This window comes from Phoenix dactylifera, chromosome 8 (genome assembly GCF_051530095.1).
Source record: "Phoenix dactylifera cultivar Ajwa chromosome 8, Ajwa_hap1_PhDact_Kaust_v1.1, whole genome shotgun sequence".
Lineage (NCBI taxonomy): Eukaryota > Viridiplantae > Streptophyta > Magnoliopsida > Arecales > Arecaceae > Phoenix > Phoenix dactylifera.
In genome coordinates, this window is record NC_143197.1 from 32,780,575 (window position 1) to 32,898,762 (window position 118,188).

The following is a 118,188-nucleotide window of genomic DNA, read 5'->3' on the forward strand; positions in this document are numbered from 1 at the left end:
GGCATTTGTCTTGTTCTCGCTCTCATGGTATAATTGATACGATCAAATCAAATCGCCATCCTAATTGATATCTGCTCGAGGAATCCATCGATTTGGCTCGAGGTATGGACAGCCGGCACACCAATCAAAATGGCCCTTCAAGCGGACGAGGGGCTCTCCATCCCCCGCTCCTTTTGGATAATTGGATGGAAGTCCACGTCACACCCCGTGGTGGCCTCAGGCTGCAATCGCCATATCTGTCAGTCCCCATTGGACTCGGGACAGCGAAATGACATAAACCGGCGAACCTCTTGGACCCATTTATTAAATAGGTCAGATTTAGGTTTAAACCTATTTAATTTATTTTAATATTTTAATAATTAGTTTAGATCATGATACAATCCATTTAATTCATTTAAATAATATATCTAAATCTACTTATTATTTAACTCAAGGCCTATAATTTTGATATTGAATACCACATCAATATTTTATCGGTACGAAAATAGCTCTTTAACTATTTTTTTCGATTTTTTTATTTCGATACGTCTCGATACAAGTCGGCACGCTTCGGTACAGACTAATACATACCTCAATATACCTCGGTACGGATTGGTACCGGATGTATACCAACTTAAAGTGAAGTTTCATATTGATTTTCTTCCGGACGGTACGATACGCCTCGTAACGGACGATGCATGATGGTACAATAGACCGAGGTTTAACCCAACTCGCGTAACTTGTTTAACCTATTAAAAAATAACTTAGTATGTTTAACTCATTTAATCCAACTATATATATAATAAAAAATTTATGCGGAACGGGTGGAGTTATCCGTTTAATAAACAAGTAGAGTTTAAATTTATTTTTTTTAAGTCATTTAATAAATATGATGAATTTTTGATCCAACCACTATTGAATCCGCTGATATATCCTGCATCTGGGGGATATCAAATCTTCCTAAAGGAGCAACCCCAAAGCTCCGAATCACACATTGGAATACCAAGATTCTGTGCGGTCCTGAATGGGTAGTGCATCTTTAGACGGCAAATAAAGTCTAGAGATGAGATAAGGATGATATCCAAATGACAAAAAGTAAACACGCTTCCGTCGAGCCACAAAGTGAAGTGATCTGGGAAAACCTCCATCAGAAAATGGTATACGCCGTCACCATCTCGGATAAATGTATTGGGTCCCACTAACGGCCTCGCGCCGATGGTGGGTCCATACGGCGTATCTTTCGGGTGAAGGAGCAAATTGTAGCCTAGTATCGTGTTATCCTAGATGCGATATGAAGCATAACTGATTTAGTTGGCGAGGATATTTGTTACTTTGAAGCCAAGGATCTGATGCGAAGCCGAAGGCAACGTCCTGGACTCGTGTGGTTCACGATAAGAGGAAAAAAGTATGGTCCACGAAAGAATAAAAAAATATCTTATGTCTGCTTGAAGTTTTTTTTTAAAAAAATAAAAAAAATAGTTTTTTTATGAAAATAAGATTTTTATATTTTATGAAAAAAAATCTATGTAGAATATATGAAAATTATATTCCTATGGGCTGAAAATTGGAATGGTTTTCTTTCCAGAATACTCTTAAGGGCATAATAGGTAATTTTTACAATTAAGAGAGTAGATGCTCAACCAAACATAAGTCATTTTGAAAGTGTACCATTTTTCTATGGTTAACCAAATGTGCAAAAATTATTTTTCCATATATCATATATCAGATACCAGTTTTTGAAAAAAAATATTTCAGTAAGAAAAATTCTTCCTGCAAACCAAATAAGTCCTAAGTGACAAAAAGAGTAACCTCTAGAAAATTTAAATAAGTATGCACAGCTTAAGAATTCAAATTCAAATATAGTTTGGAAATACAACTGATGTGAGTAATATTGAACATCTTGACCTCAGCTTGAACCGACCGACCCTCTTTACTTCGGTCTCAACCAAGATAAATAATCTTGGTGAAAACTGAGGTACCACTCTGCTCGAGCTAAAAAAGATTAGCAGTTATGACGACACTGTAGCTAATACATGATCGATGTAATTGTCGTCGTATGCTGCTCCCGCGGGACGGTTACCACATCGTTAATGTGCAACCGATCATTACCATACAATTAAAGCACGCCACGTCAAATCAAATAACAAATTTGTATTCTACCTTATATAAAGAGGCAGGGTGGAGATCTTTAGGTAAAGTCATTTTGAGACTCCTTTCTATACAAATTTTTTTTTTCTTCCACACTGTTACTCTAGTATTCTATCTTAAACATCAAAGAGCCCTCCGCCAAGAACTTTTTGGCAAGTAGACTTCTTGCAGATTGGCCTCGGCAAAGCGATCAATTTTTACTCATTTCAGTCTCATCCAACTTTACTTCTCTTCGATTCCACGCAAAACAGCAACCATTCGAGATCATTTGTATCTCCTGACATCAAAAGGGATGAGATTGCGTTTCTTTAATTTCAAGCTATTCGCTTTTGGTAAAGACCTATTTACTCTTCTTTGAAAGCAATGCGAGGTCGAGGTTGTCATTGCCAAATTCATTACCAGAATTTTTGTAGTTCACATGACATCAATCAATTCCCATTTTTCATTGTCCATGCTACACCGCAAAAGGTACCAACTTCAGGGTTCATGAACTAGCGGCAAGGATTCATGGATGACATTCTAGCACAACAAATTGTGGTTAAAAAGAAGTGCCCTGTGATAACAACCTCACTGCCATAGAAAAATGAAGTAGCCAACCCTGTTACTCGTAGACACAAAATCCCGACGCCTTCATAACCGCACAATTCCAATGGTACATATCGCCGCTCAAAATCTGATCTGATACGTGGATGAGCTGATGGGCGATATTGCTCTACTCGATGGGGCTAGAGAAGCATGTGGGATATAATTTGCAACCAAAGAAAATGATCCGGAGGTAATCGAAACTTGTTTGGCCGGAAACCCTCCAATGCTTAACTCAGGCAACGTTTCAAAAGTAAACATGAGAGATTGGAGAATGAGAGAATGACATCCAAATATTTTTATACTTGGGAGATCCCCGTGCCTGGTGTTTATATAGAAGAGGATATTGATCTATGCAGTAAGGATCGCGTGATTTGCGGACTGACAATTGAGCTTTTTTTTATCCGCTGATTGGAGTAGTTAAAATATTTCTTTTCAGGTGCTCAAAGATTGGACACTTTTCTTATTCGCTGATATGGTCGGCTACGATATTTCTTTTCGAGCATATTAAAATTGTACCGAGCTATAATCGATCATATTGATTATCTTGAGATTTGGTTGGTTATTGATTCCACGAAATATATGCCAGTCGTCCGGTCGATGCACTGAAATGTTGAGAAAGATTTTAGGAATGACGAATTCAAACTACATGGGCCCATAAAAATAAACGTGCAACATATCCACTCTGCCTTGAGAAGGGATTGGGATTTGCTCCTCGAATGACAGACACCAATCCAATTGGCATTGAGATACATATGGATCTTAACATCACCCAACACTTGAGTGCCAAGTACCATATTATGAGTAGTGTCTCGCATCGGTTGGCACGCGGCGATCCTAGTAGGTGCGGTCGGCAATTGACCTCTTTTGAATGAGGTCACTTGGGTCGTTATTGCTCCTCAAGCTCTCCTTTTGGAAGCCATATGATTCTTGTCTTGCACACTTTCATTTTATTTATCTATTTCTATTGTTGCCCCAAAATTCTGAACCAAGGCTGGGATGATGCTTGGCTCGCCTTGAGGTTGGTGAGAACCGAGCTAAATAAGGTCGGATGAGACCGATGAGAGAAAGATATGGCCGTATTCGAGGCTAATATTGAGTCACCTCGGATTTCTCCTATGCTATTTCTTGTAGGGAATCACACGAGCAAATGGTAGATAGATACCACAACTCGGAAAGCATTGAGACCAGATCGGCCCAAGATTGCATTGTAAGCTGAGGGGATTCAAACTACCAAGAAATTTAACCTCGCACTGTTGTTGCTAGGCACTTGTCCCATGGTAACCAGTAAATTAATCACCCCTTCCACGGAGACAGAATCACCTAAGAAACCGACTAGAGGTGTATTGACTTTATACAACCGCTCGGTAGATGCTTTCATTCGTTGGAATACATCATAAAATAACACGTCAGTCGAACTTCCATTACCAACTAGAATTCTCTTTACATCATATTTTTTGGTTGTAAGAGAAATAACCACTGCATCATTATGAGGAGTCTATACTCCTCCCAGGTCGGCGTCAAAGAAAGAAATAACATCTCTCGTGTGCTGTCTCTTCGGAGTAGCTTCAGCCTTCTGACAACCGCGAGAGTACCGTCAGCAATCGTGTTGATAACTCCTACTGTCGGATGGTTGTCGATCAGCTCTGAAGGTGGCTGATCCGAGGCAAACTTTTTTCGACCACACCGAGTATGCACGTATCGATCCAACCATCCACATCGGATGAGTGCTTCAATTTCGTCCTTGAGTTGGATACACTCCTCGGTATCATATCCGTGATCTCAATGAAAACATCAATACTTCTTATCTCTTTTATTCATCGATGCCTTCATTCGATACGGAGGCCGTAGGTAGCCTCAGCCTTCAATCTCCATGAGGATCTGAGTCCTTAGTGTAGTGAGAGGAGTATATCTCTCAAACTTTCAAGGAGGACGATTGGGCCGGCGTGGACTCTTTTCGTCATGGGTGAAATACTTCTCAACGCACCCCGATCTTCATGTCTCCTTTTGCATCCTCAGTTGGGTCTTCCACTAGCCGACTCACAATGTGAGGCCATGGCTTCCTCTACATTAGCATACTTTTCAGCATATGCCAATATCTCGGCAAAGTCTACAGAAAAGTACTTTTCCAAAGAAAAGAGGAAATGAGACGGTGTTAAATCGCCTATCATTGCTGATATCGCGACCGATTGATCTAGATCGCAGACTTCCAATGTCACCGTATTAAAATAATTGACGTAATCTTTGAGGGACCCTCTTTTCCTCTGCTTGACATTGAGCAACGCATCAGAACCATGACACTAACTTCGACTGGAGATAAAGTGCATAGTAAAAAGATGTCCGAGCTGCTCGAAAGAATGAATCAATCCGAGCTGAAGCCTTGAAAACCAAAATCGAGCCGCTATGCGAAGAGTAGCAGAAAAAGATTTGCAAAGCACGGTATCAGTAGCACCATACAACATCATGAGAGTTCTGAAGCTCTCTAAATGATCCAAACGATCCGAGGTGCCATCGTATGGCTCTACCTGAGGTATTTTGAACTAAGGTGGGATCGATTGCTCCACGATCTTCTAAGAAAGAGAGGTTTCTTAGAGAATTTGAGTTCATTATTTAACCTTAAAGTCTGCCCCTTAAGGGCCTGAATTTGACGGCTCATCTCCTCAATTTTTTTTTTATTGAGGTCGGCTTCTCACTGAGGTAGGGGCTCCATATGACGAGGAGATTAGAGACTTGAAGTAGAATTTTTGTCGGAATAGGGGCTTAGAATACGTCACTCTCCATCCCGACGAGAACTCCTTAGTCAAGTATGTCGACTTTGGTGAGATCGCTCTGTACTTTGATGTCAAGAATGGTGGCTAACTTGGCGTGTATGGCGCGTTGGTTATGGGGAGCGGCGGTTAGGCTGAACAGGTTCTAGTTGGATTGGTTCCAGATATGTTGTTATTTGTTGTTAGCCCTGAACTGCCCCAGTTAAGGCCTGCACCTGTTGTACGAACAGATTAAATTACTCAACGTTCATAGGTGCAGTGGATTGTATTGGCGGGCATGTTTCGAACTCTACAGTGAATCTTGTGAGGACAAAGCTCGGTGCTATAAGGCATGGATGCTCCGCGATTTCTTCGTGATCTCATATTGATGATTTTTCCCCTTTTTTAGTGTGGGTACTATAATACGCTTTTTTTTAGCACCAATCTAGAGCTACGAAATTCTGAACCGAGGTCGGGACGGTGCTCAGCTCGCCTTGAGGTCGGTAAGAACCGAGCTGAATGAAGTCAGATGAGACTGAAGTGAGGAAGATTTGGTCGCCTTCGAGGCCAACCTGCAAGAAATCCACCTACCAAAAAATTTTTGGTTGAAAATCCTTTGATAGTTAAGTTAGAATAGTAGAGTAATAATATAGAAGAAAAAACTTCATAGAAAGTAGTCTCTAAAAATGAGTTTACCCAAGGATCCCTAAGCCATCCCTTTATATATGGTAGCATACTGATCTGTTATTTGATTTAGCGTGGCATACTTTAATTACAAGGTAACGGTTCGTTGTACGTTAACAATATGGAAACCAACCTACATGAGCACGCAGCGGTAATTATGCCGATCGCGCATTGATTGTAGTATTACCCTAACTAATACGGAGAATAAGAATCTCGGTCTAATCCAAAGTAAAGATATTAAATATTTCTCCCATCACCTATATTAACCAAAGTTTGAACAAGCCGTAATCCGATAAGTTCTGCGGGGGAGAACGGTTCCTGCTGAGAACTACCTTGGAAAAGTAGATAAAGTAGATACAGAAGTCGAGAAACTCCCAGTTGGATACGTCGACCGAATTTCTACATTTTGACTGGCCGGTATCCACTGCATATCAAATCAAACGTGCGAGTAATTAAAACTCGACTACTGCGTAAACGAGACGAGACGACCCGGAGATGGACATCAGCATGGGCGGTGGTGGGCTCGGAGATGAAGAGGTTTGGGGTTGGCCTCGGACCGACCAAGCTAGAAAAAAAAATGAAAAGATCTACCCACGTTACGTATCTTAAAAATATTAACAAATCACAATAAGATATAGAAAAAAAATGAAAAGCGAGAAATCGGACGAATATGGGAGTGAGATTTGGGGATGAATCTTGGACGAAAATAGGAGTAAAAAAGTAGACGAAAAAGCAACAGTATGGGAAAGGAGGGATCTTAAAAGGGCCGTGGAGGCGCCGACACGAAACAAAGAGAAGGGTCGCCGGTCCCTTATTTCCTTCTTATCCTCTCCCTTCGCGGGTTTCAGGCGCTCACTGCGTCGCAATTAGTGCTGGGTTCTGGGTTTGGTGATAGAGAAATACCCTGGGTTGAGGTAGTTTTGTTTCTTGGGATACCAAGAGGAAAGCAAAGGATGGAGGGCAAGAAACCCACCGCTTCGTCTTCTTCTTCTTCTTCGAGAATTGCCGATGATCTTTTCGGCCGGAAGGAGGCCGCGGCTTCCTCTGCTTCCTCCTCATCCGCATCCTCTGGCTACTTCAGCAGCGTCTTCCCTCCTGCCTCATCGGTAACTTCTTCTGCTGCTTTGTTAGTGTTGATCGTGATCGATTCTGATCGAAACAAACGAGAGAAGTTATCGTGATCCGTCCCGAGGTTTTGGTTTTATGTTCTTGTTGCACGACTTCTACCTCATTGGTGTTGTCGGAATTTCCACTCAAGTTATTACTGGGATGCGGCTTTTAGGTTTGCGAGGTTTTGGGGCTTATTCGTGTCGTGTGCATGGCTTAGTTGTGCATTTTTCTTTTCGGTTTGGGGTTTTATAAATTTATGTTGTTTGCTGTTTATACTTGATGGATTTTTTGATTTTGTCATTTGAAAGTTGCGGATTGTTAGGTTGGATCTGCTTGTTGGGTTTTGTGATTCTTCATGGGAATGATATGGTTCTGTACTTTGTAGTTAGGATTGAATTCGAGCTGACACTTTCTATGCCTCACATATAGATCTTGCATGTATTCTATCTTTGATTGGTAGTGTACGATAGGCTGCTGCTCGTGTTTTTGGGGCTTTGTAACGGTGGCTTCATGCTTCAGGCTCTGATCGTTCTCTGTTTTATGATGTTAGGTCGTGGGAAAGGATTCGGCTCATTCCGACTTGTACTGGACGTTGGACAAGCAAAGAACTGAGGGTCGGATAGGGAATGCTCAGAGCTCAAGAGCAGGTTCTTGAATATTCTCTTCTTGACGTCACTGTTCAAATTCAACGCTCTTTGTTTCTTTCTGTTTCATGTCTTATATGTCATGTAGAAGACACCTGCTTCAAAGATTGTCATTCCTCGATGCTTGAATACCAATAACCTATGAGAGGCCACCACTTGTTGATGGGTTCCAAAGTCATACTTGAAGATTGTAATGCATGCCTGAATTCATTTATTTGTGAAGTGGAATTCTGATAACACAAGATTAGGGCTTGTGGAGTAAAGGACCAAAAATCTCTTTTTGTTAGGCCATGGCATATCCATTTCTTGTGCTTCAATATATTCTTGAAGCTCGATGTTGGGAGAAGTGATAGAATGATATAATGCTGAACTAACTAATAAAGCATCTGCGATTCTACTTAACCAATACATGTCGGTCTGTTTCTTGTGGATTTGATTGCAACTATAGGTTCTGTTAGATCCAGTATTACATATTATTTCTAGACTATTGTTAATGACAAACTCTGCTATAAAGTTACACCTGCAGATGATAAATGTCAAGGCCGCCCAAGCAAAAGCCACAACACAAGCAACAAAGATGGGAAATCAGCCTATCCTATTGAATCAACTGAATCGTCCTATTTCGGCTCTTCTATTCATTATGGTGGCAGAGAATTTTATAGCAGCTCTCCATCCATGCAGAGTTCTGGAGCTTATAATAATGTAAGTGAAAACTAACATTTATAAGGTAACAAATTACGAGATGTAATTAAAAGTATTTATGCTTGATTGTGTGATTGAATTTTATATTTTTTTGGTACTTTGGGAAGATGAAATCCAATTCTATAACATGCATCATTTTGTATTTCTTTGTGTTCTAAACTCGTGCAGTATAAAAACAATGGTGAAGATGATTTGGGTGATTCAAATGTTGCTACTAGAGGTGATTGGTGGCAAGGTACAATACCAGTCTAAAAATTTTGGGTAAATAGCATGTATTGAGGAGACAAACAGTTCTCTAACTTATCCATTTTTTTCTTACTTTGCCAGGTTCACTTTACTATTGAGGATATTATCTAGACCAGCATGCTCTCCATTTAGGTAGGAAGAGGGTACTTTGAAGCTGAGTTCAGTATTAATTTCATGCATATATCACTTTCAATTATTATTGTAGTTCTAAAAGCTTGTCATCCTTATTTTCTTCTGAAGTAATTATATAAATATGGCCATGTACACATCATGCCAGCTTGAATAATTTGTTGGCCAAAGGGTTTTGATAAGATATTACATGTTATCATTGCTGTATTGCAAACATTTTTTGCTTGTATGTTTCTCAAAGGTTGGTTGACAGATTTAACTGCTTTAGTTTGTGTTCTATACTTTGTTTGTTGATGCAACCTCACAATCGATAAATTTTGCAAAATTAGCATTTAATATATTTTTGTTTTTCTTGACATAAATCTGCTAACAGCGATTTTATCATCATTAATATCATTCAGATCTGTATAACTTTAGGCTTTATCGATGAAGATACTTCTTTAAATTTTTTCAATTGCAAGACTGCCGTAATTCTTATTTGTTGTGTGATACTGCATGCTCATAGCAACCCAAATGGAAATGATTTGATTTATGACTCATTACCTTGATTAGATTTGGTCTCCTGACGTTAAAAATTCTTCATGTGTTGTTAATTTGTATTTGCATGAAAAATTTACTAATCTGCTGTGCCTTTTTTTCTGTTATGAAGATATTTGATTTTTCTCCTTATACTACAGGTATAGACATTGATACAGTAATCTTTCAACACATTCTAATTTCTAACTACTTTCATCCATGAGCTGTAACCCTTACTTTTTCCTAAATACCATAGTTTGAAGAATACAAATTGGGTTTCATTTGTTCTAAGATGGTGATTTTATGACTGAAAATTCAAGCTTGATATCAGGCATAGCATGCTATATGAAGAGAGACACAGTGAAAGATGATTGAGGTGGTGATTAGCAGTTCTAATTCGACTTTTCTTTTGCTTCTGTTTCATCTGAAATCATGTTTGGCTCATTTAACAGGAAGCCATTGACAACTAGCTTTTTGAAAATTTCACCATATTCTGGAGCTTGTCAGCTTTTTCATCATGGTTGTATTATTACTGGATTTCCTACATTGTTGATACAGAGATATATGATTCCTAGCTGTGCCATTTATATTTACTATTTCCATTTTGATTTACTGCGCTTAGGTTGTAATTTGTGATCTTTCTATAATCCCAAATATCATCTCCTCCTTAAACAATTTAATAGTGATTTCTGGTCTCTTGGTATTCCCTATGTAGCCATCTCATGACAGTTACCTCAACTCGTCTATTTCAATACATCACTTCTATTAAACTTTCTACTAGTAATTTTCTATAAATTTACAGTTTCAGATGATTTGTTACTTCTAGATTACTTCTTTTTTCTGTCTAGATTACTTCTGTTTCTTGTTTTTCTTAACACAATCGTTCAGAATTTTCAATGCACATTATCTTGTATCTCACCCTAATTCTTCGATTCTCATCTCAACACTTTCAATTTTCTCTTGAACCATGAAGATTAGCGTCAATTCATCAACAAGCCTCCTCCTTCTATATGGAATCCATCACAACTGGATCCTGTCCATGTTAAACTCCGGTACCTAGTATTGTTGTCTCTTCTCTCCATCAAAATTCTCTTGGTCTCTTCTCCAATTGCAGACGGTAATAGAAACAGGAAATCTCCACCTTTTAAAGGGGTGATTATGATTGATGGAGCATATGGCTATAACATCTACCTTCATACATTCCTTGTTAATGCTATATTCAGATATTCTAAGATAATCAATTGTAACCTATACTTGCTAGTTTTCTGGCAAGCACGACTTGATTCCCATGCCCCTCAAGTATCAAGCAATAACAAATTAGCTGTTAATGTGTGGTTTGCAAGTCTTTTATAAGAAAATATTCTGAATAATTCAAGCGACACATTCAAACAACTATTTGTAGATTTTGTAGATTTAGAATAAGAATAGTCATTGTAGACCTATTAACTTAAATTGCAGATATCTTACTACTTTATAGGTTCATTTTAGTGCATTTTCCTTTTGATGAACTCGTTGCTATGCTATTGTTGTTGTTTTGGGCAGTATTGTTGGAGCAGGATGGCATTTTCTTCTCTTCTTCTTTTTTTGTTCATTACCATAACTAGTGCTTCAGCAGCCATATTACCTCTCTCTCTTGTGCTTGCTTGCTCTCTATGTGAATATTCAAGTGATTGATTATTTATACATGACCAATAATACATCCGTAACTCTTATCAACATCGATCTGCTAGTAAGCACATTATAGATTCACTCCATGCTTATGCTTGCAATGCTAAAGCTTTAACTAGTATGAGCAGGTTGGGTCTCAGCTCTCTGACTCTTGCTGGTCATCCCTATTATTCTATTGAATCCTCCAGATTATGTTCTATAGTTTGGTACTAGGTAGTTGATAATCAATTTTCACTTCTTGAACTTAAGAAAGAAATATTTGCTGTTAACTGTAACTGCTGGATGACCATTTCCCCCCAAAACAGTGTAAAATCCCACAATACGGTGTATTTATTTTCTCGGGGAAAAAAATATGGAGCGCTTTCATTGCTAATGAACATACCACATCCCAAACTTGTTCTAATAGTTTAGGTGGCTTCGAACGCACCAAAGAATTTCATTCTCTCATGAACAGCACTTGTTTTTAGTTCAATATCTTGTCATGTTTAACATGGTATAGGTGATAAAGATGGTCCTGTGAAAGGAGGTTGTCGTGCGCAACAGTGCAAGTTCGGCCAGCGCACCTCTATTTATCAAACAGCCTAACACGATCATACTATGGGGTAATAAAGCTAAGTGAGGAGATGCTTTAGTGGTTAGCGTCAAACATGAGAGGCGTAGATTCGAGCATAAAAGCAAGAGAAAAGGCATATGTTGAAGATTTTTAGGAGATGAAATTTCTCATGATGTCGTCCCCTTAAAAGTTGCATATAATTAGCCATCATTTAGGCATACAATTCATGTACAGAACGCGGACTTTACACTAGACAGTGAACAGAATCTCTTTCGGCCATCATATTGCTCCATAAATTCGACAGTAGTATCTGAAAAATAGATAATTGAGCTCCTATAATCAACATTTATGTGAAATTATAAATTTTGCACAAAAAGGTCCTTGGTGGTGTCCCTGGTGTATAAGTTAGTGGAGTGTCTGTAAGTTACATGTATTTATTGTAACCAATTCTTGAATACGTGTAGCCTTCTTTTTCTTCTGTTTTTTTTTCTTTTCCTAGACAACTGCATTTCCTGTGCATTTCCTTTTTTTTTTCCAACTTTTTTTTTTGGTAAGCTTTTCTAATCTTCAGAGATCACATACCTTGCTAACAGGTATTTCAGGAAGCTGTTAAAGATAGCTGCTATGTCGTCCAACTAGTGGTGAAACTTGTATTTGGTTTTGTTACTAGAAGCATCAGCTTTGACGAACCAAACAATCAGTTTTTTTTTTCACTGTTTATATCTTAGGGTGGAAAGTTGCAAAGACTGTTCATACTTAATGAAGCAGCAGACCTGAAACCTGGATAGGTTTTCTTGTTTTGGACTTTGTCTTGTCAGTAAACTATACTAGGCCTTCATCCCTCCAGCTTCAATTGTAACGAGGATGAATGGCCACTTAATTATGTATGCTTTTAATATATAATTATATAATATTAAGTAGTTTCTATAAGTTTGTGTTGTATGGCCTATACAAAGAAAATTAGTCTAATTCAATGTGTCTATGAATCCGTTGCTTATAATGATTATGTCAGGTTTTTGTTGATTTAATTAAGAAGATGAAATATGTGTGCCTGTTTACCCTCAGCATGCCGGATCATCAGATTACAGCAAGCATCCTTTGTTCTTTAATCTATATATGAAGCCTTGCAGGACAATCTAGAGCTGTAGCAAGTCCTTGCTTTGTGGGATGGACGTCAAACATGTCTCTCGTGGATTCTACCTTGAGCTCGGCCTGCTGCATTTTATGGCTACGAAATTTATTGAAAAAAAAAAATCAGAGGAGAAGAGGAAGATGCAGTTTGGGGACGGAGGGGATACGTAAACGTCTTTTTTTTTTCATGGCTGCCTGCTTAATTTACTTATTTATGCAGTATTTTATGTTTCATACTTGTACATAGAAGTTTTCTTGTTTCTGTACAAAGGCTTGTTTTGTTCAAACATACCAGCAAGGGATGATGAAACACAACATTGCCATCGAAGTCAAGGGATCAGCCATAAAAATTTTCTTTCAAGGATTAAACATAAAATGGCAATCAATCCGTGGGGCAGACATTGATTTCCCCAATGAAATAGCATTAGAGTGGTGCCGTGGACCTATTTCTATACTTTTGTGTGGTCGTAACATGTTTAATGTGCTGTGCTGCTAGGATCCCCTTTCAACTTTTAGACTCTACTGGGAAGTTATCCTGGACGATTCCACCTTGAGGACATTACCTAAAAAAAAATGCAATCCTGAGAGGGTGAGGAGGATGTAAAATTGATGTTTTTTGTATCCACAGGCATCACAAACATATTATTTGAAACCCAAGATAGCTGCTAAGTTTGACGCTCCTCGTCGATTTAGAACGCCTTCAGATTTAGATGTTTCTAAAGCAGAATACGACGCACTAAAATTGTTTAAACTCAGCCGAAGGCAGTGAAAAATATAAAGAAAGCTGTGGTTTATAAAGCACGAGGAATCATTGACCTGTGGAAGTTTAGAACACATGTGAGAGTATATTTGGATTGATCGTAATAAATTCTTGCGAATCATCTACTACGTATCAGGTAGGTGATCACCAAACTCATCACTTGAAACAGAACTTAGATGCATTTATTTCATAACACGATGATAAAATTGAACAACTTCATCACCAGAACAAGAGCCAAGACTACTCTCGAGTCTCAACACAGCAAGCAACCATTTATTTACTATGTCCATACACCAAGTCTGACACCATATGGCATTTTCAACATCATATTTATGCCAACAGGAGCTACAGCATCATAGGCATTACTCCAGAAGCTACTAGTAGCGGTCGCCAGTCTTCCTTCAACCCTCTGTTCTTCAAGGCACGGTATACGCTGCAGGCAAACGTAAGACAGATCGTTTTGAGGAGAACGTGAAACGAATCTGATGGGAGAAAAGCAGAGAAAATAAAACATTACAGTACTCAAAACTCACCACCACATTTGTATCCCACAGGGCGATCTGCCAGGTTGCACCGCTTGGGAATTGTGATTGCTACTTCAGGCTTGACTCCGGCACTCTTTGCAGTATCCGACAGCATAACAGCACAGAGGCAACTTGGGTTCTGGCCTAGCTTCTGCACCTCTGCACAGCACGTACTCGAAACCTGGGCCTCGGCATCTTGTGATGCTGATGCACACGGAGCCATCCGAAAGGCCATTCTGTTCACAGGAACCTTCCCACATTCCCCAGCTCCATTGGCCCTCTCCAACCCAGCGATACTGGCAACCACAAGCAATCCAAGAATGCAGAGGTACTTCATTGCAACTTCCATCTCTCGCTCTTCAATGCACAAAAACATGATCGACAATGGGGTATTTATAACTAGATGAGCTCCTAGAAGACATTATCCAAAACACTAGATGACTGCCATCTCACAGCGCATATAACCTTAATGGAGGCAGCACCATATCAACTACAGTTTGTTTATTGTAGCACTAACTACCGCCCATCCAAATGGATTGAGCAATATCACCTCCATCGGTCCCGTGGAAGTGGGTATTTGCAGTAATCATTATTATCTTTTACTTCAGCGCCTTTAGAGATGCACAGGAAGAGCCTCTCATAAGCTGCCGCCATCTTTGCCGCAGTAAATAGCTGCAGTGCTCTGTTTCTCGCAACCTCACCTTTCTTCGCGAGCACCCCTCTTCCATCTCCCAGAATTCTGTGCAAGGACTTCTTGAGTGAATCGACCGTCGGCAAAAACGTGTAGCCGATCTCTGGCCCCACGATCAGAGAGCCTGTGATGCTGGCAAACCGTGTGCCCATCACGGATACACCTGAAAGCATCGCTTCGATAAAGGTATGGTCCAGCCCCTGCGCTCTGAGCGTCGGATTAATGAAGACATCGAGCGAGTTGTAGAAGCTGGCCAATTGTTTCTGCTCCAAAGGACCCAGAACAAGTAAATTTGGTCCAAGCTCCCTGTATCTATTACCCCATGGTCCGTCTCCAGCAACCAGGACGTAGACGTTTCTTTGGAAGCTCGCATTCTCCATGAAGACCTGCTTCAGTGCTTCAAACATCAATGGATGGCCTTTATCCTTCACCAACCTCCCCGCCAGTCCTACTACTAGAGTCGCGCTGTCGGGGACCCCGACCTTCCTCCGGAACTCCCTACCGCTTGCTGCATCCGGTTTGTAGGTTTCTTCATCGACACCATTTACAATTATGTGAACTCGTTCTTCTGGAATCATATATATTCTCTTGAGGACATCTCCGACATGATCGCTCGTAGCTACATGGTGGGCATAGTCGCGGAAGAACTTGACTTCATCAACCACCTTGGCGACTCTTTCTGTAAATACGGAGGGACGAGGCTCTTGCGGACCACGGAGGAGATCTTGGACGATGTCGGAATGTATGGTTTCGTAGGCTATACCATGCCAGGAAACAGCAAGATGGCTGAGATTACGGGCACGGCCGTGCAAGAGGCCGACGCTTTCGGTATGGATCATGTCGAAGGGTTTCCCCGTGGTATTCTGGACGCGGAATCGCTCCCATGCCAGAGCCTGGTTGAGGTAACCGGCGGGACTTGGCGGGGTCGCGTGGAATTTTATCTTGGCATCGGGGTAGTCTGGAAAGGCGGAGCTTGATGAGGTTGTGAAGACATGGATCTCATGGCCTCTTCGGGCGAGGGCGAGATGGAGGGTGAGAGCGTGTCGTTCCAGGCCTCCGGCAAGACTCCGACGCGGCCATCGCTTCACGAAGAGAGCTATCTTGAGGAGCCTGGGTGGCGGACCGGGAGAGAAGGAGAGGTGGTTCCATGCAGAAGGGTAGGCAAGGAGATCAAAAGTTTGGTTCTGCTTTGGTAGCGCGATGGCAGATTCAGTTTTACAGGGAGCAAAGCACCGAGACCAATATACGAAAGACATGGGCGTTAGTGCGGAAAATACGAAGAGGAAGCAGCAGAGCTGGTAGAAATTGGAGGAGAAGGTGGGATGATCCTTTGCCATGGTTGAGCGCTAGCTACAAAGGGAAGGGAAGGGGAGGGGAGGGGAGGGACCGAATGAGGAAACAAACTTGGAGATGAATGAGATCTCAAATGAAAGAAAAAGGAGTCGATCTTAGTTACAAGACCCAAGACTAAATACGGGGTATGCTATTTGACTTGTGGAATCATCCGCATGTGCATAGTGCTGGCTTTTAGGCAGATTTAGGTTCGAAACCATCATAAGCAACCTCTTTGTTAAATTTCCTTCGAGGTTTTACGGTCAAGATCGTGTTTTACATTTTTTTTCCTTTCTTTTTCTTGTTTTGAGCGGAGTTGTCCCCACTGCCCATTGACCTCATTGGTGCTTCCAATGCTTCCAAACCATGAACAAACATACACCAGGTAATTAAATAAAAATACAGAAAATTGTATCACACCTCCAAATTGAAAAGAGAACTAATAATAGTATTTGGTTCCTTGGTAACTGCAAATGGGTCGGGTTGACCCATGACCCGACCCGACCCATATAGATCTGATCCGATCCGAATTTTAGGACCCACGGGGCTGAGCCGGATCCTAAATTTGAACCTGTTTTATTTTTCGGATCGGAATTAGGTCAATCCAATCTTGACCTGATTCGTTTTGACCCGAACCTGAATTGTCCCTTTAGATATGTAAAACCACATGCCGCAGCCGCAGTCCTGTAGCCGGCAAGGGATGAAGTTACTTTTGTAATGCAAGAAGATGACACCATCTTAGTCTTCTTAATATCCTGCTTCAGAAAAACAGGGATGGTGATGCCCGTAATCTTCGTTTAATTTTAAAAGCCATATGCATAGCGCCAAATGCCTACTAAATGTTCCAAAGTGATGGCCGACCACTTCACTGGAGGCAATCTATTATATAACTTGAGATTAAATTAAGGCCATGAGACGGTGGTGGCTAATCTACCCAACAATTACTCCCTCATGCAAGCCTGAATCAGAAGACAAATGTGGAAGGAACAAGAGAGCCTTCACATAGTTCCATTTTTTTTTTTCCAAACGAAGGTTACATTTATGGGGGAAAGAAAAATCAAAACCAAAACTCGAGGGAAAATTAGTGGTACGTTCGGTGAAACTAAGTGAAGAGAACCCTAGCAATGTTGGGTGGCTCGAAGCGGTCAAAACCAGGAACGATTTACAAGTGTGCACATAAAGTAACATTAATCGGAAATTTGTCTTCATTTTCTGTGAAAGGAAATGTGGTTCCAGGTAAGTATATCCCTCATGACCTACTCTCTTTGAAATGTTCGACAGACTGCTCGCAATATTTGATGGTTTGAGTTTCAGTTTGATGTGAGTTGGACTTGTATCAGGGAACAAATTGTTAAAGTGGATTACTTTCCTTTTCGTTCCTCCGGCAGAAAGTGATCGAGCTGCATTTGACATACTAAACTGCACCAAAAGTGCAGCCAAAATCATGCATAAAAATTTGCAGCTTCATTCAGCACATCAATAACTTATTTATTTATTAGATTTATTAGGATATACATGCTTCATAGTTCACACACTGCCAGCAGCATATTACAACTACTCCACCATCATATACTCCAAGATGAGCTCAAAACATCATATCCAGCAAACTGGCAGCTAGAAACACTTCCACTATTCTTCCACAGTGATCCGTTTTTCCTCAACTTCTCGATGCTTAAGGCAAGGTATAACCTGCAAGCAAAGGTTGGTTTCTTTCAGGAAAACCACAAAGAATTTGATGGAAAGAAGCAAAAAAAATGTATAGAAGGAGCATCATGAGAACACCCAACCTACCTCCACATTTGTAACCCACAGGGCGGTGTGCAAGTCTGCACCGTTTGGGGATCGTCATTGCTATCGCCGGCTTGACCCCAGCTCTCTTTGCAGTGTTTGAGAGCATCACAGCACAGAGGCATCTTGGGTTCTTGCCCAGCTTCTGCACCACCAAGCAGCATTGAGCTGAAACCGGGGCGCGAGCATCATGCGATGCCGACGCACAGGGAGCCATCCTCAGAGCCATCTTATCCGCAGGAACCCTCCCACATTCCCCAGCTCCATCAACACTCTCCAATCCTACCGCCCCTGCAAGCAGAAACAATCCAAGAAGGCAGAGATACTTCCTTGAGGCCTCCATCTCTCACTAATACTTTGCACAAACCGTGCCTGTTTGCTTGGGTATTATATATACTGATGAACTCCCGGAGTCATCAATCGTCGTGATAGATGACTGCCATGCCACCTCATAAGCCATACAGCCTTAATGGACTCGGCACTACGAGGTCACGTACCCCATTCCCATTGCTGTAATTATTGTTATCCTCCACTTTTCAGCTCCTTTAAGCTTCTGCTTCTTGTAGACATGCCATCTGGGTGGCAGCAAATATATATATATAATATATCTGCTTCTTGAACTCCTTTTCCTTTGTTGCAGCACTATCTCTCAACAGAATGGTTGAGCGAGGTCACCTACTCCATTCCCATTGTTGTAATTATTGTTGTCCTCCACTTTTCAGCTTCTTTAAGCTTCTGCTTCTTGTAGACATGCCATCTGTGTGGCAGCAAATATATATATTATATATCTGCTTCTTGAACTCCTTTTCCATGTCCATAAATCCTCTATATGGACTTCTTTTTAAGTGAACCAGTTGCCAGTAAAAAAACAAAGTATAGACTTAAGGTATTATGCAAGAAACTTTAAGGTAGTAAAGAGTGAAAGTAGGCTCGTTAAGATAAAAGTCTATTAATTTCATCATCAAGCTATCTCGCATCTGAATGCCCCCAAAAAAAGCTTCAGATAATTGAACCACCAGCACTGTAAAACAAATCCAAGACACTGACAATTTCCAACGTAACGTAAATTTTATATAAAATGCGACACACGTACAGCTGCAAAAGATACAATTCCTATTAATAAAAAAAAAAATCAAGCAAATACTATTGGAAACTGTTACAAAAACCTTGTGATGTGTAAATAATAACACTGCTCATCAATCACTACAAGAACAGCACACCAGATGCTGAGCTAGCTTAGTGGAATACGAAATTGTCAGGATAGCATTTGTTTTTGCAACCCTCGTGAGAACCATCATCATAATCTTCTTTTTCACAAGATCACCTCGAATCTTATGGCAAGTCAACGACCTAATTAATTAATATAGCGAGGTCCTGCCGGCTTTCCGAGTCCCTATTGTTTTGTGAAAGAGAAGCTCGCTCAGGCTTCTAGACTGACGCCTGAAATCGGTGCTGATACCTCAGCTCTGCTGCTAGTCTCTTTTCCCTTCACCTCAACTCCGAGATAATTTGTCAGAACTTTCTTCACGCCATATCCACGAGTATGAGACTTTCTGCTGATCAATGGAGACCTCTCTCCCAGCACTGGACTCATTGAAGGTGTGGGCAAGAAGCTTGGTGTGGCATAAGCAGTCGCATATGGAGTGCCTGAGACGGGCACCAAGCATGGAACTGGGACTTTCTTGTGAGAAGCGACACCAACTGCGTGAATCGATGACGAATACTGGTCCGAATGTTTGGTCAAGTCATCAGCACAAAGCAGGTCATCAATGCGAGCAACAATGTTGTACGCGAGGCTCTCCAAGACTCTGGAATAGCTTTCCAGAATGGATTTTCCAAAATCCTGAAAGTTGGATCATCGCAAAAGCCATTCACAATCCGAAAGGTCTTCATGCAAGCATAAACCGCGTTCAAAGCAAGGGAGGAAGACAAACCTTGTTGAATTGGATTTTGCTCATATCCAAGGTTGTTTGTGTCAGACCAGGGAACCTCTGCTTCAAACATAGCAAGAGGCACTTGGCTCTATCAGCGAGCAACTCTCTTTTCTCAGCATCCGTAATGATATCCTTGACCATACCCCATGATGATCTAGTGTTGGTTCGATTTGTATTATTCGTAGATTTGGCAAACGTTCTCCGACGCCATACATAAATTGATGCCTCGACGTGATTGGCAATCTCTAGAGCTTGGTGCTCGGAGGATAAATCAAGGCAATCGAGAAGGCATTCAGGGGAAAATTGATCCGAAGTGATATAGCGATATATCACATCGCCTAGGCATGCTCTTCCATTCTGCGGACCAAGAACAAACGAATAACAAACATCAGGGTTCATGACATGTAGAAAGCTATACAAATATTCAAAATGAAGGGAGACGTTATGCCACAATACTATGATCATACAAGTAGAAAAGATATATCCATTCGCTGTTGCTGTAAATCGACGGCGGCAATGGAGCTCAATTCTGATCATTATTTATTGAGAGTAGGCCTTGCTTTAGAAGTACGAGAGATAAGCAGCATATACCTTTGGAAGGGACTCGAGATACGACTCAGGAACCTCCATTTCAACCAAAGCATTGCTGTTGATAGCCATTGCAGCCTTCAAGATTTGGTTTGCGCACTCACGTTTGTGCTGCAATTGCTTTCTCGTCTTCTCATGGAGACCGCCAGGAGGTAAACGAGGCACAGGCAGCCACCACTTCTCTTCTTGACGACGAAGAGTTCCACGGAAAGAGGCCGACCCATCAGACTCGTTTGCAAGCACTCCTTGATCGGCATACCAAAACTCTGTATCACTAAAGCTGTCCAATATTTCCTGCGAAGAGTAAATTCTCGATAAGAATCATGACCCTCACTCGAGTTTAGATTAAGAATCAGGAAGCAGCATCGAGTCTCACAAGAAGCATATTGTCTAGTTTGCGCAGTGCTGGAAGATTGGCATATAGGTCAGATCGTTGTCTGCAAGTCATGACCTGAAATAAAAATCAAGAACCATGCACCGTTTATGCATCTATTCAAGACTAGTGAGTTATAACAAAACAACTGAGAACACCTCCAAGGAACCAACCAGGCATTGACTTCGATATAAACATATGTATACATGTACGCACATACGCACACAGATGAAATTTTTTTGTAACAGTTAGATTTGATTGACATGATGAATAATTGAGAACAGTGAGCGAGCATTCCAGTGAGAGTCAACCCAACCCACCTAAGAAACAGACTCATGCGTGGTGAAGTAACAGATGCAACAGATAGCCAAATGCATGGATGCAAAGGCAATTTTAATCCCTACAGAGCTTCGGGAACAGTAATCACCTCCAGCTTGCTTCCGTCAGGAAATGTTTGCCAAGTGGGTACCAGTTCGACTATGTGATCGCTAACACAGAGAAGCCACTCCATTTCTCTTCGCCACATTGACTTCTTCTCGGGAGGTAAAGGCTCCAACCTCCAAAGCTGCCCAAAGAGAGTGGCTGTAATAGGACAGAAGGTGCAGGAACGTTTTAGTTGAGGCTCATAGAATTTATTTCAGCAAACAAAATTTTAGTTATAAACGAATGAACCAAAAAAACCAGGGAACTATCAAAACTTACCACAGAGATTAGTTATAGCATTCGAAATGGCCAATGCGGTGCAGACCCCTTTCCCAGAGCCTGACATGTCTTCTCCAAGCAACAACTTGGCAAACCTCTCCTTCATCATCTCGATATCTACTGGAATACAGAAGATAACCCCAAAACATAACTCTTCATTCAGCCAAACCAGTACGGTTGAGGACATGCACATTTACCATGATAGCGCAGTCCATATTGACACCAATAATACATAAAACATACATAAATGACAACAATAATACATAAACGAGATTTACAAACTGTTGATTGAGGACCGAAACCAAACATAAAACAAAATTTCTTTTTTAAAAAAAAAATTGATGACAAAGCCATGTGAGGGCAAAGAAAAAGATCATAAAAAAAAAAAAAAAAAATCTAAGTTAGTGGCATTCATCTATTTGATCGGTATTACTATTTGTTACAAAGAGATAATGAAGGGGGAAAGGAAAACATGCATGAAAGAAGATTCAATACCTGAAATGTTGGGCTTCAGCTTATCCATTCCACTATTTTCCTCACGACTTTTCTCCACATTGCCTATTATTTCAGAGGTTTTGCGGTTCTGCATTGGCCAACCCAACGATGCCGAATGCTTCTTGGATGATTCCTCGGAACTGCTAAGGCCTCGTGACTCTTCACTGGACGAAGTCTCAGAGCTCGAACTACTCCCATGGCACTCATCTTCCGCCGAGTCGCTAAAGGACTCGCCCTCTCCCCCAATATCTTCCGACCCATGACCATGATCGCCAACACCACCCTTCTCCTTTCCATCATCCATTCTGAGCACCACCTTTTCCCTCAAATAGAGAGAAGCTACCCGGTGCCGCACTCGTCCCTTAATCGGAGCAATCTAGTAGAGAGCCAGAAGCCGAAAAAGGGAAAGAGGGATGAGGTTGGAGGCTCCGCAGGTGGCTAACGAAAGACAGTAGTGCTTCTTGGGGTCCTCTGGTTGGTGAAAGCGGGGTCTCTCCATTAGATTAAGGCGATCATTTCCGAAGGAGAAAACAAGGGGGCAGGGAGAAGGGCTTGTGGGGGCTTCCTCATATATTTTTCTAAGGGAGGTTGAGGATGGCCATGATTGCAGGCGCTTGCTTGCTCGCTCGCTCGCTCGCCCGCTCTAACACTTGAACTATCTTCAGGGGAAATGGAGTGGCGGTGAAGCTCTCCTTAGTCCTTTGTTTTTTTTGAAATTCTACTCTAACGGCTATTAAATGGTGAGGCTATCAAGGGAAGTTCACGGCAATGGAATGCGTCTTTCCATTTTTTTATCCCCTCTTCCCATCTCTCCTCTCTTTCTTTCTCTATTTAACGGCTTCCTCCTTTTTATCCCTGCTTTTCAGGAAGGGGAGGGAAAGAGACGAAGCCCAGTTTCAAAATTAAAATAGGGATGGTAAAGTTTTGAAGAAGGATGGTAGGAAGAGTACCCACCCGTTAGAGTGAGATCATGCATGGTAGAGCCGTTGGCTTGTGAGAAAAGCGTCAAAGGTGCGACCCCACCACCTTTCCATGGCACCCAAATCCACGCTACGTTGATGAGCAGCAGTCCCTGTCCTCATGCCGTCCCCACATCTTAGCAATGGTGCGAGCAACGATCTCTAATTATCAACAATATGTTCTCATGATGGAATAATGTAAACAATTACAACAAGGATAGATATTGCGTAGAGAAACTGCATCATCTTGTTATAAAATCTACTATGAGGCTACTTTTGACTAGCACCATTAATGCAGACATTATTCTCCAACTGTTTGTTTTTAAAATTTCAAAACACAATACGTTTGCGTTTAATCACATGTTGGCATTTCAATGAGGAAATGGAAAGAACATGTTGCTTGATTTGCTTAAGGTTATTTATCTATGCACATTTTGCCACTTGACAAAATTTTTAGTCGTTCGATTGATTCTAGGCTCGATGGGGCATCTTCAAAATCTGCAACTATTGGAATATGAGAGGTACATTTATTGGAATAATTCTTCATATGGTATCACTAATAAATATAATCATTTCCAAAATATGTGAAAAAGGAAAACACTAAAGCATTCCTCCATTTATCTCCTATCATATTTTTTTTAAGGGTGTGCTCTCCCAGTTAAACTTCAGATGAAAGTCTCTTTAGAATGGATGCCGGGCTCCAACTTCAAAGCCACACGTCCGTACTATCTCAGAACACCCACCTTTTGAGAGCTGAACTGGTTCTATCTGGCGGTTTTGGGTTTTCAAACAGAGCAATAATTCAGCCTCCTAGGCTTCCAAAATGGACAACGCTAATTCCTGTTCAACAAAAAGAGAGCCATGCAAATGGTCTGTTTCTCCAGGAGTTATTTTATGGGTCTCTAAGATATTTCTTAAACATATATTAGTTGTAATCAACTCTAATGGTTGGAAAAGGCAGGAACAATGAGCAATTAGGGCCTTATGGTTGGGGAGAAATCGAGAAATCAGTTGAGCTGTCACAAATCAGCAAATAAATTATCTTCGCTTTGAATAGGCCTTTGCAGTCTTCCCTATGTACAATCCCCCTCAAGAAAGCATAGATTTAATGATGCCAGTGGTTGCAACCTCCGACTGATTAGCACCAGTAGAGTGGAGTCCTTGAGACCGGTTAGTAGTACGTCGCTGCTGCGATAGTGGTTAGCAGGACAAAAGGCTGGAATGGTTGGAACAAAATTTGAAGGACCAAGGGTTGTTCCTCACCAGGCCCACCAACTTCTTCTAGCCGTTACCTAGCCTGAAAGAACGGACCTTTTTTTTTTTTTTTTCGACATTCAAAATGCTGCTTTTGAACGTTAGGGTGGTCACAAGCTTGCCAGACTTTCTTTATCTTTGTCATTTGAAAACTAAGATTAAGAAAATAAGAAATCTCACTGACCATGGTAACCCCTCCTAAACTCCTAGTTGGGTTGACTTGCAAAACCTCATCATCATGTGGAGACTACCTTTATTTTAAAGAAGATTGACGTGACGGTCGATTTCTCTGTGACAGGCATTAGTTAAATCTTCTCCTCTCCTAAACCTTCATTTTTATGGTACATAAGTGAAGAGACTCCTTCATCTATCAGCTTCCTATGCTATTGAGCATTCTGAAAAGATTTTTTGAACACACCAGAAATTCCTTCTTCATAAGTATGCCAGATTATTGCTCTTGATTCTACTAGCTGCACTTATATTAGAGTAGGATAAACAACCAGGTTTAAAACTTAGAACCAATAGTAGATCGCGTGGCAGCAATAAACTTCTATTTCTTCTCTCTACATCGCCAAATCCCGGATGATTTGATCCCCTTGGGGACCAAGTGGTATGACCTTGATAGGTGAAATAGAAGAACATGAAAAGTGCCAACCAGGCCATTTCATCCTCCATCAGGACCATAAGTTTGATGAGGCACAGCATGACAAAGTGGGGCACCGGACATAACCAAACCATCGTCCAAGTGATCTACTTGATATGGAAGCTGACATAGAAAGAAACGTTATGGACCCCACGAACCCAAAGTTGGGAGAATTGGATTGGACCGCCCATTGACTGCAGCACATGGTGGTGCTTCTTTCGATGGTTGCAGCTTTCATTATGTAAGCATAAAAAACTAATAATAGTGAAAAGGTATCCTTATGGAGGACGGCAGGAAATCTACTATTCATGGCAGTAATTAATACCTGCTCATCAAGGATGAAACTACCTTCTTGGATGAGCAAAATTTCAGTGGGTGCAAAGTTACATAGAGCAAATTTGATACTTAGAGAAAAGGGACCATTTTTCATTATAGTCTGAGTCACAAACACTACTCCAAAAAAATTTTCATCAGGCCCTAATATTCGTGCAAATCATACAATTTCAAATGAGAGGAGGAATTCCCAACAGTTTGCTCAACGAGAAGGAAATATAGAATGCCAGTAATGATGGTGAAGTGACGGCAACAAACCTGTGGGAGTAATGGTGCGTCGTCTGTGCGCCAAAGAAAAATGCAATGAGTGTTCGGTGCACCGAGACACTTCTCCAAAGTCATCAAGTATCCTACCACTGATGTAAGGATATTTAAAAGCACTATATATTGAAATCATATTTATCTTGTAAGAATCCCCACCTCACCTTAAAAAAACTAATCAAAAAGAGAAGGGAGAACATGAATCTAAAAAAACGAATGAAATATCAGCCATCCAGAAATTATGGAAATAGTTGCACAAACTTCAATTCAAGAAAGAGACGTATTACTGAATGCGCGCAAGAATGGACATTGCATAGAGACACGAGTGCCCTGTTTGTCGGTGCCAGAGAAGATTGAGATCGTAGAAGAGCGCAGGGAAGACGATTCAGTCTTTGGATTGGAATAGGGACAAAATATTTTTTCTACCTCTGGGGTTCAAAAATTGAAATAAATCGAGCCATCTCCCTCCTGCCAGGCTAAACGTTATATCGACGTGGGTTATTTGGTCACCGGTTCTCCATCGTACCGACCCATGAAAAATATGAACGTACCCGAATTAAGATAAACCAAGACTCGAGCTGAGAATGACATCGGACAGCGTCATTCCCAGGTCGAGATCGACCAACCGTTGAGAACCAAACGGATCGGCAGCCAAAAGCAATCACACGAGGAATCTGCACGCACCGGGAAGGATAGGGGAGCCACCAAGCGAATCGACGCCAAACTTCTCTCAAAAAACACTGACCACCAAGAAAGTAGCAACATCACTGAGACTTGATTTATTGTTTGGGAACTTGGCCTCATCCATCTGCAACACTAAGTTTGAGTGCCAATTTTCATTTGCTACAAGTTGGTGCCTATTCGCCTCCTTGCCATGGGAAAAATGAAATTGGGAGCCCATAAAATCTAATAGGGATTTGAATCTGCAAGAAGCTAGACTCCAAAATGAAAATATAAGTGAGTAACTCTCATTTCAACTATTTAGTTAGAAAAATCCTATTTTCATTTCAATTTAAAAAAAAAAGAGAATATCTCAATCTTCCTAAATTAAATTTCTACTCTCCCATAGTATTTCACTTCCACTCCAATCTTGATTCTCATCGTAAACCAAAGACATCAAAGCATGTAGCATTCCAATTCGTATTCTAATCTCCATTCGGATCAGTAGCCAAACCAAGCACCCCCTAAGATCTTTCTATGTTGGGCAACCTCGATAACTCCTTGCAATTGACCAGATGCACAAACTTGTGATTTGCAACGCAAAAGAAATGTTGCAAATCTTTTGATTTTTTTTGTTAGGTATTGTCCCAAACCAGAAGACAAGATATACATCTGTTGGAGGCATGACTCCATTACTTATCTTTAATTGCTTAGACTTAACGTGCTCAACTGGCTTCTGAAAATTTTGATCATCCAACGCCGACTACAGGAAACTTATGAATCAAAGAGTCACCTAATAGAAACCACAAAACACACTCAGAAATGACTTTAAATATAATCTGAAACTAGAAAAAATACAAAATTAGTTATCCACTCCATGTCTCGTGATCGCAAAAGTATTGCTAAACAATAGACAGGAAAAATATCGAGTGTGCCAGCTACATAGCATTTTGTCACAGTAATAAAAAACAATGGTGATATGTGGCTCTTTCTTCCAAGTTGCGTGTATACAACAACACAAATTATTCCAGATCAGATATGTAGTTCAAACTGAAAGTAATTTAAAAAGAAAAGATGAGAGATTTATGAGATATGCTAAACAACTAAAAGATGCACATCATCTACACATCACTCAATTTATTCTGACAATTCGCACACAGTTCAAAACGTATTGTATATAGAAGGTGCAACTTGCTTCAACAAGAGCAAGTTAATTAACTACTTTCAAATTATTTCAAGTCCATTACTAGACTCCTCTCTCCCAGCACAAGGAATCTTCACACCTTGAAAATTTTGGCACTTGATTTTATCTTTCCAGGAAGTCTGTCAAGGTTTGAAGTCTGGATCCTTGACAATGGTCACAGGGCATGATACATTTGACAACACATAGCTCGTCACACTGCCCAACAAAATCCTGCAGATATATACAAAGAAAAAGGAAAAGGATAATCAGATTACATGAAATACTAATTTTGTTCGGCTTGATATCAAAAGCAAATAGATATCTTCATGCAACAAAAAGTTTGCCATCCAAACTTGAGGAGTCAGAATTTGAGACATCCTATTGGATTTACCAGTTTAGAATGATCTCCTGGTGTTTCAATTGAAGTAATCAGAGGTTGCTTCCAAGGATTACACAAATTTTTCAAATAATGCATTTCATGAGAGACAGTGATATTAAGCTCGAGAATATAAAAGGTACTACAAGAGAGAATTTCTCACAATTCCTGGTATATTGTGGACATAAGCAACACCATCCAGCTTGTGGACAATCAGGAAATGAAACCAGTATAACTAATTCATCTGATTCTGGATGGAGCTTGATACAGAGTAATCCACCTTGATGTTGGAGCTAGAAACAATATACATGCCACACTTCTGATGTCACTTTTGAAACATCCACCTAAATTGTTGATACTTTTTTTTCTTCCTTTCATCCAACTATGATTTGAAGCACATATTGCTCAACAAATGTATTTTACATGTGACGTGTTTCATAATTGAGATACCATGTCTTTGGAGCAAAACAATTGGACAGTCAACTGATTTAGGTTTATCAACTAAAAAGAACTCAGCTGATTTGGCATGTCATGCGGAATTTTATTTTTGTTCCCTTCTCCAACTGTTCAGTGCAGCTGAAGTTGGGAGGAAAAAGACCGAACTTGTTAAGGCCAAACCATCTTGACATTAATAATAGAGGTAATAAACCATTGTTTCAGTCATTTGCACCAGCACCACCATTGAACCTGATGAAACACAGAGCTGTGTAACCTGGGGCTGCAGCAATGGGTTCAAAAGACATTTGGCACGTGTTGCAGCCTTACTTGATTACAGATTTGAGTTGGAGAGTGTCTAGATAAAGTCTAATTTTGAATCAACACCCAAAAACAACTTGATTCTTGTTCCCTAATTTTGCATTTAGTTATTGACTGAAACACTAGTTTCAACTTCATACCATGGTCTAAGAAAACAACAATGAGATGGTTTTGCAAGAACCATGAATCAGCCATTTTATTTAGAGTGTGGGTCCCTGAGCCCCTGCGTCCACACAAGACAAAGCATTCATAGGTTTTGGTTTGGACTCGGTCCGATCATATATCACGTCTAAAATCGTAAGAGAGAGAGAGAGAGAGAGAGAGAGAGTCCCATCAGTCCCCCCGTCCAAAGTTACACAGCCGGTAGAAGGACAGATCTAATCGTCCGACTGCGACGTGTGAGATCAGCCCATGGATCATTGGTTATCTAATGGCTGAGCCCCTTTGACATAAAACAACCAGCCATCCTCGAAGCTTGATATTAAGTTGAGAAACGATGGTCAACGTTGGGCCGACAAGATAAAAATTCGGATCCATACAAGATAAAAAAATAGATCTCGAAACTACTTCGATACTATATGCAATAACTATAGCCACGAACATACCAATTTATTTATTTGCAACGCATTTATTGGGATCAGATCAGGATTCGGATAGCGTATATGATACATGCAGGGAACATTGCATACCTTAGGAGCCGGCTAAGACCTCTGCTGCCCATGACCAGCGAGTCCAGCTTGAGATCTTCCTCGGCTTGGCACAGCTTCTCCCTTGCATCTCCCCGGTACAACTTCGCCACGATCGTTGCCTGATGTTGTCAAAAAAAATTTTGTTCCAAAAAGAGGGAAAAGCGAATCAAATCAAAAGTATTACTAGTATTATTTTTCCCCCTTCTACCATACAAGGGTGGAAATGTAAGCAAGAGGGAAATTAAAAGGAGACCTGCTTCTGTCGGGAAGCAGTGTCGAGCATGTCGAGGACCTCGATGTCGACTTCCAGATCGTAGTTCTTCATCACCTCCGGTTGCCTGAACTCCGTCAGAGGAATAAGAGCTAACAACCATACACAAACAAAAGATCGATTAAAAGCACGCACATATATATATATATATATATATATGGAAAACGAAAGCTGGAATTGAAAAGAAAAGGGAACACACGGGAAGCGGATTGGGACCAGAGGGCGTGCTTGGCCTCGTCGCCCTTGGGGTGCATGACATGGAGGACGATGAGGGTGTCGCCTTCGTCGAGGAGGTTGTCGATGGCCCACCCCAGCGCCCTCTTGCTGCTCTTCGAGAAGTCCAGCGCCACCCCGATCTTCCGATCTCCTCCCATCTCTCCCTCTCGCGCTCTTCGTTCCCTGGATGGCAAGCAGCAAAAGGAAAGCTCTCTCTCTCTCTCTCTCTCCCTTCTTAGGTAGTAATGATGTGAGCGGGAGCATCATTACTATTTAAGAAATCGCGAGAAAGGGAGTGCGTGTCACGTGGATGGTGTGAAAAGATGGACGGCTGAGATGATGCACTCATGCCGTAGTACTTAATTACACCGACGAACCACTAGACCGCGAGATCAGAGGGATTATAGAAGAACGGTTCGGATTTTTCTGTTTAATTTAATAAGAGTGACCCAGGAAGAGCTCGGCCCTGGTTTGGGGGCCACGGCCCATGGATTTGAACCAGGAAGTTTCCTCGCCCATTCCCCTGTCAACGTCAACCATTCCACGTCATAATGTTATTAATGCACTTAAGTTTTAACGGGATAAGAATTAGATGGCCTTGGCTTCTACATCCGGCATCCGATGACACGCGGCGACAAAGCAATTATGCATTTTTAAATTGTTCGGTCCGTGTCGGATTTTTTTTGTTTTGTATGCAGTGGGCTAGCCCAGCAAGGAGCAAATTACAGCCTGGTATGCCTCAAAGGCTATGTAGAGAACGGTTGGTTTCAAACTTGGCCTCTACCATTTGATTAACAAGGAGGCCAGATTTTGACAATGGGTGGGATTGCTGCATCCAGTTTGTGACAATTATTCTCCTAGTTTTGACTCCATCTTGCATTAAATATCAATCTACCATGCTGCTTCATACAACAACTCTAACTATATCACTGATCATTTTCGCTATGTTATTTCTCTTTCTCGGATATATGCAATAGACGTATAATAAGAGAACTATCCAATATTTATTACTACCAAAATATAGATGATAGATACTGGAGTCATATATTATCATAGAAAATACAAGGAACTACTTAATCAAAGAAGAATCCACTTTGTAATCGTTTTTTTCAGCCCTATCCACATTTGACCCCTATCGGATCAAATAGCCCCTCGTACATGTAACAATGTAGTTTCTCAATGCAATAGTTGGACCATATATGGTGCCAAAATCGAGGTCATCACGGCGAGGCATGGGAGGCTGTTGAGAAAAGGGGCGGCGATGATGGAAAAATTGAGATGGGGGCAGCAAAGAAGAGGAAAATGGGGTTGAAGGTAAGGTGTAGCCTAAGCGAGGGTCATAGAAGAGTGCCGGTGCTCGTGAAGGTGCTATAGCGGTGGAACTAGGGTAGAGGGAAGCCGATAGTGTTCTCGTAGCTTGGAGGAAGGCTAAGGTTCTGTTTGGGGGAGCTTTTGGAGGGCCAAAAACTACTTTCTAGCTCTCCAAAAGTACTTTTAGCTAAAAAATGGTGTTTGGTAAATTTTTCGAAAAGTTGTTTCAGCTTTTGCGGGAATCTGAAAACAGCTTTTGGAGGGAAGCTCCAATTTGAAGCTTTCCGAAAATGCTGTTTTCAGCTTTTTCGGAAAGTTATATTTTTGACCAAAATACCTCCATTTAAAAAAAAAAAATCCTAAAAAACTCTCTCTCACCGTCTCTTCCTCTCCCACCCAACCCCACTCCCTCTCCCCCGCCCCCATGGTAGGGAGGTGCCGAAGAAGAGGAAGACGGGTAGTTTTCCCTTTCCTGCGGTCGCCGACGGCCATGATGTCCCCGTCACGGAAAGGAGCGGTGCCGAAGAAGAAGGAGGTCCCACGGTGGGGAGGGGCTGAAGAACAGAAAGAAGAAGGGGGCGCCCTCCCCCTTCCTGCGGCCGCCGGCGGTCACGACCCGCCCCCTCCCGGGTCCACCACGGACCGGCCCCTTTCCGGCGCTGTCGGCCTTGCGGGAGGAGAGCACTTCCCAGGGGGCCAGCCGCGGCCGCCGAGACTGTCGCGGGCGCCGCTGGCCATAGCCCGGCCCCCTCCCGCAGCCGTGGCAGCCTGGCCCCCTTCCGGCGCCGCCGGCCACGCGGGAGGAGAAGAAAGGAGAACGGGGGGAGGAAGGAAGGAGAAGAAGAGAAGAAAAAAAGAAAAGAAAAAGAAAAGCAAAAAAAAAGAAGAAAAGGAAAGAAAAAAAAGAGAAGAAAAGAAATTTTTAAAAAAAGAATAAATAAATAAATATTTATATAAATGAATGAATGAATGAATAAGATAATAAATAAATATATTTCAACATTATTAATTATTTACACTAATAATTATAATATTTTATAACTTTATTATTGTATTATACTATAAATATAATATTATATTATATTATATCATAATACATTAATATGTTATGTTATATTATGAGAAATTAATTTATACTAATAATTATATTATTTTATATCTTTATTATTGTATAATACTATAAATATTATATTATATTATATTATATCATAATACATTAATATGTTATTTTAAATAATTTAATATTATGTTATATTAAGGAAAATTGATTTATACTAATAATTATACTATTTTTTATCTTTATTATTGCATTATACTATAAATATAATATATATTACATTATATCATAATACATTAATATGTTATATTAAATAATTTAATATTATATAATATTATGGAAAATTAATTTACTCTAATAATTATATTACTATTATGTTACGCTATGCAATATCATATTACTATATTATAATAATATTATTTTACATTACAGTAATATTATACTATATCGTATATTATGTATTAATATATGTTATGTTTTATTATGCTCTGTTGTATAATACTATGCAATGTCCTTTATGGTAAATTTGTCATACAAAAGTACTTTCTTAGTTTATTTACCAAACACATGTTAAAGTGCCACAACACTTTAAAAATGTAGTTACCAAACAGCAAATAGATTTTTATAAAAGCTCTACTTCAGACAGCTCTACTTCCAACAGCTCTACTGCCAACAGCTCCCCCAAACAGGGTCTAAGCTTGAAGGAGTTGAAAGGGAAGGACACTAAAAAAAAAAAAGAGCAATAACGATGTATACATGCCGACGCTAGATAGAAGAATCCATAATTTTAGCTTCGGCACCAACATTTGCTGACGTTTTTAAGTTGCATTGGTAGAAAACGATACTAAGACGATGCTTTTAATTTTAGCTTGGCATTGAAAGAAAACCATAAGATGACGCTTTTAGGCATCGTTGGAGGTCCTTAAAAAAAAAAAAGAAAAAGCATCGACGATGCTTCGAAGGCCAACAAAGGGAGTCAGAATCCCCACAATGCTCAACTAGTTTCGTTATATAAAAAAAAAAATCCCATTTCCAGCGAGTACACTTTCAGATTTTTTTTTTTTTTTTTGAAAGGCAGTTTGGAATGCCACCAAGGTGGTAGCCCAGTTGGAACGGGGCGTTTGCTTTCAACCAAGTGGTTCCAGGTTCGAAACGCGCGGGCGTCGATTAAATTTGGGGACCGAATGCTCCACGCCTGGACACGGGGTCTGGAAGTGCTACTGGTCGGCTGGTAGCCTGGGTGGTGCCAGGTGTGACGTACTCACATGGAGGGTCGAGTCGGGTAACCGAGCCGTCTCATGGGTGGGAAGGGTATAGTAAAATAGGTCGGCGTGCCCAACACACGATCCGGTTTGCCCGCATCGAACATTCTCCTGGCGGGGTGGAGGGCCCAGTGGAGGCCGCTACACGGGGGTGGGCTTGTCCCTTCCTCCCCCCTTCCCCTCTTGTTTTAGCAAAAAAAAAAAAAAAAAAAAAAAAGGCAGTTTGGAATCGGCTTCTGCGTTCGATAAATAAGGTTCACATGAATCGGTGGGTAGTGCGCACGGCTATGTGGCGTCTACATTGCGGGGAATTTTTTTTTTATATTTGCTTGCTACTAGCATGTAGGGGTGTACCATTCGGATGAAAGAACGGTTCATCTTCGTTCGCATGAATTTATTGGTAAATCATATATATATATATATATATTGCTTTGGGATATGTGCGGACTGATGAATAATTGCGCTTTCAGTGCTTTGAGGCTTTGTGGGCGTGATCCACAAAGAAGATCAATCGTTCATTCATGCGAAAGATACAACCCGAATAATAGTGCAGTTCAGCTGATTAGAATCGTTCTGTGCAGCTTTTGAACCAGTTTCGTGATCTCGTGTATGTGGATTCTGCTGGCTGCGTTGTGTCAAGTTAGCTGGAGAGAAAAAAAGCCGCATAGAGCCTTGGTCATCCTCTCGCCGTCACGGTCGTGGAAGGCTGGAAGTCCCTCCTCCGACGCTGTCGGTCTGTCGTCAAACTCACCGACGTCGCGGCTGCGGCGGCGGGGACGCCATCGGAGGCTTCTCCACACTCCGTCCTCCTTTACCCTCCCGTCGATTCCAAATCCCACCCGCGTGCAACCAAGCCCTAGCTCCCCCTCCCACGCGGCTTCCCTCGGGATTGCGAGGGCGTCTGGTGGCGGCCAAGGTTCCGCCGGAGACGGACGGGGATCACGTATAGAATCGAGGGCTTTTCCTGGCTGCTTTGGGGATCGTGCGGCGTTGAAGGAGGAGATGTTGGGAGAGCTGGTGGCAGAGGAGGAGATCAAGGAATTGGTAAAAAAACAAGTTTTATTGAAGACCAGGAGACCGTTGAATATCGGTTCGCATCGAGGCTTTTAATGTTCTCTTTTGCGCCCCCCCCCCCCCCCCCCCCTGATAACATTTTATTTTTCTATGGTTAGTGTACTATTTCCGCTTTCTGCGTCTCTTAAGCATTTGGATTGGCTGGGTCGTTTAGCTGCAACAAATGAAACCTCCCTTGTATTGAATTTTGTTACATGCAAGAGAGAATTTTGTTACTTATTGCTTGTATGACTCCATGAGAGTTCAGTTCACTACTCGGTTCTATCTTCAGTGGCGGCTCCGCTTGTTCTCTGCGGGCATGATGTAGCCGACAAACATGAGATAGGTTAATTAATTAGTTAATAGCTCATGCCTCTTTAATTTTGTTTTGATTCAATTTTTAGCTTCTGATGTTTCATTTGCCATCTTTCAATTGGTCTCTTGCTTTTGGATTTAAGGCATTGATGGTTTGTTTTAGGTATTTTCTCGTCTGCATGTAATGCAATCATCTGTAGAATAAATCCTTTAGTTATGTAAAGATAGTGTCGTGGACTACCTATATTTCCATGATCTCAATTTTGCCCGGATGCGAGTGTCTTTCTAAGGTACATATATCGTTATGCAAGAGAAAATAGAGGACCAGGGAGCAGATATGGACTTGAAAGATTCCAATATGATCCCTCCCCCCCTCCCCACTTTTCCAACCAAGGTACATGGAGAAATTTTTTAACCAATGCCAGACCCCATGCCTCCATTTCTGCCAATGGATCAACCAAAAAGCCACATTGGGGCTTTTTTTGTTTCTTAAGAAAAGAAACCTCTGTGATTATTTATTTGTTAGAAGAATCCTTTTGATTGACTTGAGTGGAATTTAATAAGGAAAGGTAGAAGTTCCACAACCAAGGAGGAGGCCTGCCCATTCAGGAAATCACATAAGAATTCTTGCTTCTAAACTGATTGACTGGTTATGTGGTATCTTCTGCCTCATTGCTGACAAGCAATTGAGCTTGATTGGGGGAACGTAGAGGAAGGAGGCCTCTTCTCTTTAGTTGATTCAGTTCCCATCCACTGTTATCCTCATGCTGCACACTTGAGTTTCCTTTTTGATGTCCGACTTTGTTGTTCATTTACCTGTTAGCTAATTTTGCTTTTCAATACCTCGTCACGATGATCGTGAGCTTTTAGATTCCCCATATGCGACAGCTATTCAGTCAGGACCATGGTGTCACTTATGTTTTAATGGTTTTGATGACTTTACAGGATCTTGAGAAGCTTTGCTGCCCGGCAAGTTGCTTTTAAATATATACCAACTAGTCCAAGATTATCGACATATCTAATTTGTTAGCATTCAGCATCTTGAGAAGCTTTGCTGCATGACAAGGTGTTTTTAAATATATACCAACTATTCTAGGATTATCGATCTGTTATACATCTTGCTCCAAATGATGTTCTTACAGGTTAGTTAATTTCAACATTCATATGCTGCCCCAAAGCAAACCCATGGGAAGTTAAAAAAGGAATTGTAGGTTTTATACAGTACATGCTTTTATCTGCTTTTGTGAATTCTAGGTTTTGCATGGTCTTTCTGCTTGTCAGGCTTCCAACAGTGTTATCTATTACTCATCTGCATCTGCAGATGATGACGACTTCTCATCCATGGCACAAAAGTACATTTGCTAAAGGAACCCTTTTATTTATGTGCACTGACACTTACAGTTAGAACTTAATGGAGTTCTTGTGCTCCAGAAAAAGTAGGAAATCAAGAGGATGTATAGCTGAGAGAGCGAATCCCTGATTCTGGTTTTATTAGATGCATTAATTCTGATTTCAGTGGTTCTACCTTATAACCATGTGCAGCTATTCTGATCGCTTCCTCCTGTTGGGACTGATTTTATAGATTGCGGGTTAATTTCTCAAATTCAATTCCAAAAATAACTCTAATCATATTACTTTATTAAAGATTTGAAAGTATTTTGGTAATAATTCTAATTAGATTTTTCTTTTAAAAGTCTTAAATTATGTTAGACTTCTACAAAATAAGAAATTCTAATTGTTGCTGAGCTGAAAATATTTGTATAATAACCCTTATTAGATTTCTTTCTTAAGAGACATAAGCCATGCTAGATTTCTACAGAATAAAGGATTCTAGCATTGCCGGACTTTGTGAATAGGAAGGAGATCCACTCATGCTAACTTCTAGATAATCGCAGGAGAAAATCCGATTTAACAAAGAATAAATTAGAAACTCTAAATAGATACCTTTAAATATCTGGACTGAAGAACTTTTAAGGTAGAAGATTTTCGGTTGCAAAGAAATTTTTTATTTATTTACATTAGAATTTTGAGGTGTAATATCCTTACTGTTTTCTTTGAAAACATAGATTGAGGTCTACTATTTATGATTAAAAATGGTTGGGAAGCCACTGGGTCGGAATACAAGCAGAAATATGGGAAGAGCATCCTCTGAAGGTGGCAATCAATATATTTGCAAAAGTCTGATTAATAATAGAAGGTAATGGATGCCCATATCATCATATCATTGCATCATGTTGAAGTTCATGATGACCATCAGCTATCTACAGCATCTATTGATGCTTGGTAATGCAGGAACAGGTTTCCCTGTGTCATTTTTTAACTCCCCACAGTTTCTGGTGATGGCAAGCTTTTTCTTTCGAAATGTTTAATGTCAGAATCATGGTCGAGTGTAAGAAGCTGATGCTGTCAGAATGTTTGATGTCAGGATCATGATAGAGTGCCTCAAGTTATTCATAAATGAATCGTTCTCCTTCAATTAAGCCGCTTAGAGATGTCACCTCTAAAGCTTCTCATTCCGTTTTGGACTTCACTGCAAAATGAGGTTTGTCCCCTCAGAAGGTTGAATTTAGATTGTCATTGGCAATAGTCGTTGGCAATAACGCTTTCCATGGAGTGGATTTTAGTATGTCCCATCATACAATTCTATGCATGAGTTTGGAAAAATATTTAGCATTGAGTAGTTTTATTTCATATCATATTGCTTGATCCCTTCAGAATTTATGGCTCCAGTTTCTCTTGTCATTTACAAATTAAACATATACATTTCTTGTTTGTTCTTTCAAATCAAACAGTATCGAACTGCTTCATTCTATCTATAGATCATTTACTATTCAATCAAATTGAATTATGAGCTTTATATGTGGCACTCTCTTGTAATAATTTGTAAATCCCTACTTTTCTTCATTTCTTCCTTGCAACTCATGGTGCTGATTACTTTTTCTTATGCACAATCATTCAATATTTTATCTAATTGAATGAATTGTTTTATCAGGGCACAATGTTGTAGTATGTGGCGATGATGAAATTAGAGATCCTGCCAGTTCTAGGTGTTCTGATATAACTTTCATTTTTTGTACAAAATTTAAAAGAATTTAGCATAATGTCATGCACACACATAACACTATGGAGAAGTATACTAGTAATGCTATATTACCCTTAATTTGCTGCTCAGATATCGGATTTATTTGCAATCTATCAAAGCTTCTAATCGTGTGAGTATTGACTAGTGGGCTGGTAACTGTGACACATGCTGCTCTTTGGAAGCATCAGAAATAATTTATGGTTATTACTTGGATTCAGTCTTGGTGTATTTGTATGCCTATAAGTTTTCATCATGCACAACCATAATATCATTATCTATGTTCAGAACGAGTTGTTAAAGCAAGTGAAAGCTGCGAATCGGATAGAAAAGCTTGCAATGACACCAAATGCTGCCCTTAATAGAAATGATTGGCAAACAAGGATCCACAAAGCCGAACCCAGTTGGTGAGGACAAGCCTTTCTAATGGTGGGTTTGGTTAGTTTCAAATCGGCTATGATAGTTCACATCTTAGAAGTTCGTTTTGCATATCTATTTTCAAGATGGCCTATATATCTTGCTATCAAGAAATTTAGACATTTACTCGAGACTCGAATGCATGCTTAAATTCTCTGCTGTGGAATAATATTTATTATCCCCAAAAGAATACAGCAGGTTTTACATAGGTTTTCTGATATTCTATGCCGCTTTATATATAGCGGCTTTTTTTATTGGTGTTGTGATTCTCAGCTGATTAACCTGTTGGAGGACGGACTCAACAGGAATTCCACTTTTCGTGTTATTATCATTGGATTATTTTCTTTTTGAGTACATAGATATATGTATTTGGAACGTTGCGCTGCAAGTTGATTCATGCTTTGGCTTGTATTCTCAAGTGCAGGTTCTTTTGAGCTGGAAAGATATGCAAACAGTTTCTGCGTCAACTACTGTTGCAGCAATTATGCGTTGCATTATGGTCATTCTTTGAAGGATCAGTTGAGTTGCTTTCAATTCTTTGCATTATGAGCTGCCTTTTTTTTTTAAAAAAAAAAAAATGAGAAGGATACATACGCTTCTTATTAATTGTTTATAACAATTTTTTATAAGAATAACAAATATATGAAATGCAAAAGGAAGAAAAAGAAGTTAATCTGAAGCTGGAAATTAATATTTTTTTTATTTTTCTCAGTTTGCTGCATATGTCTTGAGGGAGGTAGTCGATCGCTTTCCCTCAAAAGTGTGACCCGTTGTTAGTTTGGTTAGGCCAACTGCAGTTGGAAAAAAATGGCTGTGGCTGATGTCAAGATCCTTGACTTGCACTCGCATTCTGCCGGCATTAGGTATCTCAGCTAGGTCTTGCCAACCTCCAGCTTGTTTTATAATAATATGGATCCATCAACATGACAGCCAACCATATAACAATTTGATTCATGTCACAACTTCCAGAGAGTAGGAATGTGAGGGCAGCTCATGGTGAATTAGTTTCATACCCAATCCAACTTCCATGAACAGATGGTTAATGATCTCAATCAAAAGTTGAGATTCAACAACCACCACCTTAGATAATAAGGTGCCAATTGAATTGGATGCCTCGTGAGTCCATTTAGTACATTATATAGGACAGCGGCATTATGAGCATAGCGTAGATTTGAGAGTGGTGAAAGAGAGATTGCATGTTGATAAACTAATGGAAGCTGGAGTTAATAAGAGTGAAGCCAGGGCTATGGAGCATGGTCAAAGGATTCAGAGATTCTCGGGGCCCTCGACAACGAATAGCCCCCTCCACCAGTATGTATGGTCATGGGCGCAGCAAATTTGAATCCGGAATCTTTCCCGTGATTCAATGCGACATGTCCTCCACCCAATCCTCGCCAGACTTCGTGCACCGTCCCTCCATCACTCCCCACCTAATAAAAACCGCACCCTCACCACTTTTGAGGCCTTTGGGTCTATGAAAGCAAATACTTTACTGGTTTTTGTTTACGAGCAAGTTGCTGTAAGCTTTTTTTTTAAGATGACGACCGAGTCCTCTCTGGATTTTGATTAGCGTGCGTAGTATTGAAGGCACGGTATACATGGAAAGGTCGGCTTGTCCTTGACCTTTCTCTGGTGGCGGAGAATGGCGATGGGAATCCTCTAGGTTGAGACTTTGGAAGGTTGGTCCGTGTGCATGTATTCTTCCAGGATACGACGGCCAACCATCTTCTCTCTTTTTCTTTTTATCGAGGGATTTCTCGTCAGGACAACGGGAGAGAGGTGGAAGCTCGTAGGCATGTCTTCAGACACGCGATTACGGAATGGCATGTGATCTGCGAGGAAGACGTGAAGCTTCTAAGTGGTCATGGGGAGCACCAGTGCTCCGATTGGAAAATTTATGAATGCGAATCTTGAGTTCAAAAATAACTACTTGTCTTGACTTCTTGAATCCGTGCATACAAGCAGCACTATATTGTACAAAGAAAACAATGCCACGCTGCACATTTTTATTTTTGACCAAAATCTCCTAAGGTGTGAGAATTACACCTGAGAATACTGTACCATGCTCGATGGTTATCATTAGAACAATAACAACTATCGAGATAGCTTTATATGCCATACATGGCATATCATTATTGATAGTCGTGCTCTGTATCTAGCAGCGGATGATCCTTGTTTGCCGAATTAGTGTTGTATTGGATGAGAAATAGAATAATAGATATAACAATTTGATATAATACATTGGGCATCAAAAGAGTCACGCTCGTGCTGGTGTAAAGAGTAAGTTACAATGTGTTATGTTAGACATTGTTTTGCATGATTACATGTTTTTAGGTTGAGAGAGAGTAAGGACCCACGCAATGGATCACAAATATACGGTATCTACAATTAACATACATCAGAATAAAAACCGATGCATCTCTTTAATTAATAGCGCTTCTGTTTTTTTCTTTTTTTTGTAGTGATAATTATCGAGATTCTCTTGTTATTGTCATCAAAATCCGTCACCATCTGTCGGAAGTGAAATCATCCACCATCAAAATAAGAATATAAGATCCTTATTTAGTTAGGATCTCTCTTCACCCCCCCCCCCCCCCCCCCAAAAAAAAGGCTTATCTATCTAATTTTTGTGCCTCTCAACCATGCATGTCTGTATATCTCTTTAAAACTTTTAAGATCAATGATCTATAATTTTTCATGTAAAAAATAAAAAAAATAGATAAAAGTAGATCAATGGTTCATGTTTGTATATGGTAGAAACTATTTGTGTTGTGATAGAAGCAATACAACACAAATTTTTTAACTATATTAGGTCCAGCACCACTCCGGTGCACCAGCAAATTGCTTTACATATATCGTGTATTGACTTCGTGTATTAGAACGTGATGGGTGCAGCAGATCCTCACAATCCAAGTCAAAAATTGTCACGCATTTGTCTCAAAACATGCTTGCAGAATTTAATCATAAAATTAATCCTAATGATTTGTACAATTGGGCCTGTCAAAGAATGATAAGTCCACGTAGAGGGTGACTCCAAATCCTTCCGGAAGATGTTGTTTAGTAAGTTAAAAATCTCGAAACAAAGACTGGTTCACATAATTGAATTCCTTCTCTTCATGAAGTAGCGAAACTGAGCCAGAAGGCCCAGAACTGTACAAGATTAACTGCCATGTAAGTATTTCTCTAGGTCTTAATTTTAAGTCCAGGTCATCATCTTCAATCACGATAAAAAAGAAAAAGAAAAAAAATCGCGTTAGCAGCGTATTCCATGTGCCCACCATTGCTTTCCACGTATAAAGATTAAAGCTCGAGGATTGTGGTTGATGCCAATCAAGTCAGTTGTCTTTTAATCATGAACCAGCCTTACACGAGCAATCACTAGTCGTCCTACACCGTCATTAAGTGGAACATTCCACGCCACAAGCCGTCATTATACTTGTTCATTAAGGCATCCAGGACTTTTCTTATCCCACACCGCTTCCATCGAAATATTCTACTGTCCAATAAAATCAAATTACAGTGGAAGCAAAAAGGTTTTCTGTCAGTGAGAAACCTTGCAGACACTACCGCATGACTCATAAGATATATATAACGACTACATAAAGGGCTCGTTTGGTTCGCGGAAAAAGAAGGGGAGAAAGTGTGGTCAACGGAAAAGTAATGAGATGCCTCTTGTTTGGTTGGAGTTTTCAAAGGAAAGAGAAGGGAAAGTAGTATTCCCATGGGAATGTGATTCCCACATTTCATGGGAAAGTCTTTCCCATGAGAAACATGGGAGAGGCGGGAATCACTCCATTTTTACTTTTTCCTAAAAAGTCCCTTCAGCATTAAAGAAGCATTAAAGAGGCATTAAAAACTTAATTTTTATTAAGGGCATAATAGGAATTATATATAACTTTCCTAGGAAAGTAGATGGCCAACCAAACATAAGCACCTTGGAAATTTGTCACTTTCCCATGGTCAACCAAACATGCCAAAAGTACTTTCCTAGGCATCCTCTTCCTGGGAATTTGTTTCCCAGGAATCATATTCCTAGGAAGGAAAATGCTTCCCGCGAACCAAACGAGCCCAAAAGGAGAAAAAGTAAAAGGCTTCACACTGGATGTCCTTAACTGAATTGCAGGTTTCCAGCATGCTCTAGGATGAACTTGACAACGACCTCGAGATATGGTGTATTTTGAGTTTCTTAAATATATTCGTATTAAAATTATATAACTCATCCATTTCATGCAATGAATAAATAAACCCGATGATATTGTAATTTGTTAAACTTAAATTTTATGTTATTTAATGTAGGCACCTTGCAAGTTGCAACCATGGTGAGATAAAAACGGAAATCAAGTAGGGCCCATGAAATCCAGAAAAATTTAAAGCCATATAAGGTGGTGGGCAGAGCAACCGACCCTACTTTTGTGGTGGCTTCTTCTTTCTTATCCCGTGGGCAATTGCTTGCACGCTATAAAAAAATCTTAAAAAAAAAAAAGAAGAAAAGGAAGGATGAAGGCCAAGAATGGTGGTGTGCTGCAAGCTTAATAAGAATCTCTCAAAAAGGTCAAAGCTCAATACCATCAAGGGAAGAAACCATCAGTAACACGTATCTCCATGCATCACCTGACCCCATCCTAAAGTGGAGCCCGGAGTCCGGCCTTTTTGATATAACACGGGCCCCTGAACTCGCCATAATCAGAGGAAGACGCAGAAGCCGGCTGCTGCCGGTGTCAGCAGGGGTCGAAGGGGCAGTGCGCGATCAGAAAACATTGGAGTGGAAATATAATTGCGATCCGGAGGTCCCATCTATTGTTTCGAGGCCATTCCGTGCATCGCAACTAAAAACCGTCTGTAGAATAAGGAATCTCTGATTTGACGTGGCACCTCTTATATGGCCGAGCCCATCATTTTTAACTTGCTCCGCCGGTCTACCAGCATACGCCATGATTAGATGTAATGGCGACCGGAGTATGTGGCTCAGTCCTCCCATCAACTTCGTCATCGATAACTGTGACCGCCCAGTTCCATGTGATCCGTCTTTAAGATTAGGCCTGTTCGAGATCCAATGCCCACCAACTCCAAGCCCTTCAATTAATGATCCTTTTGTACATGCGAGGGGATTTGACGGCCCCGTGGCCGCATGATGATGATGATGCTGCGATGCGAAAACAATTCACGGCAAATGGCATCGCTCTCTTTGTCCTTATCCACTTGGCCGCTGCAATAATTGCTACGTACACAGCTATCTACCACTCCCCGCCCCAAATCTGGCGCCTAATTTTTTTAACTTTTAAATTTCAGGATGCCAGAGCGAGTTTAGGCACCAAAACCGCGCCCAAAAGCACTAGGCTCCAGTCCTCGTAGGTTCGCGTTGGAAATAGTTTAAATCTCTTTCCGCTAAAATAAGTCAAGCGAGCTTGTGGCCCCGCGGCCCCCTTTCCATCTGATCTGGGGAACGCAACACCCCCGTCCGGTGCAGGGGGGGACTGTGGTCCATCGCCCGAAGGGGTCCCTCCCACGGCGGGAAATTCAAAAGCTCCGGCTACGGTAAAGCCCAAATCAGTGGCTTTGGCCTTTTATATTTTTTAAATTGGAAATTTCAAATTATTTTGCTTTTCGAATTTTAAAAATGGGAACTAAAATAATAGGCAACAGGAATAGGAGCGCCTCGAAGCTATGCACGGCCGAAGGCAGAGCAGAGAGCTCTTCTCCTTCGTTTACTTTTTAATTCATTCTTTAAATCTATGAATATTTTTTATTACTATATATTTTTATTCCTTCCATTGGCTTCCCGCCTTTTCTTTATCAGTTTATCCCACTTCGGCCCGTGCTGTCCTCCTCGGCAGGTAAGCAGGTCGCGTCGCCCCACACCCTGCGCACCTTTTTCTATTTCCTATTTATTTTATTTTATCGCGTATGGGTTATAATTATGAAATGCCTTCTTGATTTTTGGCGGGATGGATGATTCAACCGGATTTAATGGGACGGAGTGGCGTCCGGGAGACTGGGGCGACAGCTGCCGTTTTGCCGACAGAAAGCGACCGTCGTCGAAGCGGACGGAGGAAGGTGGACGTTCCTGTTTCTTAAAGAAGAACGACCAGCTAGCGGTCGATTGGGACTCCGGCGTCCGGTTCCCCGGCGGCGCTGCCAAGGCCGGCAGATTTATTTTTTTTTGCCTTTTTAAAAGAAGAACGGCGAGCTAGAAGGCGAACGTGGCAACTTCTCCACAACCGCCACGTCACCACCGCCATGGATTCAGCCGACAGAAAGCGACCGTCGTCGAAGCGGACGGAGGAAGGTGGACGTTCCTGTTTCTTAAAGAAGAACGACCAGCTAGCGGTCGATTGGGACTCCGGCGTCCGGTTCCCCGGCGGCGCTGCCAAGGCCGGCAGATTTATTTTTTTTTGCCTTTTTAAAAGAAGAACGGCGAGCTAGAAGGCGAACGTGGCAACTTCTCCACAACCGCCACGTCACCACCGCCATGGATTCAGATTTCGATTTTCGAGAAGGAGGGCCGCGGTGATTTCACCGGGGGTCGATTGGGTGAGATTTTGTGGATGACCGTTGCAACGGAACGGGGCCTTCCGGTAACCTAGGATTCTGGTGGGTATGGTACTGTGCTAAGTAAATAGAGTAGAGTGGTGGTGAGACATGTCCACCTGTCATGCACGACATTCCGTACTGGACTGGCGGTTTCAGATCTTTTTGGCGCCGGAAACCGGATTCTAATTTCCACTCTACACGTCAATGACGTGTTTGGGCCTTTTTACGAGAACAAATAATAATAGCCTCTTTTATTTTTTTTCCCTACGACGGGAATATTATATTTTGTGATTTATTTTCCTGTCCCAGTTTGTTGAGCTAACCGCTGATTAATGAATTAATTAGAGAAGGATGGATGGTAGTTTAAGCAACCGGAGAAGAAAATACTCAAATAGACAAGCCAGTGACATCTTTTGTCGTTGGCTTGTTAATGTTTCTGGTGTTTCCGGACACTGACCGCTTATCAAAATTCAAAATCTTTTATTAGTAACTGAAATTATTTCATGTTTTTTATTGCAAATTATATCATTCTAGAGTTGGATACAGTGGAAAGACGATCTCCTCCTTGCCATCACAAGCTATGACGCTAAAGAACAAAGGACGGATACGTCAAGTTGCCGACGCGTATATAATTATTTAGAAATAAGAATTAACAAAGGGAAGAAGGTAGCGTTGCGTGGTAACGCGACGGATGGCGGATGGCGGATAGCGGAGGGACTGGAAATAGATGCTAGGGTTTCGCTTTTCCGCCTTACCCTTTTTTAATTTTTTGGTTTCTTTACCCATAATAAGTCGCCATATTCTCTTTAAAACCGGGAAGACTTAACCTACCGCTCAACTTCCTACCGTCGATCGACATTCCCTCCTGTCCCCCCCCCCCCCCCCCCCCCTTCTCTCTCATCTCGGTTCCACCGGAAAGAGAAATCTTCTCGCTTTCTTTGCTCCTCCTCCTCCTCCTCTCTCTCTCTCTCTCTCTCTCTCTCTCTCTTGGCTCCGTCCTTTGTTAAGGGGCCCCAGCGAGTGGAAACCAGAGCAGCAACCCCCCCCCCCTCCCTCCCTCCCTCCATCCCTCCCAAGTGTGGGCTATTATTATTTCTTCTGCAACCAGCAAAATCCCAACTGGAGTAATGTCTACCCTCTCCTTTTTCTCCTATTTTTAGCATCTTCCCCTCGACCACCTCCACACCCGGACCTACACCTACTGGTTCTCTTCTGTTCCCCGAAATGGCGAAAAATCTGGAGGACCCGGAGTTCTGGCTTCCATCCGACTTCCTCTGCGACGATTTCTTCGTCGATGGAGGAGAGAAGAGGAGGAGCGAGGCGCAAGCAGCCGGGGTGGGCGATGTTTGCTTTTCCGGCGAGCTGCCATACGGGTTTGGTTCCAATCCGCCATCGCCGGTGGACTCTGTGACCGGAACCGAAAGCGATGAGGATGACTATATGGCTGGGCTCGCGCAAAAGATGGCTCACTGCTTTCTCCAGGACGGCGACAAGGTGTCCTCTGCTCTTCCTTGTGGTGACAACGTCAAGGTATTCTTTCTCAACTTTCATCTTTTGAGGGTTCTTGGTCGTTGCGTTAGGTGTTACTGTTATTTGGTGTACTGATCTGTGGGGTTTCTTGTGAGAAGATGCGGATGATGACCGGTTCTCCTCAGTCGACTCTGAGCGCGTGGTCCGCTTCCGGCAAGGGGAGCCCGAACGGGCCTTCGCTGGTTTCCTCACCGTTGTCGTCACCGATGGAGCAGCACAAGGAAGATCCATGGGATGTGCTGTACGAAGCCGCAGGGCAGGTGATGCGGCTGAGGTTAAACGAACAGAACGTTTACGCCCGCGGCCTCCTCGGGCCGTCGAGGAAGCCTTTTCCCGCCCCTTCCCAGAACCCCCAAAAAGCCGGCTGTTATAACTCTCCAGTGCTCACCAAGCAGCAGTTGCAGGCGGCTCAGGTAGATCCGTCTGTCCTTACTTAAAATATATGGTTGTTCATCATGTTTTCACTCTCTAATCTTTGTGTGTTTTTTTCTGCAGTTTTATCATTTGAAGCAGCAGCAATTAATGAAGCAACAGCTTTCAGCCGCATGGGGGAGGCAGGGCAGAGCGAGGGTCGTCGGAGGTGGCGGCGGCGGCGGTTATGGAGGAGAGGGGCGGTGCGGCGGCCGGCCACTTGGTCTGCCACTTCCTCTCCAGAAGCAGCAGCAGCCGCAGCAACACCAACAAGGGTCTGGGATGAGAGCTGTCTTCCTCACCGGACCTGGTGCCAGAAGGGAGTCTACTGGTACCGGTGTCTTCCTCCCCCGGAGGGTCGGAACTCCAACCGAGTCTCTCAAGAAGCCAGGTAATCATCCTAGCATTCCCCTTGTTTAAATGGAATTTGGGTATAATTGTCATTTAAGAAAATCACTAGCTGCTAGTTTTCCAGATCTTGTGATTATTATGCTCGGAGGTTACCCAAACGGAATCATGTTTTTTAGTATATCAGTTATGTCATTTTCTTCTATCATTACGCGAGGTTTTAGCCTACCGGCATGGTTTCATTCGTCTCTTTTTTTGTTTGGGTAATTATCAGCTTGTTCGACCGTGCTTCTGCCGGCTAGAGTCGTTCAGGCTCTTAACTTGATCCCGGAGGAATTGGGAGCCCAGCAACGATATCCTGGCGGCTTTGTTCTTGGCCACGGCAAGCCCCCGTTTTCTCTCCTTAAATTTTCTTTCAGATCCCGTTTCGCCTGACTTTTGTTAACTTGTGTATGTTTTGGTAACAGATTCCCTGGTTGGCCGGAGCAACAATGCTCTATCCCACCCAAAGCGGAACCTCCATCCTCAGCCAGCTGCCGTTCCAAGCCATGACATTCTCCTACCCCCGGAGTGGACTTACTAACTCCTCGTCACTGACATCTCTTGTCGCTTTTACGGGTAGCAAGTAGTCTCTCAGCAGTTTTAGGTTAGGATTTCAACTTCATATTGGAGGAAACTGGAAAAAAACAGCAGTAGAAATGGTAGGTGATATTTGTCGTGTAGATCTAGACTTGTGTCATTTTGGATTTTGGGAAGGAGGAAGTGCTTGGATGGACGAGATCGCTTGATGATTTGCTCGGGTGCCGGGGAATAGACGGATCGCGGGAAGGTCGAAATAAGTCCAGCAGTTTTTTGTTGTTTGGGAAGAAAAATTATGAAGTGGGTACCTATATCGAATAAGATAATTTCTTCTATGTTTACTCGCCGAGCCCACCTATTACTCTCTCTTGCAGCCTTTTGACTTGCAAAGAAAGACCAAGCATTTAGGCTTGGGTAATAATAATCAGTGTTTGGGTGGTTTCCTGAAGTATATTTTCTCTCCTGTAATTTTTGTTTGAGGGATGGGAGTTATTAGGACATATGATCAAGATAGAATGTTATCTTGGCGACGATCTGTAAGTGCGTTATCGCTCTATAATGTATTAAGGAATATGGCTTAATGGTAAGTTTTATTTCTTATTGGGCTTGTGGTTTTTTTGTTCCTTTGTGGTTGTCCATTTTCCTCCATGTCGTGCTGTGTTGTTTTGGATTTTGCTCAAGTCTCCGGCTCTTTTGGGTTGATGATCCTCGGTGACCGGTCAGCTACCCGAACTGGAATCTGTCTGTAATGTAGCGCCCGACAGGCTCTGTTCTTGTGTTGTGCTGAGGCTATCTTATATCATTTTCACTTTCTTGAAATTTGAATTTGAATCAATTTTTGGACTTTGGTGGGAGAATATGATGGCAAGTTTGGTCGGTAAGACAAAGTGGTACATTGTAGAGTCTTATTTTTGGGAGCTTCTATTTTTTGTTAGTAAAGTTGTATAAAATATTTATTTTATTTTTGCTAAAGAGAGAGATTATCATGGGAAAAAAGTATTCCAAATTTTAGTCGGTGAACTAAATATATAGTTTTTTTATTAAAAGAATTAATCCAACAAGAGTTATTTTTTCGTTATTTTTTATTTTTTTCAGACGGTTTTTTTTCCTCGGCGGGCTATTCTCCACTTTCTGAACTTCTCTGGGGCGGATGGTCCTCTCATGTGACCATCATAGGTCCATAGTACTTTTAGATAATTATCCAGGTTGTCTTCGATATGCGTCTCTGTGATCTGCCGTTGCCGATCCCTCCATCGCCTCTTGTGGCTGTGTTTTTTCTGGCCACGTCAGCCTCATTATTGTGCCGGTTCTTGTCCTCCGTTTCCTAATTTGCTTGAGGTCGAAGAAACAGCAGGTTGTAGGGTTTGCCCCGTCGATGGTCTTGGTGTTGTAGGGTGTGAAGTAGATCGGGAGGAAGAGTCCTCCAGCTTGTTGATGACCACATCCCCGACCATATAGGTCCCACGAAGGGCGTCAATATCGATGGTATTTGATGCGGTAGGAGATGGGCTTGATGATGTAGTATGATTGGATTTGTCCAACGCAAAACTGGTGTGTTCTGCGTAATCAAATAAGAACTATCTCAATCTGTTTAAGACCTGAGCAGATTAGAAACACCATTCTTTGAGAGCTCACATTGGCACAGGATGTGCCAGATGGAGTCTTATAGCTCAGTTAGATAATCATTCATGAGCTCGACATCCATCTTTAATCGACTTAGAGCCCTCCCGTATTGGGCGGTCTATCATGCTGAGAATTAAAGATTAGTATAGTGGCCCTAAGAGGTTTCATCATATTCTTGGACGGTTATGATGCAATTTTGAAGAGTTACTGTGCGACCCTCATAGACTCAGAATCACGAAACGATGATGACAATGATGTTACACTAACAAGCCGGACTTCCATTCGTTTTTTTTCTCTCACACCATTACCAAATTTTTTTATCTTTTCTGACTTAAGGCTTGGCTACAGCCAACTTCGATGGGCTCTTAATTTGTTGCTATTTTGCAAGTTGATGGAAGCGATCCATATCAGCACTTCGAAGGTCTTCAACAATAGTATTATTTTATGTGAGGATGGACCAAGGATGGTGCGGATTTAGACATTAGCAAGAGCGGTCGGCCATCCAAGTCAGGGCGGGACGATGGATGGCGGCGGTTGGCGGTGGTAGTGGACACAGCCATGTAGTTGAGGTTGGTGATGCCAAGCCCGAGCGCCGTAAGGATGATGGCAATGATGGAAATAGCGGTGATGTGAAGTCCGATTTTCGATGAGCTTGGGGGATGCTTTTGGCTAGAAAAGAGCAAACCCGAAAGAGATGCCAATGCCCGTGACAACGGTAAGGGAGATGGGAGAGAGAACATCACAACAATGACGAGGGTGAATGTGTTGCTGCGGTGGATTTTTTTTTTTTAAAAAGTTTTTTTTAATATTATTATAGATCGTAAAGCTTTCAGTAGAACTTTTACTTTTAAAGTTTTTAATTAAAAAAAGTTTGTAATAAAAGGTTATTTACTATTTAGTAACTATATTTTTTCAAATACTATTGGAACTTGATATCTATTTGATAATGATAACTAAACTAAGAAAATATTTTTGATTAGATATTTATTATAAAGATTATTATATAGTTTTGGCAATTGCTCTAACTATATCTGCTATCAAAAATTGTTATAATAAAATATTTTTAGTTTATAATTTTTAATATTTTATGTTAAAAATATAATAAATAAAAAAACGCATATATTTATTCTGAAAAATATTATAATAATATAAGAGTCCAATTTTTTTAATTAAATATTGTGAGCTTTGGAAGAGTAAAAAAAAAAATTTATGATTTTTTAAAAAGTATTTTTTAGCTGACCAAAATCAATGCGAAACGAAGTCCAATTTTTCTTCACGTCCGACCTTGTTATACCACAAAGTACTTTGGTCCTTTCATAAATGTTGTTAATGGCGTATACGACAGACGACTCACGACTGGGAGGATAACATTGACTCAAATTAAAACTCGTTTAATTAAAACTTTTGATGAAGAAAGGACGTATGGATCAGTCTTGGAAAGTTGAAGCGTCAAATTGCAATTCGCACCCCATTTCCCTTTGTTCTTCCCGACCTTTTTTTAAAGTTGGGTCGAGGAGTGGTTGCTTGCGCAGCAGCCGCGGTACGTGCCGCTCCCTTTTTATTTTTGCGTACATTCTTTTTGCTTTTGGGTCCTGCGGCACTGCGGTGCGTGACTTGCTTTCCCTGCTCGAACCGGTCAAATCTCTCCTTTGAAAGTGTTCCGGATAAAGACCACCGAAAGTTATTAAATATTATTGATCATTTTTGCCGAAAAAATCTGTCAGTGATCGTGGTGGCATCGAGCAGGGGAGAAGACTTCCAGTAGAAGCAGGGTAGTTTGATGGGGGGAAGCAAAGTAGCTTTGTTTTGTGGCGGACTGCACGTTCTTCCTCCTCTGGGGTGTCGTGAGCTCATAAAAATGGGCAGTCCAGTGTTTCGATATCCGTGAAGAAATATGGAAACCTCAGATGGCCCTACCATGTGCGTGACACGCTGTTGTTGCTGCCGAGTAAATTACCAGAGGTTGCCATGGTCATGTGATGGTTGTCTGTGGGCCATTTGATCGAACATATCTCGCGCGCCGATGTGTTGCCTGATATTGGACCGGTAGGTGGCGCGGTGGATTGTCGACTTCTCAAAGACTTCTGGTTGCGGGATGGGCCTCTAGTTTGGTGGCTGCCCAAGAGCCCTACATGCTTCCCAAGCATATTTGCTATCGTTATATAGCATAATTCTAGCATACTTGGTCTCTCTTTTGATACTTTTTTTTTTTCTTTTTTACTACAACGGCTGCTCATACGACTTTAATGTGGATGCAGCCAGCAGAATCAAGAGAAAAAAAGTGATAAAGCGGTGGAGGAGAGATCCTGTGATGCGTTCATAAAATTTTTTCGAAATGTTGGGCAACAAAGGAGACGATCTAGTGAGCAACTCTATTCACTTTACGGCATACATGTACGGCCTGAAAGACATTACAATTTTTTGCGATGTAGCAGATGTCTCAAAGCAGATTTCACCCTCCCTTTAATAGCCATATTTGCTATTGTGCTTGTTCTACACGCCAACAGTGCGTTTTTCATATTTTATGGTTCAAGGGCTCAAACTTGAGAGGTCAGCAAACTACCACTCAAAGACCGGCTCGGGGTTTGCATGTACTCCACGCTCGCCCAACGCCAGGCCCTGCCTGTAAGCTATTGGTTATCCCAGCATTATTGCTATTAATTATTATGGAATGGCTGTCCAACGACGGCCATGATATCGATCACTTCCGCAACCATACGTGCTCCGTCCTACCTAGACCCCCGAAGTCTTTCGGACAAGTTTGAATCTGAATATAAACCCGGCGGACCAAACCGAGCAGGAAATATAAGCCTACTATGTTAAACGGACTGGACTTGGATTTTGATTGCAATTTTCAGCCCAAGACCAGCCCGGCCAAAATTTTAGTGTATATGTATGGCGTAGCCGTCGCCCGGTTTAAAGTTTAAACCAAACTAAGGTCCTATTTGGCAAAGCTTTTGGAGGGTCAGAAAATACTAACTCTCCAAAACCACTTTTGGATGGAATATGGTATTTGGTAAAAAAAACCGGAAAACCGTTTTAGCTTTGCTAGAAAGCTAAAATAGTTTCTCAGGAGTAGCTTCTTCAGAAAAGCACTTTTAGCATGCATGAGAAAGCTATTTTCATTTATAAAAATTTTTCTTTTTAGACCAAAATACCCATGATAAAATATTATAATTATAAAAATATTTTTTTATATTATAGAAATCTACAGAAGTCCCAACAAAGAAAATAAAGAACCCTAAATATCCTTTAATATATAATAATAATTACAATATTTTCTATATTCATATTATATTATACTATAAATATAATAATACATTATATTATAATACGTTGATATGTTGTATTATATAATATCAAATTATGTTATATTATTAGCTATCGTATACAATATTGCATTACTATATTATAATAATATAATATTATATTACAGTAATATCATACTATATCATATATTTATATATTAATATATATTATATTTTATTATGCTATATTGTATAATACTATGCAGTGTTCTTTATTGTCATTTTGTTATATTCAAAGTATTTTTTTATTTTGTTTACCAAACACACATTAAAGTTTTACGGTATTTTAGAAATGTAGTGATCAAACATCAAAAAACTTTTTGTAAAAGCTCTATTTTAAAAAGCTTTACTTTTGAAAGTTCTACAGCCAACAGTTTCTGTCAAACTGAGCCTAGATATCCGAATCAATTGAGTAATAAGCCGGCTAAGATTGGTGGCCCTCGCTCCGCCACTTATGCTAGTTTTAGGAGCAGCCGAGCTCCTCTCATCCCCTCCTCTTCGAGGATCGAGTTCTCCGGTCGGTTGCCAGCTGCAAGCAGAACCTCCTCAACCTCTCCCACCTCCCAATTCTTGATTTGTTCCATCTCTTTTACCCACCCAAAGCTTTCCCTTGTATCTCTCTTTCATGCGGTGCCTGTGTCTCTCTCGACTAAACTAGCGGGCGCTACATGATGTTCCAATCATTCGCTACGAGATTATTAACTAGCGGCGCGGAGAGATTTTAATGGGCTGGTCCTAGGGCCTGCTGGGCCAATGGGCCTGTAAAGAAATCATTGAGCCGGCGCTCCGGCATTCCAAACGTCCCACCAAGGCCCCACCGCGGTTTCCCTAAATTTGTACCGTTCATCGAGATTCAAGAATACCGACCCATTGGAATCGCCGTCGGGGAGAGGTCTTCGGGGACCGGACGACTGAAAGGACTAGGGTTTTCAACTGCTACCTTCGTTCTTGAGAATTTGGGATTTCTGGTCGAAATTTCGCCAGAGAAAGAGGCGACATGGCCGTGGACGAAGCCGAGGATCAGCGAGAATTCGTACCAAAGAAGAAGAAATCCGAGGAAGCTGAGAAGAGGTACACCCTCCCATGCTACATCCTCGAAACTGTAGACTTAATGGAGCTTGTGTTCATCTTCTTCCAGTTCTTGTTACATACGATAGGCCCAGCCACGTTTCTTGGGATCCGAATTTATTTCTTGGTAGAAAGATTGGGGCTGTTTGCTTACGGGACTTGATCGCTCAGTATTTCTCGCGTTGTTTTCAAGAAAATATGGTTATCCATTGTTTTGTTTCTTTTTTTTGAATTTTTAAAGGGAAGCTGCTGTTCAATTTCTTTGGAGCTCGGCTTTTCTATTTACGTAGCAGCCGGAAATCTTTTTTGTTATGGTTGTCGTGAAGCAACAATTTTCATTTATGAGCGTCAAATTCTTGAAGTAACTGATTGCCACTCGCTTCTGCTCTTTAGGAGAAAGAAAATTACTCCTGGAAGTTTGATGAAAGCAATTATCAGATCGGGAGAGGGTTCAGCGAAGCCTGAAGATGGAGATCGGGTAGAATCTAATTCTTATCCACTTGTTACTACAATAATGCGTTTACGCAATATAATTTTATTGATCTTCTTGAGAACCAGTCTGCTTTGATCTTAGATAATGATGAAATTATGCTTTGATCTTTGTTTTCCAGCGGACAGTTCACATTTTCTGCTTCAGTTGTTTGTTTATTTATATTTTACTCGGTAGAGCTTGTTTGCAAAGTTTATCGCTTCACCTTGTGACCTCTTACATTGCCGTTTACAATATCATAAGCATAACAATAATAATAATAATAATTATGTGGCTGTTATAGGTTGTCTGGACGTGCTTTTCGTATGACTTCATCATAATTGGCTAATGTTTTGCCTTCTCTAAGTCGACTTAACAAAATGCTTAGACATACCTCTTGATTTTTTATGCAGGTCATATACCATTGCACTATTCGAACATTAGATGGTGTTATCATTAACTCTACAAGATCAGAACATGGGGGTAAGCTTGCATTTATGTCACTGAGTCTCATATAATCATAATATTGAAAGAGTTGGACTGCACACTTTATATGAACTCCTTGAAAGGACTTAATGTTTCGGAATTAATGGTAGAATATCTAAATTCGAGATCCAGACTGTTGAACATGATTTATGCTAGAAAAAATATCTAGAAATCAAAATTCAGATATTTTGGTTGTCTCTAACATAATCATCAAGTAGGTGTCAAAATGGATAATTTCAGTAGCATGATACTGTATTTTATCATATTCTAATCATCAAAACATTAGTGACTTTAAGTCTACCATGCATAGACCGTGATCTTGGATTTTCAATTTATGTCTCCTATCATGTATGTACCACACAAGTGTAACTGATACCATTTATTTTTGTACTGATTTGATACCTAGATTATAGAATGTTAAAAATATATAAATTTTGGTTTCTAAGCATTTTTTCATCTTCAAAGGTTTGGATCTTTAATTTGAATTCTCTTTTATTGATTTTATAATCGTTAACTCCTCCATTTACAAAGGAGTTAATGTAAAGTATGTAGTCCATCTTCTATTGAAGTATTTCTTTCATCTTGCTTTCCTCAAAAAAAGTGTGTTTATATTTTAATTTGCACTATGCCTTAAGTCGCTCCAAGCTTAATGAGAAAGAGTATTTGAATGCTTGGTCATCATCTTCCAATGTGGAACCTTCTATTTCTTACACAAATTTTGACTTGAAAAAGAGCTGACACTCTTTTTCTTTTTAATAATCTTGTTAAATACATCCTGTTTCTTGATTTTTTTGGTGCATATTTAGAAGCAGTATCCAAATTATTTGTATTGAACCTATTTGACATGCTTAATGTTGTTAATCTTCAGGCACAATAACACATTAACCAATTACTTGACTTATGAAATCTGGATCTGCCTTGCTTAGACTAGACATCTGGTGGCAAATGATGTAGTTTTTGGTTAGTGTTGTCATGATGAAGATACATTTCATCAGAAATTTGTAAAAAGACAAAATCATTTTTGTGCAATAAGATTTTGATGCTCACCCTTGAGAAACAAATCCTGGTGTTTGTTGCTATGCCTTTGTTTCTGTACCTACTTTGGCGAAGACCCATTAATATTATAGCTAAAATAACTTTGAGCCATTCAATGCGTGCTTACATATGTTTGTTTATAAATTATTCTATATTTACCTTAATGAGGACTTATTAATAATAAAGTATGGAAATGATTTTTAGGCCTCTAAACGCATGTTTACCTCTGTTGATTCTCAGTAACACACACACACACTACACAAATAGTAGTGCCTATGATTTTTGACCGCCACTCAATGCAGGTAAAATTTCGAGATTATTGACATTTATACAACATGTTGACACATCGAGCATGATTTTTCTTTAGAATGCTTTTGCAGAGAGTGTTACATTTTTTTTTTATTACATAACATACAGTCCTTGCCTCTAGCATTTGATGCGTATCTTCTTTTTCCTAGAAAAGGGTAATGACAGATTTCTTTGGCTAACTATTTGATGTAATAGGTAAGGGCAGTCCTATCAGACATATCCTGGGGAAGAGCAAGATGATTCTAGGACTTTCTGAAGGCATTCCCACTATGCTGAAGGGCGAAGTGGCAATGGTATTTTTCTTTAAGCTGTCTAAACTATTTCGTAAATGTATGTGAAGCATAACTGCTTATGTGGGTTGCAAAGGTGTAATCAAGGATAACATCGTAGTCTTTAATGATTAAGTTGTTTCTCTATAAAAAATGAATTTTGGTAAGTGCCATACATAAGCTGTACTATATTAAGTAATTTCTTTGTGACTCTTTGGGTCTTCCATTTTGAAGATTGATGAAGTATTCATTTTCTACTCTTGTAATATGTCCTAAGCAACATAACTTGTTTAAATATAACACTTCTATTAAATCATCTAAGGAAAGCAAGAGCTTTACCTGGTGTGTTGTAATGGCCCGATGGGCAGCTGTCACGAAGCAAGTGTGTGTTTACATGGTGGAGATAGGATCAAGACTTTGAGAGTAAGTATTAGTTCAGATTATGGTAATTTCACAAATTCTTATTTATTTGGCACACGCATCTCAACAAATTAATTGTTCCCAAATCTTGTATTTTGCTTAGTTTATTCAAGAACAAAGGTTTGATTGTAGTTTATCCTGCATGTTACTTGATGCAGAGGCTTCATATAACAATTGAATCATTCTGCTATTAATAACTAAACAACAAGTTGTCCTCATAAAGTGAAATTTTATTTGCAAATGTTTAGGATGTGCTGTCATTCTTTCTGGTCGAAATTTTTCTTTTCCTTTTCACTCCAATAGTCTTTATTTTCAGTTCAAGATGAAACCTGAGTTACACTATGCTGAGGATGATTGTCCAGTTCCAGCTCCAGAGGCCTTCCCTAAAGATGATGAACTTCATTTTGAGATTGAGATGCTAGATTTCTTCAAAATCAAGGTAATAATGATTTGGGATCTGGTTAAATGGAAATTTTCTTTTTATTTGTAATTCTCTCAAGATTCGCGAGATTTAATGCAGGTGTATTCCATTTCTTTTCATAAGCAATTTTCACTTGTTTGTCAGTTTTTACCACTACATATATTTATACATAACATTGCTCTTTTAATACCAATATAAATGACTTCATATATCTCTTAAAGAACATCTTCATTTTCAGTGGCATTTTTTTTCAGAGTATTTTGCTTGCATTTGTTCCATTATTTTAATCTTTCTGAACTTGGTCCATATCTCTCTTTCCACTCGAGTCACTTTGAGCAAATCATGGATTCCTGGCACATTGTTTTTGTGGTTATTTTATTGATTGTATCTGAGTTTCTTGAAGCCAGCGACTTGCTAGCATCTTTCTTTTTCTTTAAGAAACTCAAAAGATCACTTTTCTTCTCTTTGTAGGTTATCAGTGAGGATTTGGGAGTCTTGAAGAAGGTACTAAATTTACATGCATTGTGTCTATTCATTTGTTAGGTGTAATTTTCCCGGTATCCACAGGTCCAATATATGCCTTACTTGACAAGACTATGCAGATCAATATTGCCAAAAACATGACCATAATGCATTTGCTTGATCTTTTGTTTTGGTTACATCACATGTTACCATCTTTCTGTTTGTGGTCAGATAATTGATGAAGGACAAGGATGGGAATCTCCAAGAGAACCATATGAAGTGACAGCTAGGTGAATGTCTTTTCTTTGTGCATAGGCTAAATTTTTACAACTTATCTGGTGAATGCTTTAAATTTAACGTGAATTATCTTTATGATGCATACATGGCATGTTTTCCTTTGGCCTACTATAATTGTGGCTGGCTCCACCAGGGCCTGCAATTATTAGGTCTTTGAATGCATAAGCAGTCCATATTGTTGTTAAATTGATTATTTTTGGCAAACAAGTTATGATTACTAGTCAGCATTCAGTGTTGGTATCAAGCACTGGCTCAATTGTAATAGTGAACATAGAACTTAAAAATAACATACATATTATTAAGAGCACTATGTAGTAACAGATGAGCAAATGCTTGTTGTGCAAACTAGCTGGCTTTTCAAACTTCTAGTTAAGGGCTTCCTATTTGGAATGCTCATTGACCAAGTTGTCCTTGTTGAGGAGTCATACTTGCAATGGCCCTGCTGTCACCTGATGTTGTATTGATGCCACCACTCATTGTACCACCAGTTTTGGCCTCCATATTGTAGCTGTAATGTTTAACTGCAAATTTCTCCCATTAATGATGGCTACCTTGCCAAAGCTATCTGTTGTTTCAAAGGTTGAAAATGAGTCGAATATTATCCAAGTGCATCCGTTTCCATATTCGGATTCGGATAGGAATGTTTAAGTCCGTCCGATCAGATCCGGATCTAGATTCGGATACCCAGTCGTGAATTTGGATATGGAATCAGATGCAGACTTTGAAAAATTTTCGGATCTGGATTCAGACATCTGGGAAAAAATTACCTAAAATACTGCTATATGAGGAAATAAACCATTGTCGAGTTAGGCACCAACCAACTAGCCACTTAGACAACATTCATTGTTGCTTTGTATTGAAATTTTATTATACTTCTTTAAATCTTGTTCACATTATAAAAATAACATTTTCTGTATGTTATGTATTTATTCTTTTTATAAAAAATCAATCCTTTTCACTATGGTGAAAAATGAAATATTTCAATATTTCCCTTATGATCATTTCAAATCTTTGTTGTTTAAAATATCTAAAAATATCGATACATATAACATATTCTTACATCTAGACATAATTTTTTTACAAGTTCTTTATAAAGTAGATAATTCTTGATATTTTTTATATTGCATATTTTTATTTTAAAAATTAATTTTTAATATATTTTTAATACAAGTCCAATTGGATCAATGAACTCAGCTCTTGTCTGGGTCAGTATTTGTGCGAGTTTAATAACTATAATTTAGACTCTTACCTAGTTAGCTATGCATCATGTGCGATCTTGACACTGGATTCTGTATGCATTCTGTATGACTATGTCATTTATGTTGGTTTTCATTATGGAAATCTGCACAAAATCAGATTTATATCTAATATTCAACTTATTTTTGTACGTGAATAGAGAAAATATGGATACAACTAATATCTGACTTGTATTCATATTCGTGTAGAACAAATATAGATATAGTTAATATCCAATCAGTATTTTTATCCGTTAAGAACGATATGGATACTAATTATGATATCCATCAACTATATGGATCCATATTCATATTCGCTGAAAAATATGGATACAAATATAGATATACTAATATCCGATCCATAACCAGTCAGTTTTCAGCCCTAGTTGTTTCCTTGAATATCTTCCCCTGTTTTAAGGCTAAGAAAGATAGTTCGCTGATAATATTTTTTCTCTTTAACATAATATATTGACCAAAATGCTTCCGTTTTACCTGCTAAGTTGTTTCAAAATCTTCGAGGAGGATCTGTCTATAGACAGTGCATTTTGAGAATTATCAAATTTTCCCGTTGAACAGGCTAAGTTGTAAATGGATGCTGTCTTGATATGACAAAATGCAAATTTCAGGCAAAAATGAAGCAGAAGAGGTTTTATGCTTTAGTATATCAGATTAATGCTGATATGAAGACTAAAGTCAACATAGTTTTATGCTAATTTACATAAATTGAATAATATAAATTAAAAGAAAAAACTTACTCGTCTCTGTGTGTGTGTGTCTGTGTGTGTGTGTTGAACAGGCTAAGTTGTAAATGGATGGTGTCTTGATATGACGAAATGCAAATTTCATGCAAAAATGATGCAGAAGAGCTTTTATGTTTGAGTTATTTCACATTAATGCTGATATGAAGACTAAAATCAACATTACTGTTTTATGCTAATTTACATAAATTGAATAAACGTAAATTTAAAGAAAAAACTTAGCAGATTCCTTCTTAGTTTGTGTGTTTGTGTGCGTGCGTGCATGTGCGTGCGGGTGTGGGCATGGGTGCGCATACGCACGCGTATGTGTGTATTTATACATATAGGTAGGGTTGTAGCATTAAATAAGGTGCATTGAAAAGTTATATATATATATATATATTAGTAATAAATAATTATATATATAATTATTTAATACCAATATGTATATATCTTTTATATATATATATTATACATGTAACTATATGTGTTGCTGGTGGTCCAAACCGAGAACGATTGACACGACGGTGTGAACGGGGTTCCGCCTGAGTTGTCTTGGTTGGTGCTGGTTGCGCTCCACCTTCCGCCAAGGAACCTGCAAACAAGCCTTGCACCACCACCAGGGTGGTGATGGCCCTCCGACGGTCAAGTCAGAGGAGATTGGAGGAGGAGAGATGATAATCACAAGTGGGAGAGAGTGCTCTGGGAGGTATTGCTTACCCCCCCTTCTCCCCCCAGCCGCATATATACCTGGCTGGGAGGTCTCTCAGGGGGGTTTGTCGTCGTGGGGCACGATAGAATGGCCACTGACATGGCCGTTACGGGGCGTCGTGGAGCAGCGCTGGGTACGGTCATGGCAGGGCGTAGTGGGGCTCCGCTTTGTACGGTTGATACAGGAGATCGTGGGCAGCATCGGGTACAGCCGTTGCAGGGAGTAGTGGAGCAGGAGGCCGCGGCGTGCCTCTGGAGAATAGCCTGTCGTTATCAAAAGATCTCCGACTCGGGGTCGGAATGCTGGATCATAGGGCAGCCGACCCGGGGTCGGGCTGCGAAGCCGAGGAGGTCCGACTCGGGGTCGGAGTGCTGGATCATAGGGCAGCCGACCCGGGGTCGGGCTGCGGAGCCGAGGAGGTCCGACTCGGGGTCGGAGTGCTGGATCATAGGGCAGCCGACCCGGGGTCGGGCTGCGGAGCCGAGGAGGTCCGACTCGGGGTCGGGGTGCTGGATCATAGGGCAGCTGTAGCTTTCCTGGATACGCGTGCCGATCACGTGGGGCATGGCGGCTCAATTCCCCCATAACAGTAGCCCCCCACTTCCGAGCCTGGAACCAGAAGGGGAACAGGTGAAGGGAGTGATGTTTCGAGATTGCCGCCATCCTTCGGAGAGGCGCGCGCGCTTCAAGCTTCCCGCCTTCTTTATGGCGTATGGCGGTTGCTTCTTGCTGACTTTTGATTCCCGAAGTTCTTCCGGCGCTAGGCCAGGCATCCGAGGGTTAAACCTCAGAAAACTCTTCCGGCGCTAAGCCAGGCATCCGAGAGTTAGGCCTCAGGAAATTCTTCCGGCGCTAAGCCAGGCATCCGAGGGTTAGGCCTCAGGAAATTCTTCCGGCGCTAAGCCAGGCATCCGAGGGTTAGGCCTCAGGAAACTCTTCCGGCGCTGAGCCAGGCATCCGAGGGTTTGGCCTCAGGAAACTCTTCCGGCGCTAGGCCAGGCATCCGAGGGTTAGTCCTCAGGAAATTCTTCCGGCGCTAAGCCAGGCATCCGAGGGTTAGGCCTCAGGAAATTCTTCCGGCGCTAGGCCAGGCATCCGAGGGTTAGGCCTCAGGAAATTCTTCCGGCGCTAAGCTAGGCATCCGAGGGTTAGTCCTCAGGAAATTCTTCCGGCGCTAAGCCAGGCATCCGAGGGTTAGGCCTCAGGAAATTCTTCCGGCGCTAGGCCAGGCATCCGAGGGTTAGGCCTCAGGAAATTCTTCCGGCGCTAAGCCAGGCATCCGAGGGTTAGGCCTCAGGAAATTCTTCCGGCGCTAAGCCAGGCATCCGAGGGTTAAACCTCAGGAAACTCTTCCGGCGCTAAGCCAGGCATCCGAGGGTTAGGCCTCAGGAAATTCTTCCGGCGCTAAGCCAGGCATCCGAGGGTTAGGCCTCAGGAAATTCTTCCGGCGCTAAGCCAGGCATCCGAGGGTTAGGCCTCAGGAAACTCTTCCGGCGCTGAGCCAGGCATCCGAGGGTTAGGCCTCAGGAAACTCTTCCGGCGCTAGGCCAGGCATCCGAGGGTTAGGCCTCAGGAAACTCTTCCGGCGCTAAGCCAGGCATCCGAGGGTTAGGCCTCAGGAAATTCTTCCGGCGCTGAGCCAGGCATCCGAGGGTTAGTCCTCAGGAAACTCTTCCGGCGCTAGGCCAGGCATCCGAGGGTTAGGCCTCAGGAAATTCTTCCGGCGCTAGGCCAGGCATCCGAGGGTTAGGCCTCAGGAAATTCTTCCGGCGCTAGGCCAGGCATCCGAGGGTTAGTCCTCAGGAAATTCTTCCGGCGCTAGGCCAGGCATCCGAGGGTTAGGCCTCAGGAAATTCTTCCGGCGCTAGGCCAGGCATCCGAGGGTTAGGCCTCAGGAAATTCTTCCGGCGCTAGGCCAGGCATCCGAGGGTTAGGCCTCAGGAAATTCTTCCGGCGCTAGGCCAGGCATCCGAGGGTTAGGCCTCAGGAAATTCTTCCGGCGCTAGGCCAGGCATCCGAGGGTTAGGCCTCAGGAAATTCTTCCGGCGCTAGGCCAGGCATCCGAGGGTTAGGCCTCAGGAAATTCTTCCGGCGCTAAGCCAGGCATCCGAGGGTTAGGCCTCAGGAAACTCTTCCGGCGCTAAGCCAGGCATCCGAGGGTTAGGCCTCAGGAAATTCTTCCGGCGCTAAGCCAGGCATCCGAGGGTTAGGCCTCAGGAAACTCTTCCGGCGCTGAGCCAGGCATCCGAGGGTTAGGCCTCAGGAAACTCTTCCGGCGCTGAGCCAGGCATCCGAGGGTTAGGCCTCAGGAAATTCTTCCGGCGCTAGGCCAGGCATCCGAGGGTTAGGCCTCAGGAAACTCTTCCGGCGCTAGGCCAGGCATCCGAGGGTTAGTCCTCAGGAAACTCTTCCGGCGCTAAGCCAGGCATCCGAGGGTTAGTCCTCAGGAAATTCTTCCGGCGCTAGGCCAGGCATCCGAGGGTTAGGCCTCAGGAAATTCTTCCGGCGCTAAGCCAGGCATCCGAGGGTTAGTCCTCAGGAAATTCTTCCGGCGCTAAGCCAGGCATCCGAGGGTTAGGCCTCAGGAAATTCTTCCGGCGCTAGGCCAGGCATCCGAGGGCCGAGCCTCGGGACATTCCACTCGTTGGTCGGCCACTTGTCGCTCGCCGCCCATCGGGGTTTCTCTGTGCCCAGCCGCGACCGTGTTTCTCCTCTCCTCCAAGCGTTGCCTGGGGGGAACACGAGAAGGGTATTAAACGCTAATTAATGCGTTACCTGGGAAGTCGGATCGCCAGTTGCTGCTGGTGAGGAGTGTTAGTTGAGCGGCCGCGATACGCGGGTTCTTCGAGGAGGATGCGGCCTGGGCGCGAGCGGAGACACGTGGACCTAGGGGTATACGTCACCCGGATCGTCCTTTTTAAATTGTCTTTCTGGCCTTGTTGTTCTACTGGTAATACATCCGCAGGTTAGCGGAATTCCAGCCCCTTGGAATTTCTCGGCCATCTAGGGCTTCCAACTGGATCTAGGCGCTGGCAGGCGTCGCATTTCCGCACGTGGTCCTTCGAGTCCTCCAACAAGGTCGGCCAATAGTAGCCTTGCCTCATGATCTTATGCGCCAAGGACCTAGCCCCCAAGTGCGATCCGCAGATGCCTTCGTGGACTTCGCCGAGGGCGTAGGCCGCTTCCGCGGGGCGGAGGCACCTTAAGAGGGGGGCGGTAAACGAGGTCCGATACAGCCTCCCTTCATAAAGTACGTAGTGGGCGGACTTCTTTACAAGCCGCCGGGCCTGATCTTCGTCTTCAGGGAGGATTCCTTCGGCGAGGTAGGCGACGAGCGGGTCCATCCAAGACGGCTCCGGATCAATTGCCATCACCGCTCCAGCCCCGTCAATGCTCGGGGCATCCAGGGTCTCCAGGTAGATTGCCCTCGACAAGTTGTGCGCGTCTGCGTCCACTAGACGGGACAACCTGTCGGCCCTGGCATTTTCGCTCCTCGGGACCTGCTGAATGTCAACACTGCCGAGGTCGGGAATGAGTGTTTGCACCTTCCGGACGTAGCTCTGCATGGTCGGGCTCCGCGCCTCGAACTCTCCTCGAACCTGCCCGACCACCAGCTGGGAGTCGGTGAAGACTTTCAGACGCCGGATGCCGAGCTCCTTGGCGAGTTTGAGTCCCGCGACTAGGGCCTCGTACTCCGCCTCATTGTTGGTCACTGGAAATCCGAACCTCAAGGCATACTCGGCTATCACTCCATCGGGATTGGTGAGGACCAGCCCAGCCCCTCCACCTTCAGGGTTCGACGACCCGTCAATGTGGAGCGTCCAGATCGGGAGATCGAGGCTGGGTGTCTCCGGCGGCTTAGGTTCCGCCTCCTGCACAGTGCACTCAGCGAGAAAGTCCGCGAGCACCTGGGCCTTGATGGCTGGTCGGGGCTGGTAGCGGATGTCGAACTCACCAAGTTCTACTGCCCACTTCACCAGCCGTCCCGCATTCTCTGGATTGCTGAGAATCTGCCGCAGTGGTTGATCGGTCAAAAGGGTGACAGAATGAGCCTGGAAATAGGGGCGAAGCCTCCTGGTCGCAGTCAGCAGCGCGAAGGCGATCTTCTCAGCCTTCGTGTACCGCGTCTCGGCATCCCGGAGGACTCGGCTGATGTAGTATACAGGCTTCTGAAGTCTTGCCTCTTCCCGAACCAGTACTGCGCTGACTGCGGTTGGGGAGACCGCCAGGTAAAGGTAGAGCATCTCCCCCTCTTGCGGCTTGGACAGCAGGGGAGGAGACGCCATGTACTCCTTGAGCTGGTCGAACGCCGCATGACATTCGGCCGTCCAGAGGAAGTCTTTTGGGCGCTTCAACACCTTGAAGAATGGTTGGCAGCGTTCGGCCGACTTTGCCACAAATCGTCCGAGCGCGGCGACCCTTCCAGCGAGCTCCTGAACCTCCTTCACTTTGGTCGGAGGGGACATATCTTGGATGGCTTTGATCTTGTCCGGGTTGGCCTCGATCCCCCGCTGGTTGACAATGAAACCGAGGAACCTCCCGGCCGAAGCACCAAAAGCGCACTTCGCTGGGTTTAGCTTCATGCGAAACTTTCGCAAGGTGGTGAAAGTCTCCTCCAGATCTGCAATGTGCTGGTCTGCATGGCGGCTTTTTACCAGCATATCGTCCACGTACACCTCCATATTCCGGCCGATCTGCTCCTTGAAGATTTTATTGACGAGGCGCTGGTAAGTGGCGCCAGCGTTCTTCAGACCGAAGGGCATTACCTTGTAACAGTACAGCCCCCGGTCTGTTATGAAGGCAGTTTTCTCCTCGTCCTGTGGAGCCATCATTATTTGGTTGTAGCCGGAGAAGGCGTCCATAAAAGACAGTAGCTGATATCCGGAAGTCGCGTCGACCAGTTGGTCTATCCGTGGAAGCGGAAAGCTATCCTTGGGGCACGCCTTGTTCAGGTCGGTGTAGTCGACGCACATCCTCCACTTCCCGCTCGCCTTCCGGACAAGTACGACGTTTGCCAGCCACTCGGGGTAGCTCACCTCTCTTATGAAACCTGCCTCCAAGAGTTTGTCTACCTCCTGGTCGACCACCCGGATCCGATCCGGGGCACAGTGTCTCTTCTTTTGCTTTACTGGTCGGTGGGTCGGGTCGACGTTGAGGGCGTGAGAAACGACCTCCGGGTCGATCCCAGGTACATCGGCCGCCGACCAGGCAAACACATCTGCATTGGCTCGGAGGAATTCCACTAACCGGAGCCGAGCTTCCAAGTCGAGGTTGGCACCGACCCGGACCGTGCGGTCCGGGCGGCCTTCTTCGAGGGGAACTTCGATTACGCCCTCGGCCGGCTCCCCGTGCCGCAAGGCCACTTCGTCTCTGGCGTCAAGTGACTCGACGCTTAGGGCCTCTATGGGCTTCTTCCCTTTGAGAGTTGCTAGGAAACACTGCCGTGCGGTCGGCTGGTCACCTCGGACCTCTCCAATCCCGGCCGCTGTGGGGAACCGCATGAGCAAATGGTAGGTAGAAACCACCGCGCGAAGGGCGTTCAGTCCGGGTCGTCCGAGGATAGCGTTGTAGGCCGAGGGGACACGGACGACCAAGAACCCGAGCCGCACCGTGGCTTCTGCGGGTGCAATGCCCGCAGTCACAGGCAGCTCGATGACACCTTCGGCCGAGATAGCGTCTCCAGTGAATCCTATGAGGGGGGTGGATGTTTTGTGCAACAATTGTCGGAAAAAGCCCATCTTTTGGAAGGCCTCGTAATACAAAATATCAGCTGAGCTTCCACTATCCACAAGAACACGCCTTACATCATAGTCCGCCATAGTGAGAGAGATCACCATGGCGTCATCGTGGGGAGTCTGAACCCCCTTTACATCTTCATCACAAAAAGTGATTACATTTCCGACCCGCTGCCTCTTCGCGACGGCCACTCCTGATACTTCCGCCGAGCCCCCTGCGTTCCTCACGGGCCGAGAGCAGCCCCCAGTGATGGTGTGGATCACTCCCGCAACGGGTCGATTCTGCTCCCGAGGCTCCTGAGGGGCCGGGTCGGCTGGACGCGGGTCTGCGGGGGGACGTCGGTCGTTTACATATCGACCGAGACGCCCTCGGCGAATGAGAGCCTCGATCTCGTCCCGAAGCTGGAAGCAGTCTTCGGTATCGTGGCCGTGGTCTCGGTGGTACTCACAGTACGCCCGAGAAGGCTTCCTCCCAGGGATCTTCTTCATCTGCCTCGGGACCGGGAGGTCCTCCCGCCCCTTGACCTCCATGAGGATCTGGGCCCGGGGGGCCAGGAGTGGGGTGTACCGGTTGAAGCGTCGGTGCGGAGAACGAGGGCGTGTGGCGCCGTGGTTCCTTGCTGGTGACGGGCTTCTGCGCCGGCGTTGAGGCGTCGGGCTCCTCCTCTGGGGTGCCTCTTTTCGCCTTTTCTTCCCGGGCTTTAGAGGGGCCTCGGCGGCCTCCTTGTTCCGGTGGGAGGCTGCCTCCTCGGCGTCTGCATACTGGTTTGCCCGAGACAACAGCTCCGGGAAGCTCCGCGGCAGGCGTTTGTCCAGGGAGAAGGTGAGTCTGCCCTTCCGGAAGCCTCGCTTCAGGGCTGAGAGAGCCACCTCCTGGCTCAATTCCGGACCTCCAGTGTTGCCTTGTTGAAGCGGGTGAGATAATCCCGCAGGCTCTCTCCCTCGTTCTGCCGGACATCGAAGAGGGAGTCGGAGACCAGTCTTCGCCGGCTACTGACGGCGAAATGGCTGATGAAGAGACGGGTGAACTGGTGGAAGGACTGGATGGAATTAGCCTCCAGGCCGGCGAACCACGCCCTTGCCGGGCCGCGGAGGGTCGCCGGGAAGGCCTTGCAGAGGAGAGGATCCGATGCTCCATGGAGGAGCATAAGAGTCCTGAAACTCTCCACGTGGTCCCGTGGGTCCGCCGCCCCGTCGTAGGGTTCGATCGCCGGCATTTTGAACCCCGGCGGGTTTAGGGTTCGCAGGATCCTTGAGGCAAGCGCCGGCTGGGAGGAGATTTCCAAGTCGGCGAAGGGATCTTTGGAGTGGCCCTTCAGGACCTGGAGCTGTCTGTGGAGATCGTCCACCCGCCGGTCCAGGGAGCGCGACCGGTGGGTGGGAGACAAGGAGCGGCGCGAGGGGGACCGACTGGAGTGCGGGCCCCTCGAGGACTGGGGTGTCTGAGAACGCGCCCGGGTCCGCCTCTCGTACCCCGCGCAGCTCCGATGAGAAGGTCCTGGCAGAATGGACCGCACTCGAGAATCCTCCCCGCGCCGGCGCTCCTCTCCATGGGAGAGGAAGGAGCGCGGGTTGTGAGGAAGAGGCGAGTGCTCGGGGAGCAGCGGCTCCTGAGCCCGCTGCGGCACTCGAGAGATCACACCCTGCAGATTCTGCACTGCCTCCGCGAGGGTGCGAACCTGCTGGGCTAGCTGGTCGAACTGAGCAGGTTCGACCGTCTGAATGGGAGGAGAAGCGGTGGAATGCTGCTGAGAGTGTGTTGGGGACGCAGCAGCCTCCCGGCCAGAGGCGCGAGAGGCTCCGCGACCGGAAGCATTGGAAGCTCCGCGACCACCTCGCCGTGCCATTACGATCGTTCTGAGATTCGTCCCTTCCTCTAGCGCCAACTGTTGCTGGTGGTCCAAACCGAGAACGATTGACACGACGGTGTGAACGGGGTTCCGCCTGAGTTGTCTTGGTTGGTGCTGGTTGCGCTCCACCTTCCGCCAAGGAACCTGCAAACAAGCCTTGCACCACCACCAGGGTGGTGATGGCCCTCCGACGGTCAAGTCAGAGGAGATTGGAGGAGGAGAGATGATAATCACAAGTGGGAGAGAGTGCTCTGGGAGGTATTGCTTACCCCCCCCCTTCTCCCCCCAGCCGCATATATACCTGGCTGGGAGGTCTCTCAGGGGGGTTTGTCGTCGTGGGGCACGATAGAATGGCCACTGACATGGCCGTTACGGGGCGTCGTGGAGCAGCGCTGGGTACGGTCATGGCAGGGCGTAGTGGGGCTCCGCTTTGTACGGTTGATACAGGAGATCGTGGGCAGCATCGGGTACAGCCGTTGCAGGGAGTAGTGGAGCAGGAGGCCGCGGCGTGCCTCTGGAGAATAGCCTGTCGTTATCAAAAGATCTCCGACTCGGGGTCGGAATGCTGGATCATAGGGCAGCCGACCCGGGGTCGGGCTGCGAAGCCGAGGAGGTCCGACTCGGGGTCGGAGTGCTGGATCATAGGGCAGCCGACCCGGGGTCGGTCTGCGGAGCCGAGGAGGTCCGACTCGGGGTCGGAGTGCTGGATCATAGGGCAGCCGACCCGGGGTCGGGCTGCGGAGCCGAGGAGGTCCGACTCGGGGTCGGGGTGCTGGATCATAGGGCAGCTGTAGCTTTCCTGGATACGCGTGCCGATCACGTGGGGCATGGCGGCTCAATTCCCCCATAACAATATGATATAGTTATATATAATTATATAGTTATAGCATTAAATAAGGTGCATTGAAAAGTAATATATATAATTATATGATTACAATTATAGTTATGCATTGAAAAGTTATACACATACCTGTATAGCTACCAACGCAAACTTCTGGCATTCTTCAGATAGAAGCGGAAAAGCCAAACAGTGTGATTACCGGTTACAATGTGTTGATCAACAGATCAGGTTTTGGCACTTGTCAATGGGTGCGATGGTCAATTTTGGCTATCAGAAATTAACTAAATAGGGCGAATGCTAGAATTGTATAGGCTGTAAAGAATGGCAATGCAGGATGCTCCCATAGATTCATGATCCTCATGATATGTTTGTTATCTTACAGAACCTTCATATTTGCTATGAATTTGGATTTTGTAAGTTTAATTATGAAAGCTAAGACTTCTAAATCTTGGAATATCTTTGGCTTAAAGATTCCTTTTAGACATAATACATTGTTTATTTTCAGGGTTATTGCAAAGACAATTGGTGGGAAATTGATTCTGCCATCTACACCAGAGCCATATTTCTTTACTTTTGGTAAATCTGAGGTTGGTAAACCACTCATCCCTGTAGTTAAATTCTTGTTTCCTTCATCTAAAGGGATGGTAGGATAGAGTGCGATGATTTAGGATCGATAGTTACCAGTCTTATAGGCAGCTAATTACTGGGTGCCGGAACTGTATTTGACATGGCTGAGCTGGATGAGATGCTTTTGAAAGTGGAAGTGGTATTTGACTATCTTAGCTTGCTTGTGTTTACAATTCCTCTAGCTAAACTTGATGACAAGCTGTGCTGGACTGATTTAGAAATCCAAATACACAGCTTACAGAATGTTATTGTGATTTTTTTTATTGGGTGCAAAGTAGGGACATTCATGGGCAGGGTCAGGCCTAGGTCTGATTCTAGCCTGAACTTGAAAGCTCAAGCCTGAGCCTGTCCTGGCCTGAGGGTCCTAGGCCCAAGCCCGACCTGACTCCGGGTAGTTTTTGAGCCAGACTTGGCCCAAGTTGGGCTCCTATTCATTTCTAACCTGATATCTGAGCCTCAGCTCAGCCTAGAAAATTTCAACTTTTCAAAAAGGGACCTGAATTGGACTAAATTTCTCAGCCTGGGCCTTTTTTTTTTCTGGCCAGGTTGTCAGATCGCTCGGCCTAGCCCAACCCGTTGACATCCCCTAGGGAAATGTTGTCTAATTGCATTTTAACGATGTTACCCTTTACATGTTGAATTTTGGATATGATTTTTGTTGATTTTTCTTTTTTTAGTGTAGGTACCTAAAGGGCTTGAGATGGGGATTGGAACAATGGCACGTGGAGAAAAGGCAGTAATTTTTGTTGGCATTAACTACTTGACACACTCTCCTCTAATGCCAAACATAGAAGGTCTTGAAGAGGTCCAATTTGAAATTGAGCTTGTCCACTTTATTCAGGTACTTGGTCCTTGTTGTGAACCTGAACAGCTTTTTATTGTAGCTGTTCATCATTTTCTGTCAAATTATAGTTTCTCTGAAAGAAAATTTCTTTTACAAGTAGGATTTTTATCCTTTTGATTTTAACATGTAGCTGATTTTTCAGATATCACATGATTTCTCTCAAGTTTCAAAATACCTGTGCAGTCCAATTAATGGGTTTTACTGATTTGTTTTTAATAATTATTTCATTTAGGTATCTGCATGTGTAACTTACATGCTTTTGTCATCTTTTTTGTTACTTATAAATATTCTCTGGCGGTTGATCTTTTTGGTGTCATCATTTTCAAAAGATTTTTCTTCTAATATTTTATATTTAAGACTACCAGGTGAGAGACATGCTTGGTGATGGCCGACTTATAAAGCGCCGCATTGTTGATGGACGAGGTTGTAACTTTGCAACATGATTCTTATATGAGTTTTGCATTATGCAGCTGTAAGATGTTAGTTGCAAACTCCATATCTCTTTACCATGTCTATATATTGAACGTTAGATTGCAAGTTGTCTGAATCATAGACTGGTTATTAGCCCAAAAATGTTATGCTTTCCATGCCCAAACTTGTACAATTGCTTGATGTTAGGATGAACTTGATGACATGATACTACAACTTTATTTCCTGGTATATTATTGTTGATAGGGTCATAGATTTAGCTGCTTCCTAGCAGAGGACTGTGGTTTGAATCCCATTTAAAGTAGCATATATATTCTTCCCCTTTTTTTTTCAACTACAATAACCCATGCTGATCCACATGCATGAGATTCAAACCAGTCCTTGAAGTAAAACATATCCGTTACTGATGACCTGTCTAAGTAACACAGATTTTAATATGCTCTTCTGTGAAATCTATTAGAGGACCATCTAAGTGATTCTTTCTCTTATCTAATGACTTGCATGTTTCTATAGGACTGCTTCTTGTTGCATTTGCTTCTCTATAGCATGTTCACCTCTAGTTGATACACCAGCATGTGGTTTACAACATCGTTGCCAAAAATATCTATTCATTAGTGAAGTTATTAGTGCTTTTAGTTGATCATGGTTATCCTGCAGTTTTGTTTTATCTTTTCCACATCAGATATAGAATTACACAATGTATGTAGCTAATGCTTAATCCATAAGTTATGAGATCCTAGTTCAGATGGCAATTATTTTTCACTTAAATCTAGAATGATGTATATTGATGTTATCATACTGATCAACAGTATCATGTTGTAGCATATAGGCATCTTTGGATATGTTTTTACTTTCTCTGGTACTTGTCTAAGTACTTAACTATATTCTTGAAACAATTAGGTGAATTTCCCATGGATTGTCCTCTTCATGATAGCTTACTAAGGGTGCATTACAAGGGAATGCTTCTTAATGAAGAGAAGACAGTGTTTTATGATACAAGAGTGGATAATGATGGCGAGCCTTTGGTATTCAGTTCCGGAGAAGGGCTTGTAAGTATTATATCTCTGAACCCTAGCTTTATGAGATAAGCTTAATGTTGCGTTTTCAGGATTTGAGTTTGAGATGCAACTAGATTAGAAAACAGGTTACCGATCTCTTCCCCTCAAAAAATAGCACTATATCTTTAGGTTTTCAGATGCTTTCATTGATGGCTATTCTGTTTATTAGTTCAACTTTGTTTTGCTGTAATGTACTTTCATTTCCAACTGATTTTAGGTGCCCGAGGGATTTGAAATGTGTGTTCGTTTAATGCTTCCTGAAGAGATCTCGCTTGTTACTTGCCCTCCAGATTATGCATATGATAAGTTTACAAGGTCAATTTTCTAAACCAATTGGCTATCTTGGTTTCTGAACAAAACACTTGAAAATACCAATGAGATTTCATGAACAGGCCTTCTAGTGTTCCTGAAGGAGCTTATGTTCAGTGGGAAATTGAGCTACTTGGCTTTGAAACGCCTAAGGTAATGAAGCTTCTTAAGTGCTCCAAACATCTGGAACTCTTATGTATTGTGGTCCTTCCCTCTGTTTTGCTAAAAAAAAAGGGGATTCTTGTGAATTTTGAATTGATTGTTCTAAATTGCTTAGAACCTCTAATATGTGCTTTGATCATCTCGTGGTTTGTCAATTTCACAGAAAATAGGCAGGCCTTGCTTTTTAACCTATCAGAAACCTGATTCTTTACTGCTTTAATGTTGAGAAAGTTTCATTTGTTGTTTTGTTTGTACATACTGGAAAATTCCAAAGGTTTATTTGAATATTTGGAGAGCGTAATATTATTTTTTTGATTACATCGACTGCATTCTTGCCCTAGCTTGAATTTCTTGTGAGGTTTGAGCATAATGTACTGGACTTGTAAAGGCTTTTGTGACATGTAAAAAGGCTAATGGAACGAAATTGCAAAAACAACTAAGAAATACTAATAAGTTTCAAAAATTGATAATGCGTGTTGCTGACGTTTTTTTAAATTTTTTCCATATCTTTTCTGAATCTGAAGATGACAACTTAGATTATTTCACATGACGTGTTAAACAAGTTAATAAGCATGAGAAGTTATTATTACATTAAGTTTGTCAGTATATCACATTTACTTGATAGATTAATTGTACACCTTTTTATCTTGAAATTCTTGTTTATATAACCTCCTTTACACATGCACTAACTAGTTCTTTTTGCAGGACTGGACTGGGCTAACCTTCCAAGAAATAATGGAAGAAGTAGAAAAAATAAAAACCACGGTATGGAACTAAACTACAATGGTTCTTTTTGGTTCTATTTTATGTTTCTTACGGGTCGATCAAGTTTTTTATCCTTCCACATTTGAGCCAGTAGCTACAAAGAACTGAAAGGGTTAGTATCTTGGCAAATATGTATATTGTTTAAGTATGCTGAAGTATGCTGCCTTGTTAAAATTCTAGGAACATTTTAAAAGCAAAATGTCAGTATGAATAAACTAGCTGCCTGAGACCCCCCCCCCCCCCCCCCCCCCTCCCCCCACAAAAAAAAAAAAGGAAAAAGAAAAGAAAAGAAAAGAAAAGAACAAAAACAAACAAAGGTATTTGCATGGTAGTAGGCATGCAGGATACATGTAAGGAGGCATGGATGACTTTGATCCGCTATGTTTTTTTCCTATTATTTATGGATTGTGATAAATACACTCCTACTCAGCTTGTGCACTGCTATTGTTTCTTTCCCTTAACATAGAAATGAACTAAGGGGGGTGTCAAAAAGAGCATCTCCATAGAAACTGCTGGTTAGCTCAAGACCTCATGAGCCTCAGAGAGAGGTGCCTCGGGCAGTTTGTTTATAATAGTAGAGATGGTAGTTCATAGCTCAGTAATGTGCTATTTCTAGGAGTGTCTGTTATCTGGTTTGCTCTGATTTTGAACCGTGTGAGGCTACTGTACATTTAGGGCCTGTTTGGATGTTTCTGAATACCTATTCAACGGATATTATCTGAAGGTGGGAGAATATCTGAGAGACAAAGTATGGTTTGGGAGAAAGGTCAATGGAGCTTCGTTGTTGTAGTTTAAGATCCCCATGCTTCATTAGCCCATACTGCTCCACAAAGAATGCCTATGGTTAAAAAGGTAAACCCTAAACTAAGCATACGATAACTCCAATAATCCAAACGCTGAGTCAATTGATATTTGTAATAATTTTGAAATGAAAGAAAAACTATTCTTGCTTTTTAAGAGTAGTATAATGTGTTTCATATGTGATTTATGTTATCATTTGAAAACCAGGATTACCAATCACCAGAGTGCCCTGTTAACTCCAATCTCATTATTATTGGTTCTCTCTGAACAGAAGCACCCTCTAAATACTAGTTATCCATGGATAACTACTACCACCATCCAAAAAGGGCCTTAGGCATCCCATGTTACTATAGCATATCAATGTTTTCCTTAAAACTATTGGCTTATCTGGTTTTATGTTTGTGATTTGTCTTACATTTGACTATGGAATATTCTACTCCATAATTATGTGTATGACGTGAAAATAAATCCCATCAATCAAAGTAGTGATAATTGTAACTTAGTTTTTAATTCAAGGAATGATGACTCTGAAGTATGTTCTTTTCTTTCAGGGCAACAGACTATTCAAAGAAGGAAAGTTTGAACTTGCAAAGGCAAAGTATGATAAGGTAGAAATTCTTTCACAGATGTTACACTTACATAATTGTTCTTAAATTCACTTATTTTGGTACAAATCATGGTGAACTTGTTGAAATAGAGGTGGAAATTCTAAACAAGAAACATGAAGAAATATAAAGATAAATTAAGTGACTCCCAAATGAAATCATGTTTTGAGCTAGTTCTTCAAGTTTTTTTTTCAAGGAATTAAAAGCATAACCAGTGCATGACATCTTTGTCAAGACAAGTTGTAGTCTAACAACGGAAAGATGTAGGAAAGTAAACAACAAACAGAAACATTTCGGAACAGCCAGCTGCTTCAAACCACTTGACACATGAATTAGACCTGCATCACTGTGCCTAGTACACTGCTTTAAAACTCAATTCAGAGGAAACAGTCATGGAGAGTTGTATAACAGATAGAGAAATTTCACTGACTGATTGTGATGAGGTTTAAAATCTTCACTGCTTACCAAATTATTTGATGCATCAATGCATGTAATATTTGCATCATTGACTATGCCATCTTGTTTCCGAGTTTCCATCTTTTATTCACATTTACCCTATATTTCCTTAAAAGGTAGAATTGTTATTAACCAGAGGAAGTGTAACACAGTGCTTATAAAAAATGTTAGGATTAAATTTGGCTATCAAATAGTAGCTTGGCCTTATTTGTGTTTGCTTTGCTTTCACAACACTCTTTTAAGTTCATGAAAGATCTTGGAAATAGTGAAAAATAATTTGAGAAGATCTTTTTATGGTGATTTTGATAGAAACTTGTTCTGGATCTTGGTGAGATGTAAGTTCTCTTAAAGTGGGTGTGAATTTGAAGTGTTTTCACCATTTCAAGCAAATTTTTTTGATTGGAGATATAACTGTAGGAACTTCAAACAGCCATTGCATCACCAACAATCAAACATTGGATAGGCTAGATTTTATTACAGGGAGAATGCATGATTGTTGTTGCTGGAGAGCAAGATGGGATGAAGATTTATTGAAGGAAGATGTTGGGTTTGAGAAGATTCAGCTTGGAGAAGTTTGAGCAGTTTAGGGAAATTTAGTGCTTTATTCAGGTTTGAGGCTAAAGGTAAAGTAAGTGGTCCAGAAGAATATTGCAATTGTAATCTCTCCATGGCTGTGAACATTTATTCCCTTTCGTGGTTCATGGTTCATCCATTCCCCTGTATACTGCTGACTTGGTAAGAGTTGTGCAAGGAATGCTTCCTGATTATTCTGGGACCTATTTAATGAAATGTGGTGCATCTTTCTTGCTGTTAGGGATACAGATACGCATATTGTATTTTTTTGAGGGAAACACACATTTTATCTTCACAAATAGCCTTTTCCCCCTTCTAATGTACTGATTATTTTCTTGTGTGGGCACCTGACAACATCAATTACCAAAGTAATTCAAGCCATGGACATAATGCCTAACCCAAATAAAAAGAAGATACCTCTTCAACGCGCTTCTGCCATTATGATCTCAAGGGAAAAATTCTGAATTGTGCCAATATGTAGAAATAAGAACTGTTCTATTTTTAGAATTTTGACCCTGGGGCCTAGGCATTATTCACTTCAAGCTGTTCTGGTTGACAAGTTTCTTATGCAGACCTCTTTTTCTAGATAACAGCATACTGTAATATTCTAATATTACTAATTTATCCTGACAAGTTTGGTGTTTTTCTTTTTAATTTTTCACTTGATGATAGATTCTTTTATTTATTACAGGTGCTTCGAGAATATAATCATGTAAATCCACAAGATGACGAAGAAGGAAAAATCTTTTTGAATTCGAGAGTAAGATGGTCCCTGTATATCTATGCAAGATTCTTCTTTATTATCTAACATGATAGAATGGCTGAGTGGAAGTAATACTTTATCCTAGTTGGGCTTCAATCAGCTAAACTATCTGATTATCAACTGAATGCAGCAATCTTCTAAATAATCTGGCATAGGCTTATTAGAAACTGTTGAACTATATAGCATCATTTCTTTCTGATGTGTTTTGAGCATATTTTTCTCTTCTTTATCCTTGCAGAATTCGTTACATTTAAATGTGGCCGCCTGCTACCAGAAAATGGGTGAATACATAAAATCAATTGAGGCATGCAATAAGGTACAGTACATCTTAATTACAGCGCATATCCTAGTTAGATAATATGAACAACACCTGAGCAAGAAGATTTCCATGGGAATTGACTTAGAAATGTTTTTTAATTACTGGGAACATGTCTAAAAGAATTCTGTTTATCTGTTGATGTACCCTTAATTTAGCTGAATGAAATTTACAATGGTTTTGCCCATTTTTATATCAAAAAGAGGAAAAGTCAGGTACAACTGGTGCCGATAAAGTTTATTGTGGTTAGATCTATAGTATTCCTTAATAGGAGTAGGGTTAGGATCATCTCTTCTGAAGCTAAGGCTGAACTCTAGGAGAGTTGTTGGATCAGGATTCATGTCGGCCAATGCAGGCACGTTTCATCATTTTCTGTATGTACTTGTGATTTCAACCGTCGAGTCATAATATGATGTAAGAGAGAATCTATACTTGACATTAAACCTTGATAAATCTACTGTTGACATTAAAAGCTTTGATGATTATGCTGGTGTGTGCCTTTTATGTTTGGCACTAGAAATCTGTGATTGTGGTATACTGGTTTTGTTGATGCTAATTCTTGGACTTTAAGCTGGTTTGATGTCTGTTGATTCTCTCCTTTTGTTCTTCATGTACATATTCTTTCCATTATTGCATTTGTTCATTTATTTGGGCATTAACTTGTGTAACTTCCATGTTCTGTTTTATTCCGAGTTCATATGTTGGTGAGTATGTCCATCATCAATGGTCTTGTGACTGGTGGTTCAAATTGTGATCATTTTGTTCAAAAAAATCATAGTACGGAATTATAATAGGAGCTTTTGTGTTCCTTTTTGGAGGGCAGGTTTTAGATGCAAACCCTGCACATATCAAAGGTTTATATCGCCGTGGCATGGCCTACATGTTAGGTGGAGATTTCAATGAGGCAAAGAAAGATTTTGAAATGGTTCGTTTTGATCCTTATTTCCTTTTTTTTTAAAATTTTAAACCCTAGCTTTTTACTTGCTTAGCATATTGTAGTCTAATTCTTTCAAATATGCAACTTTTTATTGTCTTAAGATGATGAAAGTGGACAAATCTTCGGAACCTGATGCTACCGCTGCCCTCCTCAAACTAAAGCAAAAGGAGCAGGTGAGAAGCGGCAACTAGATAAGCAATCATCTTTACGTTTAAGTAAGTTAATCTTACAAGTATGTTTTTAAATCCAGGAATTTGAGAAGAAGTCTAGGAAACAGTTCAAAGGACTATTTGATAAGAAGCCAGGGGAAATTGCTGAAGTCGGAAAGGATATGGGAGATGGAAAAAATTCAGGTGAGATAGAACATAATGATGAGGCAGCAGACGCAGAAGGAGAAAGTAATTTGAGTGGGAATTCAGTTCCAGATAAAGCAGAGTGTGTTCATGAAGCTGATCAGATAGGATTGCTTGGCCGCCTATGGCCGGTTGGTAGACGATTCTTCACTGCTTTAGGACTAAATAAATGTTCCATCTTGTGAGACTCCTGGAGGACTGCGTAAATGCTCCGTATCATGAGGTGAAATCAAGGACCAAAGCATCAAAATTTGAATAATTAAACCAGATATGAGCTGGCTTGCCCCGATTTACCTTTATGGAGATGCGTACAGTGATGCTTGATTAATATCGCAAGCAACATATTTTAGCCAAAATGAATATCCGATGTCCATTCAACCAAAAAAGTGTTTTACCTTTTTCCCATATGAATAATAGCTGGAGCATTTTACAATTTGGGTTTCCAGTGCTCTGTAAAATGCTTGTTAGAGCATCGGGTCTGATGATTTTTTGGTGCCATATCAGCAAACATCGCTCTCAGAGCGGATCTATTAATCGACTCTTCTAGCCAAAGTTTCATAATTTATGGCCCCTGGATCGTGACACCTTGTTGCATGACTAGCAGTGTACACAACTGCAGCTTGCCGAGAGGGAATTCTTGTGTAGATGGCTGAAGGTGGTTTCTTTGAAGGGGAGATCATTCTACTCTAGGGCTTATACGCAAGGTGTATTCTCTCAGCCGTCCCGGTTCAGTTATGCTGCCTCGATGGGAGCTATGGGGCCTGCTCAGTATCATTGCTGCTTTTGTGTATTTTTTTTTCTTATTCCACAAGTCAGTGAAAGAGCACATGGCCTTTGATGATTTGTTTTTATTTTTCAATTACATTCTCCGAATCGCTGGCTGTGGCTTCATCTTCTTCTTCTCCTCTCTCGGTTTTTTCTTTTTCATCTTTCCCTTTCCAAAGTTTAGACAGAGTCTTCCAAGCTGGTAAAATCTTTTGAGGGCTACAGCAGGGATTTGAGCTAAATCTCCTAAGGGTTATAGCAGAAATTTGAGTTGAAATCTCATGTTCACCAAGATTTAGAGAGATTAGGGATATGTACAGAGGAGGGCTATCCTTTACCTACGAGCGTCTTAAATGTCAAAAAAGTAGAAAATTCAGCCAGTACTAGATATTTCGTTAGGGCAATCCTTTACCTATGAGCGTCTTATATGACAAAGACGTAGAAAATTCAGTCAGGACTAGATATTTTGTTAGGGCAATACTTTACCTATGAGCGTCTTATATGACAAAGACGTAGAAAATTCAGTCAGGACTAGAAATTTTGTTACGGCTATCCTTTACTTACGAGCGTCTTATATGTCAAAGACGTAGAAAATTCAGTCAGGACTAGAAATTTTGTTACGGCTATCCTTTACTTACGGGCGTCTTATATGTCAAAGACGTAGAAAATTCAGTCGGTACTAGATAGTTTGTTTGAACATTAACGGTGGGTTCGGCCGAATAAGAAACCGAGAGCCCTCCGATATTACTGATAAGCAAGCATGCGGCCACGCGGCCAAATTCGATTCCATCTCCACTCACACACTGATACGAGGGAAACTACGGTGAAAGAAAGAAATCCGACCGACATGGTGTTCGGAGGTAAGCTATGAATACATGGATTTGGTCGGGTCCGCCGGTTCATTGGACGGATCCCCTTTGGAGAGGCCGGCGCCCGAGACCAGGAAACCCACGGCGTGGCCGGCGATGGCGACGATGAGGACGCCGACATTGAAGGACATGACGGCGAGCATGACGAGGTAAGCCAGCCCCAACCGGACGGCATGGAGGGTGGTCAGCAACACGGCAGTGGAGACCCGGCGATCACCGGGGGTGGCGGCTGGTCCTCGGGAGAGGCGTCGGGAGATGGAGGAGAGGTAGTCGACGAGGGCAGAGGCGACAAAGACGAAGAGGAGGGCGAGGAGGTACATGCCGACGCCCCGATCGCCGGGCCAGCCGGAGAAGAGGATCTCCACGCGCTTCCCCCAGAAAAAGGTCATGTGCATCGCCATGCCGCCGCCGCCGCCACTTGGCATGGGCATCCCACCTGGGTCTGATGGGGGCATCATGCCTCCCATGGCATCACCACCCATGCCCTCTCCTGCGCCCATTTCCGTCTCTCCCCCTTCACCGACCCAGCCGAGGGATAAACAAAATAAGAGCAAGATTTATAAGGAAGTTAGGTCGTGGCCCGTGGGAGTGGTGGGTATCAGAACAAAGATGCTGCCGTAAGAAGCGGGTCATAACTCATAAACAAACCCCAGGACACGTGTACGGTGGACAACACGATGCATTTCTCACCCCTGTTCTGATCTTGAAGAGTTTCCATGACTATTGGCCGGGTCCATCTGTAGACAGGCTGGCGACGTGCCTCCATTAGTTCGATGTGTACGTTCAGGCAGCTGAGGCTGGGAGCTGATGAAGACAAGACTGAAGAGCGTGTTGATTGGTGTGAGTCTTAATTTCGAGGAAATGTCGTAACCCTTTAAAACGCGGGCCATCCGGAAGAGACTACCAATGCCAGCAAGCCAATCAAAACAAGAAATAATTCCTCGACCTTATCGGGGGTCGACCTGCGTCGTATGGATGTAAATGCCGATGGCTGAGTCATGGCCTCATGGGAGACGAGGACTTTGTTTGGCCTTTTTCTGGATGGTCGCCTAATTGGGAAGGCTTTGTTTGGACTTTTTCTGGATGGTCGCCCTCCTTGGTTTTCTCACGGAGCAAGTGAAATCTGCGGCCATTCGTTTGCTTGCACGACAGCCAAAGCATCAAACTCTTTTTTTGGTTTTTGTTTTTATCAAGAATAATGTTATCAATTTTATTGCCGTATACTACGCTAGTTAATCATTAATTTACATATATAAGTATTATGTATATGTATATATATTTTTTTCAAATTTTCGTGAATAATGTTTGGATCCCAAAACATTAAAAGTTATTATGATCACTAACAAGTTAACCTTTTAAAGCAATTCGGCCCAACCGAATCTGTCTCTAAATTATTATTTCCCTCCCATTCTTGTGTAGTTCGAAAGCCAGACTTTGCTAAATCAAAAAGTTTGTCCTACTCCTAAACAATTTTATGGCATGTCTTTCTCTGCATCGCTATTTTTCTTGAATTCTGGATTCATCTCGGAATTAACGGATCGGATGAAATTTTAACTCCGAAAAAGGTTCGCTGGCTATAAGCAATTCCTAAAATTGGCAGCATCATGTGCGTGGGATTGCGCCGTGTATCAGACGCAGGGGTCCCAGGGAATGCATCCTGATCCATAGTTCGCGCCTATGATACGTTCGAAAAGGCCAGGCTTTATTAAAGAAAAGACTTTATTAAAGGCCGTGCGTGAGACGCAGTGGACCACGGTCTGCATCTAAAATGACGCAGCATGCTAATAGAGACTGGTACTTCATCGGCACCATTCTTCGTCGGCTCGGCAGGATTAGACTAGGGCACCGGCTACTGCACGCAGTCTTGTTTGGGCGCGGCCGCTCTCGTTTCTCTTCTTCCTCCACCCACTCGCTACTTGATAATTTCCCTAGCGATCCATATATATACCCAAGCGTGTTCCAGCGTGAGCTGGTGGTGAAAAGGAAAGCATGGCCCAGAAGAACGCTGATGGGCATGGAGTGGTGCTGTTCCCGGCTCCGTTCCAGGGCCACATCAACCCAATGTTTCACCTGGCCTCCCTCCTCCTTGCCAGGGGCTTCTCCATCACCATCCTCCACACCAACTTCAACTCTCCCGACCCCACCAACTATCCCAACTACCACTTCGTATCCGTCCCCGACGGACTCACCACCCCTATCGACGACGTCGTTGCGCTGGTCCTCTCTCTCAACGCCAACTGCGAGGCCCCGTTCCGCGATCAAATGTCTCGGATGCGCTCGGAACGCGGTGGAGAGCCGATCGCTTGCGTGGTTGTCGATTCCCTCTTGTACTCGGTGCAAGCTGCGGCCAACCAGCTTGGGCTGCCGACGCTAGTGCTGAGGACCGGCAGCGCAGCATCTTTCAACATGTTCGTAGCATTTCCCCTGCTGTGGAAAAGAGGGTACCTGCCAATTCAAGGTGCGTGTGCATGGCAGCATCAACTTTAGAGCCCCGCGTTCATCCATTCATCAATAAGATAGTAACCAGCGAGATCAGGATGGCTCCATTAATTCGAAAGTTAGTGGATGTGCAGCATCTAATAAGGTGTTTTATACCATTATAAGAATGATTTCAGATTGCGGATATCATCATACATACGTGAGAATAGAGTTACGTTATATAATGATACACCAATATATATACCTAGAGCACACCTACCAAAGCACCTCCAAGTTAATAGCTGCGACCACTGAAATATATATGGCTGTGCCCCCTGTTATATATGGTTTTAATTAGTTCGATCATATCATGTAAAGAGAGGTATGTTCGGCTTGCTTGCGCGTTTAGTGCACTCCTTGGATCATGCAATACACCAGTAAGGTATATATATATATATATATATATGTCGATCCATTTGTCCTTTTCAGATTCTCGGCTGGAAATCCCGGTGAAAGAACTTGCACCCCTTCGGGTGAGAGACTTGCTGCGCGTAGAGAAAAGCAGCCCACAAAAGTTGCGGGAATTGATAGACCAAGTCGTCAAGGAAGCAAGGACATCATCGGGGATCATATTTAACACCTTCGCCGCCATCGAAGGGAATGAGTTGGAAAAAGTCAGGGAAGAGCTGTCCGTGCCTGTTTTCCCCATAGGTCCTCTCCACAAGTTGTCCCCGAAATCTGAGAACAGCTTGATGGACCAAGACCATGGCTGCCTGGAGTGGCTGGACGAACAAGCCCCACGGTCCGTTCTGTACGTGAGCTTTGGAAGCTTAGCCTCCATGGACGGCAGGGAGTTTGCGGAGACGGCTTGGGGGTTGGCCAATTGCCGGCAGTCTTTCCTTTGGGTTGTTCGACCGGCTTCGGTTCGTGGTTCTGCGCAGGTCGAGCTGCCCGAGGGGTTCGAGGAGGAGACACGGGGCAGAGGCAAGATGGTCAAGTGGGCTCCACAGCAGCAGGTTCTGGCCCACCCTGCCGTGGGTGGCTTCTGGACGCACGGTGGCTGGAACTCCACCGTGGAGAGCATAAGCGAAGGGATCCCCATGCTCTGCAACCCCTACTTCGCGGACCAAATGGGAAACGCCAGGTTTGTGAGCGAGGTGTGGAAGGTTGGCATACGGCTGGAGAATGGGCTGGAGAGAGGGGAGATCGAGAGCGCGATCAGAAGACTGATGACCGGGAAAGAAGGGGACGAGATGAAACGAAGAGCGAGACATCTCCAAGAGAAAGCAGCTCGATGCATCAGAAACGAAGGATCATCTCATGCGGCTCTTGACAAGCTGGTGGATTACCTCTTGTCATTCTAAATTACAATGCGTCGTGTAATGCCATGCAGTTTGGCTTTGTGACGGGTTCTGAGATTGTCTTTATCGCTAAAACTGAAATGGATGCTCTCGGGAAAGTAGAATGAAATTATATATATATATATATAGCTTTTCCAATAATTGCCACCAGTATAGATGTTGATCTGACATGATGTCCTTTGAGTTGTCTCGTGTTACTTTCTCCCATAACTCAGTCTCGATAGGTTTAACCAATACGGGAAAAAAAATAATAATAATAGACCAATGCCAATGCTACTTGTAGAAATTATCGATAGTTATAAGCATAAAAAATAATACAACTTATTAAGTTAGATATACTTTTTAAAAAAATAATAATAACGGAAATTGAATAAACCTATATATATATATATATATATGTATGTATATCATAACATGTATGAGCTAGATAACATATACGACCAAACATGTATGATAATCCTGCATAACAAAAGCGGTATCACATATGAAATTGGCCAACACGTTCATAAATGCTCATTATAACTACAAACACATCGATATATAGATCATATGTAAAATTCAAAATTAAAAAAAAAAATCAAGCTAGGAGCTATTAGTGGCCGATGGCATCATCATTATCATTGTCATTAAGGTTTGTATGGTAGGTGATCCTTAACTATATTCGGTGTACTTTGAGATTTGCACGGTGGGTGATTTTTAACTATGAGTTGTATACTAAGGATGCGTTAAGATCTATGCAATAATGCAAGTGAATGAATGATGTTCAGAATGGTTTGAGATCTATACGGTGGATGATCCTTTACTATAGACCATATATTAAGATTGCTTTTAGATCTGTGCCAGCAGATGAATGGTGTTCGAAGTGCTTTAAAATACATGCAACGTGTGACCATTAACTATGAGCCATTTACTAAAAGCGTTTTGAGATTTGTGTAGATAAATGAACAAAGAGATTTAGTGTACTTCAAGATTTGCACGATGAGTGCTTTGAGAAATATGCGATGTACTTAAGGGTGTTTTGATATGTAGGTAGATAATTGAAGAGGTTTGGAGTGCTTTGAAATCTACATCGTACGTGATTCTTAACTATGGGCCATATACTAATAATGCTTTGAGATTTGTAAAGGCGAATGAATAAAGTGGTTCGGAGTGCTCTAAGATCTATAAGAAGGATGATCCTTAACTAAGATCTATGCACGTAGAAATTGATGGAGTTCTGATTGCTTTGCGATCTATGGAGTGAGCAACTTTTAATTATGAGTCATATACTAAGAATTTTTTGAGATTTGTGCCAAGATTTCTCTCCATAAGTAAGCAATATGAAAGATATTTTGGTCATAATACAACTTTACGCTGCCATATGATGGACAATAGATCAGTTTGAAAATATGAAGATCTTATTTGAAATATTTCAAAATCAAAAGGATACTTTTAGAATAAGTTTTAAGTTGAGAAAGTATTCTATAACTTTCATCTGACCTCTGCCTCCTTCTCTCTTGGGCTTCTGGCTCTTCTTTTTTTTTTTCATAATATGACTGGCGTATCACTACTGCAGATCTTACTGTTTCTATGCGGCATGAGCCGGCAGATATTAAAATATAGAAACGCCAGCCGTCCGGTTATTAGAATATAGAAACGCTAGCCGTCCAGTTTCCCCGCCCTCGTCTCCGAGCACCGATCTTTGTGTTGGTTTTGTGCAAACATTATCTGCGAGGACAACCAGTTGTTGTACGAAGGCAGGACTTAAAAAAAGAAAAAAATCTGAAAAATCGTTGCACGGGTTGCTAAAGACAAGAAATCGAGGACGATGGGATGGGGCATCAACTGAACCGTCCAACGTAGTATCCCAGCTTGGACACGAACAACTTGGGAAAAGCTGGCCGTCTGAAAACTGTGCAGCTTCTGGTCCAAAGGATTAATTATAATTTGTTTGGATAGTAGGCTGAAAGTTGATGGGATAGGTTGGAAAAGCACCAGCCAGCAAAATTATAAAATTATACTGTATAAATATTCAACAATACCTTCAGAGTGGATCGGGCTGAATTCCATAAGAAAAATTTCACGCCGGCCCTCTCTAAAAAGCAGCATTTATGGATAGGCTTGTGTTATGAGTGGAACATATAAAAACAAAACATGCTCGATCAGAAGAGTCATGCATAGCAATTGATAAGGATCATAAGGTTTGCATGACGTGGTTCGCACAAAAATCACTTGTTTATTAATGTGGTGGGAGTTGGTTCATTTTTGTTGACTGCATCCTGGCCGCCATTAATATGGAACAATGTAAGACGACCAATTGAGGGAATAAAGATTCTAAAATTTCCTGATGAATTAATGTTAAAGAAGTGACAAAGGGGATGAAGTCCGTGCAAGATTGAAATCATGTTGATAGCATGGATTGGATGCGATTCTCAAGAAAAAAAAATGCATCTAACTACAAGATTAATTTGAGCAAGCGGGTAATTTGCAGAAGAGACATGGGGCAGCAAAGGAGCCGAGAAAGCTACTGTTAGGGAAAAAGAATCGTCAGGAGAATATTTTAAATATGCTGGTGAGAGGTGTTGTTGATGGCAAGGACGGGATTGATCATGCGTGGAAGAGTAGGAGCTGGTTGTCAATGATGATAGCACAAGCGAATCTGGACATAAGATGCGCAAGGGTGCAAGAAAATTTTCAAATCGAAGTATGATGTTTGATTGCAGTGGTTCCTCAGGTACTCTAAGTAATCTAACTTTAACAAAATAGTCTTTTTCCTTTTCTTTTCTTTAATGAGAAGTAATGAAGTAAGTAAGATGATTCCCCGCCGCTTTATAAGTGAAAAGAGTTTTACAAGCACATAGAGTTCGTCGGAGAGAATACAAAGTGCTCCAGTGATGAACCCTTTCTCAACAAAGGAGACACAGAGTTCCGAATTAATGGATGGCTTTCGCATGCTTTCCCGTGGCAAAGGTTTCTCCATAACTGGGAGGTCCGGAGAATTTCGTGGAGGACGAACACTAACTAGTAACTACATGCAGAGCGGTCCGAATTTCCAACTAATGCCATTTTTTTCAGCAGGCCGGAGCGTGGGAGTCTAAGGACATGATAAGCCGGATCAAACTTTGGAATTCATTGAACGAGGTCCCCCCTTCAGCAACGCTCTTCTTTGCCATCTCCGCCATCTCCCTGGCATTTCTCCTGAGCTCCTCTGACCTCTCTCCTTCCATCACCTCCCTCACCATCTTCTCCACGATGCTTCTCCCACACAAGTCCTTCATGTCCAACCCGATTCCCCACACCGCACTCACAAACCTGCTGTTGATCTGCTGGTCGGCGAAGAACGGCCAGCAGAGCATCGGCTTGCCCGCCGCGATGCTCTCCAATGTCGAGTTCCAGCCGCTGTGGGTCAGGAAGCACCCCACCGCCGGGTGGGACAGCACCTCCTCCTGCGGGGCCCATCCCACCATGCAGCCCCTCTCCCTCGTCCCCTCCTCCACCTCCGCCGGCAACACCTCCGTCCCTCCCCCTCTCCTGTTGATCAAATCCGACCGCACCACCCACAGGAACCTCTGGCCGCTGTCGACCAGCCCGTGCCAGAACTCCATGAACTCCTCCCTCGTCACCACCGCCAAGCTCCCGAAGCTCACATAAACAACCGACCGGTCTGGCTGCGAGTCAAGCCAGGTCATGCAGTCCCGATCCTCTTGCCACAGGCTGCCAGAATCTGATGATGTTCTGGCCAGCGCGTTGAGGGGTCCAACAGCGTAGGTGACAGGGCTATTGTTACGGATGTGAGACAGCGCCGAGCCCTCCAGAGACTCGAAGGTGTTGAGTATAAGCGCTCTCGCTCGATTCGCGCTAGCGGTCACAGAAGACACCACCTGGAGCTCCCGGTCCGTATGGTCTCTGGCCTGCCTGCAAAAGCTCGGAAGATCTCGCCGCCGCAAGAAGCTCTCCATCCCCGGCACTCCTCGCACCGGCTCGTCCAGATCCGCACCCTCTGTTCCAATGCACCGATCAATACTTTCTTTTTGTATTCCTTTTTTTTACTGGAATTGGTTCAATTTGTACCTGGAAAGGGGATCTCCCCGTTCTCTAGTAGCTTGGGAACGCAGAGAAAGGCCCAGACGCAGCAGGCGCTGATGGTACGGAAAATGATGGCAGGGATTCCCACCTCTTCCGAAACGTCGATAGCGAACGGCATGAGACCGTCCGCTATCACGCACGTCACCGGCGGCCATCCGCCGGAATCCTTGTCTCGGTAGGCGATCAAGAGGTCGCGGAAGGAGGCGGCGGCCCGGGTCCGCATCGACTCCTCCAGATCGAAGAAATTGAAGACCGACCGGGTTTCTTCCTCGGAGAGGCCGTCGGGGATGGACGCGAAGCGGAACTTTGGGCGTTGCGCGAGCCGGGTGTGGGCGCCGGAGAAGCGGCTGAGGTGGCGGTGATTGTGGTGGGTGTTGAGGAAGGTGACGAGGAGGCCGGCGCCGGAGAGGAGGTCGGCCAGCTTCAGCATGCAGTTCACCATGCCCTGCCCCGGGAAGGGAAAGACCAGCACGTGCACCTCTTTCCGACGGCCTCCGTCCATCTTCTAAACAAAGGATAGTAATTCTTCACCGGCACTCCTCGGAGACACGTGCTCTAGATCGGCTTGACCGTCGGAGAACCAACCAAAGGGATAAGCGTACTGGTGGGGGAGCCAATGGGGACGGTCCAAAGAAAAGCAAAGGAAAGAGTAGTCCCCTCTGTTACTGTGATTTAATTTTGGCGGCATCCTGCACCGAAAGGTTGTAGGCTTGTCGAAACTCTGCGAAAAACGGAAAGGGAAATTACTTTTACAGGATACGAACGTGACTTATTTAAAGTTACATCCTCCATAGAGTATGAATTAATTAGGGAAAATCTCCGAGTGGAGCATTCCTTTTCCTTTGTCATTATAGGGCAAAATTTTTCCAGCTATCAAGCCTATCTGATTATCCTTATGATTCAGAGGATATCAAACTTAATGTGGACCATTTTAGCGACTGCGACCGGGGCTAGACAGGATTCAAATGCTAAGAAGGCCTCCTTAGCCTCAGAAAGATGGCTTTTAAATATCCTCGCACAAGTCTAAGCAGCCAAGGCTTGGGCTTCTATTGGCTCGATCTTTTCCTCAGCCTTCCTCACTCTCTCCTCAGCTAGCCGAGCTCGCTCTTCTACCTGTTTGAGATACCAACCACTTTGAAATATAAGACTTAGAAGTAGGAGAAGCAAAAGAACTTGGGGTAGAGGATGAGCTTGGGCCGGCCTGAGCTGAAGTAGTTGCCTTAGATGAGGATGGACAAGAGGTCGGAGTAGCGGATGACGGCTGAGCAAGGATGACCCTTTCTAGAGGAGCTGACCTAATAGGCCATACGATCTCGACTTTGGGATCAAGCTCCACACTTTTTTGTTCGAGGTTTCAGCACCTTGGAAGCAAAGATCTTAGAAACATAGGCCTCAACTATAGCTTCAGGTGGAGCCGAGATGGATCCTCCCTTTGTCTTCTTCTTCTTTTAAGGGACTTCACCCCTAGATGCCGCAGCCACTCTCTCATATATAGCTTTTTGGATCATTGTCGTCACCACATTAATAGGACCTAGAGACATTTTCGAAATAATAACGTCTCGGGACAACCCCGATATGATAGTGCAACAAGAAGATCAATCGACACATTAAAAGTTCCTTCTAGATATCTTGTCCTCAACCAAGATGATCATACAACTTCTATCACTCCGAACTAAGATTCAGTTTGGCCTCAGAAGTGGGGGGCAAATGATAGGAGAAATATTGGATATCTTGACTTCAGCTTAGACTGACCTCTTTGATCTTGGTATTAACCGAGGTGAATGACCTCAGTGAAAACTGAGGTGCCACTCAGCTCCAACAAGACAAGAATGATACGGGGATATCATAGATTTACGGCACTAGATCTCTGTTTCAGTGTGGTCAGGAGATGGGGGAAATGCTCTTAAATCTTTCTCGAGCATGGGAACAGGCTGATCCTTCAAGCCTTCAAATAGCATCGCAAGCCAGCTCCCGCCTTTAGAGAGTTCTTTGACCGACAATGTCAAAGCAGGCAAGGATGAAATAGCTATTAACCTTAATCAATAATTGCAATACGAACTTGCTCTATTTTCCATCTCCTCCTTTTCATGGTGCAGCAAAGCGAGGGTAAGACAGCGACTTCACACCCTAAAATTTCTTGCGTCCTTTTCATGTGAGACTTTAATTTATGCATTTAAGTTGGGCCAAATCACATTCTTTTTGGTGGAATACTCATCTTGCTTATTGAATAGGCCCTGCCGGGGCCCGTCATACTATAGTAAGTTTTGCACTTCCCCATCTATATTTTTATCATTTGATGATGTTTTCAAAGTTAATATCTTTAATTCTTCTGGCTATAGTAACTTTGTGCATATCTTCACTTAATATGTGTAATACCCATGAAAAAAAAAAGAAAAAAAAAAAAAAAGAAAGAGAGACGGGCCGGCCCGAAAAGACCGGGCCCATCTCCCTTTTAAGATCGTGCCCTAGGCACGATCGTGGAAGAGGGGGAGGGTGCAAGGGAGCGGCGGCGGCGTTAGGGGGGGTTTGATCACCGGAAGAGACGAGCGCCGGAGCCGTGAACTGGCCGGCCATGGAGGAAGCCGGAAAGCCTCTCCTCCCTTCCCCACAAACCGGGAGAAAAAGCTTTGGACCTGTGCTTGTGCTAACGGATTCCTCCACCCATCTCTCGCCGGAAAGGTCGCCGGAGCACCCCGTCGGGCTGAGGTAAGCATAGCTCGTCCTTTGTACTTCCTTTGCTAGGGGTAGGGCTATGTTGGATGGGGGTTTTGATCGGTGAATGGTCGGAGAAGAGTCCGAAACAGGGTACCCCTGTTTCGGCCTCTCTCTTGTGGATCTTGCTGCCGCCGGCCGCCGAGATGGCCGGGATTCATGGCGGTTGGAATTGGTCGGGTCTGTGAGGGGGTCAGAGAGGGTTTTCTAGGCTATGTATGTGATGAGGGAGGGTGGATCCGAGGTCTTCTTCCTCGGGATCCCATCCTCTCCTCCTCTTCCCCTCGTCGGTTGGCCACCGGCGGCGGCGACGGCGGCTGGGTGTCGTCGGTTGGGGGCCGAGCCACCATCACGGTGGCCTTTCCGTGGAAGAAATGGAGGAAGGGGGAGGGGTCTGTGTCGGCTGGAAAGAAGAAGAAGGAGAAGAAGAAGAAGAAGAAAAAGAAGGAGGGAAAATAAGAATATAATAATAATAATAATAAGAGGAGAAGGAAAAGAAGAAGAAGAAGAGGAAGAGACTTCTTCTTCTCTCTTTCTCTTGGCCGGCCACCATCGCCGGTGACTGCAGCAGGGGCGGCCGGCGATGGTTCGGCCAATGGTGGCCGAGGGTGGGGAAGGTGAGGGCACAGCCACCCCGGCTGTTGCCCTTGGACCAAAGAGGTGGAGGAAGAACCCTTCTCTATCATCCACCCTTCTTTTGGTCTTTTCATCGGGACCGGCCATCGTCGCCGGCGTGGCAGCGGCCACGGCTGGCGACGACATGGGCCGGTGGTACAAGGGTGGGAGTCGGGCCACCCCGACTGCCCTAGACTTGGAGAGATTGAGATGTTTGGGGATCTGGTTATGGACCCCATAGTAAATATCAATTATGGTTTGGAATATTTAAATATTAAATGATTTAGTTTGTGATTTGTAATTGATGTTGTAGAGGAAGAGTCGGCAGAGCCAGGAGGTTTTGATCAGGGGACTCAGCACCCCAGCGCGTAGGTTGTGATTCGGACTGTGTTTGAGTCAGTCTACAATTTCGGTAAGAATCCCTACATCTGAGCACTTCTATACATATATTGATTTATCGTTGGATTTATTTACGGTTTTGATGTTATTGCTTGTGAGTTGATATGATACATATGAGACGAATTTTTATCAACATATTTTCATTATTATGTTGTTATTGTTTATGAGTTGATGCGGCACCTATGAGGCGTGCATATTGTTTATAATGAAAATATTGAGATAAATTCATTTGGGAAGAAATAACATATTTTTTGAAAATTTATGAAAATATGTGATGTGATGGGAATGTGATTGAACATGTAAAACTAGACATGTAATATGGGTTGGACTAACCTTGTCATGAGATAGCCTCTACGAGCTTATGCGTAGGATAGCGGCCACGAGCTGATGCGTGGGATAGCCTCCACGGGCTTACGCGTGGGATAGCCTCGACGAGCTTATGCGTCGGATAGCCTCCACGGGCTTACGCGTGGGATAGCCTCTACGAGCTTATGCGTAGGATAGCCTCCACGGGCTTACGCGTGGGATAGCTGCCACGAGCTTATGCGTGGGATTTGTGCAGTCTTGGACTGGGACATGATCTTGGTTAGTCCAACGCCAGAAATGAAAAGTTTGAAAACTTTGGAATTTGAGTAATACGGGAATGGATCACATAATGTGAAAAAGGATTTGTGTATATGTACTGATTACATATATTTGTTGTTTGTTGAGCTTTTGAAATGATGAAATGATATATATATTTTGATACTTGATTATTTTATGATTTTATTGTGTGTGGCTGTTGGGATTCTTACTGGGCTGGAAAAGCTCATACTACACTTCCATTTTTTTTTTCAGAGGCACTGGATTCGTAGAATCTGTCGGATGGGACAAGAAGTGAGCTCGATCTGGAGTCAGACTGCTAGATAGTTAGAAGTCAATTTATCTTTTATTTATGGACATTTGAAATTATGTAATAAATCAGTACATTGTAGCTGGATTTGATTGAATTACATCAATCTTTGATTTTGGCATTTATGAAATTATTGGAATTGTTGTTTATCTTAGGCCTTGCATGATCTTTAGGGCCTTGCTCTAGGGCTCATGCGGCCGGTCGCGTGCCGGACCCGGGTGACGGGTTCGGGGGCGTGACAGAGTGGTATCAGAGCTTAAGGTTAAGGTATCCTAGGGTTTATGTTCAGGCGAGTATCAGTGGAGAATTATGATAGAAAAACTATCAGAGATTTGGGTTATAATCACTTGAGATTGTAACAAGAATGATATTATAATCTAAGGTTTAAGACCACTAGGGACTGTGGCCTTAGTGGCACTAAATTTTGAGGTTTAAGATTATTGGAAAATGTGACCAGTTGGAATCTGAGCATATGTTTAAGATCACTAGGGATCGTGACAGAAATATATCATAGCTTAAGGTTATGATCACTTTGGACATGACAATTAGATTCAGTGCTTAAGGTGTAAGATCACTGGGCATTGTGATAAAATGTATGCATCGGTTTGGTTTTCGATGCATACGGAAGGAAAGTATAAATTGTCTTTGATCATGATAAGAGAGGTTTGACCTAAGATAAGTGTAGGTCAACAATGGCATATCGGTTATACGATGTTTAGATATTATTTAAATGATTTGAAAGTTCAAATTTGATGTGGGTTTTGATATGATCATTTTGCTGCTAATTATTAGAGTGGGATTTGTACGTTGATTTAGTATTGGAGTAAGCTAAGGAGATTTCATAATATTGAAAGGAACGTTCTTCGAAGTTGAAAATGTAGGTGGATTATATCTGGTATTGGCATATTGGATATTGCAAATAGGTCTATTTCCTATGGATGTATTTGATTATTTTGAGGCCATAGAGTATGCATATTGATGGGAGAATTCTAATTATTTGAATTCTCATGTTTGGATTGGGCTACTGGATTTTACTTATAATTGTAGAAGACTATTTGATGTGTTAATTTAAAACTCAAGCCTAGGTTTAAGATTTGAGCAGGGATCTTTTGTCATTATTGATGAAGCCACTAATAAATGTCATATTGAGTAGAGACTTCGGTCATGAGATACTTACATGAATTATCATATATAGCATTACTGATGGATGTTAAGAATTTTGGTGAAGGAAGATCAGGAGATCGATCGAGTTAAATTCTAATCATAGTGTATTGGTTCAATGACTTCTAACCTATTGAATTTGAAGTAAATTCTGTTGGAAGAAAAATCAATGTAGCTTTTCTAATTACATTGCAAAGGGAATACAAGAATTACCCCTTTAAATTAAACCTAGATATTTTGGATGCTAAGAAGGTTGTGGAGATCACATAGTGACCTTAAACTTGACTAAAGGATTGGGGGTTAGTTATGGTATGTACACTCTATATAAATTGAGGACAAAAAGATCTAGAGGTTTTGCTCTAGTTCTACTTGGAAATTTGAAATTTGGAGTTTCTTAATCTCAATGCAAAGTGATACTTTAGTCAGAAATCATTTTGTGACTTTAAAGAATTAAATGAATTAAATCAGAGTGTGCAGCGGAAGTGTGGTGGTTTGACTTATTTTGAAACTGGTTAAGATCATTAATATTTGATCTAAAAGGCATTATGATGAAATACTTGAGTTAGTTTTAGGAGAATGTTGTTGATTCTATGGATCTCTTATTTGTTGGAATGATGTGGGAGAAAAAAAAAGAAAAATGATTATAGAATATTAAGAGCATTTGATACTAAAGATTTCTCCTATTTCTGTCAAGCCAATTATGATCTCTGTGTAGAATCAAGAGAAATTAATTTCTTGGGATATAATTATGGCATTTTAATCTAAGGTTGGAAGTTTGGAATTCTTTTGAAGGAGATCAAAAGAACTTACTATGTGTGGTAAATAAAAAGGATCAAGTTTTGAGATGCTGTGATTTTTGTATGTCAAAATCTTAAGAGTGGTACTCCAAGAGGGAGACTATTTAAGATCTCAGTGATGATATGATGCATGCATATTTTTAAAGTTTGAGGCTTCAAGTAAGTTAATTTCGAGGACGAAATTTTTTTTAAGGGGGAGAGTATGTAATACCCATGAAAAAAAAAAGAAAAAAAAAAAAGAAAGAGAGACGGGCCGGCCCGAAAAGACCGGGCCCATCTCCCTTTTAAGATCGTGCCCTAGGCACGATCGTGGAAGAGGGGGAGGGTGCAAGGGAGCGGCGGCGGCGTTAGGGGGGGTTTGATCACCGGAAGAGACGAGCGCCGGAGCCGTGAACTGGCCGGCCATGGAGGAAGCCGGAAAGCCTCTCCTCCCTTCCCCACAAACCGGGAGAAAAAGCTTTGGACCTGTGCTTGTGCTAACGGATTCCTCCACCCATCTCTCGCCGGAAAGGTCGCCGGAGCACCCCGTCGGGCTGAGGTAAGCATAGCTCGTCCTTTGTACTTCCTTTGCTAGGGGTAGGGCTATGTTGGATGGGGGTTTTGATCGGTGAATGGTCGGAGAAGAGTCCGAAACAGGGTACCCCTGTTTCGGCCTCTCTCTTGTGGATCTTGCTGCCGCCGGCCGCCGAGATGGCCGGGATTCATGGCGGTTGGAATTGGTCGGGTCTGTGAGGGGGTCAGAGAGGGTTTTCTAGGCTATGTATGTGATGAGGGAGGGTGGATCCGAGGTCTTCTTCCTCGGGATCCCATCCTCTCCTCCTCTTCCCCTCGTCGGTTGGCCACCGGCGGCGGCGACGGCGGCTGGGTGTCGTCGGTTGGGGGCCGAGCCACCATCACGGTGGCCTTTCCGTGGAAGAAATGGAGGAAGGGGGAGGGGTCTGTGTCGGCTGGAAAGAAGAAGAAGGAGAAGAAGAAGAAGAAGAAAAAGAAGGAGGGAAAATAAGAATATAATAATAATAATAATAAGAGGAGAAGGAAAAGAAGAAGAAGAAGAGGAAGAGACTTCTTCTTCTCTCTTTCTCTTGGCCGGCCACCATCGCCGGTGACTGCAGCAGGGGCGGCCGGCGATGGTTCGGCCAATGGTGGCCGAGGGTGGGGAAGGTGAGGGCACAGCCACCCCGGCTGTTGCCCTTGGACCAAAGAGGTGGAGGAAGAACCCTTCTCTATCATCCACCCTTCTTTTGGTCTTTTCATCGGGACCGGCCATCGTCGCCGGCGTGGCAGCGGCCACGGCTGGCGACGACATGGGCCGGTGGTACAAGGGTGGGAGTCGGGCCACCCCGACTGCCCTAGACTTGGAGAGATTGAGATGTTTGGGGATCTGGTTATGGACCCCATAGTAAATATCAATTATGGTTTGGAATATTTAAATATTAAATGATTTAGTTTGTGATTTGTAATTGATGTTGTAGAGGAAGAGTCGGCAGAGCCAGGAGGTTTTGATCAGGGGACTCAGCACCCCAGCGCGTAGGTTGTGATTCGGACTGTGTTTGAGTCAGTCTACAATTTCGGTAAGAATCCCTACATCTGAGCACTTCTATACATATATTGATTTATCGTTGGATTTATTTACGGTTTTGATGTTATTGCTTGTGAGTTGATATGATACATATGAGACGAATTTTTATCAACATATTTTCATTATTATGTTGTTATTGTTTATGAGTTGATGCGGCACCTATGAGGCGTGCATGTTGTTTATAATGAAAATATTGAGATAAATTCATTTGGGAAGAAATAACATATTTTTTGAAAATTTATGAAAATATGTGATGTGATGGGAATGTGATTGAACATGTAAAACTAGACATGTAATATGGGTTGGACTAACCTTGTCATGAGATAGCCTCTACGAGCTTATGCGTAGGATAGCGGCCACGAGCTGATGCGTGGGATAGCCTCCACGGGCTTACGCGTGGGATAGCCTCGACGAGCTTATGCGTCGGATAGCCTCCACGGGCTTACGCGTGGGATAGCCTCTACGAGCTTATGCGTAGGATAGCCTCCACGGGCTTACGCGTGGGATAGCCGCCACGAGCTTATGCGTGGGATTTGTGCAGTCTTGGACTGGGACATGATCTTGGTTAGTCCAACGCCAGAAATGAAAAGTTTGAAAACTTTGGAATTTGAGTAATACGGGAATGGATCACATAATGTGAAAAAGGATTTGTGTATATGTACTGATTACATATATTTGTTGTTTGTTGAGCTTTTGAAATGATGAAATGATATATATATTTTGATACTTGATTATTTTATGATTTTATTGTGTGTGGCTGTTGGGATTCTTACTGGGCTGGAAAAGCTCATACTACACTTCCATTTTTTTTTTCAGAGGCACTGGATTCGTAGAATCTGTCGGATGGGACAAGAAGTGAGCTCGATCTGGAGTCAGACTGCTAGATAGTTAGAAGTCAATTTATCTTTTATTTATGGACATTTGAAATTATGTAATAAATCAGTACATTGTAGCTGGATTTGATTGAATTACATCAATTTTTGATTTTGGCATTTATGAAATTATTGGAATTGTTGTTTATCTTAGGCCTTGCATGATCTTTAGGGCCTTGCTCTAGGGCTCATGCAGCCGGTCGCGTGCCGGACCCGGGTGACGGGTTCGGGGGCGTGACAATATGTTGATCTGGATATGTAGTTCTCAAGCCATTTTCAAGGATTCATTTAGGAGGGAACAATATTCTTCTAAGTATATCGTTTCCTTAAACTTCTTCCAGAAACTTTTGTAACTGTTAATTTAATACCTTTTGGTGTTTTGTTTAAATTTATTGAATATTCCTTAAGCTGGACACTAAATTTGGATAGAACTCACCAATACTAGCATTTGATTCATCTAAGTTTGCTTCCTTTTGTTCTCTCTATTATAATTAATGCTTGCTCTTTACAAATTATGCGAGTGCATTTTCTTGCTCTAGTGATAGCTAGTAGCACGGAATTAGTTTTTTGCAACTTAAAGAGGGAAAATCGGAGAGGCTATGGTTAGTATTTGCGTCTATTGGCTGTCATGCTGCTATATGATATGCATCTAATATTTTACTGACAGAGAATTTGGTTATGTTGTCCTCATTCACTAGAGATTAATTGACCCTTTCCTTTTTTTTGCATGGGGTTTGCAATTACTTTTTACTCCAAGCTTCTTACGATACAATTTTTTGTTAAACATATTTTATTCATCAGATTTTAAATTCCGACTACCATTCTTATCATCAATTTGGATTATTGTAGGCTATTTATTATTATTTTTTTTTGTCACATAGTGTTGAAAATAGTATTTTAATAAAAATAGTATTTTAATAAATTTTGAGTATAAAAATTTAATTAGTAATTTTGCATCTCAAACAGCTAGACAAATTATTTTTAAAGAAAATTTTAAAATATTTTATACTCATTAAAATTTTTTCATCATTTTTTTTATAAAAAACTTTTCTCAGTGAGTTTGGCTTTCAAATACATTGGGCGGTCTCTAAGGACCTCGAACCATGCCGAGGTCATAAACTTCAGTCTATCCAAGATCAGATTGAAAATATTCTATCATATGAGTGACCTTATCCTCCTAAGCGGCAAAGACCATAAATGAGCTGCCATTAGTGTGCTGCCTTGATTCCATCACACACGCAGATGAAAGTGACACCGGCAGACATGACGAACTTTTTTTTTTTTTTTCTTTTTTTTTTTTTTTTTTTTTTTTTTTTTTTTTTTTTTGAAGCGGGTACTTCATACAGTACGGGATGACGAACTATTTTCAGTCCCGCCGGTTAAGCCGGTTGAAGAGGATATGTGCCCAGCGATTGCATGCCGAACCAAACTTTTTTTTTGGGGGGCTGGAAGGGTCCTGCCGAACCCAACTCATAATGGAAAAGTTGGTTACCACGAGCAGCCTTTCGTGTGATGGAGATTAGATTACATTGCATGCAGCCACACCGCGCAATGCGTAGGCCGGGGCGTCAGTGCACGCACCAAGAAAAATGAAGCTGCTTTTTTTAAAAAAAAAAAAAAAATGAAGCTGCTAGGCCTCACGTTATTGGTCTACGGATTCCTGCGTCAAATTAGGCGGCTCGATGTCTGTTGACTGTTACGTCGGCATATATATATGCTTTGCGAAGCAGGATGACTTGGGGAGGCGTACCTGACCATGCCCCAAGGGGGGGCCTTTGAAAATTGAAATAGATAACGATGAGGAAGGGCAAACCATTCGCAATAAAATGAATGGAAAAAAAAATTCACATAATTTGTTAATACTGGGGTAAGCCCTGTATAGTTTTCAGTGAGGCAGGGTCCGGCCTGAAAAGTGACGGGGCGCATGAAATTAACTACTCAATTTAATACAGTGGCCCGGAAACGCCCGTTGGAAACGATGGGCGAGAATGCCTGTGCGCCCGTAATTGGACCAAGTCAGTTGGACCGAACCTACAAAATTCAAGTTTATTTATAATGCTATTTTTGGCCGCTAGCATTTTGAAGAGAAGTTCCTTTTTCTTCGCCACATCTTTGTCAAGATAGATCTCAAAAGATCATAAACTAAATTCGCCATTCTTAAAATCTCACATGAATACATGATAGTTCAGCACATCTACTAGACAACGACACATGTCCAGCAAAATCAACGGCCAATCAAATCTCCAAACAATCAATGTGATCGGTTGCAACTTGGTGTAATCTCAATATATATGAAAAGAAATATTATGACAGACCAACAAATAAGAAAAGCATCTGATTATGGTACACTAGAAAAGCAATATTCTAATTGCCTCGATTAGCGATATGAAAAGAGTTCAACTGCATATACGTGAATCACGCAATTCTAATCGCCCATATTCATATTCCATCCTCTATAAATTTCAAACATGGAGACTTTAGGTATGAAGAAAAATCCGAATACTATACTTTTATACTTATATTTTTTTTCTCTCGAAACTCTACTTGATTTAAGCTGATAAATATTATATGTATGTCCTATTAACCAACAATTTGAGAGGACAAGATGCAAACGCATTAGCATGGAAGTGTTTTGGTTTAGATGTGCAAAATAAATGGGGGTAAATAACCTACTTTTATATTCGGTAACAGGGACCTGAGACCAACAGTAGCCCTACATGCATCTTTTGTTGAGTGTCTGGAGTCTCCATGCACCACACCCTCAGGGCCGGCTCGGGCCTTAGGCGACTGAGGAGGTCGCCTAAGGCCCCCGACCCATGGAAGGCCCCCGACCCATGGAACCACAGCATAGTTTTTTTTTTTTTTTTTTAAGCCGGGATGGAAGTCTGGAACTCCTTAGAGTCCTTGACACCCACCCATGACCCAGCGGACCGTAGCCTTCTGCGGCTCTGCCTTTCCCTTTTCCATCCGTCTCCGGTCTCCGATGGGCGATGGCTAGAGCCTAGAGTGACACTGTGACAGTCATAGCTGGGCGCTGGGCAGTGGGCGAGGCGACGGCTACCAGAGCACCAGTACCGGGCTGCAATGGGTTATGGGTATTTCCTCCCTCCTTCGGACCTTCTCTCCCCCCTTCTCAGTTCTCCCAAATCCCAATCCCCCGTTCTCCAGTTTTCGGCAGACTCGCACCGTCGCACGCTCGCAGTCGCAGCACCGCTCCATCTGTCCTCGTCGACTCCGACGACTCGTCGTCCTCGGCTCCTCCGAGGCTCCGACCTCCGGCCTCCGGGCTCCGGGCCTCCGGCCTCCTCGCCTCCTCGCTAGTCGGCTCCGCTCTAAAGTCCACCGTCCTCGGTGGCTCGGTGGCTCGGTCCTCCTCCTCCCGTCCTCCGGCTCCAAGAAGGCAGAACCCGCCGGCCGGATCTCCTCTCCAGACTCCAGCTCTTGGACCGCCGGCTGGATCTCCTCTCCTGGCCGACGCCCGACGTCGCCGTCCTCGGCTCCTCACTCCTCAGTCCTCCAACCTTCGGGCTTCAGCCGACGGAAGACCCGGCGAGTGGCTAGCCGCCGGCCGGATCTCCTCTGAGAGGAGACTGAGGAGTCCTCTCCAGACTCCAGCTCTCCTCGCCGTCCTCGGATCCTCCGATCTCCGGGCTCCGCCGCTCCGGCCTCCTCCGCTCCTCGGCACTTGGCAGTCGGCAGCTCGGCTCACTCCAAGCCCACCGTCCACTGTGAGTTTGTGTCTCTGTGAGTCTGTCTCTGTGACACACTGACACTGCGTCACTGCGGACGCCGTCACTGCCTAGCCCACCGTCTTCTGTCAGTCCGTTGGACCGTGAGCATCCAATTTCCCACTGAAATTACTGAATCACTGTCATTGATCCCAATTCCCGGTGAGAATCTAATCCACCGTCCTCCTCTGTTAGCTCCTAAGCTAGTTTACTTTACTAATTAATCTTTTGATCCAATTAATTTTTATTTAGTTAAGTTAAATTGATTTTTTTTGGATCCAAATATAGGTTGGTTGTGACTTCGGCGGTTCGGCCTCTTCTCGCCGTCGAGTTCGGCACTATTCGGCTTCTTCTCGACACAATTAAGTTTGGCACTACTTGTCGGACCCGAGTTTGTTTTTCTTGACACAATCAAGTTTTTTATATTTTGATTTATTTGTGGTGTTTTTTTAATTGCTTAGTTTGATAATATTATTTATAGATTAAAATGTCTAATAGAAAATATGACTGTGGGTATGAAAAACTCATAAAAAAAAAGAAAAATCAAAAAACTCATTCAATCTCAAAAAGGAGCTCTAGATAGATTTGTTGTTACAAACAAACAAAACACCACATCAAATTCAACTCAGGAATTAGTAACAGAACAGACATCCGAAATGGAGTTAAAAAATGAGATTACTAGTGAAACAATATCTAATGAAGAGCACAATGAAGAATCAGATGGAGATAAGATAAACAAGGAAAAAGATTGTGAAACTAGTTCTATTTTTACAAATTTTTATGATCCTGGTCAATGGAAAAATATTGATGCAAAATTTAGAGATCTAATGGTGGAAAGAGGTCCAATTAGAGATTATGATTTTCATTTTCCTAAGGATGAAAATAATAGACACTTCTCTACGATATATTACATTCGTAAGTTACCTAATGGTGAAAAATATGATAGAAGATGGTTAGTGTATTCGAAAGATTTGGATAGAGTATATTGTTTTTGTTGTAAATTATTTAATTCAAAGCCTAGCATGAGTCAATTAATCAATGAAGGAAGTAGAGATTGGAAAAATCTAGGTATCAAGCTTAAAAGTCATGAAACAACTAATGAACATATCATTAGCATGAATAGGTGGATTGATTTAGAAGTGAGATTGCTAAAAAATAATACAATTGATAAAAGTCTTCAAGAACAAATAAACCAAGAGAAGGATCATTGGAAAAAAGTTCTATTGAGAATTATTGCTGTCGTAAAAAATCTTGCAAAAAATAATTTAGCATTTCGAGGAAAGAATGAAAAGATCTATCAAAGTAATAACGGAAATTTTCTAAGTTAGACGAATTATTTTTAAATAAAAATTTAGTAATTTTCTAAGTTATTTAGTAATTTTGCTTCTCAAAAAGCTAGACGAATTATTTTTAAATAAAAATTTTAAAATATTTTTATATTTATTAAAAAAATTTATTATTTAAATAATAATAAAAAAGGCCTCTTTTAATGAGTTCGCCTTAGGCCTCCAAATGTATTGGGCCGCCCCTGCACACCCTCCACTGAAAATGTGATATAATCAGTGACGATGTATATATAACTTTGCGCATTAACATTACTGAACATCGGGACAGGCTCAATATCCCTTCAACAAATCGTGGAAGAAACGTATTCAAACATATATATACTTAACATAGAGTCATATTTATTTAATTGGCGCTCCCTGGTAAGTCTAAAACCGAAAACGGACCGGAAATAAATCTCATGCTCTGTCGTCTATGGCTCCACGCACGGATCTAATAGGCACTTGGAATCTAATGGCAGCATGATTAGATTATCTTAATTTTGCAAAAATAGCACTAATAAAAGAGCCAGGATCCTTTGCATGGCAAAGGTGCGGCTGTTGCACCGTAGAGTGCTACCTCTGTTATTTTTCTCGGCTCATGGCTTTGATGTCTTTAACCAAGTTCTCGAAGTCCCTGTAAGATGACCCGCCTTCCCCTACGCTCCTCCTTGCGAGTTCAGCCATCTCACCAGCCGATCTCCTCAACTCCTCTGCTCTTTTCCCTTCCATCACCTCCCTCACCATCCTCTCCACCACGCTCCTGCCGCGCTTGTCCTTCATGTCCACTCCGAACCTCCAAACGTCACCGACAAACCTACTGTTCACTGGCTGGTCCGCGAAGAAAGGCCAGCAGATCATCGGCACGCCTGCCGCCACGCTCTCCAGCGTCGAATTCCACCCGCTGTGAGTCAAGAAACATGCCACTGCCGGGTGGGCCAGCACCTCTTCCTGCGGTGCCCACCCCACAAGGCACCCCCTCTCCTTCGTCTCCTTCTCCAAGTCCTCCTGTATCGCCTCCTCTATCTTCCCTTCCGCCAGGTCTGGCCTCACCACCCATAAGAACCGCTTCCCACTGTCCACCAGCCCGTGCCAAAATTCCATCAGCTCGTCCCTCGACATCATTGTGACGCTCCCGAAGCTAATGTAGACGACCGACCTCTGCGGCTGTGAGTCGAGCCACTTAAGACAGGAGCGATCCTCTTGCCAGAGGCTGGCAGAGTTGGAGGACAACGGGGCATCAGCACCGCAATCATCAAAAGTTCTTGAAAGAAGATGGAGAGGTCCGAGGGCGTAGCTGATGGGGATGGCGGAACGGATGTGGGAGAGGACGGGGCCCTCAAGGGCCTCGAAGGTGTTCAGAATGAGACCTCTCCCTCGTCTCACGTTTGCGTTGGCGTTGGTCACGAACTGGAGAGAGCGATCAGAAGTAGATTTAGCATTTCTACAAAAACTTGGCAGGTCCCTACGCCGTAAGAAGCCCTCCATCCCTGGCACCCCTCGAATCGTCTCGTCTAGACCGTCCTCCTCCTTCTCCTCCTCCTCCTCTGTAATAAAATAAAATCTAATCAACAACAACAACAGAAGAAAAACAAAAACGCAGGGCGATCGGAGGCTTAGATCAGTCATAGGCTATAGAAAGACGATGATAATCTGTACCTGGGAACGGGATTTCTCCGCCCTTGATGAGATCGGGGATGCAAAGATAAGCCCAAACAGCACAAGCACCGCTCGTGCGGACGAATATCACGGGGATTTCCATCTCTGCCGCCACCTCCGACGCGAGGCGCAGTATCCCGTCGGCCACGGCGCACGTCACGGGCGGCCATCCGTCGGGATCCTTGCCGGTGGGCACCAAGAGCTCCCTGTAGTGCTCCCTAGATCGAGTCCGGAGGGACTCTTCGAGGTCGAGGAACTGGAGAAAGGGCCGGGGGTGGTCTTCCGGAAGGCCGTCGGGAATGGTCCGGAACCGGAACCGGGGGAGTCCGGCGAGCCGCTGGAGGGCGGGAGAGCTGGCGAGGAAGCGGCGGTGGATGTTGTCAGTGTTGACGAAGGTGACATGGAGGCCGGCATGGGAGAGGATCTCGGCAAGCTTCAGCATCGGAGGCACGTGACCTTGGGCCGGAAAAGGGGATACAAGGACGTGCGCCTCCCCGACCTCCGTCATATTGCTCCGTTCTTCTACTCTTCTCGGTCTTTCTAATGTTGTTCTAGGTTTTTCTTAACCTCAACGTTCAGATCCATCCGCCCTCCGACCAAGAACTTGTATGTGTCCTTGGGGCTGCCTTATCTTGACTTTCCCATATTACGAACTCTTCTTATTTTTAATTATTTTCTCTAAGACATGATCTGACTTAGCTGTACCAAGCCGGTCAGATAAGAAGCTAGCTCAGCCCACCTCCTCTGTTATTTTTACTTTTGAAAAGAAATATATTTTAACATTTTTTTTTTCCTTTCATCCACCTTCTTCCCGAGTGAAACCCTATTCAGCCGCCTCCCTCCGCTCTCTATTCGCCTCTCGGCCGCCGCCCTCTCCATCCCCTCACAGATCCATCAAGACCACGGAGGAGACCTTGGAGAAAACCACTCATAGATCTATCGAGATTGAGGGATTCGAGAAGCTTCCGGCAGCCAACTGTGGAATTGAAGGAGTTCTCGTAGGAGATGCCTTTTCTTCTCCGGTCGGCGTCACAGTAGATGCAGAGCGCGGACTGAAGGAGGTCGCCGTAGCATCGCTTGGAGCGAACGTAGGGGGGAGGCTCGGGTCGAGCGCCATTCAGAAGAGGCATGGATAACCGGCATGCACCAATCTTATCGGCCAATCATCGGTGGCCGGAATTCTTCACGATAATCGAGACATGGAAGTATAGAGGGGGAGGACGGCAACCTCGTCGGCAACTTTTCCTGGCATCATGGCTGAGGTAGGAGAAGCATCCCCCGAGAAATCCTTGAACTTCGAATTATTTGCCACGCCAGCCATTCTCTTCGATTCCAAATCGCCAACATAGCTTGAATTATTTACCGCACCAGCACGCTAAAACCGGTTGCCGATGGGTAAATCAAAATTGTCCATCTTGAATCAGATGGTCAGGAATGAGCTAGAGATAAAACAACTAAAAAGCCCTTTCAAATACCACAGCAAAACCCAAGTTCTTCAACTTGGGCCGGTTAAGAGAAGCTGGGCTGCTATTTGGACCGTGGGCCGCTGGGAGTCCATCCATAACCAAATCAGAAAATTTTGGGCCCGGGCAGAAGGTTGACTCCACTGATAAGTGGGCCGAAGAGGGTGTAAGGGATTGCGTGCAATCCGAAAAACGGAACCAATTGTATCACTCGGTGCCCATGCCAGAATTCCAGAGTCGAAGTCGGTCACTGTCGCAGCTGCAACGGAGGTCGGTTGGTACCAAGGCGAAGACTGTTCGACTAAGAATCAAGGAGTAGCTTTAGAATATTGAAGGACCAATGTTGCTACACTGGAAGACGAGTATGATCTGCAAGGAAGTCTGTTTGTCGGAAGATTTCTGGTAGAGCAACGGTGGGAGAGGAAGAGAGTGAGTGTTTGCTTGAGGTCCTCGAACACCCCTATATATAGAATGGGATGAGTATCCATTATCTTATTCGTTAGGAGATACTATAATTTTATGGTGATAGCTGGCTTATTCGCTTAACGCATGGTAACGCTGTGATATATCCACAATGTTAATTATGCCTAGCTGGATCGGCCATTGCTGAGACCATAATTGCTACTTTTTTTAATGATCTTTGGCGTTACTCTATAGTTGGATCAGCTAGTATAACACATCGGCCAATACCGAGGTCATTACCTTAGTTAAGGTCGAGTCCAAAAAAATCAGAATAGTTCGGGATCAAGATGACCAATATCCTTCTTATCTTATCGAGCCGAGACTGTTATGCAGACGAATCCGACGTGCTACTTTATCGGTGATATACCCACATTTTCCTTTTTCCTTTTTTTTCCCCGAAGAAACGGTTATATACCAACATATCATGTGTATTGCACCAGTCTTGACTGTCTTAGGATCGGCGAATTCAACATTCGTCTGGTGCACATTTGTCATATATTTCGCGAGAGCAACCCTGCCCTTGCTGATATGGGCTGCACCGGGAATTCTTCCTTCGGTTCTCCCGATTCAGCAATGCATGTCCTTACCTATGCGCCTGAGTTGTCTTAGAAAAGCACAGTCCTCTGTCCGAGCCGACCGAAGGAGATGCAATGACTATGAGAGTTTCTTCACATGTTAGTGTTTACGCAACAAAAATAACCTATTAATTATAACAAGCATCGGAATTGGTGTATTAATTAAGATCCACTATCGTTAAGCATCACGAAGGAAAGAGCTCGAGTTCATGTTACGCGCTTAGACCTTTTGAATAATTTAATTATATTAATAATCCGAGCTAACCGTTAAAAAGTTTCTATTTCTGTGTCCAAGAGATCCGAACATATTCGACCATCTCCCGAACCAGCAGTACATGTTCAGTAATCCACAGCTCTCTTACATCCTTTGCATTCTTTGATGGTGTTCCTCGTCTTAGGATTCTCTTGATTGCTGAAAAGGACCCACAAGCAACATTCGGCATTAGCGGGCTGTGAAATGATTCAAAAAATCGTCTGTAATCTTTAGCTTCATCATACCGAAAACATTAGCAATCATACCATGTGTACCCCAGTATGACTTTATATCTCACTCAGTGTTATCCTTCATCATTTGACTTTTGAACGGTTTCTCTTCATCATCACGTAACATATTTTTCGGACGAAAATTTCATGTAACGTGTTTGGCATTCAGTTTAAATTTTGACATTTTCTTTTGATCTCGCTGATGAGTGATGGCCCCTCTTCGAGTCAAAAATACTTAGTTCCTAAGATAAGATTCAAGTAGGTACCTGTCGTTTTGTAATTGCCTATTTGTACTCTCTAGCATAGTTTTCTAACTTCACCAACGAAGAGAGGCACCATCTTTCAAATCATGCCATTAGTGCGAGAAGAACTCCCATTCCAACCAATGGCGATCGCTGGATGATGGCAACGGGTCTGGGATATGGAAGGGTTGCTCAATGCATACTTCTTGACACTAACCATCAGATCGGTTAGCTTTATCAGAAGATGTTTTAATAGAGAAAATGAACAAAAAGAATTGATAAAGAAAAAGATAAATTGTTGGTCCGGACTAATTCAGATTCACCTGAAAAAGAAAAGATTTTGCTAAATCAACTCCGACTCAAAACTTCCAATGAAGGCTTAGGTCAATATCAGTTAAATTTTTTGTTGAGATGGTTGCTTTACAGAGCCCTTGAGTGTAGCGTTCCCAACGCTTCAACAACAACTCGCATTAATACTGCGGGAGCGTTACACATCGTTATCTGGCATTTTGATGGTCAATTTTACCTATTACCACGACATTGCTTAGAAATAAGCATGGTCCAACGAGTTGTTCTAATTTTATAATTCCTCTTATATTTTTTTTGGTGAAATACCAGTCAGCATTGCTATGGATTCAAGCAACACAACAGTATTATTATATCACAAGCTCGTGTAACAAACGGTTGGTAGATATATGCTATACCTATTTTAATAATTGTATATAATTCTAAAAGTATTTTCATAATGTTCATCTCCCTATATTAAAACTATGAATTCGGGGAGATGAGGAATAAGATAATAAGTCTCCGGGATCGGTACTTGTTAGCGGCGACAATGTAATGAATGCCATGAATAAAGGTTGCTCGCTCTACAGTCTGGAATGCTTGCTTGTAATAATATAAGCTGGGGTGGGGAAAGCAAGGCGGTGCGGGAAAGGATCAAATCCATCAATGCGGCCTCCCGGAGGTCCCGAGCGGGAGAATCCATCGCCGCGTAACCGCTCTTAGGGGCCAGCGGCGGTCTTCGCGCCCAGTTTCTAACGAAAGCGGGGCCCGGTCGAAGCCCTCCGCTTTGTTCCCACCTCCCACATGACAAGGAAAGGAGCACCCCACCCGAACCCAGATCCACCAACCATACTATTATTATTACCAGGTAACCCCACCACCTCTTTTTATCTCCTTTCTCTAGGGTGATTCCAGAGATTCCAGGTCTCTGCTCGTTCTGATCTTCCCCTCGGGAAGCAGACACAGCAAATTCCCAAGGAGAAGGGGAGGGATAGATTTAGAGAAAGAAGAGAGGAGCATTGGACTCTCTTCCTTTGCTCCCAAGGCTACTTAATCTCGGATACACTCTTCTGAAGAAAGAATTGGAAGCGGGGAGGCAAAGCAGAACCAACTCTTTCATCCTTCTGATTCTTTTCTCACTCCGGTACGACTTTAACCCCTGATCTTGATTTTTTTTTATATATATATATTTTTGATTCGTCATGCTTGTGCAATGTTTCTTCCCGCTTATTTCCTTCAAGTACTTGTGTAATGTTTGCTTGTAATTCTTGAATTAGTATTCCGTAGTTAATAGTTGGCATCCCTTCTTTCGTCTTTTTCTTCTATTATACGTTTTCGGGACAAGGAAGGGCTTTTCTGTGAGGATGGGATTCGTTTGAGGCGTTAATCCGTGCATGGAAAGAGGGGAAAGGGGAAATGGACCATGATTAGAAACGGAAACTTGATGCAGCCTTCCACAAGGATTTGTCAAGATGATAGTCAGATTGGACGTTTCTGGGTTTGTTCGCTTGGTAGCGAATCAAGAAAATTTGTCTTGAATGTTTACTAATTAAGGAGGTAGGTCTAGATTAATTTTGGGTTTTATATCTGTGGGCACAACTTCACATGGAGGTTAAATATCTAATTAGTAGGTGGGTGGAGGGTGGGATGGATCTTTTTTGAGATTTGAAGGCTTTCTTGATATCCCCAAATTCTAGAAGCTCAACGACCTCTGTAATGTCTAAAATCTCTAATGCAATGCATCGAGTTTTCCTGACCTTTTTTTTTTCTCAGTTTTCATTGAAGTGGCTCAAATTTACTTCCTTATGAGGATTTTATAATGATCCGTTCTCACGTTCTTTAGAATAGATCCCATTCTCCGGATCGGTCGATGTATTGTAGCAACTGTCGTATTTTAATGCACTGCAACCATTGTGCAACTTGTAATGATGGTCAAACTTGCCTTTGTATCTTCAGCAGTGTAGCCTAGCATGTTGAAGTGATTGCAAGCTGAGAATCTGCCAATCCCTCTCAGCTTCAGTTAAGGAAATGGTGATGGAATTTTGTATTACTATCATGAGAGCTGATGGTGAGATTCCTCTTTGCATGCTAGGAACTTTATAGTCATGACTTCAACAATGCAGACAGATGAAGCAGCGCACGAGGAAATCAGAGTAATGGAGTATGGTGCACAAGCAAGGATTCAGCATCACTTCTCAAAATCATCAAAGGAGAGAGAGTTGACCCCCAGACAAATCAGGCATATAAAAATGCGAGAGAAGGAGAAGGGCTTGAAAACTGCAAAGCTCAATGCAATGACAGGTTCGGATCAGCATGCTCCGAGTGTGGGCTCAGCCTCTTCTATGCCCTCTGGGAGCTGTCAGAAGCCTTGGCCCGGTACGAAGGCAACTGGAGCTGAAGAGCTGGTCAAACACATGTCAGAGGTTCCAAGTTATCTCCAGCGCATGGAGAGAAGAGGCAACATTCAGGAGAAGGCACTGAATTTCGGAGTTCTTGACTGGGGGCTTCTTGAGAAGTGGACATACCATCAGAAACAAATGGCAAATGAGAGAGGTGAAAATAATTCATCATCTAGTAGTAATCAGTCCTCTTCATTTTCTACATTTGGATCATCTATCCAATCTCGTGGAAGCACGGGTAGCCCTATTCCTCGAAGGAAGCAATCTGCTTCTAGGAAAGCTCGTCGAAATCCATCTGTTATGGGAAGTCAAACACAGCTGATGGAGAATAGAAGTTCTGAACATGTCATGGATTTTCAGGATCCAATAACTTCGAACATTAACTTTTCTTTTGGGCATGACCAGCATCTAGATGCAGATCGGGGTAGAGGTACCGATTATATGAGGCGCAAGAATTTAAAAGACAAGAGAAAATATTCGGGCTTCAATGGCACATCTCGTAACATGTCCCTACCTCCAGACTTGAGCACTTCATGTGCAACTTCCAAAGATGATGCTACCTCAGAAATACTCAAGTCAGTAGAGGCTGAAGATGGTAGATCAAAGAAAGCAGGACAAAAGCAAGACCTAACTTTGTTTCAGAACAAGGAATGCATGTGGGATCGTCTCGAACAGAGTGTTCATGCGAGATGTAGTAGCTTTGAGTCCTTGGTATCTAATGATGGAATGCCACCAGAAAAGCATCGCAACAGTTTTTCAGGTTGCTCTCCCGATGACATCCAGTCCACCTATCAATCTCTTCACGTTCCCCATTCATGTCGACTCCCTTGCGGCATTTTTACTGATCTACCTGCATCAGCCAGCAAAATTCTGCGAGAAAAGAAAGTTCAGATCACTAACCCAGAAGGCCAAAATAGGAAACATGGCCAATTTATTAGCAGTTCTTCTGACCAATTTCAAGTTAATGCGGATGATAAATTAGGTCAAGCTGAAGAAAAGGCAACCACTGCAACAGGAAGAGAATTGCCTGCCTGTTTGTCAAGTGCTGGTCCAACTTTTCTAAGCAGACGTTCATGGGACGGTTCATCTGTACAGCAATCAAAATCAATTGCTTGTCCAGACAGGTCTGGTGGGGATAAGGCAACTGAAAATAACAAAGCTAGGCGCAGCCCATTTAAGAGGATATTAGATCCATTCCTTAAGCCAAAGAACCACATTTATTTTTCTGGGCCAATTGCAGCCTCATCCATTCATAGCTCTCACGAGCTAAATGATGCTGGTAAGCCTCTGATGAGGGAAGAATTAGCATTATCATATGGGCAGGGCAACTCATCCGATACAGGCATTAATTTCATTTGGCAGTCAAAGGGAAATCTGAACTCCTCAAGTCAGGCGCCCAACGACGGCAGAGGGTCACGTAAAGATGAGGGGAAATTGGCTTCGACAAGGCAAGCTCTTTTGCAACTGGCTTGGAAGAATGGACTGCCTCTGTTTATGTTCTCATCTAGTGATAGTGAAATTCTTGCAGCCACAATGAGTAAGAAAAGCATAGCTAATGAAGACAACTGCAAATGCGTTTATACAATATTCTCTGTTCATGAAGTTAAGAAGAAAAGTGGAGTGTGGATTAACCCTACAAGAAAGACTGAGAAACATGGGCTGCTCTCTAATGTCGTTGGCCGGTTGAAGGTTTCAGGTTCCATGCTGACCAGTTATGATTCCAAGAGCCACTCTGTTGTGAGAGAATTTGTTTTGCTTGGTTCTGAGATGGCACCAACATCCCATGAATCTGCTGGTTCTGTGTGTAATAATGAGCTTGCGGCCATAATTGCCCAGGATCCTCAAGAGAAGCCGGAAAGTTCTAGGGTTCATTTAGTACATAGCAGCAAATGCAAGGACTCATCACCAGTAGATTCAGCAGAAAATGTATGTTCTTGTTGCCAGCAGAAAATCAGTCTGCAGCTCGATCAGAATAATGATAATTCATCCCTACCTACAGTCATAGCCATACTTCCAAGTGGGGTTCATGGCTTGTCGGATGAAGGAGAACCCTCCCCTTTGATCCAAAGATGGAAATCAGGCGGAACATGCGATTGTGGTGGTTGGGATGAAGGTTGCATGCTAACTACCCTGACTGCCAATCAAGAAAAAAGGAGCTTGGATTTAGTCCAAGCTAGTTGCACCACTGATGGTACTCACCGATTCGAATTGTTCGTTCAGGTATGGCAATTAGATTTTTAGTACTGTTTGTGTGGGATATATTCTCTGCTATTTAAACGTTTATTCGTCGAACTTACTAGCTTGTATAATTCAATCTTTCTCAGGGTGGGTCTCGTGAAAGCAAACATGCCTTCAGTATGGTTTCTTTCAAAGAGGGACTGTATACAGTTGATTTCAGGTCATCTATTGCTCTACTGCAGGCTTTTGCAATTTGTATATCTATCGTCCATAGCAGGAAGTCTACCATCCGCTCAGTGGAAGCAGAGACTTTACAGGAACATATAATTGCTGAAAATGCAAGGAAGGCGCCTGCAAGTTATGTACCAAACCACCCACCTCTTTCCCCTGTTGGGAGAGCTTAATTGCCCTGCCGATCCGTCGAGCGAGAGGTATAATATCTTGGCATGCGCTTTGAATTCTCTCTGCTACTTGCCAGTTAGTAGATACGATCAAGGGGACCTGCCTCCACGTATAGCTGTTTCCCATTTGCTGCATCTGGGCAATTCAAGCCCATTGAGGCCGAAATGTGGCCCACAATGCTTGGCTCCATGTTGCTGTTGTTATATGAAGGAAAATGCTTCACCGCACCGCTTGTTTCCCCCACTCACAGGTCACAGGTCACAGCAACATGGTGATTAATGGACCGATCCATAGGATCCGCCTGTTATTCACATGATGCGCATACTGCATCAGTCCTTGACTGCCATATGGACTGGTCCCGTGAGCGCGGAAAAAAGTGGTGCTGGGAAGCAGCACTCGTTATATCCATGTGAACGGGAGTAGAAGAATCTTCGTCTCAAACGGCTGTAAGGAATCTTTGTACTATATCGCGTCTTTGGAAAATAGTGGAAAATAATCTTTATATCAAATGTTTTTTTCCGCCCTGTTGACGGTAAGGATATAAAGAAAGCCAAAGGCTCTCTCTTTACACATGGCAAACACTTTGTTTTTAGGTTTCGAGGACAGAATTGTAGTTGGTTCATTTGTCCTTAAAGGCCAACCAAATTTGGTTGGACTCCAGGCATGCAATATAACGGCTTACAACTATTGCGGTATTCATTCGCATTGAGACACCAGAATTACTTGGTTTTTGGAAACATTGATCATGATCGCAGGCTGGTACTTGCAGTATATTCCCTGTTTTAAGTTGTCCTTAGTGTGATTGTCGTCATCAAACAATTACAAGCCTGCGCCTCCATCCGACGAAATAGACCCAGGCAGAATGTGTTTTGTCTAGTCACTTCGTACATTGGCCCACTGCCATGCACCAGTACAGCATTCGGCTCATAGCTTACTGCGTTATGATGCTTTATCAAGTATCATACAGCGCCAGGTGCTTGGCATATTGATTCATCTAAACCAACAAACAAAAACTCTAAATCATCAAGAGCGCAGAGAAATCCTGATATACACACATAATCTAAACTATATCGAGTTAACAATATCTATACAGAGGTAGAATATGGCGCGTTATGAGCTCAATTAGAGTAATTTCTTGACCTGAAGAATTCTAACACACCCACCATTTCAAATTTTTTACGTTTGTCACGACATTTACACGACATGTGGTGAACAAATCATGGCTTCCTATCTTCCTTCTCCACTGAATCCAAGTCATATGGGTCGAGTGCAGCAACCTTAGAAGGACCGATTTTGAAGGGGGCCTGAGCTCTGATAGGTGGACGCGTGTTCTTCACCATTGCATCACAACCTTCCTTCTCCTCTTTCAGGTCCCCTGGGGGCAAAAAACAGTCCATGGACAGGCCCCATATGTTGAAGTCCACCTCTTCTATGGTCCACGTCTCTTCCATGCGTGTCCTTGTGTATCCATCGATGGTGTCACCAAACCTACATAGGGATACAGTAGTTCGACCAGCATGCGCGATATAGATGCCGTCAACCGGCCGGTAGTCTTCCATGAGTGACTCCATTGTGGTCTCCCAGCAGACACTTTCTTCGCTCGTTGATTTGATTCTAAGGAGGTGGGAGTCTTCTAATTGGACGAGCAGCCCGGTGCGATGGCTGAAGTAGCCCCACACTGTGTGCCCGATGATCTCCATGCTGTTACTGCTTCGAGCTTGCAGGGCGGCGGCCTCGGCGTCGAGCCTTAAAATGAAACAGTCCTCGCCGTTGATTGTCTTCTCGCCAATGCAGGCAGCATTGGAGAACAAGTTGGCCGTGGACCTAGGGTCAAGGCCCTGTAATGCAAAATAGACAAAATTATTTGATTAAGATCATTGTAACGACCAAACGGAGACAGCCTCCTCGGGAGGTTGTTGGTGCCAATAGTTGGACACTAGTATGAACACCGAAGGCTGGGTGTACCAACACGGCCGCCGCCTTGAAAGCCCAACCAGCTTATATGAGCCGGGCCGGCCATGTGAGGTCTCTGCACTTAGCACATGGCTTCACATTGGGTTGGGTGGGCGGTAGTCGTCTTTCTGGCTTTCTAACAAGGGAACAAACCATGTAACAAACTAGTGCAAGGAGAGATGGCACGTGAAGTAAGGAAAGTGATTCCTAACAACGGTGATTCGGTGAACCTTCTGATCAAAGTGCTCTAGGTCTTGTAACTATGGAACTTTATAGATAGACTCAAGTCGTACGATCCTTCTCTCTGTTTTTCTTTCCCTTTTTTTTCCGGAGGAGGGTGGGGGTACAGGCCCTCTCTGTTTCAAATTTTAAATATGACCACCCACCTGTATATATAATAGGGTAGGGGATACTTGGAAAGGTGACAATTTGGGTCAGGATTGGTCGCTTCCCTTGGTACTAAAAATTAATACCTACAAACAAAGAGACGGAGACCTGTCGTGTTGGTTTGTAAGCTACCTGAAGGGATCGGCGAAGGGGTCGTGGCGGTCCCCTGGAGGCGTGGGACTGGTGCCATGGTGTCTGCCTCCATGCCACCTTGCCGTCGCTCCCAGCGCTGATCTTGCATCCGGCCACCACCAGCTCAAGACACCACAAGTCCGGCTTCTTCTGCCACAGCACGAACCCTCCCATCTCCCCTCCACCACCACCCTTGCTCGCCTTCTTGTTGGCATGGCCGGTGTTATTGCCATTGCTTGCTCGGAATTCCGTCGCCGTCATCCTTACCTTCCCCATGGCGTACATACTACTCACCGAGTTTAATGCTTGCTCGCCGCCTGACGCCGCGATGAATTGCTGAATTATGTATTCTGCCATTGATGCTTCCTGCCATTTATTCGGGGGGGAAAAACAAGAAAAAGAGAGAGAAGAAGAATAAGAAATAAAGTTTTTTTTTTTTTTATGTGATTGGGAGTCAGGGATTGCCCCCCTTACTTTACTATTTGAGTTGCTGGAAGTAGATAAAGATTAGAACAGCGGCTTTATGCCTTTAAGTAAAGGAAGAAGACCTACCATCGGATCCTCCTTGAGGTGGTGACTGAGGGCGAATTTATGGGTTTGGATGGGGAACGGGACGAGAGGCGCGCCGATGACACCGAGCATGAGCTGGAGCTCGGCTCCTCTGCCGAGAGGTGAGGGCGCAGTCCGGCCTACATGGGAATGATCGGATCGCATCCACGCCTTCATGTTGGTGCACAGAGATTTGTGGCTTCGGGAGCTGGCTCCGGACGCGAACATCTCTTCAGGGATCGGGACTTCGAGGACGGTGTCCAGACCATCTTCTCGGTCAAAATTTGGACACAGCTTCCTCATGGAAGGAGTTGAGAGGAGATATTTGGAATAGCCACAAACAGGTCCTCCTCGCCTTCTTCCCTGCTAACGTCTCTCGTCCTTTATCCTATCTAGAGAGTTGGACCAAAAAGAAGAAGAGTTAGGAAATGGGCCCAGGCTCGCCAGTTCTTCGATCGTGGCCGCACGCACCCTTTCCTTCTTTCAAACAAGCAAGACTTGGAGGTGCCTTATTTAAAGCACGCTTGAACTTTGCCTGCTCGCTGCTTTTCTTTGTCTCGCATTTGGACATTTGGACATCTATGGAGGTCCCACACAGTAGGCTCGGAGTGGCCGGCGTTTGATCATGGATCAAGGGCTGGGCTGGATTGCACCATGTATGTATCGTAGGCTCCCCGCTGTAGTGGTTGTTGGGATCCTGGCCATCATCCACAAATTTGACAGCTCATCTTGTAGACTTAACGCGAGCACTCTCATTATTCCATATTCCCAATATTTGACGACCTTACCTAACTCTTAGCAGCCAAGTAAATAAAGAAAAAGTCTGGCTAAATCACCGTGTTAGATACCTCATCAAACAGCCATCAGTGCGTCATGAACCAGCCAGATATATATTACCAAGTACCAACTACCGATGCCTCTACAAATACCTCCGGCACGGGAAGCAATGGGCGGAGCAAGCGATCCGAGCGCACGGCATGGATGGAGACGACTCGGCGGCCGAGGAGACAAAAAAAATATGAGGATGGTCATTTTTAATATATATCTTGCCGTCGCAGATTTTATTAACATCACCAAATTTTGGTTACGCACATTCTCCTCTTGCTTCAAATCATATTTTTATTTCTAAGAACATTTGAGTAATACTACAACAGAGATTGGAATGTGTTGATGCCAAAATCCGGCTTTACAGGACTGGATGGGTTGGCGAATCGTGGACAATCGATTTTGCTCGAACTATGGTTGCTCAGATGAACTGTTCAGCTTGGAGTTGAATATTCCAGCTGCAAACAAGAAAGTGAACATCAATGATTGCCGGATTTTATGTGACAGGAGATCTTTTAATGCTTAAGTCAGATCAAATCTTTAGAGAATGGTAGAGATTTGAGAAATCAATGAATGGAGAAAGCAAAAGTAACTTGTGTAAGCGTATTTGAAGATCCCGTGTCCGATATGTATAAGGATGAGGAGATAGGATGGTTTTTTTGAAAAAGTCGGGCACGTTGTAACTGCTCACCATGCAATAACTATTTGATCATGCGATAATTACTTAACATGCAGGTTGAGCTGTAACTGTCTTGCAGTATATTTCATAAGTGCATGAGGTTATAACTATCCGTTTAATGGATTTTAATTGCTTATATGTGCTTTGAATTGGAGACACGTAATTTGTTGCTTCTGATCAATCGATATGATCAATTGCTCTGATCGGCTACTCGTTCGACTGCTCTAGTTGACAGCTCGGTCAATTGTTTTACTCGGTAGCAGCCATAAGCCGATGAATCCAAATCACATCAAAATAATTCGATGTATTAAGCAAGTATACATGCTAACGTCTTAACGTGAAACCTCATCTCAAATGAGATAGTGCACCAACCACATTGAACACGAGGGATCCACTGGAGTCAAACACCAAGCTAAGCAAAGAGAGCGTGTCCTTGGGCTGGGAACATATGCAATGGAATATATTTAATACGAAATGTAAGGGACATGCAATGAAGAGGAGAACTTGGGTTAAACAACATTGTCATAGTAGGACGGAGTGCTGCTGTAAATACAATATTTAGGATTCGTTTGGTCCGGAGAAAAAAATTTCTCTCACCGATTTTTTTTTTTCTTTTCTGGAAAGCTGATTTCTAGAAATATGATGAAAAAATGATTTTTGCATATTTGTTTGACCATAAAAGAGTGGTTAGAAAGATTTCAAATCAATCAACTACTGAGACAAGTTCCCCTCCATTGCTACGGGATTGCTGGAGAATGGCTATTTCTCTTTGGTGCAATGGTTGTGACTGGATAAGCTGTATGCTACAAGTACTAGTATAAATTCTACCAAGAAACCTAAAGTATTAGGTCTAACAAGAAGTTTCTTTAGCAAGTAGACTCAACAAAGTTTGATACATTACATTAACAACTCCTTGGTTTGATATACTTCCACTTAGATTAGCCACTCCCTGCTTTGATGTACTCCTACTTGTAAGTTAGTTCTAATAAGTTTGATATTACTGCTTGAACCATCAAATGCTTGCTTGGACTGTATTACTTCTTGCCACTTAGGTAAGAGTTAGGGAGTTCTATTTTGATTGAAGTCGATTCTGAAAGGATTGGGCAGGTATAGAAGAGAAGGTGGAGATTGATCTTTCCCAATATTAAAAGAAAAAAGAGATTATCACTTCAAATTTTGAAGAAACTAATAAAAAAATAAAAGTATAATTTCAGAAACAAACATTTTTGAAATTTCTAACAAAAAGACTATTCAAGCATAGTATGTTTTTAATGGAAAACAAAGGCAATATGCCCATCCCAACTACATATCTAATATAAATACACACACACACACACACACTAAAATAGAGGTTTTGCTTGCGCTTTTCATTCGCCATGTGGATGTCATATTAATAAGTTTATTAACGAAGCTCTTTATTTTGGATAATAAGCAGGACTCTTATTTAATACGGTTTTTTTTCAAAATATAACAATATAATATCATTAATTAAAGCTTATTAGCTTATTAAATAATATTAAATAAAGAACTTTCATTAGTGTTACTAAATTAATACATAAATTAATAATATTATTAATAACCATGTCTGCTTAATGTATGTTGATATTACTGAAAAAAACTTTTAGTTAATACTATAAAAAACACTTTTAGTTAATACTATGCACCCATATCACGCAAAAGGTCATTAGATTGCACTAATTTTTATTAATTTTTATTGTATTTTTATGATTATGATCTTATTTAAAGTGAAAGTACAATCACTAGTGACCATGCTATATTGCATTTGAATAATCCCTAGATGCAATATTTTTTTATTTCTATCATACACATGTTTGATTATGATCTTATTATTTTATAATAATGCCTTATTTTACTATATTAATAGATACACATGCTATTAGAATTGTGTATAGTGATTGTATATCATAATATTAATATCAAAAAATTATTTTATAAATAATTATGTTCTTATATCCATTATAATCTATTCTATTTTTTTTCCATCTATTCTATTATTTTTATTGTATATTATATTTAAAGAATAGTTGAAAAAGAAGAAAAAACTGCACCCTACATACACTGTAGAGATTTTATGCCAATAATATATCAAAATAAATATTTTAAACAATATATTTCCAATAATGGTATTTATAATAGTTATAGCA

General features: G+C 42.7%; 14 protein-coding genes and 2 long non-coding RNA genes across 25 annotated transcripts; 7 read left to right on the forward strand and 9 right to left on the reverse strand.

Moving 5' to 3' along the window:
- Positions 1 to 6,621: 6,621 nt before the first annotated feature.
- On the forward strand, positions 6,622 to 13,253 carry LOC103704108 (uncharacterized). 6 transcript variants are annotated; one of them, XM_008787258.6, is made up of 6 exons: positions 6,622 to 7,246; positions 7,801 to 7,897; positions 8,409 to 8,596; positions 8,765 to 8,831; positions 8,924 to 8,974; positions 12,302 to 12,638. In XM_008787258.6, exons 1-5 carry the CDS (start codon positions 7,094 to 7,096, stop codon positions 8,938 to 8,940), a joined length of 522 nt encoding a protein of 173 aa, XP_008785480.1. In that variant the 5' UTR covers positions 6,622 to 7,093; the 3' UTR covers positions 8,941 to 8,974; positions 12,302 to 12,638. The 6 variants fall into 6 exon arrangements, with proteins under 6 accessions (XP_008785480.1, XP_088559847.1, XP_026659248.1 ...); XM_088703721.2 differs by lacking the exon at positions 12,302 to 12,638 and adding an exon at positions 12,831 to 13,253 and having other exon boundaries at positions 6,839 to 7,246; positions 8,421 to 8,596; XM_026803447.4 differs by lacking the exon at positions 12,302 to 12,638 and adding an exon at positions 12,831 to 13,200 and having other exon boundaries at positions 6,839 to 7,246.
- Positions 13,254 to 13,759: 506 nt separating this feature from the next.
- Positions 13,760 to 14,511, reverse strand: LOC103704106 (uncharacterized). The gene is made up of 2 exons (XM_008787256.5): positions 14,133 to 14,511; positions 13,760 to 14,032 (listed from the first exon to the last, which is right to left on the reverse strand). Exons 1-2 carry the CDS (start codon positions 14,497 to 14,499, stop codon positions 14,016 to 14,018), a joined length of 384 nt encoding a protein of 127 aa, XP_008785478.2. The 5' UTR covers positions 14,500 to 14,511; the 3' UTR covers positions 13,760 to 14,015.
- On the reverse strand, positions 14,499 to 16,274 carry LOC103704107 (UDP-Glycosyltransferase superfamily protein). Its single transcript, XM_088703719.2, has one exon. The coding sequence runs from the start codon at positions 16,149 to 16,151 to the stop codon at positions 14,670 to 14,672; it is 1,482 nt and encodes a 493-aa protein (XP_088559845.2). The 5' UTR covers positions 16,152 to 16,274; the 3' UTR covers positions 14,499 to 14,669.
- Positions 16,275 to 17,613: 1,339 nt separating this feature from the next.
- On the reverse strand, positions 17,614 to 18,308 carry LOC103704105 (uncharacterized). The gene is made up of 2 exons (XM_008787255.6): positions 17,938 to 18,308; positions 17,614 to 17,835 (listed from the first exon to the last, which is right to left on the reverse strand). Exons 1-2 carry the CDS (start codon positions 18,275 to 18,277, stop codon positions 17,819 to 17,821), a joined length of 357 nt encoding a protein of 118 aa, XP_008785477.4. The 5' UTR covers positions 18,278 to 18,308; the 3' UTR covers positions 17,614 to 17,818.
- A 675-nt stretch (positions 18,309 to 18,983) lies between these two features.
- Positions 18,984 to 22,944, reverse strand: LOC103704104 (rop guanine nucleotide exchange factor 7-like). Of its 2 annotated transcripts, none has more exons than XM_008787254.6 (7): positions 22,027 to 22,944; positions 21,532 to 21,651; positions 21,257 to 21,411; positions 20,833 to 20,907; positions 20,460 to 20,750; positions 19,869 to 20,225; positions 18,984 to 19,777 (listed from the first exon to the last, which is right to left on the reverse strand). In XM_008787254.6, the coding sequence occupies exons 1-7, from the start codon at positions 22,328 to 22,330 to the stop codon at positions 19,355 to 19,357; spliced, it is 1,725 nt and encodes a 574-aa protein (XP_008785476.3). In that variant the 5' UTR covers positions 22,331 to 22,944; the 3' UTR covers positions 18,984 to 19,354. The 2 variants fall into 2 exon arrangements, with proteins under 2 accessions (XP_008785476.3, XP_088559843.2); XM_088703717.2 differs by having other exon boundaries at positions 21,532 to 21,648; positions 22,027 to 22,862.
- A 4,252-nt stretch (positions 22,945 to 27,196) lies between these two features.
- Positions 27,197 to 29,886, reverse strand: LOC108511030 (universal stress protein PHOS32-like). Its single transcript, XM_039125088.3, has 4 exons — positions 29,611 to 29,886; positions 29,394 to 29,503; positions 29,141 to 29,259; positions 27,197 to 27,550 (listed from the first exon to the last, which is right to left on the reverse strand). Exons 1-4 carry the CDS (start codon positions 29,783 to 29,785, stop codon positions 27,463 to 27,465), a joined length of 492 nt encoding a protein of 163 aa, XP_038981016.1. The 5' UTR covers positions 29,786 to 29,886; the 3' UTR covers positions 27,197 to 27,462.
- A 15,420-nt stretch (positions 29,887 to 45,306) lies between these two features.
- On the forward strand, positions 45,307 to 48,120 carry LOC103704103 (uncharacterized). Its single transcript, XM_008787252.6, has 5 exons — positions 45,307 to 46,182; positions 46,281 to 46,595; positions 46,678 to 46,984; positions 47,216 to 47,323; positions 47,409 to 48,120. Exons 1-5 carry the CDS (start codon positions 45,877 to 45,879, stop codon positions 47,522 to 47,524), a joined length of 1,152 nt encoding a protein of 383 aa, XP_008785474.3. The 5' UTR covers positions 45,307 to 45,876; the 3' UTR covers positions 47,525 to 48,120.
- A 5,161-nt stretch (positions 48,121 to 53,281) lies between these two features.
- On the forward strand, positions 53,282 to 78,686 carry PAS1 (FKBP-type peptidyl-prolyl cis-trans isomerase family protein). Of its 2 annotated transcripts, XM_039125090.3 has the most exons (20): positions 53,282 to 53,522; positions 53,913 to 53,997; positions 54,402 to 54,471; positions 56,014 to 56,111; positions 56,824 to 56,946; positions 57,400 to 57,432; positions 57,622 to 57,680; positions 69,303 to 69,384; positions 70,107 to 70,265; positions 70,634 to 70,691; positions 71,598 to 71,746; positions 71,973 to 72,070; positions 72,148 to 72,217; positions 72,932 to 72,991; positions 74,344 to 74,400; positions 76,118 to 76,186; positions 76,428 to 76,505; positions 77,329 to 77,430; positions 77,544 to 77,615; positions 77,693 to 78,686. In XM_039125090.3, exons 1-20 carry the CDS (start codon positions 53,449 to 53,451, stop codon positions 77,978 to 77,980), a joined length of 1,884 nt encoding a protein of 627 aa, XP_038981018.3. In that variant the 5' UTR covers positions 53,282 to 53,448; the 3' UTR covers positions 77,981 to 78,686. The 2 variants fall into 2 exon arrangements, with proteins under 2 accessions (XP_038981018.3, XP_088559849.2); XM_088703723.2 differs by lacking the exon at positions 54,402 to 54,471 and having other exon boundaries at positions 53,309 to 53,522.
- Positions 78,687 to 79,221: 535 nt separating this feature from the next.
- On the reverse strand, positions 79,222 to 79,929 carry LOC103704101 (copper transporter 6-like). The gene has a single exon (XM_008787250.5). It carries the CDS (start codon positions 79,927 to 79,929, stop codon positions 79,426 to 79,428), a length of 504 nt encoding a protein of 167 aa, XP_008785472.2. The 3' UTR covers positions 79,222 to 79,425.
- A 1,350-nt stretch (positions 79,930 to 81,279) lies between these two features.
- Positions 81,280 to 83,349, forward strand: LOC103704102 (UDP-glycosyltransferase 76B1-like). Its single transcript, XM_008787251.6, has 2 exons — positions 81,280 to 81,887; positions 82,337 to 83,349. The coding sequence occupies exons 1-2, from the start codon at positions 81,419 to 81,421 to the stop codon at positions 83,209 to 83,211; spliced, it is 1,344 nt and encodes a 447-aa protein (XP_008785473.2). The 5' UTR covers positions 81,280 to 81,418; the 3' UTR covers positions 83,212 to 83,349.
- Positions 83,350 to 85,992: 2,643 nt separating this feature from the next.
- On the reverse strand, positions 85,993 to 88,759 carry LOC103704099 (7-deoxyloganetic acid glucosyltransferase-like). The gene is made up of 2 exons (XM_008787249.6): positions 87,259 to 88,759; positions 85,993 to 87,187 (listed from the first exon to the last, which is right to left on the reverse strand). Exons 1-2 carry the CDS (start codon positions 87,773 to 87,775, stop codon positions 86,259 to 86,261), a joined length of 1,446 nt encoding a protein of 481 aa, XP_008785471.3. The 5' UTR covers positions 87,776 to 88,759; the 3' UTR covers positions 85,993 to 86,258.
- A 1,363-nt stretch (positions 88,760 to 90,122) lies between these two features.
- On the forward strand, positions 90,123 to 92,014 carry LOC149753084 (uncharacterized). Its single transcript, XR_016396316.1, has 2 exons — positions 90,123 to 91,012; positions 91,837 to 92,014. It is a non-coding gene; the product is annotated as an uncharacterized LOC149753084 (long non-coding RNA).
- Positions 92,015 to 94,530: 2,516 nt separating this feature from the next.
- Positions 94,531 to 96,399, forward strand: LOC149753085 (uncharacterized). The gene is made up of 2 exons (XR_016396317.1): positions 94,531 to 95,420; positions 96,245 to 96,399. It is a non-coding gene; the product is annotated as an uncharacterized LOC149753085 (long non-coding RNA).
- A 5,267-nt stretch (positions 96,400 to 101,666) lies between these two features.
- Positions 101,667 to 104,381, reverse strand: LOC103704098 (myricetin 3-O-rhamnoside 1,2-glucosyltransferase UGT709G2-like). Its single transcript, XM_008787248.6, has 2 exons — positions 103,010 to 104,381; positions 101,667 to 102,897 (listed from the first exon to the last, which is right to left on the reverse strand). The coding sequence occupies exons 1-2, from the start codon at positions 103,515 to 103,517 to the stop codon at positions 101,936 to 101,938; spliced, it is 1,470 nt and encodes a 489-aa protein (XP_008785470.3). The 5' UTR covers positions 103,518 to 104,381; the 3' UTR covers positions 101,667 to 101,935.
- Positions 104,382 to 107,056: 2,675 nt separating this feature from the next.
- LOC103704097 (uncharacterized) lies at positions 107,057 to 112,185 on the forward strand. Of its 3 annotated transcripts, none has more exons than XM_017842013.5 (3): positions 107,057 to 107,663; positions 108,476 to 111,138; positions 111,243 to 112,185. In XM_017842013.5, exons 2-3 carry the CDS (start codon positions 108,625 to 108,627, stop codon positions 111,498 to 111,500), a joined length of 2,772 nt encoding a protein of 923 aa, XP_017697502.4. In that variant the 5' UTR covers positions 107,057 to 107,663; positions 108,476 to 108,624; the 3' UTR covers positions 111,501 to 112,185. The 3 variants fall into 3 exon arrangements, with proteins under 3 accessions (XP_017697502.4, XP_008785469.4, XP_038981021.3); XM_008787247.6 differs by having other exon boundaries at positions 107,163 to 107,663; positions 108,612 to 111,138; XM_039125093.3 differs by having other exon boundaries at positions 107,443 to 107,663; positions 108,623 to 111,138.
- A 361-nt stretch (positions 112,186 to 112,546) lies between these two features.
- LOC103704096 (replication factor C subunit, putative (DUF620)) lies at positions 112,547 to 115,004 on the reverse strand. The gene is made up of 3 exons (XM_008787246.6): positions 114,523 to 115,004; positions 113,971 to 114,336; positions 112,547 to 113,336 (listed from the first exon to the last, which is right to left on the reverse strand). The coding sequence occupies exons 1-3, from the start codon at positions 114,820 to 114,822 to the stop codon at positions 112,716 to 112,718; spliced, it is 1,287 nt and encodes a 428-aa protein (XP_008785468.3). The 5' UTR covers positions 114,823 to 115,004; the 3' UTR covers positions 112,547 to 112,715.
- Positions 115,005 to 118,188: the final 3,184 nt, after the last annotated feature.

Bases quoted from the DNA above. Each gene is read 5' to 3' on its own strand.
- LOC103704097 (XM_017842013.5), top strand. From the start codon at position 108,625: ATGACTTCAACAATGCAGACAGATGAAGCAGCGCACGAGGAAATCAGA. The intron at 111,139-111,242 runs GTATGGCAATTA...AATCTTTCTCAG, and splicing joins GATTCGAATTGTTCGTTCAG to GGTGGGTCTCGTGAAAGCAA.
- LOC103704099 (XM_008787249.6), bottom strand. From the start codon at position 87,775: ATGGACGGAGGCCGTCGGAAAGAGGTGCACGTGCTGGTCTTTCCCTTC. The intron at 87,188-87,258 runs GTACAAATTGAA...GCATTGGAACAG, and splicing joins CGGGGAGATCCCCTTTCCAG to AGGGTGCGGATCTGGACGAG.
- LOC103704105 (XM_008787255.6), bottom strand. From the start codon at position 18,277: ATGGAGGCCTCAAGGAAGTATCTCTGCCTTCTTGGATTGTTTCTGCTT.
- LOC103704103 (XM_008787252.6), top strand. From the start codon at position 45,877: ATGGCGAAAAATCTGGAGGACCCGGAGTTCTGGCTTCCATCCGACTTC. The intron at 46,985-47,215 runs GTAATCATCCTA...GGTAATTATCAG, and splicing joins CGAGTCTCTCAAGAAGCCAG to CTTGTTCGACCGTGCTTCTG. The intron at 47,324-47,408 runs GCAAGCCCCCGT...TTTTGGTAACAG, and splicing joins CGGCTTTGTTCTTGGCCACG to ATTCCCTGGTTGGCCGGAGC.
- LOC108511030 (XM_039125088.3), bottom strand. From the start codon at position 29,785: ATGGGAGGAGATCGGAAGATCGGGGTGGCGCTGGACTTCTCGAAGAGC. The intron at 29,504-29,610 runs GTGTGTTCCCTT...TATGGTTGTTAG, and splicing joins CTGGTCCCAATCCGCTTCCC to CTCTTATTCCTCTGACGGAG. The intron at 29,260-29,393 runs GTCTCCTTTTAA...TGACAACATCAG, and splicing joins CTGCTTCCCGACAGAAGCAG to GCAACGATCGTGGCGAAGTT.
- LOC103704096 (XM_008787246.6), bottom strand. From the start codon at position 114,822: ATGAGGAAGCTGTGTCCAAATTTTGACCGAGAAGATGGTCTGGACACC. The intron at 114,337-114,522 runs GTAGGTCTTCTT...AATAAATGGCAG, and splicing joins ACCTCAAGGAGGATCCGATG to GAAGCATCAATGGCAGAATA. The intron at 113,337-113,970 runs GTAGCTTACAAA...TTTGCATTACAG, and splicing joins CCCTTCGCCGATCCCTTCAG to GGCCTTGACCCTAGGTCCAC.
- LOC103704098 (XM_008787248.6), bottom strand. From the start codon at position 103,517: ATGACGGAGGTCGGGGAGGCGCACGTCCTTGTATCCCCTTTTCCGGCC. The intron at 102,898-103,009 runs GTACAGATTATC...ATTTTATTACAG, and splicing joins CGGAGAAATCCCGTTCCCAG to AGGAGGAGGAGGAGAAGGAG.
- LOC103704102 (XM_008787251.6), top strand. From the start codon at position 81,419: ATGGCCCAGAAGAACGCTGATGGGCATGGAGTGGTGCTGTTCCCGGCT. The intron at 81,888-82,336 runs GTGCGTGTGCAT...TGTCCTTTTCAG, and splicing joins AGGGTACCTGCCAATTCAAG to ATTCTCGGCTGGAAATCCCG.
- LOC103704107 (XM_088703719.2), bottom strand. From the start codon at position 16,151: ATGGCAAAGGATCATCCCACCTTCTCCTCCAATTTCTACCAGCTCTGC.
- LOC103704101 (XM_008787250.5), bottom strand. From the start codon at position 79,929: ATGGGCGCAGGAGAGGGCATGGGTGGTGATGCCATGGGAGGCATGATG.
- LOC103704106 (XM_008787256.5), bottom strand. From the start codon at position 14,499: ATGTTTTTGTGCATTGAAGAGCGAGAGATGGAAGTTGCAATGAAGTAC.
- LOC103704104 (XM_008787254.6), bottom strand. From the start codon at position 22,330: ATGGATGATGGAAAGGAGAAGGGTGGTGTTGGCGATCATGGTCATGGG. The intron at 21,412-21,531 runs GTAAGTTTTGAT...GTCCTATTACAG, and splicing joins TGCTATAACTAATCTCTGTG to CCACTCTCTTTGGGCAGCTT. The intron at 20,751-20,832 runs GTGAGACTCGAT...TACTCTTCGCAG, and splicing joins AACTAGACAATATGCTTCTT to GAAATATTGGACAGCTTTAG.
- LOC103704108 (XM_008787258.6), top strand. From the start codon at position 7,094: ATGGAGGGCAAGAAACCCACCGCTTCGTCTTCTTCTTCTTCTTCGAGA. The intron at 7,247-7,800 runs GTAACTTCTTCT...TTATGATGTTAG, and splicing joins TCTTCCCTCCTGCCTCATCG to GTCGTGGGAAAGGATTCGGC. The intron at 8,597-8,764 runs GTAAGTGAAAAC...AAACTCGTGCAG, and splicing joins GTTCTGGAGCTTATAATAAT to TATAAAAACAATGGTGAAGA.
- PAS1 (XM_039125090.3), top strand. From the start codon at position 53,449: ATGGCCGTGGACGAAGCCGAGGATCAGCGAGAATTCGTACCAAAGAAG. The intron at 54,472-56,013 runs GTAAGCTTGCAT...TTGATGTAATAG, and splicing joins TACAAGATCAGAACATGGGG to GTAAGGGCAGTCCTATCAGA. The intron at 57,681-69,302 runs GTGAATGTCTTT...GTTTATTTTCAG, and splicing joins CCATATGAAGTGACAGCTAG to GGTTATTGCAAAGACAATTG.